This window comes from Lepidochelys kempii, chromosome 10 (assembly GCF_965140265.1).
Source record: "Lepidochelys kempii isolate rLepKem1 chromosome 10, rLepKem1.hap2, whole genome shotgun sequence".
Lineage (NCBI taxonomy): Eukaryota > Metazoa > Chordata > Testudines > Cheloniidae > Lepidochelys > Lepidochelys kempii.
The window spans coordinates 45,918,594-46,060,294 of record NC_133265.1 but is presented as its reverse complement, the minus strand read 5'-3'; the positions used below and the strand labels follow the sequence as shown (position 1 = coordinate 46,060,294).

The window sequence follows — 141,701 nt, the reverse complement described above, 5'->3', positions numbered from 1 at the left end:
AATATTCTTTGTTCTCATAAAACTAAGCACAAATATTTGCGGAGATGCCACTGCACAGAAACTCTGGCCCCAGGCAAAGTGCCCTGCAGACAGAGTGGCTCTGCACATCGCTGGCCCATCTGCTTGGCCCCATCCTCCCCGTTTGCTGCAGGAAGCAGCTTATATGTTCACCCGCTGGCTGGCTGTGGTACTTACCCTGGTGGTAGCTGGGCATTTCTCCCACACACTGATAGAGGTAGCTTCACCATGCTGCAGCTGATCAGCCCTGCACAGGTAGGGCACCCCAGGGCCTGTGCTTCCCTGTGCATCAATGCGGGAGATGCAGATGGACAGACTGGCTTCATATCTGGGTCCTTTTGCCTTCTCTCTTAATGTCCTGCGTAGTGGTGGGAGAAATGGGCCTAGTCCTGTTTCTTGATCCACAGACAGGTTTGTGCCATGCTCTTGATCTTTGCCACTGGGGGGGCAGTGCAGCTGAACACGCCAATCTCCCGCACCTTGGGAAGAGGGGAAAGGCAGATGCAATCTGTCCTTGCTCGTCTCTCCCTCTCCTCTCTTCTGCAAGATTTTGGAGGATTGGGAATCCAAAGGGAAGAGAAATCAAGCCTCTGATCTCTCGGTGTCCCTGCAATGTGAATTGTTTCCTGCTGTTTCCTAAGGCCCAGAGGGTTTTGGTAGCTCTGTTTGCTCGAGGGGAGTGGCTGGGGTCACTGGGTCAGAGCAGAGAGTGAACCAACTCTGGCATCTTCCACAAAGGAAGATGGAGATGGAGAAGCTCCTGTGGTGAGATGATGGCCAGGGAGCAGTTGACATGCCAGAGAGGACAGACCAGCTTCAGGAGCATCTCCAAGCTGGCGTGTCTGTCCTGCTCTTACGGCAAGTCAAGGGATGTGAAATGAGCCCTGGCCGCTGAGGAGGAGGCTCTCCTCTAGCACCTGTGTGTGTGTACTCACACGTGGGAAGAGTGCTGGCCTGCCCAGTGTTGCATCATGGTCCTACCTCCCATAAGCCCTAAGGCCTGGTCTACAGTATGCGGTTATTTTGGAATTAGCTGAGTTATCTCGAAATAGAACTGGTTCCATCCACACGACGAAACCAGTTTTTTCGATTTAAAGGGCTCTTTACTCCGATTTCTGTACTGCACCTCGGCAAGTGGAGTAGCGCTAAAATCGAGATCGCAGTTCCGGGTTACAGGTACTGTGGACACAATTCGACAATATTGGCCTCCGGGAGCTATCCCAGAATGCTCCCTTGTGACCACTCTGGACAACACTCTGAACTCTGATGCACTAGCCAGGTAGGCAGTAAAAGCCCTGGGAACTTTTGAATTTCCTGTTTGGTCACCATCAGCACAGTTCACCATCCCAGGCGACCATGCAGAGTCCAACATCTCAAGAGACCACGCAGTCCCGGATTCGCAGACGAGCTCCAGCATGGTCCGAACGGGGGGTACTGGATCTCATTGCACGCTGGGGAGATGAATCTGTTATGGCAGAACTACGTTCCAAAAAAAAGAATGCAAAAACATATGCTAAAGTTTCCAGGGCCATGACAGAAAGAAGCTACTCCAGGGACACAGAACAGTGTTGTACAAAAATCAAGGAGCTCAGGCAAGCTTACCAAAAAGCCAGGGAGGCAAATGGGCACTCTGGGTCACAACCGCATACATGCCGCTTCTACCGTGAGCTGCATGCAATTATGGGGGGTGATGACACCACTACCCCACCACTGTCCGTGGATACCTGCAAGGGGGGAGTAGCATGGAGCAAGGAGGATGAGTTTTTGGAGGATGAAGAGGAAGAGGAGGAGGACAGTGCACAGGCGACAAGTGGGGATCTGCTTTCCCCCCAGCCAGGAACTATTCTTAACGCTGGAGCCAATAGCTTCCCCCTACTCCCAAAGTGTGCTCCCGGGCCATGACCCTGGAGAAGGCACTTCTGGTGAGTGAGAGCTTGATCGGAGCCACGCGGTGGGGGTCGGGGGAAACCCAGCCGTGCTGGGCTGTTTGCATTTAGTTTAAAGAGCTCATCCCTGCTCAGAGCCTCATTGGAGCCCCGCGGTGTGTGTGTGGTGGGGGGGGGGAGGGTGTTGTGTGAATCGATCATCCCAGAGAGCCCTCAGGCTGCCTGCAAGCTGAATTCTGTTGCCTGGCTGCTGCCTGCAAGATGAATTCTGTTGCCTGGCTGCTGCCTGCAAGCTGAATTCTGTTGTCTGGCTGCATGTGATGGCTTACTCACACCGAAGTGGCAGGCACTTCAGTATAAGAGGCGAAATGAGACCTTGTACAGAAAGAACTTGTGCTGTGTACTATGAATTGCCTGTTTCACTGAGAAACAGTGTCCCCTTTGTTCTCTAAAATGTATCTTTTAAAATACTACCCTCCCCTTTTCTCCTCCTGCAGCAGGTGCACATGTTTCGATGAGGCCCCTATCTACTCCGTCCCAGAGGCTGGTCCAGATTTGAAGGCGGAAAAAACAAACTCGGGATGACATGTTTGCCAAGCTCATGCGGTCCTCCCACACTGATAGGGCCCAGTTGAATGCGTGCAGGAAAACAATTGCTGAGTCACGTAAAGCATTACATGAATACGAAGAGAGGAGGGATGTGCACGATGAGAGCAGGCAGGATGCTATGGTCAGGCTCGTGGGGGAGAAAACTGACATGCTCCGCTGTATGGTGGATCTAATGCGGGAAAGGCAGCAAGACCACAGCCTGCCACTGCAGCCCCTGAATAACCTCCCTCCTCCCCAAGTTCCATAGCCTCCTCACCCAGACGCCCAAGAACACAAGGGGGGAGGCTATGGGAACCCACACAGTCAACCCCAGAGGATTGCACAAGCAGCAGAAAGCTGGCATATCCTAAATTTTGATTTGGTTTCTGGACTTGGCCTTCCCTCCTCCTCCACCCCCCAACCCAATACCCCCCTTCCCCGTCTAGCTTCTGATTTCTCTCAATGTTTTGCGCAACAAATAATAAAGAATGGTTTTTAAACAATTGTGACTTTATTTCCTTTAATATATAAATAGGGGGTGGGTAACTTTAAGAGAAACAAACACAACTCTCACATCATACCCTGGCCAGTCATGAAACTGGCTTTCAAAGCTTCTCTGATGTGCAGCATGTCCTGCTGCGCTCTTCTAATCACCCTGTTGTCTGGCTGTGCAAAACTGGCCACCAGGTGAGTTGTCTCAACCTCCCACCCCGCCATAAACGTCTCCCTCTTACTCTCACAGATATTGTGGAGCACACAAGAAGCAGCAATTACAATTGGAATATTGGTTGTGCTGAGATCTAACCGAGTCAGTAAACTGCGCCAGCGCGCTTTCAAATGTCCAAATGCACATTCTACCACCATTCTGCACTTGCTCAGCCTGTAGTTGAACTGCTCCTTACTACTGTCCAGGGTGCCTGTGTACAGCTTCATGATCCATGGCATTAAAAGTGTAGGCTGGTCCCCGAGGATAACTATAGGCATTTCAACATCCCCAACAGTAATCTTCTGGTCTGGGAAGTAAGTTCCTTCCTGCAGCTGTTCAAATAGTCCAGAGTTCCTGAAGATGCGAGCGTCATGTACCTTTCTCGGCCATCCCACATTGATGTCGGTGAAACATGCCTTGTGATCCACCAGTGCTTGCAGCACCATGGAAAAGTACCCTTTTCGGTTTATGTACTGGCCGCCCCGGTGTTCCGGGGCCAAGATAGGGATATGCGGTCCATCTATCACCCCGCCGCAGTTAGGGAACCCCAGCGCATTAAAGCCATCCACAATGGTCTGCACATTTCCCAAAGTCACTACCGTTGATAGCAGCTCGTCAATGATCACGTTGGCTACTTGCAGCACAGCAGCCCCCACAGTAGATTTCCCCACTCCAAACTGATTTCCGACTGACGGGTAGCTGTCGGGCATTGCAAGCTTCCACAGGGCTACGGCCACTCGCTTCTCAACTGTGAGGGCTGCTCTCATTTTGATGTCTTTGCACTTCAGGGCAGAGGACAGCAAGTCACAAAGTTCCACGAAAGTGGCCCTACGCATATGAAAGTTTCTCAGCCACTGGGAATCATCCCATACCTGCAACACTATGCGGTCCCACCAGTCTGTGCTTGTTTCCCGGGCCCAGAATTGGCATTCTACAGCATGAACCTGACCCAACAGCACCATGATCTCCCAATCGCCACACGCCATGCTGTCTGTGTCCATGTCCTCATCAGTATAGTAATCGCGCTGTTGTCACTTCCTCACCCGGTTTTGCAGGTACTGCACATACTGCTGGATAACGCGCGAGGTATTTACAATGGTCAAAACTGCCGCGGAGATCTGATCAGGTTCCATGGCTATGGCACCTGCACAGGTAATCCTGGAAAAAGGGTGCGAAAAGTAGGAGAGCAGAGCGGCAGCGGAAGCTGTGCTGTTTGGTTCACGGTAGCCGAACAACGGCGGAAAATGGTTGTCTTCTGTGGCTTTCACGGAGGTGGGAGCCCAGGACAGAAAACATGGAGAAGCTCGGAAGTGTGGCAATAGCGGGAGAGCAGAGTTGGCGGCGGAAGCTGTGCTGCTCGGTTCATGATGGCCGAGCAGAGCTGAGTTGGAGAGGTGGATTCATAGTAGGAGGAGAGCAGCGGTGCACCATCTGCTGAAAGCAGTATGGCGTCTGCACACCAAAAAGGCGCAAAACAATTGTCCGCCATAGCTTTCTGATGACACACACCCAGAAACACCCGCAAGAATGTTTTTGCCCCATCATGCACTGGGAGCTTAACCCAGAATTCCAATGGGTGGTGGGGACTGCGGGAACTGTGGGATAGCTACCCACAGTGCACCAGACTTTTACTTGTAGACATACATTTGAATTCCAGTTCCCATACAGGAGGGCTGGGGCAGAGTCTGTGCCGAATGACAGCTGGTTTATGAGGCTGACTCAGAGCTTTCTCTCCTGCAGCCAGAGAAAGCGTGAGTACTTTATGTCATCAAGATAATAACAGGGATGCTGCTATCTGCAGCTGCCATTACCCAGCCTTTCTCTACTGTGGGCCCAACCCTGTTCCTAGTAAAGTCAGTCACAAAATTCCCAGTGACTTCAATGGGAACAGGAGCAAGTTCTGTGAGTTTCTCCATTAATCCCCAACAGAAACAACTGTCCATAATGCAACAAGGCCAAAAACAACAACTGTTTTCTTTTTTGCATTGCGTCGTACTGGCCAATTCAGACTGGAAATAAGGCGTGCATTTTTAATAGCGAAAGCAATTAACTGTTGGAACAATTTACCAAGGATCATGGTGGATTCGCCATCACTGAACATTTTTAATCAAGGCTGGCTGTTTTTCTAAAAGCTCTGCTCTTGGGATTATTTGGGGGCAGGTCTCTGGCCTGTGTTATGCAGGAGATTGGACTAGATGATCGCAGTGGTCCCATCTGGCCTGGGAATCTATGACTCTCTGGCACCTGTGGTCCAGCTGGGTGAATTTTCACAGCATCTGCTTGCTTTAGTGACAGACTCACAGCCCAGAGCTTGGAATGCTTTGAAAATATAGGCAAACTTTCAGTCTGCTCAAAGGTTTTCAGGAACCCATTCCATCACGCATTACAAACTCATTGAGAAGTAGAAAACAATGAGCAGGAAAATATGGCCAGTCATCAACATGGAAGGAGGCGAATAGCTGGGTTTCCCAACAGCCCATACAAGGACCAGTTTGATTAATATATTTATTAATGGTTTGGGAAAGGGGGTGAAATACAGGAAAATCTGCAGAGGCACCAAAATTATTGAAGTGAGTCAAGTCTAGAAGGGATTGTGAGGAATTTCAGAAGCTGTTAAAGCCCGGCAACGGAGCAGCCCATTGGATGTGATACGGGAGGTCAGACTAGATATTTATGGCCTGAACATCTAACTACAGTGGCATTCGCGCTAATTTGTCTTTGTGATAAATATGACAGACACATAATATTCAAAGATCACTGTATCAGCTCTATAAGCATCACGTGTGTCTGTATGGGCTGGGGACTGTTCTGATTCCATGGGGGAGTTACAGGGTTTCCTGCAGAAACTATAGTCACCTGGTTTCAGAGTAGCAGCCATGTTAGTCTGTATTCGCAAAAAGAAAAGGAGGACTTGTGGCACCTTAGAGACTAAATTTATTTGACCATAAGCTTTTGTGAGCTACAGCTCACTTCATTGGATACATTCAGTGGAAAATACAGTGGGGAGATTTATATACATAGAGAACATGAAACAATGGGTGTTACCATACACACTGTAACGAGAGTGATCACTTAAGGTGAGCTATTACCAGCAGGAGAGCGGGGGTGGTGGGAGGGAACCTTTTGTAGTGATAATCAAGGTGGGCCATTTCCAGCAGTTGACAAGAATGTCTGAGGAACAGTGTGTATGTGTGGGGGGGAATAAACATGGAGAAATAGTTTTATTTTGTGTAATGACCCATCCACTCCCAGTCTCTATTCCATCCTAAGTTAATTGTATCCAGTTTGCAAATTAATTCCAATTCAGCAGTCTCTCGTTGGAGTCTGTTTTTGAAGTTTTTTTGTTAAAGAATTGCAACTTTTAGGTCTGTAATTGAGTGACCAAAGAGATTGAAGTGTTCTCCAACTGGTTTTTGAATGTTATAATTCTTGACGTCTGATTTGTGTCCATTTATTCTTTTACGTAGAGACTGTCACCTGGAAATTATTAAAGCAAACCCCTAGACCAGTAAGTAGGCTAGAGAAGCCTCATTCCCTGGGTAAATAGCATAGACTGGTTTGACCTGGTTAAAGAGGCCAGGCAGACAGAGAACTGGAAAAAGTGACCAACCTAGCATAGGGAGCCAAACCAAAAACTGACATAAGAACATAAGAACGGCCATACTGGGTCAGACCAAAGGTCCATCCAGCCCAGTATCCTGTCTACCGACAGTGGCTAATGCAAGATGCCCGAGAAGGAGTGAACCTAACAGGTAATGATCTAGTGATCTCTCTTCTGCCATCCATCTCCACCTTCTGACAGACAGAGGCTAGGGACACCGTTCCTTACCCATCCTGGCTAATAGCCATTAATGGACTTAACCTCCATGAATTTATCCAGTTCTCTTTTAAACCCTGTTATCGACCTAGCCTTCACAACTTCCTCAGGCAAGGAGTTCCACAGGTTGACAGTGCACTGAGTGAAGAACTTCCTTTTATTTGTTTTAAACCTGCTACCCATTAATTTCATTTGGTGGCCCCTGGTTCTTATATTATGGGAACAACTAAATCACTTTTCCTTATTCACTTTCTCCAAACCACTCATGATTTTATATAATGATTGATTCCTAACATCCCATTTGCTTTTTTGACTGCTGCTGCACACTGTGTGGACGTCTTCAGAGAACTATCCATGATGACTCCAAGATCTTTCTCCTGATTAGTTGTAGCTAAACTAGCTCCCGTCATATTGTATGTATAGTTGGGGTTATTTTTTCCAATGTGTGTTACTTTACATTTATCCACATTAAAATTCATTTGCCATTTTGTTGCCCAATCACTTAACTTTGTGAGATCTTTTGAAATTCTTCACAGTCTGCTTTGGTCTTAACTATCTTGAGCAGTTTAGTATCATTAGACTGGGACCAGAGGGACCAGCCCTGCGAGGCTCCGATGTGCTTTGAACCCTGCCAGGTCTTCTCATAGAAGGTAGGGACACCTGGTAAACTAGACCTGCATAGAAGCTGTTTATTGGTTTTAAGATCCGTTTTCTCTGAAATGGTTTTGTTCTGAATAAATACCACTTTGCTCTGTGAAGGTGACTGGTCACTGGTTAACCCTGCCATTGCCTCAGAGAGAACAGGGGGGCAGATGCTGAGCTAAACTCAGACTTGCTAAGGGGATTGCAGCGAACTGCAGCCTAAATCTCATGGGACACCACCCTGTGAAGGGTGATGGCTAGAGGCCTGAGACCTGAGTGGTCAACCTCAAGGTGGCCACTAGGGGGTCAGAGGTGCAGTTTCCTACTGAACGGTGACAGCCTCCACCGCTGGGAGTGCCTGGATTGGTGACAGACCCTGGTGTGGGAGCGGAAGGCCAGGAAGGATGGGCACTGGCAGAATTGTGGGGGGAGCACAGGACTGGTATAGCTGGGGCAGCTGAAGGACAGAGCTGTGTGAGGGAAACATGCCCAGCATCTGTCTGCAATGTTCCAGCCCTAGTCAGTTTTATTAACCTCTTACTCTCTGGTGCACTGCAGTGGCATTTAATAGTTAAGCCCAGCTGGGAGCTTTCCAAGCCACGAACAGTAAATTTCTTGTCTCTCGTTTCACAGTAGATTTACTAATGCCTTTTATTTCCCTTCGCCACTTCCCAGGCTCTATCAGAAGAAGCACCCGTTCCCAGTGAGTCATGGCTTAAAGGTTTACAAGGCAGCAAGCTCAGCATGCCAAGCCTCCTCCACCCACCCCACTGGCAAACCCCGAAGCCGGCTCACCATGGTCCCTCCTCTACTGGCTGTGTGCACCGCGCGGAGAATAAATCCCCCTCCTGACCCAGAGCCAATGCTCCAAGCGGAAGGGAGTCGCAAAGGCTCACGGACCTGGCAAAAAATGTTGTGTTGAAACTGAGCTGGGCAACTAAGGGGCCGGCCTAAAGCACTGTCTCAGTGTTCCCAGGTGCTGAGAGACACACACACCCCCACCCCCGCCCCACATACACTTTTTTGGGACCACTGGAAGCCCTGCATGCTTCAGAGGAGCCCTGACTGCGTGGTTGGGAAAGATCTATGTGGATCCCCTTGGCCATCCCCTCCAAGGTCAGCACCCTGGGGTCATCCCGAGACAGTCTGTCAGCGCTTTGTCCAGTTCAGCTGGACGTGACTTAAGCAATGTGGCCTCCACCTTTTCCTTTAGGAGACTCAGGATTAGCTGCCCCTCTCTCTACAGCGATATTGCAGTGATTTGGCCGCTGTGTAGCTGTAGCACTCTCCCCTAGAGTGGCATCTGTACTGGGCAGCTCTGTCACAGCCCCCGTACGGGGTAAAAGCCAAGCTCTCCCCAAGGCTGGAGCAGCAGGCCAGGCAACAGTCCTGTTCCTGTGCTGAGCTGGCTCATGGGCTTCCCAGGGGTGCCCCACACTACTTTGCAGAGACTGGTAATTGTGGGGGGGAAACCAAGTGGTTTTCCTAGCTGCTAATTACTGCTGAGGAGGCTGTGACATCTGTAAGGCTCATGCGGGCAGGGAGCTCACAGATAGCAATCCATGCTGGATGGGCACTGATGTATTTTATGATGGCGAAGTCATCCAGTAAGGGAGCAGAAACAATACCATGTGACTTAGGTGACCTGGCCTATTTCTTGGCTAAGAAATGGCTAATTATTATTATCATGTATATTGCACTAGCGGAGATCCAGAGCCCACTGTGCTGTGCACTGTACAGACACACGGACAGACAGCCTCTGCCCTGAAGAGCAAATAAGAGAAATGGATGAGGCAGAGAATGGCACTAAAAGAGAGTGCATGATCCACCCATGATCACCCAGCAGGCCCAGAACCCGGGTCTCCTAAGCCCCAGTTTGGTGGCCAATCCCCAGCCCACGCTGGCAGTACGGATTGGGGGAACCACTCACATTTGCTCAAACTGAACAGCTGTTGGCCGGTGAATAAACTGGTACAATCAGCCGGTGCAATTCACAAACAGGAGAAGCTAATTTCATTGGAATTGTCGGTTCAGCTCTGCTGCTGACGGACCACCTGCGTCACCCTATGGCACACCCTGCACACTGTCTCCTCCTGGACAACGCAGCTCAGTTGCTGCCAGAGGCAGAAATCACCTGGGGCTAGTGCCTGAGCTGCCATTGCGATTAGCTTGGGCTGCAGCCGCAGGACGGCCTCGTCATCCATTTCTCAGAGCGCTCCCCTCTGGGAAAAGGGCTGGGCTTCTGAGCTGGCACTGCTCAGGCCCAGCTGAAGCCTGATGCAGGCTGCAATATGAAATATGGCAGTCATCTCGCCCAGGGCCCTCCAGAGGCACTCGGCCTTTCGGCTAGCTTCACCATGGCACGGATGCAATTCGCCCTGCGTAAGATAGGCTCTATCTGACCCACAGCATCACCTGCCTTGGCGATCCAGGGGCGAAATTGGAAGAGGACCAGGCAGCCATAGGGAGATTCCTGGCACATGCATGGCAGCTGATTTTGTCATCTTTATTCAGGCTAAAGAGCACCGTGCTGGAGTAGCCCTACTGGAATTAATGCAAAATCAAGGGCATTGTGGAAAGCAATTAAGTACTTGTTTAAGTCCATTCCTGTTCAGGACAGCACTTAAACACATGCTTCCATTTTGTTCCATTGAAGTCAAGCACAGGCCTCGAGGTAATTGAGTGGATAAAGGGCCAGCGGACCGAGCACGGGACTCTGCTTGGGCAGTTCAGCATCATCATGCAAGTGTCCCACTCTTCCCTACCTTGGCTGCTTGCCTCTTTCCACGATAGCTGAACTGACCCGGTGATTTTATTACCTGTGAAATGATTTGGAGCTGTAATTTGTCTCTTTCCAAAGACGTACTCGAAATGATCTATAAGTGTACTATTACCCATAACTGACCAAAAACAACGCAGGCTGCTGTGATGAAAAAGAGGCCTCTGCAGAATCTGAACCGTGAATAGGTGACATGCTCTTTGCTTAAAAAGCTTGTGACTGCAAACATGGTACGTGAGCCACAACCAGGCGCAAGGCCAGTCCCCCAGCTTGTGTAGACTGTTGTAACTTCACTAAAGTCAATGCTAATTTATGCCAGGGGAGGATCTGCCCCTCTGCTCCTGGATAGCAACAGAAATATATGGAGAATTACAATGAAAGGATTATTTAAAACATAGCGTGGTCATAGACTCAGTGCATTCACACAGGGCAAGTCTGTGTCCCCCATCCGTGCGCACACAATAACTGGCCAAGACCGGATTCCCTGAACTACATTGTCCTGTGCTTTGTCCAATAGGGTATGTAAAGATGCACTAATACAAGAGGATTGCAGGCTCCCAGAGATCTCTGAGGTTGCTTTGTTCCATTGCATCCAATTTATGGAGCTGGGGAGAGAGCTCACCCCTCCCCTGCCCGACTATTGTGCACAAACCTGATTGCCTGGGGGATGGATGCCAGTCAATCACCCCTCATTAACTTTGGGAGGGTTTGAGTGAATAAGTGGTGTGGGAAAAGCCCAGCTCAGGGAGATTGGAAGAGAAGAGACAAGGGAAGGAGCAGGAGTGAGAGCCAGCTGCTGGCAAAAGGGGACTGTTAGAAATGCTCAGCCTGGAGCTGACAGGAGGTGAGGCCACATACTCACCCCACCAGCCTGGGCTCCCCCCACATGCCAGCACCAGAGCAGAGTGCATGGAGAGGTGGGTCCGGCCCACAGCGGGGAGGGGATTGCATTGGCATGGGGCACAGAGTCTGTGTGTCTAGCCAGGTGGGGAATGGGAGGGGAGTCTGTAGCTGTAACCGCAGCTCAAGTTCCAGGCGTGGGTCTGCTCCTGGCTGTGCCTGGGTTTGATAAAAGTCTTGTGCTGTTGTGAAGTGTGGGGCTTGTTCCAGGGGTTAACTCTGGCCCCCTATAGGGGAGGGGTGGTGTTTGTGCGTGGCCGGCCCTGGGACCCTTTTCCCAGCCCTGGCCGCCCCCCCGACCTGACCCATTACTCCTGGTTCATAACTTCACAGCTCTGTGGGTGCGCGGATTATGCTTCAGAGAGAGCGTGCGTGTGTTCAGACCCAATGTCAGGGAAATCCTATTTCAGGATGGACTTTTCATGGAGCCTGAGTCAGGTGTCCAAATTCAAAGGGATCGGGGTACCTAGCTCCCTTGGGTTGCTTTGAAAACTGGAGCAAGGTATGTATCCGGCGCACTGAACACCTCACAGTCTGGAATGCATCTTTCTTCCTGACACCCCTGTGAGTGAGGGCTGTATCCCAGCTTTACAGCCTCAGCCACAGAGACTTGCTCAAGGTCCCAGGGGAGAGCTAGGGCAGGATCTGTGCAGTGCCAGGCACTGAACCCTCACTCCTCTGCTGGTGCCTTTGCCACTGGCCCATTCTTCCTCCACTGCTGTCTGCTCTGTTTCTTCACTTAGAAAAGGGAAGAAGAATTGGAATTTTCCTGTTATTTTTGTGTCTGACACAGGTTTTTATGAGGGCTGATGAGTGATGATGTCTTTGTGGACAACACACAAAGAATAACATTCCAAGGCCTGGTCCTGCCAGGGCAACCCCTTTGCCTCCCCTGGAATTTGTTTGGGATTTTTTTTTTTTTTTGCTTGGCTCAGGTTCTTGCCATTTAAATGAATAGCAGCTAGGAACTGGACTCCGTGACTTGTATTGACAGCCCGACTTCCAGAACGCTGCCAGGAATAAGCAAAGCAAGGCCAGGCTCCGGTTCCTGCAGCACACTGTGACTAATGCCTGTTTTCTGGGAGACCAGCTTGCTGATACCTCTGTGGCACCCTGGAACCCCAATATTCACCACTGTCATGTAATTAGGATATGTTTTGTACAAAGCATGCCTTGTGAGGTATCATTCTAGAAGTCTTGATCTGCTAGACATTAATATCTCACTGGATTGTATGTGCTCCTGTCGTACATGAAGTTATGAAATTTGGCTATGTGTGTGTTACTGAAACATGTTGTAAGATTGAAAACACCCTCAAGCAGCCTTTCAGGTACAACAGTAAAAAGGCCAAACAATGTTAATGGCTTATTGAGGACATGCACACAAGCGCAAGGATTACCCCAAGGACTGTGTACAATAGAAACCTCCCAGAGATAGCACTACATAATGGGAACTGTTTGACCCATGTCACAGCAAAAGAACTTTCCAGCAAGTGGGAAGAAGATATAAAAGGGCTGGGGGACAGTGACATCATGATGGTACCTCACTCTCCCTTCAACAACACACTTGGAAACACCTGAGGAACAAAGACTGAACTGGGGGAAGTGCTGGATCCAGGCTAAAGGGATTGCTTGCTTGTGTCTGAAAACCTGTGAAACCCAAGCTGCAAAGCAAAGGCAGCTTATGCCTTAAGAATCTGCCAGTCTGTTTATCACTCAGGGTGAGAATTTTCTAATTCATATCCTACCTATCTAGTATGTTAAGCTCAGCTTGTGGTTTTCTTTATTTACTAGGTAATCTGTTTTGACCTGTTTGCTATAATTTAAAATCTATCTTTTTGTAGTTAATAAACTTATTTTAAGTTTTAATCCAAACCAGTGTGCCTTTGACTAAAGTGTCTAGGGAAAATCTCAGCTTGGTTACCACAAGTGTGCATTGTTCTCTTCACATTGAGGGAGAGACAGACTGGTGTTAAACCCATATACTGGCCAGATTTGACCAGGGCAGGACAGTACTGCTCTGGGATCCCAGGCTGGGAAGCTGGTGGTCAGAAAGCCTGCGTGTAACTGCAGCTGGGTATGTCCCTACCTGTGTGAATGCTGGTGAAAGTGCAGGCTGGAGGGCATTGCAACTTGTCACAGCAGCACAATGTGAGAGGGAGCCCAGGCTGGTAGATCAGAGGGCTCAATGGTACCCCAGTTCCAGGTGGCACACTGGGGGGAACCCATCACAGCCTCCTTCTCTTTCTATTCTGCTGGTGACTCAGTTTTCTGAGCCAGCAGGGTCAGCTGTTTCACACAGAAAAAGTTGGCTTTATATGCACTGGACAAGTTCCAGATGTGACCGATCCTGACTGAGGCTTCAGAGAACTGCTCTTTGTGTCTGGACTCTGGGTCCCTGGATACTCTAGTCCACAGACAGATAGCGCAGAATGGGCCCCTTCTTTCTCCAGCACTGAGCTAGGAAAGCCCGCTAGGCCACCCACACTATCTCTCACACTCCCTAAGCCAGTGCAGAATTCTTCCCTACAGTGCTTTTTCCTGGACTTTAGCATGTTTAATCAGTGATGTCCCCTGCCCTAGCGCGATGGTCCCACAGCCTGATACATCTCACCGCTCAGATATTTCTCCTAGTATCCAGCTACATTTTCATTCTCTTAATTCCTCTCACTCCATCGTGCCTAGTCATCACATATAACCCCTCAGTAATTCCTCTCCTGCCTCAGGCTTTGCACCCTTCCACAAAGTGTAAACACGTAGAGCACCCTTTGGGAATCACTAGCCCAGCGAGTGTGTCCTTAGCTCTAATCTGTCCTTTCACTCGACCCCATCAGTCCCCAAACCTGTTTTCTTTCTTTCTTTCTCTTCTCCGTGCTCCTCCAATCTGTTGGCATCCTCTGGCTGGAGCTGAGCATCCCAGGTGTGGTATCTGTGCAAAGGGACTTCTCCTTCTGTTCCAACACTTGATGCCTTGGCACATGCAGCCCAGAACTGCATCTTGCTGGGTTGTTTATTTCTCCCCAACTATATCCCATTGTTTCTTACCTGTCCCAGAGATTGGGCAGTAATTCAAGAGGATTCAAGACAATGGGGTGGGTAGTAGCTGGGCCTCAGAAATCTCCCCTGCTGCCACAGACAGAGACCCTGTACACACCTGTTTTGGGGAAGTGAGGCTAGGTGATTAGCAGCGCCTGTCAGAGTCCCGTGGAATCAGTGTTTGGAATCGGACAGGGTCAGCCTGGGACCTTACAGAAATAGGGCAATAAAGTCATTCCCCAGAAATCTCTTCTTTCTTGCTGGGCTGTAGCATAACATGCTTCTTTCTGCATAGCACCTGCCACCCTTACCAGATGTTGAGATCTCTTCCAGGGGGCGAGAGTGCCTTCCTCCCCCAGTTCACGCAGGCACAGTGTTGCGGGATGACTGACCAGCCTGGCCCCCATGCTGCGGCTTTGGGACTGAGCAGGCAGGGTTGCCAGGAAGAGTTATCAAGCTGCTCCATGGCTTGCAGTGGGTCAGAGTGGGTCCGGGGTGGGGGCAACCCCAGAAGCTTGTGGCTATGTGGTGTGCAGGAGCAGCCTGCCCTGACGCACCCCAATGGGGATATCTGCGTGACTCTCTGCATGAGTCAGCCCTGCTCCCAGTGAGCGAGAGCCGCAGAATCAGGCCACAGCCAGACAGAGAATTGTAGCACTGTGCTACTAAAAGGCCTGACAAAGAACAAGGAGAAATGCCATTCGCTGTGTTTTTCCCATGTCCGCCCCACTGGGTAAAAAGCCCTGTCTGCCTGTCCGTTCTGACTGCAAGCTCCCACTGCACAAGTACTCTAGGTCAGCATAATTCCTATGGACACGCTCTCCATCCGAGTGCCCTGCAGACCCAAAATAAACCCCAGCAGCAGCCTGGAGCTCATGGCAGTTGTGTCCCTGGGAGCCTCTAGGTTGAATTCCCAGGGGCTATAGACTAGAGAGGTGCCCCTGAGCATGCCCCATAGGTGCCCCATATGTCTCACCACAGTGTTAAGTGTGGCAGAGGCTCAGGACTCCACTTCCATTGTCACCGAGAGCCCACAGCAGAGATGGAAGAAGCAGAAGCTATTGCAAGAACCAATCATATGCCAGAACTCGGAGACAAAAGGGTTGGTTCTACTTTCAGTTGTGGCTGTTTGGAGTGGAGCAGAAAGAGAAACATTGAAACCAGGGTGGTCCTCACTGATTTCCCATTCCTACCCGAGGGGAAATTGAGCTCTGGTGCTGGGTCCTAAAAGTGTCAGCCCAGCAGAGACCAGCAACCCTGGAGGCTGAGGAGCGAATCCAGGTGAGGCTGCCAAGAGCCAACCTAACCGTCCATTGGACTACAGACTAGGGAGTCTGAGGACCGTGTAAGAAATCCTATGTCTATTTATTCTGCTCAGGGTTTTAAGTTGGCCACTGATTGCAGTGCTGCATTGCCCCTTCTGTCTGTGTAGGCGGGTGCTGGGCGGGAGCGGGGTGATTTAGGCCAGTTGTAGGTGTTGGAAGCGGGAAGGCTTGAGGTATTACTGCTTTTTTATTATTCTAGTTACTCTTGTTCTTTCCTTATCCTTTGTTCCCTGTACCTAATAAAGTTCTCCCCATTGTTGTATTGTTATTTTGGGGATTCTGATCATTATTTTATTTCCTGTGTATTGGACTATGCTCCTAGTATATTATTTGGTAGGAATCTTTTCTTAGGGGACAGCACCCCATATGTCCCAGGCATTGGGAGGAGTCCCCCTGAGGTGGAAGCACCAGGTGCCAAGATACAGGACCCATGCCCCTAAAGTGAAAGGGGAGATCCCATCCATGCAGAAGGCAACAGGGAGAAGGCTTAAGTCATGCCTCAGTGCTGGGGTTACACTGGTGCAACTTCCCTGCTGGAGGGTGGCGTGGGCAGAGCAGAACCAGCCACTGGCTGCAGGCTGTGACTGCGACGCCAACCCCAAGCATTCAAAAATCATAAATCAAGCACCTAAAAGCATGAAATTGACTTCAAAATCATGAGGTTTTAAAAATTATTCATGCTGGGTTTCTTTTTGACTGTGTTCTGGCTTCTGAGCCGTAGGTCACGGTTTCCAACTTTCCTCCGCAACCACCAGGGCTAGACATTTACTTTTTCCCCCACTATGAAAGCTGAGATTCTCATGACTCCAGGAGCTGGGGTCTTAAACATAATAAATATCACGAGGCTCATAATACAGTCACGAGAGCGGGCAGCCCTGCTGTGAGCCAAGGCTGAGGACTTCCTTCATTGGTCCACTGGGTAGTTTTCCCATGACACCTCATCTGCACCCTCCAGCATGTCATGTGGCACCCCTGCTGAATGCCAAATGATGCAAGTTACAGCGCCACTTCCCCCTCCCCCGGCTCTCTCACCAGCTCACCCCAGGGCCAGACTCTGCTCTCAGACAGGGAGAGAGGAGCCCAGGTTGATCCCAGTCCGTGAGGCTGTTGGAAGTGAAAGCAGGACTGGCCCCATGTGTAACATGCAGCACGGGGGCCTTGGCAGTCCAAGTTGTCTCACTGACACAGTGCTGGATCAACACCTATGCTGCACACCCTCACCCTGGGTTTAGGGATGGAGCCTGTGCTGGGCAGGGTCTGAGGGGAGTTCAGCTGCCCCCAAATGGGCTCATAAGAACATAAGAATGGCCATCTTGGGTCAGACCAAAGGTCCATCCAGCCCAGTACCCTGTCTACTGACAGTGGCCAATGCCAGGTGCCCCAGAGGAAGTAATCTCTCTAACAGGTAATGATCAAGTGATCTCTCTCCTGCCATCCATCTCCACCCTCTGACAAACAGGGGCTAGGAACACCATTTCTTACCCATCCTGGCTAATAGCCATTAAGCTTGGCTTAATGGTGAAATCCTAGCGGATCTTAAACATAAAAAAGAAGCTTACAAGAAGTGGAAGGTTGGACATATGACCAGGGAAGAGTATAAAAATATTGCTCGGGCATGTAGGAATGTTATCAGGAGGGCCAACTCGCACCTGGAGCTGCAGCTAGCCAGAGATATCAAGAGTAACAAGAAGGGTTTCTTCAGGTATGTTGGCAACAAGAAGAAAGCCAAGGAATGTGTGGGCCCCTTACTGAATGAGGGAGGCAACCTAGTGACAGAGGATGTGGAAAAAGCTAATGTACTCAATGCTTTTTTTGCCTCTGTTTTCACTAACAAGGTCAGCTCCCAGACTGCTGCGCTGGGCATCACAAAATGCGGAAGAGATGGCCAGCCCTCTGTGGAGATAGAGGCGGTTAGGGACTATTTAGAAAAGCTGGACGTGCACAAGTCCATGGGGCCGGACGAGTTGCATCCGAGAGTGCTGAAGGAATTGGCGGCTGTGATTGCAGAGCCACTGGCCATTATCTTTGAAAACTCGTGGCAAACCGGGGAAGTCCCGGATGACTGGAAAAAGGCTAATGTAGTGCCAATCTTTAAAAAAGGGAAGAAGGAAGATCCTGGGAACTACAGGCCAGTCAGCCTCACCTCAGTCCCTGGAAAAATCATGGAGCAGGTCCTCAAAGAATCAATCCTGAAGCACTTGCATGAGAGGAAAGTGATCAGGAACAGCCAGCATGGATTCACCAAGGGAAGGTCATGCCTGACTAATCTAATCGCCTTTTATGATGAGATTACTGGTTCTGTGGATGAAGGGAAAGCAGTGGATGTATTGTTTCTTGACTTTAGCAAAGCTTTTGACACGGTCTCCCATAGTATTCTTGTCAGCAAGTTAAGGAAGTATGGGCTGGATGAATGCACTATAAGGTGGGTAGAAAGCTGGCTAGATTGTCGGGCTCAACGGGTAGTGATCAATGGCTCCATGTCTAGTTGGCAGCCGGTATCAAGTGGAGTGCCCCAAGGGTCGGTCCTGGGGCCGGTTTTATTCAATATCTTCATAAATGATCTGGAGGATGGTGTGGATTGCACTCTCAGCAAATTTGCGGATGATACTAAACTGGGAGGAGTGGTAGATACGCTGGAGGGGAGGGATAGGATACAGAAGGACCTAGACCAATTGGAAGATTGGGCCAAAAGGAATCTGATGAGGTTCAATAAGGATAAGTGCAGGGTCCTGCACTTAGGACGGAAGAACCCAATGCACAGCTACAGACTAGGGACCGAATGGCTAGGCAGCAGTTCTGCGGAAAAGGACCTAGGGGTGACAGTGGACGAGAAGCTGGATATGAGTCAGCAGTGTGCCCTTGTTGCCAAGAAGGCCAATGGCATTTTGGGATGTATAAGTAGGGGCATAGCGAGCAGATCGAGGGACGTGATCGTTCCCCTCTATTCGACATTGGTGAGGCCTCATCTGGAGTACTGTGTCCAGTTTTGGGCCCCACACTTCAAGAAGGATGTGGATAAATTGGAGAGAGTCCAGCGAAGGGCAACAAAAATGATTAGGGGACTGGAACACATGAGTTATGAGGAGAGGCTGAGGGAGCTGGGATTGTTTAGCCTGCAGAAGAGAAGAATGAGGGGGGATTTGATAGCTGCTTTCAACTACCTGAAAGGGGGTTCCAAAGAGGATGGCTCTAGACTGTTCTCAATGGTAGCAGATGACAGAACGAGGAGTAATGGTCTCAAGTTGCAGTGGGGGAGGTTCAGATTGGATATTAGGAAAAACTTTTTCACTAAGAGGGTGGTGAAACACTGGAATGCGTTACCTAGGGAGGTGGTAGAATCTCCTTCCTTAGAGGTTTTTAAGGTCAGGCTTGACAAAGCCCTGGCTGGGATGATTTAACTGGGAATTGGTCCTGCTTTGAGCAGGGGGTTGGACTAGATGACCTTCTGGGGTCCCTTCCAACCCTGATATTCTATGATTCTATGATTCTATGATTCTATGAATGGACTTAACCTCCATGAATTTATCCAGTTCTCTTTTAAACCCTGTTATAGTCCTAGCCTTCACAACCTCCTCAGGCAAGGTGCGCTGAGTGAAGAAGAACCTGTTGCTCATTAATTTCATTTGGTGGCCCCTAGTTTTTATATTATGGGAGCAAGTAAATAACTTCCTTATTCACTTTCTCCACACCACTCATGATTTTCGATACCTCTATCATATCCCCCCTTAGTCTCCTTTCCAAGCTGAAAAGCTCCTTTCCCTCCTTTCCAAGCTGAAAAGTCCTAGTCTCTAATCTCTCCTCATATGGGACCCGTTCCAAACCCCTAATAATTTTAGTTGCCCTTCTCTGAACCTTTTCTGAAGGCTCATTGAAAAAGGCAACTGGAACTTTTATCCATCTAATTTTTTGCTTGACTGAAACTAACTCATAAGCCAGTTTGGAATCTCCCAGTTCAGCCAAAGGGGCCAGCGGGGGCAGGGTGGAGAGTTTGGAACTTGCCTCTCCCCTCTCTCCCAGCAGGCTCCCAGCAGGCCCCCAGCACCCAGAGGGTGCTCACTGCTGCAGCAGGTGGGGCGGTCATGTCTGTGGCTCTGCTGCCTCCTGTCTGCGCCGGGCTTGGAGCAGGGGTGGGTAACTGCAGCGCAGGAAGATGTTGCTCAGGTGTGGGTGGGGCTGGTGCTTCCCTGACACACTCCAGCAACCTGCTGCTGTTGGAGTGCAGGAGGCATGTGCCATGGGGAAAAGCACAGCCAAGACGCGCAGGCCTGGCAGCCTGCCTGTTGCCCAGGGAGTTCCTATATAGAGGCAGGGAGAGCAGCTCTGGTTCTCCAGCCAGCGCTCGGCCGCGTGTGGAACCACTGCTCAGCAGCCCAGCTGGCTGCTGGTGAGCAGCAGAGACGGGTAAGTCAGTGTGCATTGCTGCTGCCTCTGTGCACTGCTCCCAGACACAGCGTGGGAGAGCCAGGCCTGGCGCGCTGGGGGACGTGGGCACTTCTGCAGACAGAGCAGAGCTTCTGGGACACCCCCTTTGCTAGGGGTGCTGGCAACTAACTGCCCATGGGAACTAAGTGCCTCGCTGCCGTGGTGATGGGGGCTGCTCTGTATGTGGGTGGGTGGGGAGCTGCAGTCTTGCTTCCCTAGAGCCATATACTCCTGAGCAGGCACCTGTGGCATGATCAAACTTCTGAGCTATGGGGCCAATGGGGGGGGTGTCACTCACTGCACCCCAGAATCACCCGTCTCCTCTGAGCACTGAGCACTGCTGCAGGGAAGCGGCAGAGAGAGCTCAGTGACAATACAAGGAAAAGGGCCCCTCACCTAGAACCTGGAATGGCCAGCTCAGCACTGCCTTGGGGCTGAATGGCACAGGCCCAACAAGCCCCTCAGGCCCAGGGCTTTAAGCTACAGCAAGAACATTCAGCGAATGTTAATAAATGCGGGGAGGGAGGGCGGATTGTGCTGTTTTGGCTCCCCCTATGCTAGCACCCCCAGCCTGGACCCAAGGGCAGGCTGCAGTCTGGTGGGGGCACAGCACAGGAGCAGAGACCTGAGCTGGTCCCCATGGAGTTGGCAGGAGACACTGGCTGTCATGCTCCAGTACCAGATCAGGGCTGGCTTACGCGTCCCAGATGTGTCCATCATTGGATTCTTTCTTTAAGGCTCTTCCAGGCATGGCTGAGGGGCCTTTAAATAAGGCATTTGAGGCACGGTGCCACCTAGTGGCTGAACAGTATAATATAGTTGAGCATTCTATCATGCTGGCCGGCTTGGAGGCGCTCTCAGCCGCCCCTTGTTCTTTGGCTGAAATGTGCATGGTCCTGAGAGCACCGTGTTTCCCCTCCTCTCCCAGTCGCTTTGTGCTCATGACCGAGCCAGGCAGGGCATTTGCCCTGGCACTGCGCTGGGCCCAAGTGAAGTAAATTTGCCTCTCTGGACGTGTGCCCACCCTGCCCTAGGCCCCGGCCTCTCTTGCCTGTGAATGCCAGGAGAGACGATTTCCCAGAGGATGAGGGAGTAGGTGGTTCAGATGTGCGAAGACGCTTTGAGGGAGTTCTGCAGCCTAGTGCTATGTCTCTGGGGTTCTGGGTAGGCGTGACAAAATTGTTCCCATGATGACTTACTAGTTTCCCTTTATTGACCGGCGGCACCTCCATTTGTGACTCATGGAGGACAGGCTGGCAGCATATGCACAGGGTGACTCACTGCCTGTAGTCTGTAAATCTGCAGGGTAGAGGGTGGGCAGATCTCTGCGTGCTCAGCGCCCGCACCTCGGACCAGCTTTTCGGAAGTGCCCAGAGCCCATATCTCCAACCCAGAATGCTGAGCTGTCCTGAGAAGCTGGCCCATGAAGCAGCCAGAGCATGGGCCCAAACCAGGGCTACCAGAGATAGACAGCCCCCGCCCATGGTTCGGGAGGCTTTTTGCTTTCCACTATACCGATGGACCTGACTGGCTGCTTTTGGAAACTCTCAGCAAAGGCCGTTTCCACTTCAAATTGTGCAATTTTTATGGTTGGGGGTTTTTCCCCTCAAATTTCAGGTGATATGGATGAGCCATTTTGAGACTCTGATATGTCTATTGACGGGACTCACAAGATACATGGTTTTTTAAACCACGTTTTATTGAAACATGGCTTGTTCAGCCTAGGCATTTTGAGTCCCTGAAAAGAGGAGCTTTAGTGAGCAGGACCATTTCAGAGCTGTGGAAAGACCTATCTGGGAGTGAAGTGATTCACTGTGCATGAACTTCACCCCCTGCCTAGGGTGGCCAACTTCATAATATTTAAAAACTGGAGACTCGAGCAGGAGTACTGGAACCTCCCCTGCCCTGCCTTTTCCCCCTGCGGCCCTGTCGAAAAGCATGACAGTCTCTTAAAGCTCTTGAGGAGGTACTCTTCCTGATGTGGCTGGCTTTACAGGTCATCATCATGGCATTATGGTCCGTAATCCCGCCCAGAGCTAGTCAGTATGTAACACACACAGAGCTCTCTATCTCCAGGGCCGGTTTTGGTCAATAACGGGTCAGCACTGAGGTGCGTCAGCAGAGCAGTTGGGGGCAGTCATTTGCACTGCATAGCAACAGGACTGTGGGTTGGGTGAGGGGCATCAGCAGAACTGGGTGAGGGCTGGGATAGCAGAGGGGCTGCAGGTTGGTCTGAGGGCCGCTGGCAGTGCTGTGCCGGGGCTGTTGTGATCACTGGGCCTACACATTTCCCATAATTGTGAGCTTAACTGTCAGAAGTGAGCGTAAATTCATAAGATGGCCCGGTAACAGCAGATGTTGATGGGAAAAAGCACGAAAGCAGACAAGACTGAATTAGTCCATACAAAAAGGCCCCCTGAAATAACTCAAGGACTGTGTTGAGATCATGCTTGGTAAACAAGAACAGTGTGAGATTGAAAAGCAATGAACCAAAATCGGTGTGTTGGAAATTAGGCCTAATTGGTGGACAAATAATGAGGGGAAGGGCTGTTCTCCCACCACCACCTTGGGAGGTCTTTAAAGAAAGAGACTGTGGGGAAAAATTGACTAATGGAGCAAGCTGCACCAATCTATGGCTGCCACCCCACTGTCTCCTGGGACCCTGGGCCTTCTTCATCCTCATCCTGAGAGACGTCCTGACCAGCCATCCTGCACCAGCCGTCCTGCTGCCATGACATGCCCCCAACCTCTAACAGATCCCTGTAACAAACCCCTTGCTGTCTCTGTCCCCATATCTACTCTAACGACACCATCATAGGACCCCACGACACCAGCCACACCATTAGGGGCTCATTCACCTGCACATCCACTAATGTGATATGTGCCAGCAATGCCTCTCTGCCTTGTACATTGGCCAAATGGACAGTCTCTATGTAAAAGAATAAATGGACACAAATCAGACATCAGGAATGGTAACATACAAAAGCCAGTAGGAGAACACTTCAATCTTCCTGGACATCCAATAGCAGATTTAAAAGTAGCCATCCTTCAACAAAAAAACTTCAAAAACAGACTTCAAAGAGAAACTGCAGAGCTACAATTCATTTGCAAATTTAACACCATTAATTTGGGCTTGAATAGGGGCTGGGAGTGGCTGGCTCACTACAAAAGCAATTTTCCCTCTCTTGATATTGACACCTCCACATCAATTATTGGGAGTGGACCACATAAACCCTGACTGAATTGGCCTTCAACACTGGTTCTCCACCTGTAAGATAACTCCCTTCTCTTCATGTGCCAGTATATTTATGCCTGTATCTTTAATTTTCACTCCATGCATCTGAAGAAGTGGTTTTTTATCCATGAAAGCTTATGCCAAAATAAATCTGTTAGTCTTTAAGGTGGCACCGGACTCCTTGTTGTTTTTGCCCCCCACCTCGAGTGTGAGGCTGCAGGTACCCCCTCCAACCCCCATCCCAGGCACCCCTCCTAGTACACCCCCTTCCACAACTGTACCCCATGTCCCACTCCCTCTCCCGCTCCCTGCCCCTCTGGCAGTGTCCTCTTTTTGGGAACCTGAAATACAGTAACCCTAGCTAAAGGAAAAGGGAACAACAAAGGTCATTAAACTACAAGCCTTACTAAACAGGTCACATTTCAAAGACTTTAACTGTATGTCCTTCTTTTTTGTGTTCTTAATAAAAGGTAAAAATACTGTTGAATGGTGCGTTTGCCATGAACTTGAACAGGCCAAGTGTCTCTGCGTACCAAACCCCGTGCCTTGTTGAAAACTGGTTAATGTTGAACAATAACTGAGTTGTGATAGCATCTTTGGCCCTTATATTCCATCTAAACTAATACAACAGGGTCCAGGGGTGGGATAGCAGGGGGCTGAGGGATGGGACAGAGGGGCACTGGCAGAGCTGGTGGGAGGGAGCAGGGCTGGGATAGCAGGGGGTTGTGGGCTGGGACTGAGGGGAGCTGGCAGAGTTGGGGGAGCAGGGCTGGGATAGCAGGAGGCTGTGGGCTGGGACTGAGGGGTGCCAGCAGAGCTGGGGGGCCGGAGCAGAGCTGGGATAGCAGGGGGCTGTGGGCTGGGACTGAGGGGCTCCGGCAGAGCTGGGGGGCCGGAGCAGAGCTGGGATAGCAGGAGGCTGTGGGCTGGGACTGAGGGGCACCGGCAGAGCTGGGGGGCCGGAGCAGAGCTGGGATAGCAGGGGGCCGTGGGCTGGGACTGAAGGGCTCCGGCAGAGCTGGAGAAGGCCGGGCTGGTATCCCAGGGTATATTTCCTCTGCTCTCCAGAGAGGGGGAAGTGTGTCCCTGCTCTGTGGGGAGGAATAGCCAGAAGCATTCGTTTCACTCGCTGCTCATGTTGTGTCTGTAGATCTCCTGCCTCTCCCAGGCACTGTGATGACCTTGCTCGATGGCTCCTTCCCCTTCTACCCCAACACCAGGACACCTTTCCCCTTTAACACGACCTGGGTCGTGATCATCTCCGTGTTCCTCACCGTGCTGGCCACGTTCATTCTCATCCTGCCTGGAATCCGGGGCAAAGGGGTAAGGGCAGGAATTCGGTGAAGGGGGTGGGGGATGCACAGCTTCCCGTCCTAGGCTAAAAGCAAGGGGGAGTTCACCCCTTTCCTCCTGGCTGGTGGACTCAGAGCTCCCCCACCAAGCATGTGGCACAGACTGATAGGCCACGATGGCACCGAACAGCTGACACTGTCTCTGGATGGGTGAACTTCCCCAGGGGCAGAGGCTATTGAACTCGTGCACTGGGGAGGCGCTCTGGGGCCTGCAGGTAGCGTGAGCAGCCATCTGGCCACTAGAACAACCCACTAAAGTGCTGAGGAAGCGGAGAGCCCTCCCCTCCCCCACAGAGAGACAGCGACACACTCAGTGTGTATGAGACCCCAGGGGGACACATCACTCCCCCAGTAACCGAGTCGCTAGTACCATCCAGGGAACTAGAAGGGCTATTGCAGCCACTTTGACTAGGGGAAATGCCTCTGGGCACTCCTCCTAATGAAAAGCAGCATGGAGGGGGCTAGCCTGGCCCAGGAGACTGGGCCAGAAGCCTGCTTTCATGGGCTCTTTAATGTCTGAGGTGTTATCTAGAGGTGGGCCTGGAGCCTGGACCTGGCTCCAAGCTCCATGTCTGGCCCCATCTCATGGAGGTCTAGACCAACTGCCAGACTCATGAGGAACATTCAGGCCCAGATCCAAGGTTTTCAGCGTTTGCCCAGCTCTAGCTCTGGGGGTATCTGTCCCACCATCCCACAGCTGATCTGTGAAACCCACCCACGCAACCTCAGAGAAACAAGAACTTCAGTGAAGAGAGCCACACTTCACAGGCCTCGATACCCCACGTGCTATTGGTTAATCTCACACCTCCACAAGGAACGCACTGGCCTTGTAGCAAAGGAACCCCACCCAGCACACCCCTGCCTCCTTCTCCAAAGCCAAACCTTCACTGTGACCTCAGACTGTCCCCAACACTAGTATAAAATACAATAGCCCTGGTCACGTGTGCCTACATTAGACCTGATTGACCAACAGGTTTCCCGTCTGGTGTCAGATTCCAATATTGTGACATACATTTTCTTCCTGAATTGGGACAAAATGTTGCAATGTTTAAACTTCTATGAATTGAAAAGTTCAGGAAAATTCCATTTGGGAACGTGGAAACAGAACCCTGCTGCCTCATTTTCAACCCGCTGAAAGGTTTCAACTTCCCTAGGTAAAAACATTTCAGAATGCTCCCTTGGCCTGTGCAACTGCAGTGCCTCAGGGGGTTGTAGGTCTGTGTCCCTCCGCAACCACGTTCCCCTAGAGGCCCCATGCCACGGCTGGACTGCAACTCCCATGATGCACAGCAGTCTTTCCCTGTGAGGGAGCTGCCGCAGTGACTCATGGGAGTTGCAGTTTCCTGTCCCATCTCAGTTTGTTTCAGAATCTACCACTTCCACTGCAGTTAATCTGGGGCTCAGGAGTAGGGTGACCTGATGTCCCGATATTATCAGGACCATCCTGATATTAAGGGCTTTGTCTTATATACGCAACTATCCCACCCCACACCCCCAAAATGTGTCCCGGTTTTTCACACTTGTTATCTGGTCACCCTACTCAGGATTGGGGCAGGTTCCAAAACGTTATGATTTGTTTCTGGTTGAGGTTTCTAACTGAACTCGTTTGTTTTGATTTTCCCATTGGAAAATCCCTCTGAAATCAATCTTTTCCTGCAGAAAATGGTGATTTCAAGGAAGCTCTGTTTTCTGAAGGAAAAATGTTTTGATCAGAAATTTCTGGCCAGCCCTGGCCTGCAGAAACCATGAAGTGAACAGAACTTCTCTGGTTCTGCCATTGGGCTCTGTTGAGTTCACAGACTGGAAAGGGGAGCGTGGCTGGCTCCTGATCTGTCCTGTCCTCCCTACAGAGGTTCTTCTGGCTGCTGCGAGTGGTCACCAGCCTCTTCATTGGAGCAGTGATTCTCAGTGAGTACTTGCTGCCACGCCCCGGTTCCCCGTAGTCATCTGCCCCTTCAGGCAGAGAGGCTGGACCAAAGTGGGAAATAGCAAGAAACACTCCCCGGTAGAGAGGAGAGGAAGAGCAAAGGTTGATGAAGAGCAAGGAAGTGGGGGTGTCCCATTGAATACTCTGCGGGGAAAGAAGACGACTCAACCCCTTTTTTGACTAACGTTCTGAGGCGCTGGCTCCAGCAGTGCAGTTAGCGAGCAGAGGAGTGGCTGGCCCCTGGTAGGATAAATTATTTGCAACAAGTCATTCAAGCAGCTCTCCTCCAGGGGTCATCTGCAGCACTGACAGAACACAAGGCCCACTGCCGCTGGACATCTGCTGGGGGACCCTAATCATGAAAGCGTCTGCATCACAAACACCAGCACCTCAGCGGGACCCTCTGTTGCGCCTCGTCAGAGAGGCCTGGGCCGATAGGTGTGCCGAGAATTGCCACAGCCTCCTGAACACAGCCTTTCTAGGGGAGGGTTGTGGGGTGGGGGTGGGGAAGGTTGCGCGGGGGGCTGTGATCTATGGATCCCGAGGGAATTGCAGTCCCTCAGGCTATCGATCCAGCCCTTTCCCTTTGGGCTCAGTGAGCTCCCTTTCAGGCATGCAGGGCTGCAATGCCCTGGTGTCCCAGCAGCACGGTGCCATCCTCCTGGCACTCGGCATGGCAGCATCGGGGAAAGGGCAGCTCTCAGAGACGAGACCGCTGACATTCAGCGAGTGGAGATGCTGGAGCCAGAGGCGCCGACTCCATGGGTGCTTCAGGGCTCAAGCACCCATATTAAAAATAGGGGGTGCTCAGCGCCTACCAGCCACAGCTGTTTGGTGGGGCCACCAATCAGCTGTTCGGCAGCTGGCAGGAGGTGCTTGGGGAATGGCGGGGGGCCTTGGGGTACGGGGTGGAGTGGGAGCAGGAAGAGGCAGAGCGAGGCCAGGAAGAGGGGGAGTCAGGGCAGGGCCTTGGGGCAGAGCAGGGGTGGAGCACCCACTGGGAAAAATGAAAGTCAGCACCTGTGCTGGGACGGATGGGCAGGATTCGAACATACTTGTGCAGAAGTTGTGAGCGGTGGCCAGGCCGCCGCCAGCGCTGGGTGACGCACATCTCAAGGTAAATAAACCCTTCAGGGCTGGCTGCCAGCGCTCGCCCCCTCCATGTGACCAGCAGGTTATTCACACAGGGGCCAGAAAGTGAAATCCCACCCAGAGGTGAACTGAAGTCATGCATTTGTCAGTCAGGCTCCCCAGCAATGCTCTGGGGCTCAAGGGCAACACAGAGGCCAGCTGGCTTTTGCTCATGTTCACCTGAAGCCCCATCCCCCAAAACCAGTGCCTCATACAAACAACCCTCCCCCCAAATTCCACTGCCCCTACAAGCAGCCTAGCTCCCCCCATGCCCACACACAACCCAGTGGCCTTCCCCAGCCTAGCTACCCCTGGCCTGCTCTGTGCTGAGGGGAGGAGGGACCAAGTGCCTTTGCCCTGAGTGAAGTCACCTCCCTCACCAGGGGCAAACACTGATGGTGAGTCTTCCGCCAGGGCGTGAGGCTCTCCATACTGGGGCTGGGACGGGCAGGACGCACTGTGGCCTCTGGGTCAGCAGAGCAGGACAGACTCATGGAGATCACGCTGAGATGGGGCTGTGCTCTGACTGCCCCACATAGACCCTGCTGTCATGCTGTGGAAGCTATCTAGTTGGCATACTATCACCGCTGCCCGCCTGCAGGATCTACATAGCGCATTTACAGGACAGCCCTATGTTAGAGCGCTCTCAATGCACACCCCTGATGTACAGGCGCTTGGCTGCTGCCATGGAGACAAGGAGTTTGTCACTCGCTCTTTGTGCACAGCCAATGGCTGGTTCAGTAGCACAGGGGCTATGTCTGTTTACTGCCGTCTTCACAGGTGTTAACTTCACCAGGGACTGGGAGATCGGCCGGGTGACGGTGAACACTTCCTATAAATCCTTCAGCCGTGCCATGGTGAACGCAGACGTCGGCCTCCATGTCGGCTTGGCGGGGGTCAATATCACGCTAGTGGGTGAGTCCTGGTCTTCAAGTCAAGCGTGAGTAGGAGGGGGAGACACTGGGGTCTTTCAGCTCCCCCGGGGCAGGTTGGCAGGACAGAGGGGAGGTAAGATCAGCAAAAGTGCCCTGCCCTTGGGTGACTGAGCAGCTCTTCCCAGCTCCCCTTCCCCATGTGCTCGGTCTCCTTGAGCTGCTGCAGAACAGAAACATGTCTCTTTCCTGCAGGGAACCCAGTGAATCAGATCAGCGAAACCATCAACTACAATGAGCACTTTGCCTGGCACTTGGGAGCAGACTACGCCCGCATCTACGTGGACAGCCTGGCGAAGGGGCTGCCCAGCCCCATCCTGTATGTGGCAGAGAAGTTTAGCCAGCACAGCCCGTGCGGCGTGCACAGCCAGTACCGGATCTCTGGCCACTATACCTCTGTCACTCTGTGGTAAGGCCCAGCAAGACACCGCACCTTGGGAGATCCGTCCACGAGGGAAGGGGCTTCTCTCAGGTGGAAGGTCAAAGAGCTTCAGTAGCTTCCTGAGATGCACAGTGTGCGGCTCAATGTAGCATCATAATGGGACTGATTTCATTGGCCATAAACCATCCTTAGGAAATTACTGTCCAAGGCTTGAATAGCATCTGACAGATTGTTGATGAGCTTTCTGCAGAGTCATCCAGATGCTCTTAACACTGAGCTAAGGTTTACTTAGCTGGGCTCATGATCTGCTGCCATGCCAGACGATAAGCAAGGCCAGTACTTGGGTGACAAGAACCCATCCTAGATGCTCCAGAAATTGGTGGTTCTGTAGCTGGTACTCTTCCTTCTCAGTCAGTGACGATTCAGTGCATCACGTAGGAGATAGGTGGAGGTGCCACTTCTGGAGGAGAAACAACGAGGATTACTTGTGGCACCTTATAGACTTAACAAATTTATTTGGGCATAAGCTTTCATGGGCTAAAACCCACTTCATCAGATGCATGGAGTGGAAAATACAGTAAGAAGATATATAAAGCAGTACATGAAAAGATGGGAGTTGCCTTACCAAGTGGAGGATCGAGACAATTCAATTAAAGTGGGCTATTATCAACAGGATGAAAAATCACTTTTGTAGTGGTAATCAGGGTGGCTTATTTCGAACACTTAACAAGAAGGTGAGAGTAACAGATGGTGTCCAAAAACAGACTCCAATGAGAAACTGCAGAACTGGAGTTAATTTGCAAACTGGACACCATCAAATTAGGCCTGAATAAAGACTGGGAGTGGATGGGTCACTACAAGAACTAAAGAAAACTAATTTCCACAAGCTAATTTGCCCCTACTGTTGCTCATATCTTCTTGTTAACTGTTTGAAATGAGCCACCCTGATTACCACTTGTGACAGACTCAGCCCAGAGGGGTACAGGAGTCTGGTCTTATTGGGATCCAGGAAGTGGGCGGGCGAAGCTCGTCCACTACTAAAGGATCCCCCCCAGCCTAAGGGGGGGATCCACAGGACCTGGGAAGCCAAATAATTTCGGGGGACAACTAATGAAAAACAGGGACGGGAGTGCGGTCAAAGGGTCAAACGAAGGGAACCGGACGGGGACACCAAGCAGAGAACCCCTGACAGCGCCCACTGCTCCTCAAAGGCGTCAAGGGAGTCAGTGGACGCCGCCAAGAGGAACTCTGCCCGGAGGCGTGAACGGACAGAGGATCGGAAATAGGCCCCGCAGTCGCAGGAGACTCCGTCGGCCAACCTCCTCACCCTGGTTTTATAGATGGCCACTTTAGCCAGGGCCAGGAGGAGGTTGACCAGGAGGTCCCGCGACTTAGTGGGGCCACGGACAGGGAGTGCGTAGATAAGAAGGTGAGGAGAAAAGTGCAACCAAAACCGTAACAAAAGATTGGTGAGGAGCCGGAATAGGGGCTGTAGCCTGGTGCACTCCAGATAGACGTGCGCCAGGGTTTCCCTCACACCGCAAAAGGGGCAGGTGTTACAGGAGTCTGGTCCTATTGGGATCCAGGAAGTGGGCGGACGGAGCTCGTCCACTACAAAAGGATCCCCCCCAGCCTAAGGGGGAGATCCACAGGGCCTGGAGAGCCAACTAATTACGGGGGACAACTAATGAAAAACAGGGACGGGAGTGCGGTCAAAGGCTCAAACGAAGGGAACCGGACGGGGACACCGAGCAGAGAACCCCGGACAGCGCCCACCGCTCCTCAAAGGCGTCAAGGGAGTCGGTGGACGCCGCCCAGAGGAACTCCGCTCGGAGGCGTGAACAGACAGAGGAGCGGAAATAGGCCCCGCAGTCGCAGGAGACTCCGTCGGCCAACCTCCTCACCCTGGTTTTATAGATGGCCGCTTTAGCCAGGGCCAGGAGGAGGTTGACCAGGAGGTCCCGCGACTTAGTGGGGCCACGGACAGGGAGTGCGTAGATGAGAAGGTGAGGAGAAAAGTGCAACCAAAACCGTAACAAAAGATTGGTGAGGAGCCGGAATAGGGGCTGCAACCTGGCGCACTCCAGATAGACGTGCGCCAGGGTTTCCCTCACGCCGCAAAAGGGGCAGGTGTTACAGGAGTCTGGTCCTATTGGGAATCCAGGACGTGGGCGGGCAGAGCTCGTCCACTACAAAAGGATTCCCCCCCAGCCTAAGGGGGAGATCCGCAGGGCCTGGAGAGCCAACTAATTACGGGGGACAACGAATGAAAAACAGGGACGGGAGTGCGGTCAAAGGGTCAAATGAAGGGAACCGGACGGGGACACCAAGCAGAGAACCCCGGACAGCGCCCACCGCTCCTCAAAGGCGTCAAGGGAGTCGGTGGACGCCGCCCAGAGGAACTCCGCTCGGAGGCATGAACGGACAGAGGAGCGGAAATAGGCCCCGCAGTCGCAGGAGACTCCGTCGGCCAACCTCCTCACCCTGGTTTTATAGATGGCCACTTTAGCCAGGGCCAGGAGGAGGTTGACCAGGAGGTCCCGCGACTTAGTGGGGCCACGGACAGGGAGTGCGTAGATAAGAAGGTGAGGAGAAAAGTGCAACCAAAACCGTAACAAAAGATTGGTGAGGAGCCGGAATAGGGGCTGTAGCCTGGTGCACTCCAGATAGACGTGCGCCAGGGTTTCCCTCACACCGCAAAAGGGGCAGGTGTTACAGGAGTCTGGTCCTATTGGGAATCCAGGACGTGGGCGGGCAGAGCTCGTCCACTACAAAAGGATTCCCCCCCAGCCTAAGGGGGAGATCCGCAGGGCCTGGAGAGCCAACTAATTACGGGGGACAACGAATGAAAAACAGGGACGGGAGTGCGGTCAAAGGGTCAAATGAAGGGAACCGGACGGGGACACCGAGCAGAGAACCCCGGACAGCGCCCACCGCTCCTCAAAGGCGTCAAGGGAGTCGGTGGACGCCGCCCAGAGGAACTCCGCTCGGAGGCGTGAACGGACAGAGGAGCGGAAATAGGCCCCGCAGTCGCAGGAGACTCCGTCGGCCAACCTCCTCACTCTGGTTTTATAGATGGCCGCTTTAGCCAGGGCCAGGAGGAGGTTGACCAGGAGGTCCCGCGACTTAGTGGGGCCACGGACAGGGAGTGCGTAGATGAGAAGGTGAGGAGAAAAGTGCAACCAAAACCGTAACAAAAGATTGGTGAGGAGCCGGAATAGGGGCTGCAACCTGGCGCACTCCAGATAGACGTGCGCCAGGGTTTCCCTCACGCCGCAAAAGGGGCAGGTGTTACAGGAGTCTGGTCCTATTGGGAATCCAGGACGTGGGCGGGCAGAGCTCGTCCACTACAAAAGGATTCCCCCCCAGCCTAAGGGGGAGATCCGCAGGGCCTGGAGAACCAACTAATTACGGGGGACAACTAATGAAAAACAGGGACGGGAGTGCGGTCAAAGGGTCAAATGAAGGGAACCGGACGGGGACACCGAGCAGAGAACCCCGGACAGCGCCCACCGCTCCTCAAAGGCATCAAGGGAGTCGGTGGACGCCGCCCAGAGGAACTCCGCTCGGAGGCGTGAACGGACAGAGGAGCGGAAATAGGCCCCGCAGTCGCAGGAGACTCCGTCGGCCAACCTCCTCACCCTGGTTTTATAGATGGCCGCTTTAGCCAGGGCCAGGAGGAGGTTGACCAGGAGGTCCCGCGACTTAGTGGGGCCACGGACAGGGAGTGCGTAGATGAGAAGGTGAGGAGAAAAGTGCAACCAAAACCGTAACAAAAGATTGGTGAGGAGCCGGAATAGGGGCTGCAACCTGGCGCACTCCAGATAGACGTGCGCCAGGGTTTCCCTCACGCCGCAAAAGGGGCAGGTGTTACAGGAGTCTGGTCCTATTGGGAATCCAGGACGTGGGCGGGCAGAGCTCGTCCACTACAAAAGGATTCCCCCCCAGCCTAAGAGGGAGATCCACAGGGCCTGGAGAACCAACTAATTACGGGGGACAACTAATGAAAAACAGGGACGGGAGTGCGGTCAAAGGGTCAAATGAAGGGAACCGGACGGGGACACCAAGCAGAGAACCCCGGACAGCGCCCACCGCTCCTCAAAGGCGTCAAGGGAGTCGGTGGACGCCGCCCAGAGGAACTCCGCTCGGAGGCGTGAACGGACAGAGGAGCGGAAATAGGCCCCGCAGTCGCAGGAGACTCCGTCGGCCAACCTCCTCACCCTGGTTTTATAGATGGCCACTTTAGCCAGGGCCAGGAGGAGGTTGACCAGGAGGTCCCGCGACTTAGTGGGGCCACGGACAGGGAGTGCGTAGATAAGAAGGTGAGGAGAAAAGTGCAACCAAAACCGTAACAAAAGATTGGTGAGGAGCCGGAATAGGGGCTGTAGCCTGGTGCACTCCAGATAGACGTGCGCCAGGGTTTCCCTCACACCGCAAAAGGGGCAGGTGTTACAGGAGTCTGGTCCTATTGGGATCCAGGAAGTGGGCGGACGGAGCTCGTCCACTACAAAAGGATCCCCCCCAGCCTAAGGGGGAGATCCACAGGGCCTGGAGAGCCAACTAATTACGGGGGACAACTAATGAAAAACAGGGACGGGAGTGCGGTCAAAGGCTCAAACGAAGGAAACCGGACGGGGACACCGAGCAGAGAACCCCGGACAGCGCCCACCGCTCCTCAAAGGCGTCAAGGGAGTCGGTGGACGCCGCCCAGAGGAACTCCGCTCGGAGGCGTGAACGGACAGAGGAGCGGAAATAGGCCCCGCAGTCGCAGGAGACTCCGTCGGCCAACCTCCTCACCCTGGTTTTATAGATGGCCGCTTTAGCCAGGGCCAGGAGGAGGTTGACCAGGAGGTCCCGCGACTTAGTGGGGCCACGGACAGGGAGTGCGTAGATGAGAAGGTGAGGAGAAAAGTGCAACCAAAACCGTAACAAAAGATTGGTGAGGACCCGGAATAGGGGCTGCAACCTGGCGCACTCCAGATAGATGTGCGCCAGGGTTTCCCTCACGCCGCAAAAGGGGCAGGTGTTACAGGAGTCTGGTCCTATTGGGAATCCAGGACGTGGGCGGGCAGAGCTCGTCCACTACAAAAGGATTCCCCCCCAGCCTAAGGGGGAGATCCGCAGGGCCTGGAGAGCCAACTAATTACGGGGGACAACGAATGAAAAACAGGGACGGGAGTGCGGTCAAAGGGTCAAATGAAGGGAACCGGACGGGGACACCGAGCAGAGAACCCCGGACAGCGCCCACCGCTCCTCAAAGGCGTCAAGGGAGTCGGTGGACGCCGCCCAGAGGAACTCCGCTCGGAGGCGTGAACGGACAGAGGAGCGGAAATAGGCCCCGCAGTCGCAGGAGACTCCGTCGGCCAACCTCCTCACTCTGGTTTTATAGATGGCCGCTTTAGCCAGGGCCAGGAGGAGGTTGACCAGGAGGTCCCGCGACTTAGTGGGGCCACGGACAGGGAGTGCGTAGATGAGAAGGTGAGGAGAAAAGTGCAACCAAAACCGTAACAAAAGATTGGTGAGGAGCCGGAATAGGGGCTGCAACCTGGCGCACTCCAGATAAACGTGCGCCAGGGTTTCCCTCACGCCGCAAAAGGGGCAGGTGTTACAGGAGTCTGGTCCTATTGGAATCCAGGACGTGGGCGGGCAGAGCTCGTCCACTACAAAAGGATTCCCCCCCAGCCTAAGGGGGAGATCCACGGGGCCTGGAGAACCAACTAATTACGGGGGACAACTAATGAAAAACAGGGACGGGAGTGCAGTCAAAGGGTCAAACGAAGGGAACCGGACGGGGACACCGAGCAGAGAACCCCGGACAGCGCCCACCGCTCCTCAAAGGCGTCAAGGGAGTCGGTGGACGCCGCCCAGAGGAACTCCGCTCGGAGACGTGAACGGACAGAGGATCGGAAATAGGCCCCGCAGTCGCAGGAGACTCCATCGGCCAACCTCCTCACCCTGGTTTTATAGATGGCCGCTTTAGCCAGGGCCAGGAGGAGGTTGACCAGGAGGTCCCGCGACTTAGTGGGGCCACGGACAGGGAGTGCGTAGATGAGAAGGTGAGGAGAAAAGTGCAACCAAAACCGTAACAAAAGATTGGTGAGGAGCCGGAATAGGGGCTGCAACCTGGCGCACTCCAGATAGACGTGCGCCAGGGTTTCCCTCACGCCGCAAAAGGGGCAGGTGTTACAGGAGTCTGGTCCTATTGGGAATCCAGGACGTGGGCGGGCAGAGCTCGTCCACTACAAAAGGATTCCCCCCCAGCCTAAGGGGGAGATCCACAGGGCCTGGAGAACCAACTAATTACGGGGGACAACTAATGAAAAACAGGGACGGGAGTGCGGTCAAAGGGTCAAATGAAGGGAACCGGACGGGGACACCAAGCAGAGAACCCCGGACAGCGCCCACCGCTCCTCAAAGGCGTCAAGGGAGTCGGTGGACGCCGCCCAGAGGAACTCCGCTCGGAGGCGTGAACGGACAGAGGAGCGGAAATAGGCCCCGCAGTCGCAGGAGACTCCGTCGGCCAACCTCCTCACTCTGGTTTTATAGATGGCCGCTTTAGCCAGGGCCAGGAGGAGGTTGACCAGGAGGTCCCGCGACTTAGTGGGGCCACGGACAGGGAGTGCGTAGATGAGAAGGTGAGGAGAAAAGTGCAACCAAAACCGTAACAAAAGATTGGTGAGGAGCCGGAATAGGGGCTGTAGCCTGGTGCACTCCAGATAGACGTGCGCCAGGGTTTCCCTCACACCGCAAAAGGGGCAGGTGTTACAGGAGTCTGGTCCTATTGGGATCCAGGAAGTGGGCGGACGGAGCTCGTCCACTACAAAAGGATCCCCCCCAGCCTAAGGGGGAGATCCACAGGGCCTGGAGAGCCAACTAATTACGGGGGACAACTAATGAAAAACAGGGACGGGAGTGCGGTCAAAGGCTCAAACGAAGGGAACCGGACGGGGACACCGAGCAGAGAACCCCGGACAGCGCCCACCGCTCCTCAAAGGCGTCAAGGGAGTCGGTGGACGCCGCCCAGAGGAACTCCGCTCGGAGGCGTGAACGGACAGAGGAGCGGAAATAGGCCCCGCAGTCGCAGGAGACTCCGTCGGCCAACCTCCTCACCCTGGTTTTATAGATGGCCGCTTTAGCCAGGGCCAGGAGGAGGTTGACCAGGAGGTCCCGCGACTTAGTGGGGCCACGGACAGGGAGTGCGTAGATGAGAAGGTGAGGAGAAAAGTGCAACCAAAACCGTAACAAAAGATTGGTGAGGAGCCGGAATAGGGGCTGCAACCTGGCGCACTCCAGATAAACGTGCGCCAGGGTTTCCCTCACGCCGCAAAAGGGGCAGGTGTTACAGGAGTCTGGTCCTATTGGAATCCAGGACGTGGGCGGGCAGAGCTCGTCCACTACAAAAGGATTCCCCCCCAGCCTAAGGGGGAGATCCACAGGGCCTGGAGAACCAACTAATTACGGGGGACAACTAATGAAAAACAGGGACGGGAGTGCGGTCAAAGGGTCAAACGAAGGGAACCGGACGGGGACACCGAGCAGAGAACCCCGGACAGCGCCCACCGCTCCTCAAAGGCGTCAAGGGAGTCGGTGGACGCCGCCCAGAGGAACTCCGCTCGGAGATGTGAACGGACAGAGGATCGGAAATAGGCCCCGCAGTCGCAGGAGACTCCATCGGCCAACCTCCTCACCCTGGTTTTATAGATGGCCGCTTTAGCCAGGGCCAGGAGGAGGTTGACCAGGAGGTCCCGCGACTTAGTGGGGCCACGGACAGGGAGTGCGTAGATGAGAAGGTGAGGAGAAAAGTGCAACCAAAACCGTAACAAAAGATTGGTGAGGAGCCGGAATAGGGGCTGCAACCTGGCGCACTCCAGATAGACGTGCGCCAGGGTTTCCCTCACGCCGCAAAAGGGGCAGGTGTTACAGGAGTCTGGTCCTATTGGGAATCCAGGACGTGGGCGGGCAGAGCTCGTCCACTACAAAAGGATTCCCCCCCAGCCTAAGGGGGAGATCCACAGGGCCTGGAGAACCAACTAATTACGGGGGACAACTAATGAAAAACAGGGACGGGAGTGCGGTCAAAGGGTCAAATGAAGGGAACCGGACGGGGACACCAAGCAGAGAACCCCGGACAGCGCCCACCGCTCCTCAAAGGCGTCAAGGGAGTCGGTGGACGCCGCCCAGAGGAACTCCGCTCGGAGGCGTGAACGGACAGAGGAGCGGAAATAGGCCCCGCAGTCGCAGGAGACTCCGTCGGCCAACCTCCTCACCCTGGTTTTATAGATGGCCGCTTTAGCCAGGGCCAGGAGGAGGTTGACCAGGAGGTCCCGCGACTTAGTGGGGCCACGGACAGGGAGTGCGTAGATGAGAAGGTGAGGAGAAAAGTGCAACCAAAACCGTAACAAAAGATTGGTGAGGAGCCGGAATAGGGGCTGCAACCTGGCGCACTCCAGATAGACGTGCGCCAGGGTTTCCCCCACGCCGCAAAAGGGGCAGGTGTTACAGGAGTCTGGTCCTATTGGGAATCCAGGACGTGGGCGGGCAGAGCTCGTCCACTACAAAAGGATCCCCCCACAGCCTAAGGGGGAGATCCACAGGGCCTGGAGAACCAACTAAGTACGGGGGACAACTGATGAAAAACAGGGACGGGAGTGCGGTCAAAGGGTCAAACGAAGGGAACCGGACGGGGACACCGAGCAGAGAACCCCGGACAGCGCCCACCGCTCCTCAAAGGCGTCAAGGGAGTCGGTGGACGCCGCCCAGAGGAACTCCGCTCGGAGACGTGAACGGACAGAGGTTCGGAAATAGGCCCCGCAGTCGCAGGAGACTCCATCGGCCAACCTCCTAACCCTGGTTTTATAGATGGCCGCTTTAGCCAGGGCCAGGAGGAGGTTGACCAGGAGGTCCCGCGACTTAGTGGGGCCACGGACAGGGAGTGCGTAGATGAGAAGGTGAGGAGAAAAGTGCAACCAAAACCGTAACAAAAGATTGGTGAGGAGCCGGAATAGGGGCTGCAACCTGGCGCACTCCAGATACACGTGCGCCAGGGTTTCCCTCACGCCGCAAAAGGGGCAGGTGTTACAGGAGTCTGGTCCTATTGGGAATCCAGGACGTGGGCGGGCAGAGCTCGTCCACTACAAAAGGATTCCCCCCCAGCCTAAGGGGGAGATCCGCAGGGCCTGGAGAGCCAACTAATTACGGGGGACAACGAATGAAAAACAGGGACGGGAGTGCGGTCAAAGGGTCAAACGAAGGGAACCGGACGGGGACACCGAGCAGAGAACCCCGGACAGCGCCCACCGCTCCTCAAAGGCGTCAAGGGAGTCGGTGGACGCCGCCCAGAGGAACTCCGCTCGGAGGCGTGAACGGACAGAGGAGCGGAAATAGGCCCCGCAGTGGCAGGAGACTCCGTCGGCCAACCTCCTCACCCTGGTTTTATAGATGGCCGCTTTAGCCAGGGCCAGGAGGAGGTTGACCAGGAGGTCCCGCGACTTAGTGGGGCCACGGACAGGGAGTGCGTAGATGAGAAGGTGAGGAGAAAAGTGCAACCAAAACCGTAACAAAAGATTGGTGAGGAGCCGGAATAGGGGCTGCAACCTGGCGCACTCCAGATAGACGTGCGCCAGGGTTTCCCTCACGCCGCAAAAGGGGCAGGTGTTACAGGAGTCTGGTCCTATTGGGAATCCAGGACGTGGGCGGGCAGAGCTCGTCCACTACAAAAGGATTCCCCCCCAGCCTAAGGGGGAGATCCACAGGGCCTGGAGAACCAACTAATTACGGGGGACAACTAATGAAAAACAGGGACGGGAGTGCGGTCAAAGGGTCAAATGAAGGGAACCGGACGGGGACACCAAGCAGAGAACCCCGGACAGCGCCCACCGCTCCTCAAAGGCGTCAAGGGAGTCGGTGGACGCCGCCCAGAGGAACTCCGCTCGGAGGCGTGAACGGACAGAGGAGCGGAAATAGGCCCCGCAGTCGCAGGAGACTCCGTCGGCCAACCTCCTCACTCTGGTTTTATAGATGGCCGCTTTAGCCAGGGCCAGGAGGAGGTTGACCAGGAGGTCCCGCGACTTAGTGGGGCCACGGACAGGGAGTGCGTAGATGAGAAGGTGAGGAGAAAAGTGCAACCAAAACCGTAACAAAAGATTGGTGAGGAGCCGGAATAGGGGCTGCAACCTGGCGCACTCCAGATAGACGTGCGCCAGGGTTTCCCCCACGCCGCAAAAGGGGCAGGTGTTACAGGAGTCTGGTCCTATTGGGAATCCAGGACGTGGGCGGGCAGAGCTCGTCCACTACAAAAGGATCCCCCCACAGCCTAAGGGGGAGATCCACAGGGCCTGGAGAACCAACTAAGTACGGGGGACAACTGATGAAAAACAGGGACGGGAGTGCGGTCAAAGGGTCAAACGAAGGGAACCGGACGGGGACACCGAGCAGAGAACCCCGGACAGCGCCCACCGCTCCTCAAAGGCGTCAAGGGAGTCGGTGGACGCCGCCCAGAGGAACTCCGCTCGGAGACGTGAACGGACAGAGGTTCGGAAATAGGCCCCGCAGTCGCAGGAGACTCCATCGGCCAACCTCCTCACCCTGGTTTTATAGATGGCCGCTTTAGCCAGGGCCAGGAGGAGGTTGACCAGGAGGTCCCGCGACTTAGTGGGGCCACGGACAGGGAGTGCGTAGATGAGAAGGTGAGGAGAAAAGTGCAACCAAAACCGTAACAAAAGATTGGTGAGGAGCCGGAATAGGGGCTGCAACCTGGCGCACTCCAGATAGACGTGCGCCAGGGTTTCCCTCACGCCGCAAAAGGGGCAGGTGTTACAGGAGTCTGGTCCTATTGGGAATCCAGGACGTGGGCGGGCAGAGCTCGTCCACTACAAAAGGATTCCCCCCCAGCCTAAGGGGGAGATCCGCAGGGCCTGGAGAACCAACTAATTACGGGGGACAACTAATGAAAAACAGGGACGGGAGTGCGGTCAAAGGGTCAAACGAAGGGAACCGGACGGGGACACCGAGCAGAGAACCCCGGACAGCGGCCACCGCTCCTCAAAGGCGTCAAGGGAGTCGGTGGACGCCGCCCAGAGGAACTCCGCTCGGAGGCGTGAACGGACAGAGGAGCGGAAATAGGCCCCGCAGTCGCAGGAGACTCCGTCGGCCAACCTCCTCACCCTGGTTTTATAGATGGCCGCTTTAGCCAGGGCCAGGAGGAGGTTGACCAGGAGGTCCCGCGACTTAGTGGGGCCACGGACAGGGAGTGCGTAGATGAGAAGGTGAGGAGAAAAGTGCAACCAAAACCGTACCAAAAGATTGGTGAGGAGCCGGAATAGGGGCTGCAACCTGGCGCACTCCAGATAGACGTGCGCCAGGGTTTCCCTCACGCCGCAAAAGGGGCAGGTGTTACAGGAGTCTGGTCCTATTGGGAATCCAGGACGTGGGCGGGCAGAGCTCGTCCACTACAAAAGGATTCCCCCCCAGCCTAAGGGGGAGATCCGCAGGGCCTGGAGAGCCAACTAATTACGGGGGACAACGAATGAAAAACAGGGACGGGAGTGCGGTCAAAGGGTCAAATGAAGGGAACCGGACGGGGACACCGAGCAGAGAACCCCGGACAGCGCCCACCGCTCCTCAAAGGCGTCAAGGGAGTCGGTGGACGCCGCCCAGAGGAACTCCGCTCGGAGGCGTGAACGGACAGAGGAGCGGAAATAGGCCCCGCAGTCGCAGGAGACTCCGTCGGCCAACCTCCTCACCCTGGTTTTATAGATGGCCGCTTTAGCCAGGGCCAGGAGGAGGTTGACCAGGAGGTCCCGCGACTTAGTGGGGCCACGGACAGGGAGTGCGTAGATGAGAAGGTGAGGAGAAAAGTGCAACCAAAACCGTAACAAAAGATTGGTGAGGAGCCAGAATAGGGGCTGCAACCTGGCGCACTCCAGATAGACGTGCGCCAGGGTTTCCCTCACGCCGCAAAAGGGGCAGGTGTTACAGGAGTCTGGTCCTATTGGGAATCCAGGACGTGGGCGGGCAGAGCTCGTCCACTACAAAAGGATTCCCCCCCAGCCTAAGGGGGAGATCCACAGGGCCTGGAGAACCAACTAATTACGGGGGACAACTAATGAAAAACAGGGACGGGAGTGCGGTCAAAGGGTCAAATGAAGGGAACCGGACGGGGACACCAAGCAGAGAACCCCGGACAGCGCCCACCGCTCCTCAAAGGCGTCAAGGGAGTCGGTGGACGCCGCCCAGAGGAACTCCGCTCGGAGGCGTGAACGGACAGAGGAGCGGAAATAGGCCCCGCAGTCGCAGGAGACTCCGTCGGCCAACCTCCTCACTCTGGTTTTATAGATGGCCGCTTTAGCCAGGGCCAGGAGGAGGTTGACCAGGAGGTCCCGCGACTTAGTGGGGCCACGGACAGGGAGTGCGTAGATGAGAAGGTGAGGAGAAAAGTGCAACCAAAACCGTAACAAAAGATTGGTGAGGAGCCGGAATAGGGGCTGCAACCTGGCGCACTCCAGATAGACGTGCGCCAGGGTTTCCCCCACGCCGCAAAAGGGGCAGGTGTTACAGGAGTCTGGTAGAAGGCAAATATACTGGCCACTGGATGAATAGTTTTCTGTTCCCTGAGTGACCAGAGCAGGGGCTGCGCTAGAGCAATCAGGAACCTGCTAGAACCAATTAAGACAGGCAAGCAAATTAAGACACCTGGAGCCAATTAAGAAATACTAGAATCAATTATGGCAGGCAGACTAATCAGGACACCTGGTTTTAAGAGGACCTCCGATCAGTTAGTGGGGGGCGTGCAAGGAGCGAGAAGGTGTGCTGCTGGAGGACTGAGGAGTACAAGTGTGATCAGGCTTCAGGAGGAACATCCTGTGGTGAGGATAAAGAAGGTGCTGGGGGGAGGCCATGGGGAAGTAGCCCAGGGAGTTGTAGCTGTCATGCAGCTAAAACAGGAGATGTGGACAGCTGCTATCTACAGGGCCCTGGGCTGGAACTCGGTGTAGAGGGCAGGCCTGGGTTCCCCCCAACTCCTGATCGGACATAGGAGGAGTTGACCTGGTCTGTGAGCAACACCAGAAGGGAAGGTCTAATTTGGAAAGGGATCTGGCCTATCCCTGACCCACTAGGTAGGACAACAGAGACTGGAGATTGTTTGCCATTTCCCCCATGCTGGCCAGTGCTGAGGTTAGCTGACTGAACGGCAGGTTTGAGCCACTAGCAAAAGTGGCCAAACTGAGGGCTGCCGTGAAAGTCTGAGGTGAGCAAATCTGCCAAAAAGCACAGGATCCACCAAGGCAGAGGAGGAACTTCGTCACACACTACAAAAGTGATTTTTCATCCTGTTGGTAATAGCCCACTTTAATTGAATTGTCTCAACTCCCCACTTGGTAAGGCAACTCCCATCTTTTCATGTACTGCTATATATATCTTCCTACTGTATTTTCCACTCCAAGTATCTGATGAAGTGGGTTTTAGCCCATGACAGCTTATGCCCAAATAAATGTGTTAGTCTCTAAGGTGCCACAAGTACTCCTTGTTGTTTTTGCTGATACAGACTAACACGGCTACCACTCTGAATCCTGGAGGAGACCCAGCCAAGGCCCTGGCCACCCGTGGTCAGTTATGGTCACATGGCATTTATGCAGAACTAGGGATGTTAGTCCCCATCCCAGCCAAACTCTGCCTCAGGTAGTTGCATTCTGCCTTCCAAAAGCCCTCCTGCAGCGTCAGTGGGGTACCATGTTCTTTGTCACTCCCTGGCCCAAACTGCCGTAGGGTCTTGCTTTAGAACGGTGGGGTCTATTTGATTCAAGGTCATCTCCCAAGATGGGTTTCTGAATATCTGGAGCACCCCCTGGCAAGGCCGCTGTGGCGGGTCTGGCATCACAGAGCAGGTGTGTCCCTTGATAATGCAGTCTGGCATGGGTAGTTAGGAAATTCTTCTGCATGCACACGTTCCATGGATTCCAGGGCCTCTCAGAGGGAGATGTTCCCCTAGGTGAGGAGTGGAGAGTCTGTGAGCACTGGGACCCCTGCACTTGCACACTTGCACCCCCAGCTCAATCCTCACTGCACACTATCGCCACGTCCAGTCCTCCCTCTTGCCGAGGAGGTGGTTTCAAGGGCAAGTGTGTCCAACTGGGATCCTCTAAGAAAGTCATCCCTGGAATTCAGTAGCATTACACCGGGGCTGAGCTCAGCCTGAAGTGCCCCTCGGGCGAGGCAGGAGGTTGGGTTCAGTGCAGATGCCGTGGGATCTGTGGGCCTGGCTCTCTGTAGCCCTTTATACCAGTGCAAAGGATGACTATTGCAGGGTCAGGTGACGAGGATGCTGCCCACTCGTGATCGGAGAGAAGGTCTCGGGAGCTGCCCAAAGCAGGTCAGTGTAAAAGCAAGGGATGGCCTCTCCTTTCAACCCCGCTGCTCTCTCGCAGGTTGGCCTTCTGCACCTGGCTGATTTCCAACATGCTGTTCTCCATGCCAGTCCTGCTGTACGGGGGCTACATGATCCTGCTCACGGCAGCACTGCTGATCTTCTCACTGCTCTTCTTCTCTGTCGCGAGGAACTCCCCGCTGTGCACCATCCGGTTCGGTCCAGCCTCCTTGCAGACTGTGTACGGGGCATCCTTCTGGTTCACGCTGGCAACAGGTCAGTGGGCAGTTTTTTGAGTGAACTGGGGTTCTCCTCTTCTCCAGTGCTGCTGTGTGACCTAGCAACACAGGGAAAGAGACAGGTGGGACCAAAAGCCACCAGTTCCCCCAACACTGCACTTGGCCACAGGAAACTGATGGTGTGGGGTGCTTCCACCTGATTCCAACAGGGCAAATTGGCTCAGAGCTCCAGGGGAACCTTGCCCAGGGCTCTGACAACCCTTTGAGAAAGTTCTTTCCAGACCCCAAGTGCAGCATTACATCAGCCGTGAGAAAGGAGCGGGCCCTGGGCTGTGATTCTGGAGAGATGGATCAGAGCAACATTGCAGCTCAGGGGCCCCCTTGGGCCTTGGATTTGATTAAATGCCAAGTCGGACAAATTAGAGGTTTCTAATCACACAGGAAATTTCTGCTTCTCCGAGGGGTGGGTAATCCCCTTTACCTGAATCCCTCCCCCATGCTGGGATAACAGCAGTGCTTAATTTGTACTGAAAGAGGTGCCAGGGCTCCATCAGTTGCGTGCTGGAGCTCCAGTAATTTTGTTACTTTCATAACTGATGTGCCAAGCCCAGAGGTGCCAGAGCTGTGAGCTGCCAAGCCCAGAGGTGTTGGGGCTCTGAATTGCCAAACCTAGATATACCGGGTGGTATCCCAGCCCTGGCAAGCCCTGGCACAAGTTAAGCCCTGGATACAGTGCAAGAGGAAAAGCACTGGAAATTCAAGCCCATCATGGAGATGGTTAGTATCTTTTCAAAGAAGGCGTTCACCAGTACAGTGTGAGCGAGTGACTACAAGGGTTGGCATATTCAACTCCACTAACAGTGGAGCAGTAAAGCTAGGACTGGTTTGATACATTTATTAAAGATCTGGAAAAAGAACTGAGCAGCGAGGTAGTAAAATTGGCAGATGACCCAAAAATATTGAGGATAGGCAAGATTGGAGAAGAGCGTGAGGAACTTTAGAAAGAGCTAACCAAGCTAGGTGATTGGGGGGCATATAATGGCCCATGGCATTGAGTGCTGTTGGATGTAATGTCATGCACATTGGAAACAGCAGTTTTAAGTATTCAGACTCACTAGTGGGTTCTAAATTATCTGTAACTACTGAGGAAAGGGGCAAGGCTCGCTGTGGACAACTCAGTGATGTCCTGCTCAGTGTGCAACAGTAGCAGCAATCTGCAAAGCGAACAAGATGTTAAGGTGTACAAGGAACGAGATGGATAATACGGAGGATATTGCATTATATAAAGTGGTAGCAATCTGCATGGAACTTGGAGGGTGCAGCAAAGTTGCAGGAGGGAAGGGAAGGGAAGAGGCACCAGGCTGTCGGTCAGTGTGCATATGGCTGGAATGCTAGATGCTGTTGCAGCAGATCTGTAAATAGTTCTCTCCATAGAGAGGCGGTTTAGTTTTTCGAGCAGCGAGTCCTGTCATGTTATGACCCCTCACATGAGACAGGGAGGCCTCCCCTGGGATACCATAGTCCATTCTGCTCACCCTGTCCCACGTCCTGGACTGCTTCGCACTGCACCATCAGAGCAGAGTGGCACCAAAGCCCATGTAGTTGGCCATGAGGCTCAGCCAAGCCCAGGGAGCCCTCTGGTGGCACAGAGGTAGTATAGTGCAGGAAAGGTACAGACCTGCAGCCTGTAACTAGTCCCCCCATGTTGCGTTGCAGGGCTGCTGTGCTTCCTGCTGGGGCTGGGCGTGATCGTCCTGAATTCTGTACAGCCTGAGAAGCTGAAGCTGGTCTTTAATCTGAGTGAGGAAGGGGGAGAGGAAGAGGAAGACGAGGGGCCTGCCCAGCAACCCCTGAGAGACAAAGCAAGCTCCTCTGAGCAGGACACGCTCCTGGTGCCCCTGAGCGAGCATTGCAAAGTGATGGTTACTGAGCTGTAGGGAATCCCTGCTGGGTGCCCGCCATTCCCCTGCCTGCCTGGCGGAGCTGAGCCACAATGGGAAGGTTGGGGAGGTGCAAAACTGTGCTGGTAGCAGCCTGTACCCAGGCTGGGTGAGGGAGTTCTCGTGGCCTATCCATCGTTAACTGCCCCCCGCCGCTCAGCTCTGCACAGCCACACCAGGCATGTAGGCATGGCCCGAACAGACCTGGGGCCCATCTAGCCTCAAGCTGCTCCCAGCGATGGCCAGCTCTTTTCCGAGTGGTTGTGCGTTGTGTAGGCCCCAGCCGTGTGTCTGAGCAGCTAATGTGCATTGCCTTGCAGTAGCCAAGCCTGAATTCCACTGGCCATCCCCCAGCTTCCTTAGGTCCCTTAGTCTTGCCACTGCTCCCCTCCTCTCCTAGATCATTCGGGAAGGTATTATACAGCACAGCCCTGGTACACTGCCCTGGACAGCCATCTGCTGTTACCTAAAAACGGGCCGTTTATTCCTCGTTTTGTTTTCGTTTCTCTCGGGTACGGCTGCACATCACCTGCAGGGGTAATTCCCAGTGCGGGCAGACAGACCCCCGCTAGCTCGGTTGGAACTAGTGCCTAAAAATAGCAGCAAGGCTGTGGGATGCTAGCCACACGAGAACTACCCAGGGCATGGGGGGGCTTGTACTCGGGTGGCCACCACTATGGCCACACTGCTATTTGTAGGTGCTCCCTCAAGCACAGCTAGTACACGTACATCCACCCACGCTGGGAATTACACCTCCCTGCTGCTGTGTAGACGTATCCTGGGTCAGTTTCTGATCCCAGGCAGGAATTCTTCCCCTCTCCCTCCAGCACTCCTTAGTTTCCTTACAAGCTTCTTGTGAGGGCCTTTACGGAAGGCATTTTGAAAAGTCCAAATCAATACAATCAGGCAGCGCGCCGTTTGGTCCTGCTTTCTGGGGTGCTGAAAGGGTGCCAGGAGATTGTGGAGACATGATTGTCCTTCCCTGGCACCAAGCTGGTTTGTCCCTCACATAGTGCCCATCTAGGCGTTTTATCGCTCTCTCTGCACAGGTTGTTCACACCGTTCCCCTGGCCATAGGTGCTCACACCCACTGGTAGCCCCCCAATCAGCTCTTCTCCCTCCCCCCAGCGCTTCCTCCCCCCCTCCCCCGCGGCCCCACCAATCAGCTCCTTCCACTCCCTCCCAGAGCCTCCCTGCTTGCCGCAGATCAGCTTCAGCAGTGTGCAGGAGGCAGTGGGGGTGAGAGGGGTTGCACTTGGGGGAAGGGGCCGAACGGGGTGGAGCAGGGGAGAGAAGAGGCAAGGCGGGGGCTTGGGGGAAGGGGTGGAGTGGTGGCGGGGCCTGGGGCGGAGCGGGGGTCAAGATGGTGCCTACGCCCTGGCACTGCAATAAGGCTCCTTGAGGATCCCCAAGCCTGCCAGGACCGGAGCTGATTTCAATGAGCTCTTTCAAAACTCTTAGATGGATACCACCTCGCCTTGGTGATTTGACTGTTCTTTTACTTGTCCCAGTGATGCATTTAGCTTTGCTTCAGTGTCTGTCCCCAGCAGACCCGCTTCCTGCTCCTGAGATACTTGAAGGAATTATTGTGTATTGTTTTTGTGTCCATGGCTGTTTGCTCATCCAAGTTCCCTCTTCACCCTCCCAGTCTCCATCATGCATCGAATCTGCTGAAGGTTATGCCATTGAGGCTGGATTTCAGCCTTCCAAAGGATATCTGTTTGCTTTAAATACCTTCTCGAATCCTCTCTCTCTTTGGGGTTTATCCTGCCACCCATCACTGCAGCACCGGCCACTTAAAATCAATAGCTCTAACGAAGTTCCTAGTGCACTTCATAGGTCTCTGGCACTTCTCCCCTTTCAGGGTAAAATCTCGGCTTGTGGGAGGGTTTGTGTGTTTTTCAAATTGTATTAATTTATTAGTCTTGGGGATTCTTTAGGTGATTGATTTCACGTTTCCAGGGTTGTTTTGAGAGCCGGTTGGCCATGTGTAGGTAGAAGGGGGTGTTCATGCTGTGAGGGTCCTTCTTCCAGTGGAAAGACCTTTTCAAAGGAGGAGGTTCTGCAGTGTTTCCTAAAGATGGTCAGACTCTACCCTAGCCGGCTCTCCTCTGGATGCTGGTTCCAGAGCCAGATCTCTGACACAGAATGCTTTGGCCCAGCTCTCCTGTGTTTTGTCCTCCAGTGTGAAGACCTATGCCAAGGGTGAGGATTCGGATTGTCTCCCCTTTTATTTGCGGGTCTTTTTGGTGAGTTGTATTGGGTTTTTTTGGAACCTGCTGTCTGAAGATTAGTGGCGCAGAGATGGTTTTTTGTAAGATTCCTCCACCAGGGACATGGAAATTAATTAGACCGAGGTCACTGGCTCTTACTTGGTGGCTCAGCTATACCCAGTTCTTGAACCATCTCCGGTGAGTGACTTAGGACTGAATTGAACATAGCCTTACCTCTTGAATGCTGTAGAACTAGCTCTTCCAAGGGGCACGCATGTAAGGTATCAAGAAGTCTCTTCTCTTGCTCTCACCCTCCACCCCCCAAGAAGGGGATATGAACTGTTAAGAGGCCCAGCTGGAGAGCTGGGGCCAAAATGGACTAAGAGGGCAATACCATTGCCTCCAGGGAGGAAGCCCTGGGGGTACAGCCTGAGACCAGGCCCGGGACACAGAGACACTTGCCCAGAAGGCGGCACTCACGAGAGGTGGGTGCCATGTCACTACAGTGTCAGAGTCTTTGTGGACACTGTGATCTCAGTTTTAAACGAGACTTTGCTTAATTTTAGTTAGGGACTTATCTCCACTGCGAGGTTCTGCATTGCAAGACAGGGTCTAAATCTACAGCATACCAGCATGTGGTGTCCACACATCCCCTGTGGACCCTGCCTCTGCACCCTGAATGTCCCCCGGAGGCTGATACTGTGCAGCAAATCAGCACACTGCAGATTCAAACCCCAGCTTGCCTCACTGTAACTTGCCACGGAGACAAGCCCTAGGAATCAATTAAACTGGACTGAAATGAGCCCCTCTTAATAAGGGTGTCCATGGAGCAGTTAACACTGCTTTAAGAAGGTGCAGCTTTCCTGTGTAGTCTATGTCTGCGCTACAGCCTATGCAGGCAATAACTTATGTCGCTCAGGGGTGTAAATAAACCACCCTCTGCGGGGGGCGACATAATTACACCGACGTAAGTGTTCATGTGCATAGTGCTGGGTCGGCCGGAAAGCTTCTCCCGCTGACATAGCTTCTGCCACTTGCGGACGTGGGGTTTGTTTATTTTTTTATGCCGACGGGAGAGCTCTCTCCCTTCGGCATAGAGCCTCTTCCCCGGACACGCTGCAGTGGCGTGGCTGCATTGGGCTGCTGCAGTGCCATACGTGTGGGCAGAGCATTAGTGTCAGTGAGAATCAGACCCTCCGAGCAGGACAGCACCAAGCCCCTTCTGCTTTCCCGTTGTTTCAAGCACTTTGACTTTGTCATAGCTCTCCTAACATGGGGCCAATCCTGGCAAAACCGTTTGTTTTGCAATTTCTTTGACAAATGAAACTTTTAAATGAAAATGGGGTTTTTTTTCAGTGAAAAGTGTTATCAATTAAAAAAAAATAATTTTAACCAGATACATAGGGTGTATGGGTGTATGGATGAATGAACAGTCATTGAAATAAAAAGAATGAAGGAAAATTTTTTTATACCACCCATAATTCACCTGTGGAACTCACTGCCACAAGACATTGTTGAGCCAAGGACATAGGAGGATCCCTCAAAAGGATTAGACATTTCTAGGAATCAGAAGAATTCCATGTGCAGTTCCACAGGTGATTGTTTAGAAGGTTTCTAAACCCTGTCCATCAGGGCACAAGCTGAGCCCTGACATCCTGGGCTCAGGAGCAGGCTCTAGCCATGGATGGCTTAGTGCATCGTTGTCCAAAGTGGGGATGCTTGAACCCTCCTGGGAGGCCTGCCGTGAGGCACCAGACTGGATGGAGCCTGGCTTGGACTCGCTGTGGCAGCACCTGTGTTCCCCACCTCCATCCCGGGAGGAAAAGATACAGAACAGCTGGGCCCCTCTGACCAGTAAGTGGGGATCCCTCAGCAAGAGGCGTAGATGTGACCCTTCCCTGCTGTAGGAAGTGCACAGGGCTCTGCTCCCTGCCCACAGCCAGGAGGGAATGGAGAGAAGGAAGAGAGAAGGCTGCCCAGCTCCTCGCCCAGTAGCCAAGGAAGGGGCTGGGGCTGTCTCAGGAGGCTGTGCTGGGGCATGGTACCAGTGCACTGAAGACCCTATTGTCGCACCCTGCTCCCCCAGCACAACACCCCTTGTGGCTCAGCAGCTCTTAGATGAGTGCTGTAAGTCTGCATTCCTCCACCAGGTGGCGTGCTGGCGGCATGCTGCCCTGCTCGCTCAGCTTAGCACCTGCTGGCAAGTGGTGCAGATGTTTGTCCACCATTCCAAACTGAGCGGTGCCCTCTGCTTTTTCCCGGCTTTGGTGATGGCTTATGTGACTTCCAGAGTTTCTGTGACTGGGGCAGCCTCTGCCTGCTCAGACCTGCCGCCTGTCCCTCCTTACAGCAATGGACCTGAGATTAGATCCCAAATTCCCCTCCAAAGATGGGCACTTGGGCAGTGGGATATGCTATGCTAGGCCACAGGGCTGCAGTCCAGGGTTATGGGGAACTATTAATTAGTTTGCTGAAGAACAGCAAAGTGCACCCACCGTAGGCCAGTGTGCACCCAACCAACCCATCCGACTGCTGCCCTGTCACGTCAGATTCTTCTAGCTGAGTGAGGCAGGGTTAGAGCATGTGGTCATGTGATTAAAGACTGGGTGGGGGAAGCAGAGGCACAAGGGGGCTGAACTAAGGCGGCCGAAGCAAGGTTAAAATTGGCATTTTCCAACTGTCAGGTGCTTGACTCTGCAACCTCAGTTATGGGTTTTTAATGTAATTTCCTAAGGGTGGAAAAGGCAAAAGTCCCTTCCAGTTATGTGCACCTGCAACCATTAGTTCATGACCTAGCATCATCAGGCTTTGAGGCCTGAGCGGTCAGTACAGGCTGCTCCCACGCGAGCCACAGAACTAACCTTGCCAGGGGGCCGTGGCAAAAGGCCGGGGGATGTGAATGAGCTGCTAATGGAGGCCAGCAACACACTGGGTTACCTAGACCTGAGTGGCCCTGTTTTACAGACAACGTAGCCGAGGAGAAAGATAAGTGCTGAGAGCATGGTGGCTAATGGATAGCACTGGGCCTCCTGCAATAATACAGTGGGTTCTAATCCCAGCTTAATAACAAAAACAGTGAAGGATACAGAATTCTTTAGCCTGTGTCGGTCTACAGATTGGGGCTGAGCTCATGGGCTCCTGGGTTCCAGCACAGTGCCCCTTCCCTAGCCCACAGGGGAAAACTGAAGGAGATGGAGGCAGTCTGGCTGGTGATTGAGCTCTATGTGCCAGGCTGAAGTGAGACACCAGGCTGGTGCATGCCCAGGGCTGGAGAATGTTGAGGCTCTGGGGCACACTGCTGAAACCAAGCAGACCCATACATGGGAGATGGTGTCTCAACAGTGTATAACTCGGAGCAGGGTGGATAAGGCCAGCAAAAGGCACCTCCTTGACCCCAGGACTGTTTCTTGGCCAGAGCTCAAGTCCTGCTAGAGCCCAGGGACGTGCAAGTGCTCTTGAAAGAAACCGTCCCAAGAATTTTTATATTGGAAAGCGTTAGTCAGCCTTAATACAGGGCTCTCTGCTTCTCCCCACATAGTGCTGTACAGCACCTCTCTTCCTCACAACAGGACAAGGGAGGGGAGCGCCTGGCTCAGCCCATGTGTGGGGGCATATGTGGGCACTCCAGCAGTAACTGGCATTTCCATAGAGGATGCCATCTGCCAGAGTCATGCTTCCATCTCAGACATGTTCTTAAGTACAGTACAGACAGTATCAGCTACTGGATCTGTTACCATCTCACTTCTGTAATGAGCTTTTTTTTTTTTTTTTTTAAGACGTTGGGCTATAACTTAACAGCCCATGAACCTCCACACACTTTTCTGCATGAACTGTTAGCTCCCCACAGTCACCATTCAGCTTCAGTGTTGTTGCTGCCATGTTTGCATAAACAAATCCAGCATCATTCCTGAAACAGTGGTGGTGCGTGGTTCTTGACCTCTGTGGCCGACCTCTACAAGGAAGCATATAGCACGATCCGCACTAAAAGGAAGCAGCTGGCAGTGAATCAGGTGGTACCTATGAGCTCTGGGTAGATAACACAGATCTCAGAACAGCTGCCACCCTTTCTTAAACAAATCCAGTGTCATCCTGGAACAGTTGTGGATCTTGGGCTCTGTGGCGGACTGCTACAAGGAAGCATACAGCACAGTCCTAGCTAAAAGGAAGCGGCTGGCAGTGAATCAGGCAGCGCTTATCAGCTCTGGGTAGATTACACAGATCTCAGGGCATTACAGCACGGAGAGTGTGATGATATTTCTGGTAAATGGTCCACTCCTAGCAATGGCTGCTGGAGAGGTGGCAATCATGATGTCACCATGTCTTTCACAGTCTTTGATATCAGGGACTGCGAAACTGTCGTGACTCATCTTGTAATCCCTGAGATACAGCTCCCCTGCCCAATAAAGATTTTTGCCATAAGCAATGCCCCCGAATGTGCCAGATGTCATGCCCACAGCCTCAGGTAAGAGGATGCTCATTTTGCAGATGGGAAAGCTGAGGTTAAGTGACAAGAATTAGAGGCATAGTGGGCTCATGGCTTGGGTCCAGATCCTCCAAGGCATTTATGTGCCTAGTTCCCATTGATTTCAGTGGAAGTGAGGAGCCTAAATACCTTTGATCTGGGTCTAGACTGGGGCCTAGATTCTGTGCTCCTCAGGCTTTCTACAGCCTTGCAGCCTCTGAATTCTGGGTCTGCTGAAGGCCTTCTCAGACCCTGGTGCAATTAAAGCAGCCCCTGGGTTGACATCCAGTGGGACTTGTGCTCCTAACTCACTTAAATGCTTTAGAAAATCCCATCTCACCTCTGCTTCAAAATGTGTCATTTGAAACTTGCAGGGAGGCTGATTTCAGGTGCTATTGAGGGAGTGGAAAAGACAGGAGAGAGCAGCCCCTCGCAGGAGTGATCAGCCCTGGGGCCTGGCTAGAGGTCTTGGAGGCTCAGATCCCACTACATGAATTGCCCTTACAAGCTGGCCCAGGCAGTCAGAAAAAGGGCAGGAGCCTGCACGTTGCTACACTTCTATTGTTTTTATTACAGTGTTCTTAGCATACACAAACTCCAAAACTCACCAGGATGCATCACAAATTACATGTGCCCAGATGCTGAAATGCTGCAGGGAATGTTGGATAAATAGAGGGCAGCCCAACCGAGGGGAGCCAGCCAAGAGACAATGGAGTCTCCATGTGATGTGACGCCTGCCCTCATGACCAACTCAGTACAGAGAGCCGCCCAACCCCTGAGCGGCTGCACGCCACAGTGCTGTCGGCTTCACTGCGCGCTAGGTCATCGCTTGCTTGAGGTCAGGCCCAGGTTTGGCAAAAGGAGCCAGGCCGCTTCAAACATACTGCTTTCCTTTTGTGCAGCCCTAGGTCTGGCACGTGCTCCTCCAGCTGGAGAGCCACTCAGCACCTCACAGGATCGGGCCCTGTGAGAAGATTCTCTTAGGAAGCCAGTCCCCACAGTGGTGTGGCAGTCTGTGCACAGTCCCATCCCCCATGCCTGCATTCCTGCTCCTAGCGCGACAGGGACCACCCCCCCACCCGCCGGACGTGCGGAGCGAGGGCACGGTCCCCCGCTGCCTGCCCACTGTCAGACCGTCAGGTGCTGTCATGTGACCACCCGCCTGTGGGCCCCACGCTCAGCCTTAGTATCTCCTTTACGGAGCTCGCCTGCCCCTGGGCCCTTACCCCACAAATCCTTTGCCCCAGCACATTCATGGACCCCCCACAAGCGGCTTGGATGACCACAGGGAGTTTTACAGAGGGTTCAGAGACCTGGCCCCGGGGTGGTGACTCACAGCACCAGGGAGGTGACGGCAGGGTCTCTGAAAGCCGTAGGTGATAGTGAACCCAAGTGCTGCCTCCCCCAGGGGAACAGGGAGCTAGATCTCCAAGGGGTGGGGCCCCAGGTGTGTCCTAGGTCTCTACAGGGGGAACATGGGGGTGGGCTGGCCTAACACAAAGGATTGGCTGGCTCAGGTGCCAGCAAAGCCGTGGGACCTGGGGGTGTGACTGGGATCTGGGGGTACATAGGACTGAATCCATGGCTTTAGGAGTCATTCAACTTTGTACCCACCCAATACATCTCTTTTTAAAGTGAAACCTTCCTAAGCCCTTGTTCCAGCAAGTGGATTAGGCTCGTGGCTGTGATATTAGCTACAGGCAGCATACAGCGCCTGCCCCATGTGGCTGCTGAAGCAGGCAGGGATACACCCGTTTTAAGGCCAGAATGGACCATCAGATCATCTAGTGTAACCCTCCCATATGGCACAGGCCAGAGAACTTCACCCCCGTTGACCCGGTATTGAGCCCCATAACTTGTGTTATAGTCCTTTTGCAAGAGTGGGTGGGGGAGGTTCTGTGACCTGTAACACACTGGAGGCTGGGATGGTCCCTTCTGGCCTTAAAGGCTGAGGCCCAGAAAGATGTCAGCTGGAATTTGAAAACTTGCAGAGATGGAGAATCCACCCCTGCCTTCGGAGTTTGTGCCAGTCATTACGCTCCCTTACTGTTATCAACTGGGGCCTTCTCTCCACTTTGAATTTGGCTGGCTTTAACCTCCGGCCATTGGTTCTCGTGCTGCCTTTTGCTGCTAGAGTAAAGCCCTTTAGTCGGCAATGTTTGTTCCCCAGGAAGGTACTTCTACCCCCTTGCTGTACCTATACCTGCAGTTCCTGGCAGTGCTTTAGTGCAACGCTCCCCTGCTGTCTTGTCATGCCAATATTCCAGCTGCCCTCGCAAACAGAGAGAGAGGTGCAGTGCTGACCCGCAGGACTGCAGCAGGAGGCAGCTCATTAATTAGGGAACCGTCACTTCATGGCTTGATTATTGTTCTTTGCAATCTCCCCCTGCCCCTGCCCTTCCCCCTGCCCCTGCCCCACCCCATCCCCTGTCCATGGCTGCTCATTGAACATACTAAACAGCTTCAATATTCTTCATATTGGATTTGGCCTTTTCAGTCTGTTACGTAGAATACTGGATGCCAGTAGCATTTCAGTCCCGCCTGCAGGATCCGAGTGTGTCTCACATACTTACTGTATGTGGGGGTCACAGCCTCTCCATGCGAGATTCCAGTCCCCCGACTCATGGGTTCAACATCTGTAGCCAGGTGTGAGTCCAGTGGGAGAAGGGAGGGTTTCGACCTGACGCCAGAAAGGGTGCGGAAGTGCAAGCAGAAATGGCTCCTGTGAACCCATTTGAGCAGAGCGACTATGCAGCTCAACACGTGTGCTGAGTCCCTGCTGGCTACGAGGCAGCGCCTTCCCTTTCTCTGGAGGCCGCTGGAGAGAAGATGAACTCGGAGGGTTCTCAGCCTAGCAGAGCATGGCAAGGCGCTCGCTGATTTTTGAAGTGCCAACAGGATGTGCAAGTTCAATCTCGGTGGAGAGCCGGAGAAGGATCTGGACTCCATAATGCTCCGCTCCCTCGACTTTAGGGTCCAACTAGGGAGGGCGGAGGAGCTTCCTCTAGACCGCCTTGATGGTCAGTGCAAAGTTGTCATGAGGATTCTTTTTGCTTGCCCAGAAGTGGGGGTTGCCATACGCTTCTCCCAGCATCACATTCCCTTCCTCTTCGTCCTCACTCCGGTCAAAGAAGGCTTTCAATGCCTTAGGTCGGAAGTAGTGCAGCACAACCACCATCACCCCAATCAGGAAACACAGCAAGCCTGGAAGACACAAGCAACGCACACACACTCAGCAAGCTCCTCTACTGTGCACCCTCCACAAGGAGGGCCCCTTGGGAGCAGCATGTCCCTCACGCAGGGTGACAGATCACACCCAGCTACCAGCCCGGGACACATCCCAGCTTCCACCCAGTTGATGCCCCCTGTATGTATTCTGACAGGCAAAAGGGAACGGCCTCCAAATGGGGAACTATCACACCCCCTTCCGCCTCTCACTGCAGTGACGGCACCATGGGCTGCTGTGCTCTGCCCCCCTTTCAAATCCTATGCCACACCCTACAGCACCATCAGCTGGACGTTTTGGGGAACATACATAGACTGTGGGAATTCTTACCACTTGGCCCATTAAGTGCATATAAAATCCACAATCTACTGAAAAAGTCCCACAGTGGCCTGCCAGCCCACTCCGCCCACCACTGGGAGCGATGCTTTTCACTGTGCAGAGGAACTGGTACTTTCATTGAGCGTGAGGCCTGTTTCTCCAAACAGCACCGGAGACCAGGCTGGCTGGGTGTGAGCGATTCAGAGCCGAGTTCCATCCGGAGCTGCCTACGCCAGCGGGTGCTGGCAGAGCTGCGGATACAGCCTGCTTGGGAGAGCTGGCTGGAGAACGACAGGGTTTTTTTGTGGAGAATTGTTTTCCTTTTGATTTTTAAATTTCCTGTGATTTTTTTTAAAACTTAACAACAACAAAATAAAAAGTTGGTTTTTAAAAAACCGTTTTCAGTTAAAAAATGAGGTTTTAAAAATCTAAACCAATGTTTTTCCAAATGCCAAAACTTTTTACCCAAAACTAATAATTTCTACCAAAACATTTTCAGTTTCTGGGGTTTCCAGGAAAAAATACCAGCAATGTCAATCACAATCAAACATGTCCAATGAAAAAATACCAGCTCCCAGGCTCCGTGGGAGCACGCACTCTCATTGTATCAGCCCCAGGGGCAGCTGCAGAGCACGGAGCAGCACAGCCAGGTTCATAGCTGAGGACTCTGACCCTCACGGGTTGGCTGTGAGGGACTTAGAACTGGACAACAAGCAGCAGGTGCACAGAAGGAATCTGCCTCCTTCTCAGCTGCCTGGTCTCTCCTAGAACCACATCACAAACAAAGCAAGTGTGATGCCTACTTGTTGCAAGCGTGAGCCAGAAGGATGCCCCGTAGACAGTCTGCAAGGAGGCTGGACCGAACTGGATGGCGCACATGGGGGAGTTCCTGACCGTGGAGAAGGAGAGCAGCGAGAAGATCATGAAGGCCCCAGTGACCAGGATCATGTAGCCCCCGTAGACCAGGACTGGCATGGAGAACAGCATGTTGGAAATGAGCCAAGCACAAAATGCCACCCTGGTGGGAACAGAAAAGCCACAAAATGATGAGACCCACACACAGCCACTGGAACAGGCCACTGTCTTGGCACCAAACTGACTGCTGGGCGAGCTCCAGCCTTGCAAACCCCTCGCCCCCTGAACGCTCACCTCCAGGCTGGTCTAGGAGCTCCAGGCTGTTCCTGGGCTTCCCCCAGGCACTGCCAGGACAGTGTGCTGGATGCCCCTCCCAGCTTCCATGGGCCAAGACAGAGGGGCGGTACCCATGGACAGAGCATGGCTCCTAATGTGGGACATGGCTGTTCCTTTGTAGGGGGTGGGGCAGCTTTTCTCTGTAGTTCTGCAAAGGGCCAGGAGGTGCTGAAAGCCATGCCAGGGGCAGGCTAAGGGAAGAGACAGACTGCAGTGAATTCCGCCCCCTGCGCTCAAAGTGGGTGGGCTCCAACCCTCAACTCCAAGTCAAAAGAAGGTTCCAAGTCAGATCGGAAGGACCATATTTCCAGTCTCGCCTGTCTGTCTGTCCAGCCCCCGTGGAGTTCACCCGCAGTCTGTCCACCCACTCATGCTTCCTGGCCGTAGGCAACAGGGGCCAAGATTTTCAAAAACAGGAGCCTAAAGTCAGACTCCTCCATCCATATTTAGGCACCTGCCTGATCCTCAGCAGTGATGAGCACTCTCTAGCCCCACTGGACCTACACCTGTGATCCCCAGGGCCTGGCTTCTGCTGCAGATTGACTTGGGTGCTGTATGGTTAGTGTGAATGGACTGACTGGTGTAGACCCCATTGCAGCTGGGGGGAGGCAGGCACTGCTGCAGGCCATGTCTGCTCCTAGGGAATGGGAGTCCAGTGCTGGCTTTCCAGAGGAGTCTCCAGGCACAGCAGGCTTTGCTAGCAAACCCATCTCACTTGGAGCAGGCCCGGGGCCAAACCAAGGATGCCCAGTCTGTTCCCCTCGGGAAGGGAGACCGTCCGGCTCCCTGTGAAGAAGGACGAGGCTCACCAGAGAGTTGCTGATGTGTAGTGGCCGGAGATCCTGTACTGGATGTACACGCCGCAGGGGCTCTGCCGGCTGAACTTCTCTGCCACGTACAGGATGGGGCTGGGCAGCCCCTTCACCAGGCTCTCCTCATAGATTTCGTCGTAGTTTTCTCCAAAGCGCCAGGCAAAGTGCTCGTTGTAGTTGATGGTTTCATTGATCTGATTCACTGGCTTCCCTGCAGGGAAGGGAAGCATCTCGTTAGCCTTGGGGCAGAACAGAGATTCCGCACTGTGTGGGGTTCCAGGGGGCCAAGCAGTAATGGGGGGGCCAGTTAGTTACCTTAAAGGCAGGGCTATTGCTGAGCTTACTGCCCCTTCATACCACCAGCCTGCCTTGAGTAGTTCACCCCAGAAAGAGGAGAAGCCCCATTGTCTCCCCTTCCCAGCTCTTCCCAGGCTGACCAGGTCTGGTGAGTTGTGTGTTATGGATCGCCCAGAAGGCAGAAGTCAGACAGTACTGACCGGGTGATAAGCAACTGTGCTTTCCGCAACCAGAGATTGGACTGCATGTTACAGGCAGTTCCCCCCGCCCCACACAGGACCTAGGCGGCCCAGCAAGCAGACTGGTACCCAGCATGCAGTGGGAGCCAGAGGAGATGTACGGGGGCCCCTGCAGCTGGTAATGGAGTCGGTGGCCTTACGACAAAGTGAGGGCCAACGGCTCATGCTATGATGCCCAAAGTCAGGGTTGGAGAGAAATCCCCACGGGCTGCGCACATGGGCCGCGTTTCACTGGCTGATGCATCCCAGCGTCGCACTCACCCACTAGCGTGACGTTGACTCCCCCCAAGCCGACGTGCAGGCCAATGTCTGCATTCACCATGGTGCGGCTGAAGGATTTGTAGGAGGTGTTCGCTGTCACCTGGCCAGTCTCCCAGTCCCCGGTGAACTGCACAGCTGGAAGGGGAGAGAAATCGTGGGTGGAGTTAGTCAGGGGCTAGCACCAGGCGCTGCTGCCCTCATGATCACCAGCTGTGGGCAGAGTCTGGGTTTGTAGGGATTACAACTAAGCCATGGACTCTGCGCAGTCATCAGCCGGCCAAGCTCCAAAAGGCCCTGACTGGCTTCTCATACTGAAATAAGCTCTTTAGGCTCACACCTAGCCCTGTCTGGGATCCCTCCATGCAGAATTGCCTGGCCCTGTGGCAAACAGAAGCAGAGAGGAGCCTGCACATCTTGGATCCAAAGGGTCACTTTGACTAAGGCATGTTCCAGCAGGACCTGGGAAGCCACTCACTGGCAGTGGTGCAAAGCAGTGGATGTGTGGCCTAGTGGAAAGAGCACAGACCTAGGAGCCACAAGCAGGGTGCTCAGCTGCCCTGTGCTGCCCCCCTTGTTTGCGGAGCTGCCCACTTTAAAAAAAAACCAAATAATTTATTCATCCTTGAACCTTTCAGATTTTCAAGCTCTAAAGATGAAGCCTGTACAACCTCCCTGTCTCAGGCAGGTTCAGGGAGACGCTCGGGGGGTCTGAGAGTCTATGTGTGAAGGAGTGGAGCAGAGGGGATGCATCAAATTGTCCCCCTTCCAGCCCCTGGGGCATATCTAGTTCATGCAACCTAAGACCCCTGTAGAACAGGCCTCGAAGGGGGTGGCGTGGCAGGCACAGACCCTAGAGTTCTCAGCACCCCAGCTCCAATGACACTGCACTGCCAGGGAATGGGGGAGCCGGAGCTGGGGTGGTCTGCAATGTGGGGGCCTTCAGCAGCTGCCTGAGATCCATGCAAGGCTCAGGGGCTGAACCTCGTGCTTCTACTGTGGAGGCACAAACCCAGACCTGTTCCTTTCACCCAAGGGGAGAATTCAGAGGAAATGCCCCAAGGGCAAACTCTGAGATCTTGCTGTAGACACACTGCAGTCCAGAAGGACTTGCAAAATGGTGTGATCCCCAAGTACTCAGGACCCGCCCCCCCAGTACTTGCTGGGGATCACAGAGCCAGAGTGTCTATCTATGGACTCCAAACTGGGCTTCCGGGTGGTGCCAGACAGAGAAATCCTTGGCTTCGGCTCTGAAAACGATTAATTATTCTTGTGTGCCCAAGCAGCACTTGGACATCTCGTTATGCTGAGAGCAGCATGTGGCAGCTCTCAAGTGCCTCAGGGAGGGTGGACTCACTCCCAGAGAAGGGGGTGGGGGCTGTACCCGCTGCTTCACGCCCCTTCTTTGACAGGCAGTCTTCTGCATTTCCTCAGAGTGCCCCCGTGGCATTTGGACTCAGGGAGCAGCCTGTAAAAATGGCAGGGACCCATCTCTAGGGCTATCGCGTGCTGCCAGTTATAACAACACTCAGCATCTCTCCAGCAGCTGCCTTCTAAGGGTCCCAGTGTGCTTTACAAACAGGAATTCAGCCACTCTCAGCATCCCTGTGAGAGGCGCAAATATGATAGTGTGTGCATGTATGTGTACATGACTACTGCCCTCCACTGGCTGGCACCAGAACTGTTCAGCTGTGTGTCATAGGCCTCCCTCCTGCTTACAGCCATTCTCCTGTAGATCACATAAGGGGCTGAGTGTTTGGGCACAGGGGGATTCGATTTCTATTCCCTGAGAAGCTCTGAGTGGCCACAGAGAGCCGAATAGTGACAGCCACAGCATTCCTAGATGGCCATGCATTTATTAAAATACTATCAAGCCCATTATAGAGATGGGGAAACTGAGGCCCAGACATGTTAAGTGACTTGTCCAGGTCATACAGGAAGATTTAGTCAGAGCTGGGAAGAGAACCCAAATCGCCTGTGCTCTAACCACTAGCCCATGCTTCCTGTGCACACACCCAAAGCCTCCCTACCAGGAAGTGCCCCTGCTCTGGGAATACAGCCCTGTGGGTCACTGGCTAGTTCGAGGGAGCACTTACCAACAATCACCGCCCCAATGAAAAGGCTCAGGATAACCCGGAGTAGCCAATACAGCCTCTGTGAGGAGAGAGATGGAAGGGGGGTCAGCTGTAAGGAGTGGCCCAAGGGGTCCTCAGTTCTCTTGCGAGTGAGTGAATGTAACAAAATCACTTAAAAGGAGCAAAGCCATTATGAGACTAAGTTCTCTGGGACAGGGGCAGAGGCTCTTGCACCTGTTTGTGCAGCACCTCGCACCAATCCTGATCAGGGCTTCTAGGCACTACTGTAATAGAAATAACCAATAATGTCATTGGATTTACAGCAAAACTGCTGTGAGGGGGGAGAGGCCAGGACTTGAGTAGCAGGAGTGCAGCCTATCAGAGGGGAGGGGCAAATGCAGGGGTGTGGGAAGCCCAGTATTCGACTAGCATGGGGTTGTGGGGCAGGGCCATGGTGCCCTAGCAGAGCTGGGGGGGCAGGGCTATGGTACTGGCCTAGCAGGGGGCTGTAGGGCAGGGCTGAGATACCCTGGCAGAGCTGGGGGGCAGGGCTACGGTACTGGCCTAGCAGGGGGCTGTAGGGCAGGGCTGAGATACCCTGGCAGAGCTGGGGGGCAGGGCTACGGTACTGGCCTAGCAGGGGGCTGTAGGGCAGGGCTGAGATACCCTGGCAGAGCTGGGGGGCAGGGCTACGGTACTGGCCTAGCAGGGGGCTGTAGGGCAGGGCTGAGATACCCTGGCAGAGCTGGGGGGCAGGGCTATGGTACTGGCCTAGCAGGGGGCTGTAGGGCAGGGCTGAGATACCCTGGCAGAGCTGGGGGGCAGGGCTACGGTACTGGCCTAGCAGGGGGCTGTAGGGCAGGGCTGAGATACCCTGGCAGAGCTGGGGGGCAGGGCTATGGTACTGGCCTAGCAGGGGGCTGTAGGGCAGGGCTGAGATACCCTGGCAGAGCTGGGGGGCAGGGCTATGGTACTGGCCTAGCAGGGGGCTGTAGGGCAGGGCTGAGATACCCTGGCAGAGCTGGGGGGCAGGGCTATGGTACTGGCCTAGCAGGGGGCTGTAGGGCAGGGCTGAGATGCCCTGGCAGAGCTGGGGGGCAGGGCTACGGTACTGGCCTAGCAGGGGGCTGTAGGGCAGGGCTGAGATACCCTGGCAGAGCTGGGGGGCAGGGCTACGGTACTGGCCTAGCAGGGGGCTGTAGGGCAGGGCTGAGACACCCTGGCAGAGCTGGGGGGCAGGGCTATGGTACTGGCCTAGCAGGGGGCTGTAGGGCAGGGCTGAGATACCCTGGCAGAGCTGGGGGGCAGGGCTGGGGTACTGGCCTAGCAGGGGGCTGTGGGGCAGGGCTGAGGTGGGGGTGTCAGTGCCCGCATGCAGTAGGTCTGGCAGGTCAGAGCTCTCGGTCTCTCTGTTCCCGAATGCGTTGCACGGGAGCGGCTGGGGCCGGGGCCGGGGCTGGGGCTGGGGCCGGGGCCGGGGCACTCACCGCTCGGCCCCGGATCCCCGGCAGGATGAGCAGGAAGCTGAGCGCCAGCGACAGGAAGACGGCGATGACGATGATGGAGCTGACATCGAAGGCGAAGGCCTTCCTGGGCTGAGGGTAGAAGGGGTAGACGCCGTCGAAGAGAGTCATGGTGCGGGCTGGGCGGAGGGCAGGAAACCTGAGAGAGAGACCGAGAGAGACTCAGGCGTGCCCGGGGCCAGCGTATCTGAGCACCGCCTGGGACGCGCTCCCGGCCGCGGGGAGGGGGCTGGGATGGGAACGTGCCCCAGGGCATGAGTCGCGCCGGGGGCCAGAGGAAAGGCGCCGGCCAGAGGCGCGGGGGAGGCGGCGCTCGGAGCAGGGCTCGGCTGCTCTGCGGGCCCGGAGGTTGGGCCCCGTTCCCGGCCACGGGCGGGGTTTGTGGAAGCGGACGGTGCGGGGAAAGCAGAGCCACGTCCCCACCGAGCGCGGCTCTGCTCCCCGCTGCTCAGCCTCCCCCTTCCCCTGGACAGCCCGGACCCTAAGGCAGCCACCGCTCCGCGCTCGGCAAGGGCGAGCTGGGTCCTGCCTGGCGCTGCAGCCGCGGGAGTCAGGGGCTTTGTATTTTGCGGTGCGCCTTGCAACCGCACCCGTCGGAGCGATCTCCCGGGCTAGCGGGCGCCCTGACCCGCCGCAGGCTGGGCTGTGCATTGGATCTCTCCACCTATAAAGCTGGCTTTGTGTTAGCCCCGTTTGCTGGCCCTGGGTCTCAGATACCATTGGTGGGTATCGCTACCAGCAGCAAGTAACCGCCCCCCCCCCCCCGCGTTCCAGCCTGGCAGAGCAGAAATCCTGTATGCACGCCAAAGGGTGAGAGGTGTTGCCCAAGGTCAAAGAGGGAGCAATGGGCAGAGTCAGGATTTGGCTCGGAGTTCCCAGCTCTCCCCCCCACCCTCGACTGGCTGGAGCACAGGAGTATTGGCTGGCATTTTCCAAAGCTGCCTAGGAGATTTAGATACATTTCTGCCATCAGCATTCATGGCAGCCGGGGCTGTTCTGTCCAGTTTGATTATTTCTTAAGATTGTTATGTGATTTCTTTAGAAAATATACAGATTTTAAAAGGGTATTTCTATCTCATGGATAGTCCAGGCTGTTTCTCACTCTCCTCTTTCTCACAAATAGCGAAACTGATTTTGCTCAAACTTTCCAGCAAAAAAATCATTGCATTCTTCCGGGAAGATTCCGGGACAGTTCAGCCCCAAAGAGGAAAGTTTCGGAATATTACAACTCACTGAAAATAGATGACGGTTAGAAGGGGCAGAGCAAGGGAACCTAAACTCAGTCGAATAAACACCTGACAAGAACTCTGAGCTTTATAATAAGGAATTTAGCGTATGCTAAATATATATACAATACAATATAAATAAATAAATTAAATAGTAATGTGCGCTAGATTGGAATCTCTCCGTGTGTTTGGGTTTGTCTACACAGAGAAATTGACCGCAATGGCTACTGTGGAATAAGCTACTCCACAATATCTCCCATGTAGGACCTCTCTTCTCCGGAGGAGAAGTCACTTTATTCCAGAATAATTAACGCATTTCGAAAGCGGAGTAATTATTCGGGAATAAAATCACATTTATTCCGGAGCAATGATTCCAGGAGAGCTTTTCCGGTCGATTCCCCCGTGTAGACAAGCCCTGAGTTAGAACCCACCCGCCTTCTCAAGCAAGGACTCCAGTGGGGTAACTCGCAGGGTAAGTGTGAATTCGAGAATCAGGTTCTGGTTAAACCGCTCAGGCAGCTCTGGGGTGCTGAGAAAAGCCCGGTACGCTGATCAGACGGTGTCCAACTTTAATCGTCGAGCGGCAGCCGGGCATTCCCTGGATTGCGCAGAAATGCCTCGCTCTGGGTAGGGATCTGCGCTGGACCCAACGCACCGGCCCCAGCCTCATCATGCGAGATAATTTTTTCAGTTCAAAAAACAGCAGCCCCTGCCTCGTTGCCGAGATTTCCCCTGATGAAACTATTCGGCCGTTACAAGTCGCTGCATTTGGACTGAAAATGTCTCCTGATGAAAAAGGGGGGTTTATATATAAAAATATTATTTCTCAATGAGAAATTTCAAAGCCAAACAACCATTTTCATCTGGCTTCATTCCAGATGGAAAGTTCACTTTTTGAAAACTGAAAATTCTTTGAGCTTTCAAAATTCTAGCAGGGGCGAGGTTTCACCCTCTCTGGGGTTGGATCCAGGATTTCTAGACCTGGGGGGGGGGTTCGTTTTTCCTCTTTTTCTTTTTCTCCCCTGAAACTTTTCAAAAGGCTGGGGAAAGATCGCAGAGCTGTAAAAAAACGAAACTTGTGAATTCTGCGGCTCCGACAGTATCCAAAAGGTGAAGAGACTTTGAAAAGTTAGAGTGAGAAAAGAAAAGAAAGCAAAGTTGGCTGGCACGGGGTCATCCTAAGCCATTCAGCGGCAAAAGGAATCAAGGGGGAGCAAGCGGGAAGGGGAATGAAAATCAAACCCTGGTATTTTGAGGGGAGGGGCTGTTGAAAACTGAATCGGAACCAACATTTCGCTCTGAATCCCGCCACCGGGACAGTCCGGTTTGTTTCCCAGCTCCCCTGCAAAAAGTGTCCCACGAAAATTCTCCCTTGGCAATTTCTCTCGGGGCTAGAAGCGGGTGTTTCGGCTGGCTCTGGGGTGCCCCAGACGGGAAAGGCAAGTGATGAGATCCCACCCGGCCGCCAAGGGCTTCTCAGGGGATAGCCAATGCCCTGTCTGGAGGAGGAGGGGGAGTCAGCTCGGATTTGGCTTCACGGCTCTTGCACCCACACGTCCCCTGGGAGCGGGGTCAGGTAAAGGGGCTGTGGGTCATGTCCCCAGGGATCTTCAAGAGGGGACACAGCCAGTCCCCATGGGCTGCACTGCGGTAGCCCCGAGAAGCCCGGAGTGTTTAGCTTCCCCCTTGCAGCCTGCTCCAGGCAGAAATGCGCTAGCAGGGGGGAGCATCTCCCTGCTGCCTGGAGCCCCAGCCCAGGGTGGGCGCCTGCCCCTCGCTTACCTGTCCGGCAGGGCAGCGCTCAGGGTCCAGCAGTGCTAGCAGTAGCCCGCGGGCTGCTCTCTTATAGCCCGCCCGCCCCACCCCGGGGTGCCCGCCCGACTCACCCCGGGGTGCCCGCCCGACTCCGGGGGCCGGTGACTATGCAAATAAGGCAGCTGGGCCCCGCCCCCCAGCTCTTCCTCCTTGGCGCGCGAGCCGCCCAGTCCCACTCTGCCCAGAGCCGGCCAGGCAGGAGGCACCGGGGCCGGAGGGCTGCGCGGCACCGCACACCTGGCGCACCCGCGGTCCAAGTGAGTGCGCCGCCCTCTTGGGGCCGGGGCCCTGGGGTCGGGAGGTGCCGCAGGATGCACCTGCTGCGGGTTGGACCGGGCGCTAGCGGCGCGGTGCTCGCAGGGCGCCGCTGGGGGGCGCCGCGCCCCCGATCGGTTCACACGTGGGAGCTGTGGCGGCAGAAGCAGCATCCCTCCAATTTTGCTACCAGTAGCGGCTTCCGCCGCGCAAATGCGGCCTTTTGGGCTACCCGTCGGAACTTGCTACCACCTGGTCCAGGGGCGCGAATTCGGAGCGATGAGGGGGGGTGGCCTTGACAAGGGGCAGGATTTGCTTCCTCTTTGCTAATTTGCAATTGATTTATTTGATTATTGAGGTGCGCTGTGGGAGCCCAGCTGTGCGGGGGAGAGGGCCCTGCCGCGGGCAGGTGGCGTCCCTGGGGAAAGCCGGCCTGCGCCCGCCGCCCGCAGTCCTGGAGCCGCCTGGCCAGGGCAGATGGAGTCCGGCACAGCCGTTGCGCAGCCCGCCTCCCCAACGCGGGTCGCTCCGCGCTTTGGAAGTGCCCAGACCCAAGGCGGAGCGCCAGGCGCAGCCCCCCCACCGGGAGCTCTGCCCCCTCCCCGCCAGTGAAATCTTGGCCACGGGGACTCTTCGCTCTCCCGGCCAAGGCCCCTTGCGCAGGGCTCAGGGCGCTGGTGGAGGAGCTGGGCGGGAGGGTCTCTGCTCTGGGGAGGGGCCGAATCCCCGGCTCTGGCCTCCGCGGGGAGCCGCGCGCGGGGCTGGCTGGCTCTGTATTTCCCTCGCCGAGGCCGGGACACAGGACCGAGGCCCCTCGGGACAGGAGCCTCCTTTCCCTGGCCCTTGGCTGGGCACCTGGGCTCCCCTGCACATTCTGTCCCCTTTGCTTCCGCCAGCTGCCCCCGGGCAGGGCTGTGCTGGGCATCCCAGCTGCTGGCTGTGCCCTGGCCAGAGGGAGGCGGGGAGTCAGATCAGGGCCCCAGCGCCTGTTCCCCGGGGCTCGCCAGGAGCCTGCTCCCCGTCCGCAGGCTGTTTCCCGGATACCCCCGCCGCCCCCAGCCATTCAGCGCAGCGAGGCGGTCCGGACCCAGGCGATGGGAATCTGCCTCCTCGGCACGTACAACCGCCCTGTGGGGCTACCGAGCCCCCGTGGGTTTAGTTCTCTTCATACTCCCGGGGTCCCAGACCCCCTCCGGCCACAGGGACAGCAAGCCCTGGCCTGCCCGGAGACGGGGCTAAATCCCATCCACCCCATCCCCTGCCAGCCAGCCCTGAGCACCGTCTGGCCCCAGACGGTTTCTCACCCAGCCGGATTGACTGGGCGCTGCTAAAGGCAAGGGGCCCATTGAGAAGCTGGGTCTTGGAAATGTAATCGGGGGCCGGGGGGGACTGAATGTGCTGCAAGGTTCAGAATCCCTAAAGCAGCCGCCAGCCGGCATTCTGCAGCGTTTAATCTTTTGAAAAAAAACAGGGCACTTTACATCAGAGCCGGGGCTGAGACCAGCTTCCCGGAGCTGTCCAGTACCCTGTGCTGCGCAGCTCTGATTAACTGAGCAGAGAGACTTTCTGGGGTACTTGGGAGCAGCCCCCGTCAGCCTCCAGGGTTCCTACACAGGGGGGTGAGTGTTTGGGGAAGCTAGTCCCTCCCCTCCCTTTTCAATACACAGCAGCTCAGCCGTGGAGGGCGCTTGTCCTTGACTCCTTGCCAATTCCTCCTGGAAGCCCTTCTTTGGCGTTGAGGGTTTGTTTGCATCACTCTTATCTGGAGTGCAGTTGCTGAAGTGTTTGCTAGGGTCCTGCGGTTTTGGATAGGATTCACTGGACGATTTGATGAAGGGCCTGGAGCCTTTGGAGACATCAAGGGAACCAAGGAGTCCCACACCCAGGCTCCTAGCAGGAGGCAAGGACCAGGGCTTGGCTCTGGCAGAACCAGGGTTCCGTGTTTTCATCGGGTGGGGAAGCTCAGAGCTATAGTGGGGTGTGGGCAGAGGAGCAGGATCAAACCCCATTGCTGGACAGGGCAGAGCTGGCTTTTTGAATGTGCCAGCAGGGATCTGAGACACAGAGAGTGAGTGACCTTCCCTGGGGCAGAACTGAGACTAGATCCCCTGTCTATTGTTTACCTCCCAGCACATCCTCCCTCTCACCACAGTAGAGGAGGGGTTTCAAACCTTGCAAACTCCCTGTGGGGCTTCCAGGGCTTGTGGAGCCTGCCTAAGTCTGCAAACTGGTTCCCCAGTCAAAGCCCAGTGTTTTCAGGAGTGGTTCAATAAACAGGCCAGAGAGCTGCTAGATGCCATAATGCAAGGCATTTGTTTGGCACGCCAGGGGCTGGCCTGCATTTCGCGAGCTACGCTTGAGCTCACCAGCACCAACGTGCTTGCTCTTTCTCCATGGTGCTGGGAGAGAACACTGGCCTGGTTCAGAACGAATACATCCAGGAAATCGGGCAAATCAGCCCTCAGATGAGTAGACATCAAAGCAACAAACTGCCGCACAGGTTGGTTGGAGCGCTAGGTGGCCACGCACGGGAAATAGACTCCCAGGCTCAAGGAGCACCACCCCCAGGAGACCACATGATTCAGGTGCAAAAGGTCCTCTTGGCAGGCCTGAGTCCCAGAGTCCTAGCTAGAACTTGGTGGGATAGACATGCTGAATGGACAGGGCCGGTGCAAGGATGTTTTGCACCCTAGGTGAAACTTCCACCTTGCACCCCCCCCCGCCCTGAGGCGGCCTCCCTGCAGCAGCTCCCCACCGCCCCCTCTCCCCTCGGGGAGCCGTGCAGCAACTCCCATCGGCCCGGGGAGCCATGCGGCAACTCCTCGCCCCAGCTCACCTCTGCTCCGCCTCCTCCCCGAGCACGCCGACACCGCTTGTCCCGCCTCCCAGGCTTGTGGCGCCAATCCGCTCTTTGGCATGCAAGCCTGGGAGGGAGAGAAGCAGAGCGGGGTGGCGTGCTAAGATGAGGAGGCGGAGCAGAGGTGAGCTGGGGTGGGGAGCGGTTCCCCTGTGCGCCACCCCCAAGCCGTTACTTGCTGCAGGTGGCCCTCCCCGCACCTCTCTGTCCCAGCTCACCTCTGCTCCACCGCCTCCCCAGAGTGCGCTTTTGGCAGCCCCAAACCACTTGGCGCCCTAGGTGACCGCCTAGTCCACCTAGTGGTTGCACCAGCCCTGTGAATGGATAGTATGAAGAGTTCCCAAAAGGACAGGCAAGGAAGTGGAACACGGGAGCCACCAAAATAATTTTGGTTAATTGCTCCCCATGAGGATTTTGGGATCTTGGTCCCTGTTGAATACTCCCCACAGTCTTGGTCAGTTGATAGAGGCTGGGTGGATCTTCCGGGCCAGGCCATGGAGAGATGAGAATCCCAGATGTATAGGGTCAGCCTCCCTGCTTCACAGGCCTAGTACAAATCCCCCAGGCTGCACCAGAAGACAAGAACAAAAGAACTTTCAAAACTCATGTCGGCTGGAACTCTGCATGAGAGCAGAACCTTTCTGAGACAGTGAAGGGACGGGGAAAGGGAGGAAGGATGGGCTATTGGACAGTGCATTTGGTTTGATTCCTGTGGGACCATGGGTCAATCACATAATTTACCATGTGTCTCTGGTCCCCAGCTATAAACTGGGGATAGCACTTCCCTATTTCATGGAGGGAATGTTAAGATAAATCCATTAGTTACTCATGTGCTATAGAGGATGGAGCATTGAACTTGGGTGCAGGAGATCTGGACTCTATTCCTGACTTTGCCGCTGACTTGCTGGGTGCCCACGAGCAAGTCACTTCTACTCTCTGTGCCTCAGTTTCCACATCTGTAAAATGTGGCTAACAATAGCAACCTCTTTTATAAAGGTTTCAGAGTGGCAGCCAGGTTAGTCTGCCACAAATACTCCTTCTCTTTTATAAAGTGCTTTGAGAGCTACTGATGAAAAGTGCTGTATAAGAGCTAAGTATTACCCCTGAGAGAATGAAAAACTTAACAACCCTAACCCTAACCCTAACCCATCCCTGAGGCATGTGCCCAGCTCATCACATTTACGTACAGAGGAGAAGTATGTGAAGTAAGTGACCTGAATGGAGAGTGCATTGGCTAATGCCATGGCAGGAAGAGCACAGTATAAATGCCTTGCTGGTAGAGACTAGAGTCTCTCTCTCTCTTTGCAGAAATATATGACTGGACACTCCCGCTGTTGGCTAGCTTCTAATAATTTTCCTTGCGTAACATTCCATCTTTCTCTGCTGTTTATCTTATATTTCTTTAAACTGGACCAGGAGTGGAAATTTCCTGTTCATTTCATACCAGCCCAGATCCTGTTACAGTCTGAATCTACGGTTTTCTGCTTGTGAGAAGTAGCCATTTGTGAGTGTCTCTTTCTACTGGTGCTACGGATAATGCTGTAGTAGGGATTCACAGCACTAGTTGTACTGGAGCTGTCTGAGTTAATGTTACACCCAGCTGGCAATTTTTGAAAATTTGGTTGTAACTCTTTCCTCTAGCAACTATTCTGTCAGCTGATAAACACGTACTCATATGCATACATAGCCATACTGCTTGCAACCGAAAGGCGATGTCGCCATTCTGTTTTCGCTGTACTGTGCTTTTCAAGGTAGAGGAATCTTTCAGTCGTAGTTCAATCTTAAATCTATATGTCATGAAGAAGTAACTTTCTTTCAAAAGCCAATGAAGTGGTTTGCTTGTAATAATACTTGCTAACGTATGGCTCTGAGATCAGCTGAGAGGAGATTTATACAGTATTATTTCTCATCAGCAAAGGAACATTTGTTTACAGTGTCTCAAACCACCTGTAATGGCATCATGTATTCAAAGGGCAACAAAAATAATGGGGTTTAGAGTGTGTATCTCCTCTTCCAGGCAAACTGAGGGCCTGGAGATGGTATCTGGTTTTGTGGGCGTAGATGCTAGCATTTAGATCTTAAACTACTACATTGGAGTTAGAGGTGCACATGCTATAATTTGTATTTGCTGCTAATAATAGGAGAAAAGTTTCCGGTATCATTAACTGCAGATGCAAAACTGAACTGATAAAGATTATGGTCCAGGTTGAGGGGTTTCTAAAACTCAGGTACAATACATGCGTTCCATTAGCCTCTATGTAAAAACCGTGATACACCTGGAGTGTCACTTAGGCCTGGAATGTGGGAAAAGATGATTGTGTAATCTTTGTCAGAAACTATGTCCAGAAAACGGTTTATCCAAACAATGTGACTTCTTGCCGAGGCAGTGCATTGAGGGGGTCCTTCCACAGAGCAGGTGAAAATAACTTTGGAAGCAGACCCACCATGCTACTATTTGCTGGACGTGCACAGCAAACATGTGAACTCTGCAACCGCTTTCCCCTGATGTGCAGACCTGCTATTCAGAACTGTGCCTTATGGACAGGAACACTATAGAAATACATAGGCAAGATGCCTTTGCAGACTGCTGGTCTCCACCCTTAAGATTTCTGCCTCAGAAGCAGAACAAGTGTTAAACTGGTTGGATGATTTCAAGTACTGACTCCAATCTAGCATGTTAGGGGAATAAGCTAAGTCAGCCAATGGAAGCTGGCAGCGAGAGGAGTGCATACTAAGTCCTGTCCTGTCTCAGAGATGGGTATCTAAGTCTAGGCTGCAGGGAGGCGTCCATCCCTCCTAGAGATCCACGGTTGGGAAGCCCTTTGGAGTTAAGCACCTAAGGCATGTTATGTGAGGAGGTGCATCTCTCTCATAACTTTTAAGCCTAGTGGGTTGGTCACCCACCTGGGATGTGGGAGACCCCCCCAGTTCATGTCCCCCCTCTGCCTGATGGGGAGAAGGGATTTGAACAGGCATCTCCCAGCTGAGTGCCCTAACCACTAGGTGATGGGATATTCTGACATGGGGCTGCCTCAGTCTCTCCTGTTCCTCTGTGGATAAATAATTAAAACTTTATTGGAGCCAGGGGATTGAATCCTGGGTCTCCCACATCCTGTGTGCATACTCTAACCAGCAAGCTACAGCATCATTCTCTGGCCCCCTGCACTCTGCGAGACACCAAGGCCTTCAGAGGTTTAGAAATTCTTTGTGGGGCTCCAATTCACCTGCTTTCCTCTCTGTTTTCAGAGGCATCAGTGGGAGGGTCTCCCAGGAAAAGTACGACCGTCATGGCCAGGACTAAGACTTGGATCCTGGCCTTGGTTGGGTGGCTCCTTTCTGGGACGTGGGGCGCAGTGGGTAAGTACCATTACCTTGCTTCCATCACCCCCCATCTGTGGTTACTGACATATTGGAATGCCCCATGTTTTCTCACTTCTGTTTGGGCTTCTTTGATTACAAAGAATCTACCGCCCAAGGCCACGTCTCTTGGGGGAGGAGGAGAGGTGCTGAGATAAGGGTGTGTCCTGGCATGTGATTGTGGGGTGGATGCCCTGGCTCTGTTGTTTGCTGTGACTACTACTCTGTGGGCAAGCCATGCACACTGGTGTTCCCTATGCAGGGAGTGGGACATGTTGGTATGGCCCCTTGGCTTTGATTGGTCAGTAATATCATTTTGCTGTTCAGTTCACTCGCAGCCCTGGGGTCTGATTGGCTGGGAGGCAGTCCGGCCCCTCACTCTGAGAGAGGTAAAAGTCCCATGACACAGAAATCCAGTGTTCCTTGTGTAGCAGAGGGAGTTATCTTGCCCCGCTGGGAAGCATGTTCTCCTTGCTGGCAGTGAGGTGTTGCCTTAGCGACCCTTTGGCAGGCTGGGCTACCAGCACACTGATCCAGGGCCCCTCTCAATGTTTTGTTTAAAATCTCAGGAGACATTGCTGTCAGTTTTCTCCAACTGTGGCTGTACAAACCAAACCTGCATCCTGTTCCCTGGGTTCAGTCCCCCTCTCCCCTATAACAGCTGCCACTCACGCTACATGCCATCCCAGCTGAATATGGCCCTGGGGTCTGGTGTCTTCACAGGTGCTCAAGAGAACATTCACTGGGAAGTCCAGCGCTATGACGGTTGGTACAACAACCTCCTGTACCACAGCCGCGGCTCTGCAGGTGAGTGCGGGAGCATGGGAGGCCAGTGCTGGCAGCAAGGCCAGGCCAGCAGCTTTGACGCCTTCGGTCAGAGTAGATGACCTGGCTTGTCCTGCCTCTGGGCAGAACTGTTGATTTAAAACTGGGGCCTGACGGGGACCAGGAGGCTAAAGCTCAGTCCAGACCTGCCTGAGCTGAAGATGGTGGCTTGGGGCATCCAGAGGAGGTGGCAGAGGGGGTTTGCCTACCATTGGTTGCTCCTGGGTATCGCTCGGGACTCTTGTTGGATCCCCAGGTCCTTTGAGGTGATTGTAATACAGCAGCGTATGGCTTCTGCCACCTGCGCTTGGCTGAGAGGTTGCAACCTTCACATTCAGATGCAGGCCTTGCTACTGTCATCTGTACCTTGGTCACCTCCAGGGCAGGCAGCCCCCACTCCGCTGGCCAGGGCCAAAGCCCCCTGAGTCTTTCCATTGATTGCAGTGGGCTTTGATCAGGTCCTCAACGGGGTTGCGCCTTCAGGGAGGATTTTCAAAAGCATCTAAGGGAGTTAGGCACCCGGCTTCCACTGAATTTTAATATGTGCTGGCACCAAACTCCTTTAGGTATCCAGCTTCCATGGACTTTCAATAGGTGCTGGCCCCAAACTCCCTTAGGTACCCAGCTTCCATTGACTTTCAGTAGGTGATAGGTGCCAAACTCCCTTGGGTACCCGGCTTCCACTGACTTTCAATAGGTGTTGGCACCAAACTCCCTTATGCATGTGTCTTCTTTTGACTTTCAAAGGGTGCTGGCACCAAACTCCCTTAGGTGCTTTTCAAAATCCCACCTGCAATCCCTCCAGAAACTCAAGCTGATGGAGCTTGCAGAACGTTGTTTACTTTGGCCTCGTTTCCACTGGCAAGGGCTTGCTGCTAGCGTTGCTCAGGAGACCAGCACTAGCAAACGAGTGCTTTTCCCAGGATAGTTTCTACCATTTCCCCAAATGGAATAGCCTCTCCCAGAAAAAGGGCTTTTATGCAGGCTAGCTGCATCTGCAGGTGGGCTTTGTCTTTTGTCAGTTATGGGGGGTTTTCATGCTCCTGGCTGACATGGCTCTGCTGGGTCTAAATGTTTGTTCTCCTCTGACACATCTGGCATGGTCTGTTATTGGGGGTGCAGGGTTGGATGGTCTGTGCTGGTAGTTGACCCTTGTAAACATCCCTTGTGCCCCGATGAATGGGGAGATGCTGTGTGGATCTGATTGTGTGGAGGAGAAAGAATGTGTCTATTTGGATGTTTAGCACACCGCAGTAACGTTTAGCAGTGCAGCCCTGACGGTCCTTTACAAAGACACTAGGTTTTCTGGAAGGCAGGTTCCTAAACGCTCCAGTTACCTTGTACTCTCCCCCCAGCCCAGATTTCCCTAGCCCTCTGGGCAGCCCCAAGGGCCCCCTTTCCCCTGTATGCTGCCCACAACCATGGGATCCCATCTGTCCTCGGGATACTGGACACAGTGACATACTGATGTTGTACCACCAGGTTCCAAGCTGCTGCGTCTCCTGCCAGCTAACTATGCTGATGGCGTGTACCAGCCAGTGCAGGAGCCAAACGTGCCCAACGCTCGGAGCCTCAGCAACGTGGCCGCGCGGGGGAGCTCCAGGCTGGCCTCCAGCAGGAACAGAACGGTGCTGGGTGTCTTCTTTGGTAAGAGGTGGCTGGCAGGGCACTGGGAACAGCCCTTGGGCTATTTCTTTACTCCCATCGTTGTGACCCCTCTCGCTCTTTCCCCTACAAAGCCCTTGGTTAGACAGATTCAAATCTATAACTTCTGAACCAAGACGTCAGACCTGGCTGAGCCCTGGGGGTTAGGAACAAGGATTTGAATGGGAGGCGTCGAGGAGTGGTGGTGGCCCGTCACTCTGTCTTAATGAGGTTTTTGTTTGGAAACTTCCTTGTTGTTTTAGACAGAGTTTTATACCAATGATGCATGAACACTTGGTGTAGGAGGAGCTCCTACTCCACGGCAGACTCTTGTTTCAGAGTAGCAGCCGTGTTAGTCTGTATTCGCAAAAAGTAAAGGAGCACTAGTGGCACCTTAGAGACAAACCAATTTATTTGAGCATGAGCTATCGTGAGCTACAGCTCACTTCATCGGATGCAGACTCTTGTGTAGCTTATAAACTCAGCGAGGGTTCGGGTGCCTCTGAGACTCAGAGCTGGGGCTCCTCTTGCCCCTCCACACTCTGCCTGGTAAGAATTTCACCGGAGCGCAGGTGATTTAGCTACACAGCTGCCCCTGCCACTCATTTGGAGTTCTGCAGCCCTGGGCACCAGGATTTGCCAGGCCAGCTCTGTCCTCCGAGGCTGGGATATGTTCCCACAGCCCTTTCTGGAGGGGCATGTCCCTCATGCTTCTCAGAGTACGTTCCTCTCGGTGAGGGTGTGATCCGGGCTCCTCTCGCACCAGGGCCTGTGGCCCTGCTCTGCACACTGGTGGCTTCCTCCATTTGTCTGAGTCATGTTTGGAGAGTGTAATCCCCTATGTATGTTCATGCAGGCTGAGCAAACAGGCAGCAGGTTTCCCAGAAGCCAAAGGGCCAGCACAGCAGAGGAGAAAGAGCAAGAGGAAATGGGGTTCAGTTATTATTTCCTTTAGTCTCACTGATCCAAAAGGCAAAGCAAACACAAGCTCACCTGGGGTAGTCCTTCTAGCCTGGGGCAGTCCCTCTAGCCTGGGGCAGTCAGCAGTGTCCCTGCTGTCTGCAAGAGGCATGAATAAATACTCATTCCTGTCATACGCAGAACTTCACCCATTCATTAATCATTTCGCTGAGTGTTTGTTCGATTGTCTGGGCAGTGGATCCCAGCAAGAGCCTGTCCCAGCAGTGCTCAGTGCTGGCTGCTAGCAGAGACTTTGGCCAGGATTCTGTTCAATTTTATCTCAGAGATTTCAATGGTAGAGGGGACCATGACTCTCTCCTCTGATCACAGGCCAGAGAACCCAGCCAGAGAGTCCTGCATCCAGCCCATCTCTCCAGCTGAGCTAGAGGCTCTCTGAAGTGGGCAGGCAAGTTGTTATCCTGGTGAGATGCAATCCCCAGGCGAGACGCAATCCCCAGGCTGAGGGCAGCTCTGCAGTACCCAGGAGTGGGAGAACCCTGGAAGGTTTAGGGGACTGGGTTGAATACATCCTCAAAATTCCCCCGCTTTCCCCGGGCCCTTTGCTCTGCTTTTGGCTAGAGATAGTGATGGTCAGTGCTTCCACAGCGCGTCAGAAATTCCCCTCCCGAGCATTGCACAGTCTGCCAGCATTAAAACAGCCTGTGAGATTTCCAGCCCTGCCTGCTGCCATGCAGACTGGACTAGCCCACAAGTGGCCTGTTTCACAGGGTTGTGGCACCTCTGCCTCGAGCCTCAACCAGCACCAGACAGCTCAAAGGCTCCCAACAAAGAAGGGTGTGAACCTCCGGTTCAGGGCCTGCCTGTAGGACAGATGCCTCTTCTGTCCTTGCTTGCTGTGCGTCACTTGGCTTATGTCAGGCAGTCGCCAGGCTTGGAGAACAGCTCCCCACAATCCCTCAAGGCTCAGACAGGCCTCAGCGAGTGGCTCAGAGGAGAAGGGGTGGCCAGGCCAGGAACAAGGTCATGTGAGGCACCAGGTTTCATCAGGCTGATGAAAGGCAGAACCTATTGGGATCTCTGAACAGCCACTGGCTTAATCCGATTTAATCCCTGCTGACTATGGGACTCTGTGCTAGCCATGTGTTCGTCTGCCCAGCCTCACAGATGGGTAAAGCCCAGCACTCCTCACAGTACTCTGCCCAATAGCCCATCCCACCCAGGGATCTCAAAGCACTGTAGAGAGAGGCAAGTATCATCACTCCTGTTTGCAGCTGGGGAACGGAGGAACAGAGACATCAAGTGACTTCCCCAAGGTCAGCCAGCAAGCCAGTGGCAAAGTCAGAGAGAGACTGTGGGTCATTGTCCAACATGGCCATCCGTGTGCAGCCCACCCCCCACATCCGCATATCACCTGACCTGCTCTGACTGAGCTGGAAGAGCAGTCGTTACGCAGGGCCATGGAGAATTTGCCTGAATCTGGTTGAATGCTGTTATTCTTGGAGTGCAATTGACAACCTGCTCCCACCCAGCTGTCCCAGTCACTGTCTCTGCTTGGGTCTCTCGTAGGTTTCCATGTGCTCTCGGAGATCCTGGCGGTGGAGAATCCCGGCTGCCCTGCTCAATTCATAAACATCCGCATCCCCATGGGAGACCCCGTGTTTGACCCTAACAATGCTGGAAACGTGGTCCTACCCTTCCAGCGCAGCAAGTGGGCTGTGGAAACGGGGCAGAGCCCCAACAACCCCCGAGAACAGGTGAAGGGGCAGCATTTCCTTTTTTGTTTCTTTTTGGGTTGTATTTATTTCTTCCATTTGTTGTTTACAGGAGTATTTTGTAACTGGCTGGGGTGAGGCAGCGCATGTGTCAACAGGTCTCTGGCACAGTGACATAAAGGTGCCTTATGAAATTAAGAGGACAAGAGAGCAGAGAGCAGCAGCACCGTCCTCTCACACGCCAGTCACTCTCCCCATTTATTAAAGACATTAATGCCCGCAGTGACCTGAGAACAACACAGTTCCCACTGGTCACCAGTCCAGGATGCAAGAGAGGAAACATTGCAATGACATGGACTAGACAGAAAATGCGTTACTGAAAATGTAGTGACCAAGATAAGCAGGTTCTGATAAGAACGCTGCGCCCTTTACAAGCGTTAGTGAGCCAGGCCTCACAAGCCCCACCTGCAAGGTGGGGAATTGACATTTTACAGACAGGAGGCAAACTCCCCTAGGTCACAGTACCCCTAGAAGAGAGCTCAGATCTCCTAGCTTCCTAGCCACTGGAGGGGACCATCCTTCCTTTCATCATCTAGCTTGTTCTCTGGCCCTTTGAGCTCTTAGCTGAACCCCTGTATCTCCAGCACTCAGTGCATATGGACCTGGGCCAGGAAGAAGAGAGATGAGTCTCTCTTGCAGCATCTGTTTTATTTATACCCCTTGGCTCTTTCTGTGTGAAGCTTCAGATAGGCCAGGTGCCCTGACCCTCTGTCAGGCTTTCCTCATTAATTAATATCCAATTGCACTTGCTCAGAAGTCTCCCCTCAGTGCAGTATGCAGAGAGCATGCCGCCACTTAAAGGCCTTTTCATTCTTGCTGGCACTTAAGCTAGGGTGACCAGATGTCCCGATTTTATAGGGACAGTCTCAATTTTTGGGTCTTTTTCTTATATAGGCTCCTATTACCTCCCCCTCCCCTGTCCCAATTTTTCATATTTGCTGTCTGGTCACCCTAACTTAAACAGCACTGCTTTGTTTGTGAACTGCAAACTGAATTGCTCTTTCACTAGTTTTAGGCCCTGGATTCCTGGAGGACATATCTGCTAACTTCAGTTTAAGGGGTTCATCCCAGCCCTCTTAGGGACACTGACGAGCTCTCCCCATGTTCTCCCAGTATCACACCATCTCATAGGAAATCACAGGAACCTAAAATTCCCTACTCACCTCCGAGCAGAGAGCTCCCAGCCTGTAACAGGGCTCCGCTGGATGGGCGGCATGCAGCATGGGGTACTGTCTGCATTACAGCCCAGTGAAGAAAGGCTGGGGAATCACATTTTTTGTTGTTGTTAAAAAAAAAATCTGTGAAGACAGACAGTCCGCAGTACCTTACCCCATGTACAAAACAGCACCGAAAAGGAGCATCGGGGCTGTTGGTGCAACTCGGCAAAGTCAGCATTCGGGGTCGTTGAGCAAAATATTTGTTCTTTCAAAAGAAAGCCCATCAATTTCTGTAGATTGACCCAAAACGATCCAATTGATTGGCAAATCAAGTCACTCGCAACTTTCTGGGAGGCCAGAGTTGGGGGAAAACGTAGCCACCTACGGTGATAACGGTCGAGAAAATTCTCTTGCTGTGGGAATTTCTATCACTTTAGTCAAAATGCCCAAGGAAAATATTAGTGATCGGCCCTGAAGTAGCTCTGGTGTGTTAGAAATGGGTTATGAGCAGTGTCATTTTAGGACTAATTTGAGGAAATGCTTACACTAGACTAACAAGCCTTTCTGTCACTCTGCTCCTGTGTGACATGTAATAAACAAGACATTCTAGGCAGTAAACTCCCTTTATCGTGGTGTAATAAACAATAGAATGTGTATGCTGTGCAAATGGGCAGTCATAGACCTTGCAAAAGGATAAATGCATTATGGCACCCTAGTCTTGGTACTATGAAAAAACATCATGGGATCGAATGCATTTCCACACACCAGCATGGCTGGCTCAGTGTAACCTGGTAATATTCTGAAGTGTCAGGATGTGGGAACATGTGGTACCATCACCACCAATACATCAGCCAACTGTAGGCAGAGCTGGCTGAGAAATGAAAACACATTGCACGTGTCATTTCATGTCACTAGTTTTCCAAATGGGTTGATTTCATTTTCTTGAAAAACCATCCACAGATTTTTTTAAACTGTTTTTGAAAATAAAAATTTCCCATAATGAAGGTTTTCAGTTTTGAGATTGAAATTTTTTTCAGAACTGAAATTTGTTTATGTGCTGAAAAAAGTCCCACCATGTACCTAATTTGTCCAGTCAGAATGGTCTAGCCAGAAAACAAAAAGTCTGAAATTGACACCTGATGAACACAAACAGACAGAGCTCAGAAATGGAAAATCACAGTGGAGCCTGATTAGCAGGTTGCATTTTTAATTCAATGTTTCCTAGAAAAATTTCAAATCCTGAAAAGTGTTGAAGACACCAAAATGTTTGCAAGGAAATGTATATTTTCAAAAAAGGCCATTTTTCACTGGAAATGTTTGCCACGTGAAATGCGTAGCCCAGCTGTAATGGAAACAGACTTCACAGTGCAGCAGCAGGAGACATGGCTCTAGGGATGGATGAGCAGCAGCCAAAAGGAGGGGCTCTGGTTAGAACCACCTTGCTGAGAGCAGGTTTGCTGGGGAGGAGTCCAGTACTTCCTCCTGCCCTGCCTCACTCAGCCTGTGATTCAAGAGCTTGTTTCAGAATCTAAAGGAAAGCAGGAAATGAAAAATAATTTAAAAGAATGAAAACTGAACTTCCTCCAACCTCTGGGAAGGCCCCTTATCTGGGTGAAGAGTCACGGGGTTGGTAGTTTATCAACACTGGCAGGCTCATCCCTTTCTTGATGATTCTGGTGACTTCTGCTACAGATTGATAAAAAGGTAGTAAGACTTCTGTTCCTTGTGGAATACGTGTTGTTCATCTCACCGTGTGTGTAGTGGACCATCAATATATACAAGCGCACAGAGGACCTGGGCTTTGGCTAAGCCCTGATCCTTCTCATGCAGAGACCAGGAGGCAGCCGATCATCCCACTCTGACCCAAGCCCTTGCTTCTCTCCTCAGATAAACATGGTGACAGGCTGGCTTGATGGAAGTGCCATTTATGGCCCTTCCCATTCCTGGAGTGACGCCTTGAGGAGTTTCTCTGGTGGGAAGCTGGCTTCTGGGCCTGACAAGAGCTTCCCAAAGCAGACGGACGGGAGAAACTTCATGTGGACGGCTCTGGACCCGTCCACGGGACAGGGCGGCCCCCAAGGGATCTATGGTAAGGAAGCCTCATGTCCCAGTTTCCCATCTTTCAGCCTCCCATGGTGCATTTGCAAGGTTATTTCACACCCTACCCAGGCTGAAGTCTCCAACCCATCCTGGATCAGAATCAGGCCTAGAGGTGGCCGATTGCACAGGCTGCTTGAGAGAAATGTCTTCTCTCATGCTGCAAATTAATGCAGAAAAGCGATTAAAACTGCTGGGCTTTGCCCAGCACTGAGTCATCAGTCTCCTTCCCGATCCCCCGAGCAAACCCACCGCCGGGTGTGTCCGAGCAGAGCGTCACCTCAGGGCAGGGAACAAAGGGCTGGGTGGGTAGGCCAGATCCCCCTGCATCCAGGGAACCTGATGCCAAGCACTCTCCCCAGAAAGGGCTGCCGAGCAGAAATTCCCAGACACAAAGCTGTTTGTTTCCTGGGTGTGGGGTGTGGTGTGGAACCGAGGCATTCATGCCGCATTCAAGCAGCGCCATGAAGAGAAACATTTCTTAGCACCTGCCAGGCCCAGGCAGCGAAGTGCTGGCCACTCCCTGCAGCCAGGTGCTGCCCCTACAGACCCAGGCCGTGCTGGTGGGTCACCTAGACTTTAAGGCCAGAAGGGACCCTCATGATCATCTAGTCTGAGCTGCTGCATGTCGCAGGCCACAGAGCCTCACCCACCCCCTCATGGCTGTACTAGACCCCTAACCTCTGGCTGAGTGACTGAAGTCCTAAAATCACAGTTTAAAGACTCACCTGTGTAATGTTCCTTCCCCAACCACACCCTGAGTGCGGCGGGCAGCGATCAAAGAAGGCAGAATCCTGGTCAGACTCAGCACCATTAAGCCTGCCAGGGCTGGGCCTCTCCCTAGCCCTTATGGGGGGAATTGCTTAAGGCCCAGGCTGCTCTGCAGCCCACGCAGCCCTGGAACAGTTATCGGGTCGTGTGTCGGGGTAGAACCTCCCTGCCAGTGAGGGTCAGAACTCTGCCCAAAGCTGCCGAAGCTCCGCGCACTCACTATAGCAAGTGCAGCATGTTAATTCCATCCGGACTAACCGGATTGGCTCCCTAGAGAGAGGGAACTAGGCCAGGAAGGCCCCTGGGGCGGCCAAGCTCAGGGAGGAAGCATGAGCAAAGGTTCCTTTTGGGATAATGTTGGTCAGGTCACAACAAAGTCAGTTCCCAGCTAGTGGGAAAGTTTTGGAACCACTCTGTGTGGGTGCCCAGCTGGGGAAGGAGGCAGGGACCCAGCCCAAGAGGGAGAGAAATGCCAAATCACGCAAGGGAGGAGACAGGAACCTGCGTAAGTTGAAGATGCAATGTGAATTTGAGGCAGCCCTGCATCAGTTCCCAACCCAGCCCAAACTATGCTGATAGAAACCCACTCTCCCCCTCTAATCTGAAATGATCTAGGCTGCAGGTCACAAACCTGGTCATAATCCAGCTGTGCTTTTTTAAAGAATTCTTTATCTGGCCCTCCTTTGCTCTCTGCCCCTTTACCTGATACTAGGAAGAGCACAGTATCTTCTGGGCCAAAGCAGGGGGCGAGCTCATGCCATGCCACACTACGGACGAGAGATGTTTTATGACTGTTTTATGAAGTGTATTGCTTACCATAAAACTATATCAAATACCTGATGTGCACCTAACAACTTTGTTTGCTTTGTCTTTTACTTTTTCATGAGGAAAAATTAAAAACAGAAGGAGAAAGAAATGAGAGAGAAATGTAACCTCTTTTCTTGGCCACACTTTGTGGCAATGAGTTCCACAGGGTAGCTGTGCTTGGTGTTAAAGGCGAGTTATCCTCTGCCAACCACTGCCTGACTTTATCAGGTTTAAATGTGCTGCTTTTTAAATTAATCAATTGCCTCCTTGTTTTTTCTATTTCTCTATTGTGTTCCCTCTTACTCCTCTCCCTTCTGATATATAGAGAGAGGACTAGAAAAGAGTTACTGGCATTCTTCTCTTCTCTTCTCTTCTCTTCTCTTCTCTTCTCTTCTCTTCTCTTCTCTTCTCCCTTTATTCTGTTCCCCACAGAATGGCCTCTGGCTGGCAGACATGGACACTGAAAATCCCCTACCCAGTGCCAGCACACACAGCCCCCGGAACATCCCCTCTCCAATCTCTTCCCTCCCCATAGCACCAGGGAAGCTGCGTGTGGAATCTAGCAGCAGGCTTCCTTTCTGTCCCATAGCAGCAACAGTCAGCTCCATGGTATATTGAAAATGGTCTTAAAAACAAGTGACGACTTTAAATTTCAAGGAGTTTCCTGCTTCTGCTCGCAGGGTAGGGGGTCTGGAGGGAAATGTGCAATCTGGGTCTTTTGGCATGCAATCTGCAAAGAGCTGGCCTAGAGCAAAGGTTGTGCTGCCTTAGAGAACAGCCTGCTCTGTCTCCCATAGACTCATAGATATTAAGGTCAGAAGGGACCATTATTTTCATCTAGTCTGACCTCCTGCACAATGCAGGCCACCGAATCTCACCCACCCACTCTTGCAATAAACCTCTCACCTATGTCTGAGCTCCTGAAGTCCTCAAATCATGGTTTAAAGACTTCAAGGTGCAGAGAATCCTCCAGCAAGTGACCTATGCCCCATGCTGCAGAGGAAGGCGAAAAACCCCCAGGGCCTCTTCCAATCTGCCCTGGAGGAAAATTCCTTCCCGATCCCAAATATGGCGATCAGCTGAACCCTGAGCATGTGGGCAAGACTCACCAGCCAGACACCCAGGAAAGAATTCTCTGCAGTAACTCAGATCCCACCCCATCCAACATCCCATCGCAGGCCATTGGGCCTATTTACCATGAATAGTTAAAGATCAATTAATTGCCTCTCTCTGGTTTTGATTCTTCTGCAGTAGGGTTTTGGATTCTAAGAAATATAGTTGTGTTACATGGCAACCTGCGAGCAAGAGTATTTTATGTTTTCATCTAACTTCTGTGTATGTTTGTCATGCACTTCATGGGTTCCTTGACTGTTGTAGACTTTGGGAATGCCAGAGGGAACGAGAACCTTTTCCTGCAGGCCGAGAGCATTGTCTGGTTCCGCTACCACAATAACTGGGCCTCGAAGCTGGCTCAGCAGCACCCGAGCTGGTCGGACGAGGACGTGTTCCAGCATGCGCGCAAGTGGGTCATTGCTACCTACCAGGTGAGGGAGCTGAGAGCCCCATGCAGAGGGGCCAGCACGAGGGAGAGCCCCTGGAGTGATGACGGCTGGGCCCTCTGCCCTGAGCTCTGTGGGTGTTTGTGCTGACACCATCTCCTCCTCTCCTCCACAGAATATCATCCTGTATGAGTGGCTGCCAACATTCCTACAGAAAACCATCTCGTCGTACACTGGTGAGGGGGCAGGAAGCACGGGGTGCAGGAGGCAAGCAAAAGGGTGGGGTGATGGGCCTAAGGAGGCTGTGGGGAGCAGTGAGTGGATGGGGGAGTGAGGGACCCTGAGAGGGGTCTGTGGGGAGCAGTGGGTGGATGGGGGAGTGAGGGGCCCTGAGGGGGGGGCTGTGGGGAGCAGTGGGTGGATGGGGGAGCAAGGGGCCCTGAGGGGGGACTGTGGGGAGCAGTGGGTGGATGGGGGAGCGAGGGGCCCTGAGGGGGGGGCTGTGGGGAGCACTGAGTGGATACAGGAGTGAGGAGCCCTGAGGGGGGGCTGTGGGGAGCAGTGGGTGGATGGGGGAGTGAGGGGCCCTGAGGGGGGGCTGTGGGGAGCAGTGGATGAATGGGGGAGCGAGGGGCCCTGAGTGGGGACTGCGGGGAGCACTGAGTGGATACAGGAGTGAGGGGCCCTGAGGGGGGGCTGTGGGGATCAGTGGGTGGATGGAGGAGTGAGGGGCCCTGAGGGGGAGCAGTGGGTGGATGGGGGAGCAAGGGGCCCTGAGGGGGCTCTTCACTCTCCTGCCAGGAGGTGCAGCCCAGCAGCTGCTCTTTGTTGCAGGTTACAAGCAGCATGTGGATCCCAGCATATCCACCGAGTTCGTGGTGGCCATGGGGCACTCCCTGGCAACCATGGTGCCCCCTGGAGTCTACAGGAGGTAGGGAGAGCCGCGTGGCAGGTGGGGGTGCCCGTCAGCTGGGGAAGCAGCAGTGCCAGGCGGGTGAGTGGAGGCAGCAGTCGCAGGTCAGACTGCAGCAAGGAGAGCTGCTCTCCACTCCTGGAGGGCAACAGATCCACCCCAAACCCTGAAAGACACAAGCCTCCAAAGCATCACCCAACCCAGTGCTTTCCTGCCAGCTCCTAGCAGCAGGGCTGGCACCACCGCCCTAGCAAGCGTTCCCTCCAGAGTCTGGGGCCACGCGGGCTCCCTGCCCTACTGCCTCTCAGCAGAGAAGTGTAGCCCGGGTCATGCCATGCGCAGGCTGGGGCAGCTGGAGCTCCCGCCCAGCTGTGTATATAGCAGTATGGATACAAAGGTGCTGTCTACACTCAGGACTGTTTTCTGGGGACTCAGACTCTAGCAAGCTGCAGAAAAGCCCCTCTCAGCCCCGCTGTTATCCCTGCCCAGAGGGGCTGCGAGGCCTCACCCTTCTCCTCTGTTCCAGAAACACGAGCTGCCATTTCCAGGAAGTGCTCAACCAAGACAACAGCAAGTCGCCAGCCTTCCGGCTCTGCAACAGCTACTGGTGCAGAAAGGTATGGGGGAGCGGGCCTGGGAAGGGCAGCGTCTCATCCGCGCCCTGGCCAAAGGCAGGGACTACCTGCATCGCGGGCCAAGTCTTGTCCCCGCTGCGCCGCCTGACCTGGCCCCAGAAGCAGGAGGGCAGGATTTAGGCAGCTGCTCCATGCTTCGGTACAGCAGGTTCTTGAAGTTCCAGGAGCCCTGTCCCGAAAGAGGCAGCATGCAGGGATAACCCTCCCCCCAGGCCGGTGGCTGTCTGCCAGTCGATGGGCTCCGGGAGTTGCAGCTGTGGCTGTGTGAGATGAGTGATTAAAAGACTCCTCCCTCCCCCGTCCCTTTGTTTACCTTCCTGAGAGCGTGGACTACAAAGCTCTGGCCCAGCCGCTCAAAGTGGGGCAGGCAGGGAGGAGGAATCCCCAGGGGTCTCAGACTTTATGGGCAGCTCTAATGAGGCAGGCCGGCACCTGGCACAGGCCCGCGGCCCGCCCAGGGCCCCCAGGCTTGCAGAGTTGGCCACGGTCGCAGCAAATGGGCTGGATTCAGGTCTCTGATTCTGAATGCGCCTGCAATAGGAAATAGGGGAGCACTCAAGGGTCAGGAGGGCAGGGTCTTGGCGCAGTATGGTGGTGGGCTGGCTCGGCCTGCCGTGTAGCAGAGTGTCAGATTGTGAGAAGTGAGGGTTACCAGCCATCCTGAGGATCAGAGCCTCGCTGGTCATCAGGGGGCCGAATGGACCGTTCCAGTGATGGCAAGGCCCTTGCCAACCGCATCCCATCACCAGAATGGCCTGGTGGGAATTCCACCACACAGAGAGTCAGGCGGGTAGGACTGCACTCAGGGAGCTGGCAGGGAGCTGTTGCCGAAGCCGCCGGGACCACCTCACCCAGCTGCCCAGTGCTTGACTAATGCAGTCACTGCCCCACCCTAGCACTTCACTGCGAACGGACACGCGAAGCACTGCAGCTCTGAGGAGATAAAGCAGGGAGTTACCCCACGGGCAGCGCCCTCCTGAGCAGAGTGGGGTCTATATCCCTCCAGAAAGTCCCTTGAGTCAGTGTTTCTTTCCACCCCAAATTGTAAGGAAAGTTGGAATATTGCGCTTGCTGTCACCCAAAGAAATTCAAACGTTTTCCATTTGGAACAGTCGGGACTTTTCATTCCGAGCAGCTCGATATTACACTGCATCTGCCCATGCAGTGCCTCATGGGAGCTGGATTCTGGTGCCTCTCACCCACATTCTGCACTCCCGGCACGTAACTCCCGTGATGCACCATGCAGCTTGGTCAGAGGCGGGGTTGTAGGGGAGAACCAGGACATAAGGTGCCTTCAGCAGCTGCAGTTTCACATTGAACAGACTTGAAATGAAACACGTCCATACGGTTGAATGCACCAAATGCTCTCATTTGGGTCGAACCAACTGCAGACGAGAGATTTTGTTGAGATCTTCCCTAGAAAAAGTTGATACGTTTTGGGTCAATGAAAATTTTCCTGCAGAAAATTGCTATTTTGCAGAAACTTTTTTCCATTGAAAAACTGTTTCAGCAGAAAACTCCCAACCAGCTTGACTCCTGAAAAGCTCCTTCTTGTTCTCTGATGCTGCTTCTGTTCCTCCATCCCATCCCTGGGGAGGCAGCTTCTACAGACAGGAGACTCAGGCAGGGCCAAGATAATGGATCTGTCCTATGGGAGCCAGATCTGGAGATCGTTACGCACATGGGTGTGGCAGCCGCACGGTGAGGTGCTGCCCGGGCTCACAGGAAGACCTGGCACCTATGGGAACAGACAAGGCATAGGGTGCTACACCCTCCAGGGCCCCAAGGGACCTTCTGCCTTCCATTGGCTGTGGATTTCCACCTGCTGAAAGATTTTCACAAATAATGGCAAAAAAAATTCATGTTTTGGTACTAATTGTAAAGATGTCCCTGAAACAGAACCCAACAGTTCTGCCAACCAGTGAAACCTGCAGTGCAGGAACTGCATAACTGGCTTAATGAGCCTCCAGAGCCAGCCTCTTCCTGCCCTGGGCTTTAGCCGAGCAATTCTCATTCAGGTCTAAGGCCAGATCTTCAGCTGGTGTAGATCTGTGAAGCCCCACTGGCTTCCGTAGTGCCTTCCATCAGCTGAGGATCTAGCCTGATGCCTGCAGGACTGTGAAGGCCTGGAGGAAGCTGACATATTCCAGTTAGAGATCGGGCCCACCTTTCTCAGTCAGAGCGACCCACCTTTGGCACAAGCTAGCAAGGGAACACGTGGAGTCTTCTTCTTGGGATGTTGTCACATTCAGCCTGGATGCCTTTCTGGGAGATGTGCTTTAGTCAAACACAAGGGAATGGCTCAATCAAGGGGTAACTGGGTGAAAGTCGCTGGCCTGTGCTAGGCAGGAGGTCAGGCTAGAAAATCTAATGGTCCCTTCTGGCCTCAAATTCTATGAATCAAGGTTCCTTTGGGTGCTGGGTCAGGCGAGTGCGAACATCACGGGTGTCTCAGAGGTTTGCACCATAATGACAGAGAATCTCTCTTTCATTTAGAACCCCAATCTTGAGACAGCGCAGGATGTGGATGACCTGCTGCTGGGAATGTGCTCCCAGATCGCGGAGCGGGAGGACAACGAGGTGGTGGAGGATCTCAGAGGTTGAGACGCTTTCATGTTGCAGTTGTGCAGTTTGGCTGAATGTCTGTCTCTTTTGGCTGTTAGGGGGAGTCTCGTTGTTCCCCTTTTACACCTGGGGCGGAGAGGCACAGGGAGGGGACATGGCGTGGCAGAGAGTCGGTGACAGAGTCAGGAATGGAACCCAGGAGTCCTGACACTCTCCTGCGCTAACCGCAGCTGTGGCTGTGGCCAGCTGCTCTCTTTCCTGTAGCCCTTCCTAGCTAGTGTTGGGCAGCAATCTTCACTTTAAGATGAGTCCATGAGGGAAGGGGACTTGGTGAGGGGAGAGGCCAGCATGCAGGATTGTCCTCTCAGGGCCCCTGCTGTGCTGTGAGAGGAAGGGTGATCACTGGAGGTTGATTTTGCATTACCATGTCTTTAGCTCCTCTCTTTGTTCTTCCCAGATTACTGGTACGGGCCCCTGAAGTACTCTCGCACCGACTACATAGCCAGCTACATCCAGCGGGGCCGAGACCTTGGCCTGTCCACCTATACCAAGGCCCAAGAGCTCTTTGACTTACCGACTGCCACAAACTGGTCATTTTTTGCCCACGTGGATGGAAAGGTCAGAAGCACCGAGATGTCATTTAACCTCAGTGGCTTGTGTTAGCCTCAGACACCCACCGCTGGGGCCTCATCTGCACACAAAAGTCATACGGCTTTAACTGTCTTGGTGAAGTCAAGGCGCTACGACACCCTAGTGTGGACACGGTTACACTGGTCCCAAGGTGCTTCTGTTGGGATAGTTCTTCCCAAAGGTCAGGGGAGCGAGCCACAGCCCTCACTGACATAGCTACACTAGCTCAAACGCTGTGTGTAAATCAGGCCTCGGTCTGGGTTTAAAATTGGCTAGAGAGAGATCACCACGTGAGGAGCTGGGTTCCTTGCTGCTGCCCTCAGAGCATCACTGGGGCCTCAGGTGTTGGTGGCTGGTGCAGCTGGCTGCCCTGCCCTGCCCTGCCCTGCCCTGCCCTGGTGGCGAGCTCTGTGCTGAGCTCACTGCCTGGCGCCTGCCCACCCTCCCATATAGCTGTGTGTGCTCTACTCTTCCCTGGAGCCGCAGCTGCTCCTGGGCTGAGGTTTGGAGCAGCCTGGGGAGTTGGAGCAGTCACAGCTGTGAGCAAGGCTGATACAACTGAATCATCTACCCACCTCAGTGCGGTTCTTAGCCCCTCCCACTGGTCAGATCAGACCCTTAGCTGATGTCTGCACCATACTCAGAGATAGTCTAGCTAGCACAGCTACAGACAGCAGTGAAGACGGGATGGCTTTATCGCAGGCCAGCAACACATGTTCATACCCAGGGTCCCTGGTGGACTTGTACAGCCTGCACTGCAGCCTGCTGCGGCTTCACTGCTGGTTTTAGCCCACTAGTGAGATTCAAGCTAGTGCGGGTACCTCTGCGTGAGCTCCCGCCACCACCCCTCTGACAGCAGTGTGGACGTAGGTTTCGAGTGGTCAGTAGGAAGGGCAGAGAGTACTGGCCAGGTTCTCCCCAGTCCTCACTCCTACCTAGCTACAAGTATCATCAGCCCCCGCAGCCAGCTGCTGCAACGTCTCTCTGCCAGTGGCGAGTTGCATGCTGAGAGATCCTTAATCTGATGGCAAATAGAATAATAGAATCTCAGGGTTGGAAGGGACCTCAGGAGGTCATCTAGTCCAACCCCCTGCAGGGCCAATCCCCAGTTTTTGCCCCAGATCCCTAAATGGCCGCCTCAAGAATTTGGGTTTAGCAGGCCAATGCTCAAACCACTGAACTATCCCTCCCCCTGATAATCAGGCCCCAGCTCCAGCGAGGATGGTACAGGAGCGTTGGAGTCTATGTGTTTTGGGGGAAAGGAGGCCAGCCACAGGGGACCTCAGTGAGGAGCTGACGGTGGAGGTGCCAGGTGGAGATTACAGACCACTAGGAGTCAGGCACAATGGGAAGCACAGGGATACTCCTGCCAATGACAGAGCAGCTAGGCTTTCCTGTGCTCTCATTGGCAGAGACCTGGGGGTTCTCTGGAGCAGCGAGCCAGGGCTCTCAGCACCTGCCCCTCCCACACCAGACGAGTCTTCACATCTCTGGGAGGGGCGAGGTGGGGCAGAGGGGATCAATTGACCTTGGTTGGTGCTTCCTTCCTTCCATTTCAGTGGGAAGCTGTGGCACCCGTACGGGGTCACACACACAGCTGGCATTGTCACCATCCCACAGCCAGCTGGCTTTTCCATAAGACCCCAAAGGGCTAATGAATCTTCTCACGGCTTTTTGATACACTCAGCCACTAGCGCATGGGGGCACTGGGTGTAATCAGTCCTTCCTAACCCATGGGGCTTGTTCTCCAGGTCCTTCAGAATGTAGCTGCCCTATACGACAACGACATCTCCAAGCTGGAACTCCTGCCAGGGGGCATGCTGGAGAGCAACGGAGACCCCGGAGACCTCTTCAGCGCCATCATCTTCGACCAGTTTACGCGCCTGCGTGACGGGGACAGGTTTTGGTTCGAAAACACAAAGAACAGGTAAGTGTCTCTCCTGGCAGCCCATGCCAGGGGTGGTCCCTGCATTGGCCATTGTTCCCCCAGAGTACGGCCAAGATGGTGTTGTGCAATTTAACATCCTGTAATGCACTGTAACTGGCCTGAGACTGGGGCCTGGAGTCCTACAAAGTGCGAACCAATGGTGAAGCCCGAGAAGCACTTCAGGCCAATGGAGAACGAGCTCAGACTTTCATGTGGGTGAAGAAAGCCCATCCCAGCAGCTCCCTGGCAACCCATCGACAAGCTGCTGTGGAGCCTTGATCTTCAGTTCTCTTCCCCAGATCCTGAGATGATGTGGGATGGGTGTCAGAGTCTGTGGTATACAATCCTGGCACTCTCCCGGGGCTGATCTGGGGCACAGTGTAGGCTGGGAGCTCTGGATCAGACACACTCTTGGGACTCTCCAGGTGCTGATCTGGGGAGGGCATGGGCTGGGGGGTCACACGCAGTCCTTGTGTGGGCAGGGGTCTCTGACGCCTACATGGATTCCATTTTCTCTTTCCCCAGGTTATTCACAAATGATGAAATTGAAGAGATTCGAAAGACCACATTCCATAATGTCCTTGTTAATGTCACCTATGCGGATTCGACAGATGTCCCGATGCAGGTGTTTAACTGGAATACTTGTGAGTATTTCCTTTCTGTGCTGCTGGGGTGATAACCCGGGGGAGCCAGGCTGCTATGTTCCCTTCACCTTTCCCCATGGTAGGTCTTGGGCTATACAGCCAGGTTGCACACAGCACCCTGCCCACCAGCTGAGAGGCTCCCTGCTCGGGCATCGTCCAGGTGACGCTCCCTGCATGGCTGTCCTCTAATACACCCCGCTGCGCATCTGGACCATGTGTCCATTAGCAGTTGGGTTGGGCAGCATACACTGGGCACAGGAGTTGAATGAAAAGCCACAGACCTGGCTGGAATTGCCATGGTTTCTAATAGAAGAGTGCTGCTGAGCAGGTCTGGAGGCCAAGACTGATGGAACCCCCTTGCAATGAGCAATGAGCAAAGCCAACTCTGTTCATATGGGGATGGCCCAGAGCTCACACCCTGGCATGGCCATAAGTCAGGTCGGAGCTGGTAAAGCATTCTGGGTATTGGCAGGCAGGAATTCCAGAGGTCCCAGGCCAGCACCTATGGCTAACCCAGCATCCATCGCTTTTCCTCACTTTCCATGTCATGCGCTCGTCCCCTGTTACTGGCCTTGGTCTGAAGAAAGTAGACCACAGTTTGTTTGTGAGTTGTGGCCATTAATGTCAGTGATCATTTTGCAGCTGTGTTTTTGCCCCACCCTGCCCTATAAAGTTATCCATTTACCATGCAAATTTTTTTATTGCATTCTTCCAATCGCATTGCAAGAGCTTTATTGCTTTCAGTTTAAGACACAAAAATCCTGACAACTTGTAACTGCGCCAAGAGTGATTTCCAGAATTGCAGCATGATCCTGTCATCTGATGCTAAAGCCTGGCTGAGCACCTGCTCCGTAGTGCCGATAACTCATAAGACATGGTAATTCCCTCACTGCCCATTCCCAGGTCTCATGGGAGAGTGGGCGCTGCAGAACACTATTGTACAAATGACTTCTCAAGGAATCCAGAGCAGGCCAATTCAGTTAAATGGGTGCAGCAACCAGAGGACTGGAACCCATGTAACTGACAGCAAGGATTTGGCCCCAAAAACTCTGAGCTGGAGTTAAATGTAGGGCCCAGAGCTTTTCCCCAGGACCTCCCAAGCTTTAGGGGAACCCTTCCAGACTCCAGAGAAGACCTCACGTCATCCCATAGTGAGCGTGCTCCTAGAGAGCAAAGCAAGCGTGAGCTGGGTTGGTATCATGGCACTCAGACCATCTTCTCTCTGCCTACCAGCGGATCCATGTCCTCAGCCCCAGCAGCTGACTACAGAACACCTGGCAAACTGCACACCCATGACAGTGCTGGACTATTTCGAAGGCAGCGGGGCTGGATTCGGGCTTATCCTCGTCGCCCTCTGCTGTTTTCCTTTAGGTTTGCACTGGTCTTTGCTTCCTTTGTTTATTTGCTCTTTGCTTAAATGCAGTTGTTGTGCCAAATCGCCCTGGGGGCTGAGCACCTGACTGGCATCAGTGGGAGTTGCATGCATTTAGCCACCCTTGGGAATTGGCCCACTGCAGCTCTGTGATATCCCCTGCTCTGCAAAGGCCCAGTCCTGGCTGGAGTAGAGTACCTCTGAGAGATGTTGAGCACTCTTAGCTCCCATCACAGTCACTAGGGAAGGAGGATACTCAGCAGCTTGCAGGATGATAGTTCCTGTCGCACTTCACTGAGAGTCACTTCACCGCGCCAGGGTCCCTTGTGACACTGGGGCCACGTGTAATGGGGAAATGTACCTTAGATTGTGGCTGGGTGGCATTTAGGGGTGTGTGCTTGATTGGAGGTCAGATTAGACAATCTGGTGGTCTTGTCTTGATGAAGGTAGGACAAGAAGCCATGGGCATAGTCTGCAGCAGGACAGATTTTTGTTCTGGGGTAGTTAAGCTCTGGAACAGGTTGCAAGGGAGGTTGTGGAATCCCCATCCTTGGAGGTTTTAAAGAACAGGTTGGACACACAGCTGTCAGGGCTAGTCTAGGTTTACTTGGTCCTGCAGGGGGCTGGACCAAATGACCTCTCAAGGTCCTTTCCAGCCCAACACATCTATGGTTGTGTGAGTCGCTGGTCCCAGCAGCAGCAGGAACCTTTAGTGGGACATTAGCGATGCCAGAGATGGAGGCAGAGGCTCAACTGTGACTGGAACCCTTGATTAAATAAAGCCATTTGCGGTTGAAACGTGCCATAGTCGGGGAGGGGAACAATCCCACATTCCCTCCAGGCCCCAGTGGTAGGTGGGAATCATTGTAAGCCCTCGTGGGTGACCACCAGGGCTGAATTGCCAGAAGGTGGGTGGTCCTGTGTTGTTCTGTTACCTCATTTTTCCCTTTCCTGCTCATTTGCTCCCTCAGTGAGTTTATTTGTTGCCTGGATTGTCGCTACTTTCCGCAAGCGCGATTTCAAGAAGCTGCAGAGAAAAGCGAACCCCAGTGTGAGGAGAGAGGTGTCGGGCGAGGGAGTGCAGGGTAAGGCGGGGACCTTTGGCTGGCTCGGGGGGGCATGGTGGAACCCCCAGCTCGCTGGAGTTGGGTGGTTCCTCCGTAGTCCAAGTCATGCATCCACCAAACCCCCTTTGCTGTCAGCGTGGGTTACTGTCTAGGACAGCGTTGGCATGGAGCTGACACCCTTCTTCATGCAGCTCACCTTCAGTTGGGAGCTGGGAGGGAAACTCTGGTACAGGGCACTCATGTGAGGGCAGGTGGCAGCTTCTGGGGCTGGCCCTAGAGCAGGCTACCGGCATCTGATCTGGAAACTGTGGAGCTTCTCTCTAGCATTGCCCAGTTAGAGTAAAATCCCCCTCTCCCGTCTGCATGAGTGATCTCAGCTCTAACGCTCCGAGAGCCATGTGGATAGGATAAAGGAATTTTTCCCTCAGTGTTGCCTTGTGATTCAGTAGGAGATCTGGGGTTACTGAATAATATGTATCCTCTATGAAATGGAGACCTCCAGCTCTATAATGTCCTTAAAAATGGAGGCCGGTGACCTGACCCTGATCTCCCGTACGCTGGTGTAAAACAGGAGTAACTGTATTGAAGACAATGGAATTATACCAGACAGAACCAGTCCATGTGATACCAGAATTGAGCTCATTTTAGTACAGTTCGCCCTGCAATTTGGATAGACCGCTTGATCAGCAGAGGAATAAAGGGCTTCTGTTACCCACCCCAAACAGGAGTAGATATATTTGTAGGCCGCTCTCCCAGTGAAGAAAAATGTTTGTTAATACTCACATACAACCAGTCTGACCCAACTCCCTGCATTCTCTCCCGCCAGCCTTGGAGTGGCAAGGTCCCAAGACAGACAGCAATCTCATCTACCTTCAGCTTCATCCAGACAAGATTATCAAAGTGCTGGACAACCGGCGAGCCGTGCTCCGCAGCATCAGTCTGAAAAACCAACAGCAGGTGGACATGGTCCTCTCCATCAACAAAGGGAACAAAGCTTTGCTCCTGAAGATTCCCAAAGAGTATGACCTGGTATGTGGTAGGACACATGACATGTGCTTGGCGTTGCCTCTGAGCCCTCTCTCTGCCTGGCTGTGCCAGTCATAAGGAATAAATTCCCTACTCTCCACCTCCCTTGATGACGTGTTCCTGGGAGCCTAAACTAAATATTTTGGCAGGGGTGGCTGGGTTTATTGCTGGGGTAGCCTTACACTGGAGGTTCTAGGCCAGTGGATAATAACACCAATGCTTTGTACTGATTCTGAAAAAGCCTTTTGCCCAGATCTGTGAGGTTTAATAACTCTGAATTTCTAGTAAACATGACGCTCCAAAGCATGCATGCCCTACGTGTGCATGAAATAAATGTCAGGATTCTACTTAGTGCTGGTAAATCAATCAAACAGGTGGAAACTCCAGAGTCCATAGGAAGCATTTTTATCTCAAGCGGTATTTTGGATCCTATGTTTCCACTCTTTGGTTCATGCAGCATGAAGCATGTTAATGGTGGCTACGCCTGCCTATCTAAATAACAACCAGAGCTCCATAGGAATGGCCCAGACGTGTCTGATGGTCTGGCCTACACAGAGGATGCTTCAGGTGGGCCCTGTAGGTTCTGATCTTTAGTTACAAGAAGCTGTAGCCTTCTCTCAAACAATGAATCTACATCATCCCCCTGGAAATAGAAGTGTCACTCATTGGGTGGGTCTTGCTGGTTGGAAGCAGGGCTCATGTGCCTAAGCACAGAGAGAACATGAGAGAGAAATAAAATGAGATCTTCAAGCAAGAGCCTGATTAGCTGTGAGTGGTATTGGGGCTGCTTTTGGGGTCTTGGCATTTTAGTCTGGTTTTAACACGCTAATGGAGTGCCACTCCCAGCCCAGCCGAGAATGGCTCCAGCTCACTGGCTCATTCTTTGGGGGCTCCTCCAGGTGTTGCTTTTTAATGGCGAGGCAGAGCGAAGTGACTTTGTCCGGAAGCTGACCAACTACTTGGAGACAAATGGACTGTCTCTCAACATGTCTGACATGACGGAACGCAGCCTGCTGAAGAGGGCTGTGACCAAAGAGCAGAGGAAGCAGATCCTGGAGACTTTCTTCAGACATTTATTTGCCCAGGTATGTACCAAGCCAGCACATGGGTGTGGTGAGCACTCCGGTAAATGGAGGCCAGCTATTTATATTGATTAAACATTAGGCACTACTGCTATTATTGCACATCATAATAGGCAAACCACTCACAAGGAACAAGCTGCCAATCTGTTTGACACTAAAGAATCCCTGTTATTTACAGAAGACTGAGGAAATGGCAGTGCTGGGATATTACCATTTAATACCTGGAAGAGGCTGTTGCATGACAGCATGATGAGTACATTGTACCAGTAAATGCCCTCCAGTGTGTATTGTAATAATAATGACCATCAGATGGGAGTCATAGGAGACTTTGCCACAGCATCTGCTATTAAACCTTGGCTAAGAGTTGGGGAGAGACCACCAGTGTTTGTATGGAATGGAAGGGGTGTGGGTTAGCATGGTTCTGTTCTTTGAGTGCTGAGTATGGGACTATCCCTCAGCCTGCCTCTCTCATCGCAGGTGCTGGACATTGACAAGTCAGATGCCGGAGACCTCAACTTTGAAACGTCCTTGACAGCAAAAGAATCTCTCAAGTGTGAGCTGAGCCGAGCTGAGTTTGCAGAGTCGCTGGGGCTCAAACCCCAGTCCATGTTTGTGGAGTCCATGTTCTCTCTTGCTGACAAAGATGGCAATGGATATCTCTCCTTCCGAGAGTTCCTGGACATCTTGGTGGTCTTCATGAAAGGTGAGACTTTGTTGGAGGACTGGGAGAGAGTCACTGACTCACGTTAAGCATCTTGCCGCAGTCACAGCCCCAGCTAAACAGCTTCCTTCTTGTCCACACTCTGCTCACCAGCCATCGCAACTCAGCTGAACCTTGGCATGGTCCATCTATCAAATGAAACATAAAGCGAAGGTCCTGTCCCTGTGTAGTCACTGAAGTCCACTGGTGCCTCAGCCAAATTTCTTCAAGCTCAGAACACAAATGTGACCAAATCTCTCTCAATATGATGCGTGTAAGAAGTAGCTAACAGGTCCTGATTCAGGACAGCACGTAAGCATGTGTTTCAATTTAAATGTGTGCTCAAGTGTTGTCCTGAATAGGAATCATAGAATCATAGAATATCAGGGTTGGAAGGGACCTCAGGAGGTCATCTAGTCCAACCCCCTGCTCAAAGCAGGACCAATCCCCAATTAAATCATCCCAGCTAGGGCTTTGTCAAGCCTAATCTTAAAAACATCTAAGGAAGGAGATTCTACCACCTCCCTAGGTAACGCATTCCAGTGTTTCACCACCCTCCTAGTGAAAAAGTTTTTCCTAATATCCAACCTAAACCTCCCCCACTGCAACTTGAGACCATTACTCCTTGTCCTGTCCTCTTCTACCACTGAGAATAGTCTAGAACCATCCTCTCTGGAACCACCTCTCAGGTAGTTGAAAGCAGCTATCAAATCCCCCCTCATTCTTCTCTTCTGCAGACTAAACAATCCCAGTTCCCTCAGCCTCTCCTCATAAGTCATGTGTTCCAGACCCCTAATCATTTTTGTTGCCCTTTGCTGGACTCTCTCCAATTTATCCACATCCTTCTTGTAGTGTGGGGCCCAAAACTGGACACAGTACTCCAGATGAGGCCTCACCAATGTCAAATAGAGGGGAACGATCACATCCCTCGATCTGCTCGCTATGCCCCTACTTATACATCCCAAAATGCCATTGGCCTTCTTGGCAACAAGGGCACACTGCTGACTCATATCCAGCTTCTCGTCCTGTCACCCCTAGGTCCTTTTCCGCAGAACTGCTGCCTAGCCATTCGGTCCCTAGTCTGTAGCTGTGCATTGGGTTCTTCCGTCCTAAGTGCAGGACCCTGCACTTATCCTTATTGAACCTCATCAGATTTCTTTTGGCCCAATCCTCCAATTTGTCTAGGGCCCTCTGTATCCTATCCCTGCCCTCCAGCGTATCTACCACTCCTCCCAGTTTAGTATCATCCGTAAATTTGCTGAGAGTGCAATCCACACCATCCTCCGGATCATTTATGAAGATATTGAACAAAACCGGCCCCAGGACCGACCCCTGGGGCACTCCACTTGACACCGGCTGCCAACTAGACATGGAGCCATTGATCACTACCTGTTGAGCCCGACAATCTAGCCAACTTTCTACCCACCTTATAGTGCATTCATCCAGCCCATACTTCTTTAACTTGCTGACAAGAATACTGTGGGTTCAGGCACAGGATAACTGCTTTCCTAAATTGGGGTCCAAATTTCTACCCCAGTTTCATTCACGCAGAGAGTGACCTCTACCTGTGAATTAACACGAATAACCAGAACAGCATTTCTCCTTCAGCTGTTAAAGCAGAGAAGGCGATCTCTTCTCTTTGTCAGTGCTGGTGGGCAAAGTTTGGCTAGTTAGTCTCTGAATGGGTATCCTGCACTCCACCTGTCGGGAGGCCAGTGATGTGACTCTTAAAATCTCCTTTTTTCTGATGCACTAGCAGACAGGGAAAGCTACAGCAAACTCTGCAGCTGCCTTTTCAACAGGCAGTGGCAAGGGGGTATCCCATGATCACTTCATACTATCATTTTTTATACTGTCAGGCAGTTTTGGGGGGTAGCTTCCTTGGGGGAAGTTGGGTGGTGTTACATTTTACTGGGTGCATTTGGAGGCTTTATTAAGAGCTTGTCTACATGGAAAATTGACCAGAATAGCTATTGCAGAAAAGGCAGCTATTCTGGAATAACTGCCTCTGTGGACACTCGGTTCCAAAGTAAATGTGATTTTATTCCTGGCCAGGGTACCAGACTCTGCCCCAGTTTACCCCCAGGCTGGAGAGAAACACGCAACCTTAATACTTTAATTGAGAAACTGGGAGGGAATAAGGAGGTGGGATATGATAACTGACAGACTAGATAAGGTGATTGCCAGAAAATCTTTGCCTTGCACTGATTAGGAGAATAATTCACAACAAATAATTTGTTTGACAAATTGTGCCTCTTTTTCTCTTTGCAAACTGTCTGCAGACAGGTAGTGATGGTCTCAGACTTATTCATTATTCAGAATCACTGCAGATTTCCACAGCGACTCATCCTTGGTTGGGAGTTCACTAAGAAGGAGTTTGTTGGAAATATTCAAAATTTGTGCCCTGTTGATTACTTAAATAAACACAGGGGATTGTTTCTGCTCCCTGACATGACGAGTGATGTCCTTAACTAACACAAGTGTGTATTGTGACTTTCACGCTCAAATATTCCTTAAAGAATTTGCATTTGACGAACGTTTAGTTATTCAAGCTGTAAGATTTTTTTCTTCATGTCTATTCATGCTGGTAAAGCTCGCGTGACAGCATTTAGAGAAATCAAACACAGAGGAGCAGCAAATGCAGCTGAAACAAACTTGCTTACAAATTCAAAGTAACATTAGCAGTGTGCTTCTTTGCAGGAATTTCTCTAATGGAATGATGACTGTGTTACTGCAGGTCCCATAAGCCCCACCTCAGTCCTTGTAAAGTGCCTTGAGACCCTAATTTGCAAGGAACTACAGAAATAAGAAGTAATTCTTATTCCATCCATCTTCTTTCCTAACAGGGTCCCCAGAGGAGAAGTCAAAGCTGATGTTCACCATGTATGATGTTGACGGGAATGGCTTCCTCTCCAAGGAAGAGCTCATCAGGATGCTGAGGTATTCCTCCTGTCTGTGCTGCAGGATAGGTAGTTGGCATACGCCTTCTCAAAAGTGGCTGCTCATATGAGGTGTTTCAACTGCTGAGGGTCAGGTGTGAAACCCCTTGGGTCCAGTACTTGGAGCTGAGAACCCCTGGATGTATCGTGATGCTCTGAGAACCCCTGGATGTATTCTGATTCTCAGTCTCATCTGAAGTGTCTTCAGTAATGATGCTGCCACATCCCCTGCAGGGGTCTCTATAACCCCCCAGTCAGGCCTGTGTTCTTGCCCTCTGAGAGTCAGCTGATTGCTCTGCAGCCCCCAGCCTTGTCCCTTTGCTCTAGGTCCTTCATCGAGATCGCCAACAACTGCCTCTCGGGCGATCAGATGGAGCAGGTGATTGAGTCCATGTTCCAGGCGTCAGGCTTTCAGGAAAAGGAGGAGCTGACATGGGAGGATTTTCATTACATGCTGCGGGACCATGACAGCGAGCTGCGCTTCACCCAGCTCTGCATCAAAGGTCAGCGTGGTGGGGCACAAAGAGCAAAGAAAGTCCAGGTGACCTTTCTGCTGCGCTCAGCTGGGCTGGGGTGGCTGGCACTGGAGGGCAGAGTGAAGTCCTGTCTTTCCTCCAGCGTCTGTTTTCCAGCCGCAACCCACAGAGGTGCCATTCACTATAAGGTGGGGAAGTTGCCTTCTGCTGCGGAGACTCAACAAGCTGGCCCTTCTCTCAAGCAAAGCAGGCTGCCCGTCCCAGCAGAGCCCCTCCCCCCCCAAGCAGAGAGCCCAGGGGCATGATTGGGGCGTTTCTGGACGCGTAGTCTCCGTGTCACACCTTTGTCCTTTCTCCTCCCCACAGGAGTTCCAGACGTGTTCAGGCAAAACATGAGCAACCGCGTCTCCTTCATAAACCGGCCCAATACCAACGGGTAAGCTGTGCCCACTGGCCTGGGGCCTGCCTTTCTGTCTTCCCAACCCCTCTCCTCCCTACTAGCACGCTCGGACTCAGCCGCTGCCCCAGCAGGATGAGGGGAGAGAGGGAAGGCAAGTGGCTGCTTCTGAAGCTCCAGCGTGTGTCTGGGAGCAGGCCAGCTGCAAGCCCAGTAAGGGAGAACACGGCTCCTCCTGTCTCTCCCCATGACTCCAGCCTCGGCTGGCTGCTGAGTTCACATGGTAGCTTGTCAAGAGCCGGATTTCACATGAGATTTCTGGTATAGAACCCCCAGGCTTACACTGCATCATGGGAACGTGCAGCCTTCTGCTCTGGGGAGCCCTCTGGCTCCCCTGGCCTGGCGGGTCTGGCTCCTGACGCTGCAGTATAAGCATGCAATAACCCAACCTGCCAGGCTCCCGCTGCAGGAGAACCTGGCATGCTCTGGCCTCCCGGCACAAGAGCCCAGTGTGCCCGGCTGCTTTCCAAAGCCTCATTCCCTCACATCTGGCTCTGAGCCATGCTACGCAGATTATCCACAGAGGCATCTCTGGTTTATAAATAGTTCCTTTGGCAGCACAATCCCAACCAGGGAGAAAGCCCCAGCTCGAAACCACGGCACAGCTTGTGGAGTGCGAGAGGCCAGAGCTGGGGAAGAGGATGGGCAAGAAATGCGTATGCCCCCCCTCAATCCTTGGGCGCTAGCCTGAGCCTCTGAGCCGGCTGCCTGAGGGGTCAGGCTTTGGCTCAGGTGTTTCCTGTTTGATGCCTTTCTAATGCAGCTGTTCTCTATGGACGGTGACTGTAAAAAGGGCCCCGGAGCATTATGTGTATTATGGCTGTGCGACTTTGTATCAGATTGGCTTGGATTATAAAATAAAACACCAGTTAGGGCAGGAAGTGAAGAAGGAATCTGGATCCAGTTGAAACTTCAGGGGCCCTCTAGGGAGGAAGAAAGCAACTATCAGTTTTGGCATTCGGGTAGGATGACAGCATGGCATGAGCACCCCTGCCCTTCTCTGCATGCCACACGCAGTTACTAAGCACTGGTTTCTGATGCCCTTCCCCAGGCTGAGTAGTGCCTAACACCTGGGGTAGCCTCACTAATTTCACAAAAAGAAAAGGAGGACTTGTGGCACCTTAGAGACTAACCAATTTATTAGAGCATAAGCTTTCGTGAGCTACAGCTCACTTCTTCAGATGCATATGCATCTGAAGAAGTGAGCTGTAGCTCACGAAAGCTTATGCTCTAATAAATTGGTTAGTCTCTAAGGTGCCACAAGTCCTCTTTTTCTTTTTGCGAATACAGACTAACACGGCTGTTACTCTGAAACCTGTCACTAATTTCAGTGGACCTGCACGAGGAGCCAGTGGCTGCGCTGTGGGTGTAAGGGTGTCAGAATCCGGCCCATTGAGTAGTCGCAATGCGTCCAACTCCAGTCAGGTCGGTCAGGAAAGGAGCCAGTTTGTGAGGAACGTGTCTCTTTGGCTGAGCGGGTCCAGTCGAAGTTGGGCCTGGGGTTGGGGGCAGTTCTGAGCTAGGTCAGTCCCGAGCTCCCCTGGGTAGGGGACTCCACCGCACATCATCTCCCTGCTCTCGGGGGCCTCTGCTTAGGGTAACCATATTTCCCAAAGGGAAAACGGGACAGCGCGTGGGGCTGGCCCAAGCCACTTGCCCAAGCCCTGTCCCTCCTTCCCCTGCGGGGCTGGTGTCACTGATTGCCCAAGCTCTGCCTACCTGCCTTCCCCACCCCTCGCGACACTGGGGCTGGTGTTGCTGCTTGCTGGAGCCTGCCTGCCTGTCTTCCCCACCCCTCGTGAGGCTGGGGCTGGTGTTGCTGCTTGCTCGAGCCTGCCTGCCTCTCACCCAATCCCTGTCTCTCCCCCTGCATGGGGCTGCCAAGAGCAAACTGGACAAATGCCCACTCTTGCCAAAGAAGTCTGGACGGCTGAGACAGAGCTTAAAAAAGGGACTGTTCAAATCAAAACGGGACGTATGGTCTCCCTCTGCTTGTTCACCCTAACTCTCTCCCAACGAGCGGGAGAGGGGCGAGGCCCAGACCCACAGCTGCAGTGACACCAACCGTCACCCAGGGAAGGAACATGCCCTGGAGCAACATTGGAACTCCTATGAATTTAGAGATCTGCCGTTGGAGTTCCCAGCCTTCTGCCCTGCCCTTAGTGAGGTTTCCCATTACTGTAATTAATGTCCTTTTATGGCTGTCCTTTAAAGCGTATCTATCTGCCTTTATTAAGTTGTTACGCTTATCTGATTATTAGTTGTTATAAATCCCCATATAACTCTGCCAGATGGCATCACCTGACACACATTTGCACCATTTTACTACTCTCATTCATTGGCTGTATCACAGGAGCGAGCGGAAATGCCAGCCCAGCCAACGTACTAGCTGCTGCTCAGACACGTAGTGAAAGAATCTTTGCCCCAAGGAGCCTGCGCACTGAGTGGCATTCAGGAACTGCATGGTCCCTGTGGTTATGTGACTGATCTAACCCCTGCTTGCTCGCAGTCCACTGGAGTTTTGCCCTCCACTCTGGTGGGAAGAGTGCTGCGTTTGTTTAACCGTGAGCTGACGACTATTCTTTTTAGGGCAATACCTCCCCAGCCACATTTATACACCGAGGCCCAAAGGACAAAATACCAGCGGAGCAAAGTTCACCAGAAGATCCAGCAGTTCAAGCGTTTCATTGAGAATTACCGGCGCCACATTGCCTGCGTGGTTCTGTTCTCCGCCATCACTGCCGGCGTGTTTGCGGAGAGAGCATATTGTGAGTGGCCAGCTAGCATAGAACGTCCCCTGCTGACGGGGCAGCTCAGAGCGCCACCATCCAGGGAGGAGAGAAGCAGGAATGTGCGCTTCTGGGGGGTGCGCCAGGAGCAGGGCCCTGTGTGCTAGGCCAGCCTGATGGGGGGGGGGGTGATGGGCTGGGACAGTGAGGGGAGTCCATGAATCAGTTACACACATTGACATCAGAACGACAAGGAGAATGGAGGTCCCCAGCCAGACTCTAATGAAACTTGTCCCTGTTGTCCGCAGTGCAAAGGGGTGTGCCTCTGGCCATAAGTGGCCAGCGTGGCATTCTTTCCCCTGGCATAAAGCTAGCAAGGCTAGTTCCTGTACCTGTGCATGGCAGAGCCCTCCTCCACTATGCCAGTCCCCCCCTGGCATGACGTTCCACTGGTATCCCATAAAGCAGGGGTGTAAGTTCAGACAGGCCCCTAGGCTGCTCTACATCATGGGAGGGCTGAGAATGGAGCTGTCACAGACTGGCCCTCGGAATCAGAGAGCCATAACCAGTCTCCCGCTAGCCCACCCCTGCATTCCACCATGACCTGCTGCCTTTACCTTTGGAGAAATGAGCTGGTTTGTCGCCCCTCTATTAAGGAGACACAGAAAGGGAGCAAGCTTCTCCCCCGCACTCTCTTGTGCTCGCCCTGTGTGTAACCCCCTGCCCTGCTTTGTCCGCAGACTATGCATTTGCATCGCCAGCAACAGGAATTGCTGACACCACCTACGTGGGCATTGTCATCTCCCGGGGGGCGGCAGCCAGCATCTCCTTCATGTACTCCTACATCCTGCTCACCATGTGCCGCAACCTCATCACCTTCCTGCGCGAAACCTTCCTCAACCGCTACATCCCCTTCGACGCCGCCGTGGACTTCCATCGCTGGCTTGCTATGGCGGCCCTGATCTTTTCAAGTGAGTTGGCTACATGGTGGGGGGATCCCCCTGGCCCTGATACTGACAGAGAATGGGGCATCCCCCAAAGCCAGCCGCTCTACATCCTGCACAGCCAAAGTCAGACGTGGGCCATGCCATTCAGGACTGACCTGCCCCCCTAGACATAGACAGAGATACCCGGGCAAAAATTGGGGTCCCCTCTGTATTGCAAAGCACTCATTGGTTGCCTAGCTCCATCCGTGTGTTTGGGTCTCTCGAGCACAGCTATATGACGGTGCTTGACCATGTATTTGCTCTGTCTCTGTGTCCTGAAGTTCTCCACACCGGGGGCCATGTAGTGAATGTCTATATCTTCTCGGTCAGCCCACTCAGCATCCTGTCCTGCCTCTTCTCCAACGTCTTCATAGATGATGGGTGAGTGTGTTTTGGAGGCCCTGCCCTGGGCAAAGCACAACTGTTTGAGGAGCAGCTAGGTAAGACCACAGATGGAGGACAGTGCCATGCAGAGGGCTGGGCTAGATGGCTTGAGAGATCTCATCCAACCTGCCTGGGAAGTGATCTCCTTGGGGAAACTGCAGTCTGTGGGTGGCCACCATCCCCAAAGGGCAATGTCAGAGGCCATTTGTGGAGTGGAAACCAAAGTGGGCATTTGGTTTGTTCTGTGGAGAAGTCTGTGATCTGATGACAGAGGGTTAGGTCATCTCTTTCCTCTCTAGGTCACAGATGCCCCAGAAGTACTACTGGTGGTTCTTCGAGACCGTCCCAGGTAAGGGTGACCATCTGTGCATGCCAGGCGTTCTGTGAGGGGGGGTCTGCATAGCTCCCCCACCCACCGCCCCAGCGGTTCCAAGCTTGGCACAGGCTATTCTGATGACCCCTTGCCCCTCATTCTTCAACCCTCTTTCTGGCAGGCATGACCGGGGTGCTGCTGCTGCTGATTCTGGCGGTGATGTACGTGTTCGCCTCCCATCACTTTCGGCGCATCAGCTTCCGGGGGTTCTGGATCACGCACCACCTCTACGTGCTGCTCTACATCATGGTACGTGGATCGGAGTCCTGCGGCCCAGCTTCACTCTTGCGCTCTGGCTATTGGGCACGAGGCCTGTTTTGTACCTGGTGTAGAGTGTTCCTTACAGCTGTTAGCAAGGAGCTGGAGGGACATACAGGGGGTGGATGGGCTTCCCAACCAGTCTTTCACCTCCCATGGGGGTGAGCACAGTGTGCAAACCTAGACTCAATAGGTGGGAGTTACTATTTGTCCTCCACTCACACAGGTCCAGAGCTGGGCGGCGGAAGGGGCTGCTAAGCAGAGGGGAGGCGAATGTTTTGCAGACTTGGAAGAATGAATGTTACTGGTAGCATAGAGAATATGCGTCAGTACAGAAGAGACGGGTGCAAATCCACTCAGCACCCAGAGCTTGAAGCATGGCACCGTGAGCCACCAAGCTGCCTGGTTAGAAAGCACGTGCAGGTGCTGGAACCTGGCTCACAGAGAGAGTGCACATGTGGCAGGCTGTGGGTCCTAGTGGGTAGAGCATGGGCCTGGGGCTTAGGAGACCTGGGTTCTAGTCTGCACTCAATCACTGGCCTGCTGGGTGAGCTTTGGCAAGTCACCTCCCTGCTCAGTTCCTCAGTTTCCCCATCTGTAGAATGGGGATGCAAAGAAGTAGGGATTATTATTGTCATAGCTAACAGCTGCTCAGGGCTCCTCTGACCTAGCCTGCCTGACCTAGCCTTACTGCCCACTGGGTAGCTCTGTCATTGCGCTCCTCCATTTGGGGCACGTTAACACCTGAGCGGTTTCCTGCACTGCAGTCATGGGTGTGTTTGGCGCTGTGTTCCCAGGTCATTATCCATGGCAGCTACGGCCTGGTCCAGCAGCCCCGCTTCCACATCTATTTCATCATCCCAGCTCTCATCTATGGGGCAGATAAGCTGGTCAGCCTGAGCAGGAAGAAGGTGGAGATGAGTGTGCTGAAAGCTGAGCTCCTCCCTTCAGGTACAGTGGGGGCGGCTCCTCGGGGGGTGTTAGCGTGTCAGGCAGTCTGCATGACCCTCCGCAGGCCTGCGGGGTATATCCAGCTTTCGCAGAGATCTGGAGCCTCGGAGCTCTCAGTGTCCCTGGTTAGCTATCTCCGGCTGGCAGGGGCAGGCCTGTGCTGCCTTGAACCAGGAGGCACATGGGTACATCCCTGCTGAAGTCTGTCGATGGCCGTCAGCCATGGCAGTGGCGCTGGAATGTACGTCCCCATGCTGCTGCTGTTGGAGACCAAACCATGGCCAGCAACAGGAGCAGACACAGGCTCACAAGGCTGCCAGGAGCCTTCCTCTGGCGTCACCCTCCAGGCAGCCTGCTCAGCTGCCCTGCCCCTGAGGGCGAAGCTCTTCTCTGCTGGGAGCACCACACCACTTTTCACCACCACCCAGCCGGACTCTCCCTGCACCCAATCTCAGCCCTCCCCTGCCGTCCTGCTCCCACCCGGGGCCTGGCAGCATGGTGAGCGTTGGAGCCTCTGTTCTGTGCATGTGCAGCTCCCACCCAGGAAGGAGCCATGTGCAGCACCCCCGGCATGGCTCAGATCAGGGGGAAGCTGATTTTACAGAGCAGGAGCTGTTATCTTAAGAAAGGTGCTAAGAAAACCTTTGCCCTTCTCTTAGGCGTTACTTATCTCAAGTTCCAGCGGCCGCAGGATTTTGACTACAAGTCTGGGCAGTGGGTGCGAATTGCCTGCCTGTCCCTAGGGACAAATGAATACCACCCGTTCACCCTGACCTCTGCACCCCACGAGGACGCGCTGAGCCTGCATATCCGAGCTGCAGGGCCCTGGACCACCCGGTTGCGGGAGCTGTACTCCCCGGAGATTGTGGCTGAAATCGGCAGATATCCCAAGGTACAGCCGGGCGTTTCCTCCCCTGTGAGTCTGGGGATGGGTGAAAAAGCCAGATCTCTGGAGAGTGGAGTCCTCCGAGCATGACAACGCCAGCACCCGGGCATCAGCAGAGTGAGCTGTGTGTAGCATGGGGGGAGCTCAGGCTCCGAGATCTAAGCTTCTGGCTTAGCGCAGCTAGATTCTTTGGAGCCACCAGTCCCACTCCTGGATGGGCTGACTCAGTCCTTCATCCTACCCCGGCTGGTGCACTGGTTTCTATTGCCACTGGCTGCATGTGGGATGGTCCAAGGAAATATAGCTGTCCTGGCTCCTGTCTGCCCCAAGGGGGTGTCAGAGATCTCTGAGCACTGCTTGTAAAATGTCCTCTGCCCCCATCCTGGGGCGCTCTGCGCAGTGCTAGCTGGGGTCTGCTCCCTGAGACAGCAGCGCGGGCAGGGCAGCGTTGCTCACTACCGGCTCCTTCCCAGCTCTATCTGGACGGGCCGTTCGGCGAGGGCCACCAGGAGTGGAACAAGTTTGAAGTCTCTGTGCTGGTGGGAGGAGGCATCGGGGTAACTCCCTTCGCCTCCATTCTCAAAGACCTGGTCTTCAAGTCCTCGGTCAGCTCCAAGATGCCGTGCAAGAAGGTGAGAGCCCACAGAGTGCGAGGGACTCCCTGGGCCCCTCCTCTCGCTGCCCTGGTGATGTGGGAGGAACGTCTGACAACAGTCCTGCAGCACTCAGGAGAGAGCGGGCAGCGAGGCCAAGCGGTAGGGCTTAGCCTGTCTGCTCCAGGTCACTCTGAGGTCTCAGCACTGTCCTCCCCTTGCTCTCCGTCTCAGATAGCTGCAGCGCGATGCTGTTGTCAGAGCCTGTCCCCTGGCCCTGCGCATGTCTCTGGGACCCAACCCATTCCCTCAGAGGCTCTGAAATGCTCACTGACGCAGCACCATGAGTTTTGCCCAGCACTCTCAGTGCGCCCCCTCTGGGCTGCCACCTATCGCCTCCCTTAGTGCAGAGATTTTACTTTTCATGGCTGATCCTGGTGGGGCTGGCGGTGGAGGGTCCCCAGGATGGGGCCAGCTGAGGGGACCTAGGGAGTGGGGGCTGGCTGCAGGGGATCCCCCGGAGCAGGGGCTGGCTTGGGGTTGCGAGGGCCTTGCTAGTGACCCGCTTTCTTGTGCTCTCAGATCTATTTCATCTGGGTGACACGGACTCAGCGGCAGTTCGAGTGGCTGGCTGACATCATCCGCGAGGTGGAGGAGAACGACCGGCACGACCTGGTGTCTGTGCACATCTACATCACCCAGCTGGCTGAGAAGTTCGACCTGCGCACCACCATGCTGGTGAGTGCCCCGCGCCAGGGCTGCCGCTCTGTGCCAAGTGGGAGGTCCGAATACGGGAGAGGGCAGGGCCAATTTCACCTCCGCCAAGGCTGGGCTAGGGGGGCAGGACCCAACTGAGAGAGGGCATAAGGTGATTAGCCATTGCCCCAGTGCTGCTCTGGGCTACCCCCTTCCCCCACCCTGTGCTGTGTCCCTGACCCCAGTCCCTCTCTGTGGTGGGGCAGCCCCCCGTGCCATGTCCCTGGTCCCAGTGCCAGTCTGTACTGGCTCGCCCCCCATGCTGCGTCCCCGGTCCCAGTGCCGTGTTCCTGGTCCCAGTGCCACTTTGTGCTGGGCCCGTCCCCTGTGCCGTGTCCCTGGTCCCAGTGCCAGTCTGTACTGGCCCGCCCCCCGTGTCGTGTCCTTGGTCCCAGTGCCGTGTTCGTGGTCCCAGTGCCGTGTCCATGGTCCCAGTGCCGCTCTGTGCTGGGCCCGTCCCCTGTGCCGTGTCCCTGGTCCCAGTGCTGCTGCATGCTGGTTCGGCCCCCCTGGGCCATGTTAGAGCAGAGAGGCCCTGCCCTTGCCCACCTCCCCTCCCTGACCCATGGCACCTTTCTCCTTTCAGTACATCTGTGAGCGACACTTCCAGAAGGTGCTGAACCGGAGCCTGTTCACGGGGCTGCGCTCCATCACGCACTTCGGGCGGCCCCCCTTCGTGCCCTTCTTCAAGTCCCTGCAGGAGGTTCATCCCCAGGTCAGTGCCAGCCGGCCTTCGCCCCCACCGATCTCTGCCAAGCAAGGGGTGTAGGAGCTGGCAGCTGAGCAATGTGCCGGGGGGGGAGCCCTGTGTGCAGCATTGGGAGCTCCCAAGGGCCTGGAGGAAACGTTCCCAAATATTCAAAGGGTGGGGCTGGGCCGCAGATTATCCTGAAGCCTTGCCAAGGGAGGGGAGAGGCATCTGCCAGACCCACTGACAGGGAAAATGACAGCCTCATGCCAGCTGGCCCGGGCTGATCCTGCCACTTGGTCATGTTCCCTCCTGACCATGTCCTGTCAGGCAGACCCCAGTCCGGGCACCAAAGGGTTACAAAAATCTCTTAGCCCTGCCGCTGCAAAGCAAGAGCCAAAAGCCTTTGGAACAGGGGCGTCGCAGCCTGGCACCCTGCCAGCGAGTCACACCCGTAATCCCCAAAGCGTCTGGGGCTGCTGGGGGGACGTGAGTTTGCACCGTGCCATGGCAGTGAAAGACCAACACGGTGGAGGGCTGTACGCGCAATGTCCTCTTGCCCTGGGGCAGAGAGCCCCAGACGCCCCCGGAGACCGTGCACACCCCATCACTGGGAAAGTACTGACAAACTCAGCCACACTCAGAGCAGAGCCACAAAAATGACCAGGGAGGGATTGATGGGTGAGGGAGGCTGACAAGAGCCAGCTCTGCAAAGGGAGACAAGCCACAGCCTGCGAACGTGGGGCGGGATGTCGGAGGCCTGACTAGAAGCAGTGGGATGAAATTAACTGACATGTCTTGTGGCTGACCGGCAGGCAAGGCAGAGGGATGTGCCAGGCTGGGGAAGCCCCATTGCTTGGGGATTGTGAAAACTAGACAAAAACAGTAGCAAAAACGGGGACAGTCCGGCTCTGAGGGGGATGGGACCTGGTACTGCCCAGTGCACTGCTGATGGGAGAGGCCATGGCTGCAGCGAGTTCTTGGCGCTGCCAGCGGCTGAAACTCCAGCTGGGGTGTTTGAGACGCTCCGGGAAAGAGGCTCGTTGTGAACAGAGAAACAAACGTGGCTTTTGTTTTCCCCATCCCGCCAGAAAGGTCAAGGCTGTTCCTAAAGGGAGGTGTCTTTGGGGGACGTTCATGCAAGGTGCAGGCCAAACTGGTACAAGTGCATTGGGCTGACGGTGGTGTAGCCTGAGGGCAGAGTCTTCCCTTAGCCACGGGTTCAGTTCCTGGACTCTCCCAGGGGCTAGAGCAACAAACCAGGGAGGGTGCTGCCGAGAGAAGGGGAGGTGTGAGATACATGGCCCCAGCATCCCGTGCACAGTGGGGGCAGAGCCACCCACCCCTCCTGCTGGTGGGAGGAAACCAGAGCTGGCACCTGAGGGCAGCAGGGTGAACTGCTCTGAGCCTCTGGCAGAACGGAGACTGCTGGTGTGACGAGCCAGGCCAGTGCAGAGGACTGACTGTGGGAGCCCCTTGCTCTCAGAGGCTCTGTTACTTGATGCCCCTGCTTCCCCAGGTGTGGAAGATTGGCGTGTTCAGCTGCGGCCCCCCGGGGATGACCAAGAACGTGGAGCAAGCCTGTCAGCAGATCAACAAACTGGACCAGACCTACTTTGTGCATCACTATGAGAACTTCTAACCTGCCCCCCACCCACAGACACACAGCCCTGCCCAAGCTTGAGTGCGGTTCCCTGGGCTACCATGGGGCCAGCTGCTATGTGAACTCAGTGCTTCCAGAGTCCTGGGAAAGGTTCCCTGCCACTTTTCAGACGGGAGCTGCTGGGTGTCCATGGCACGTCCCCTGTACAGCCTCACGGAGATGCTCTCCTGGAGCCGTGCTGTCCCAGGAGCGAATCGCAAGGATGCTGGGGATCTGCACTGCACTGGCAGCAGGTTCCTGGAGCTCACTGCCCAGCAGGGAACGGCTTTGCCTGTGATTTATGGAAACCCCAACGGCAGTGTAGCCAGCCAGGCAGCACTGCTCTTCCATCCCGTTGGGACCCACCAGGTCCTGTCACGCATGTCTTTTGTGTGCGTCTGACCTTAGGAACCGATGAACTGATTGATTGGTACTGCGTCAGTCTCTGTACTGGCATCTGGCAGCTTCGTGCTGCGTCACAGAGGCCCTGAAAAAAGGGGCTTCTGTTCCAGGGTAGCATCACTGGAATGCAGTCCTCCTGGATCTCTGCCCTACTTCCCTGTGGCCAGCTCCCCAGAACAGGGGGGTGTATGTGAGTGAGTGAGAGAGAGAGACACAACTCCGCCACTCCGCTGTGCTCCAGAGCAGTGGCAGGAATCTCACAGTGAGACACTGACATTAAGCCACCGAATTGCAAATCTTATGGAATTTAAAGTCTTCAGATAAAAGAGCCCTCAGGCGCAATTCTGCCCCACTGATTTTAATGGCGAAGCTGCCATTAACTTCACTAGGGCCAGACTTTAGCCTGCACTCAAACAACAATCTAACACAGAGAAATTGCATCTCTGTGACTCCAAGCAGCAATGCGGGCTGGGCGGGGGAGCCAGAGGGGGAGGAAGCAGAACACCTGGGAGGACCTGGGGCAATTTGTTCACTTGGGGCCCTGGACCCCCCTTTTTGAGGGTGTCACGTGGCCCTTGCCTGCCCCAGCCCAGCTCTCAGAGGAACTCAGCACCAGCATGTCCATGTCCAAGGACGGTGGCCTGCAGCAGTGTGCTGTGCTAGGGAGGGTGGAAAGAGGATCACCTTGGGGAAACCAGCAGAGCCACACCAGGGTGCTTTGGGCAGGGAGGGTGTCTGCACAACTCCAGCTGAAGGGAATCCTCAGCTAAGGGCCTTGGGAGGCTTTTCAGCCTGCAAACACCAGTACAAAGAGCACTGGGATGCTTGCAAGTAAATCCAGGATGGAGCTGGTTGCTGGGCCCCCCTGAAAGGGCTTCTGGGTGGGCCTGAGCCATTGGAATAGAGTGAAAAGGGGTTCATTCCACTGGGCTGGCGTGGGATGTAAGTGGTGCCTAGAGCATGTGCTGCACCCCTACGGGGGGGAACATTCCCCCCTCTGCTAATGACTGTATCCATCCCCACAAGGCAGCCTGTTTCCTGCTCCTACGAGGGATGAATCGCCATTTGCTTTCCCATTCAAACACATTTCCACCATTTGCCCAGCTCTCACCTGCTCCCGCTAGGACACAGAGAAGTGTGGCTCCCTCGTTTGGCGTGAATTGTATTGGAGTAATTGCATGCATTAAACCAGGGCTTGCTGGCTGCTTCTGAAAGAAACTATTAATTCATTGCATTTGCTGCTGCTGCTCTGAAAGTCTGACTCATTTTTGTCTGTTCCCTTTCTGTATTTAATGGCTAAGCCCATAGCTCTTATTTTTGTTGGCATATCACCCAACAGCCCAGCGTAATTTGCTAGCTGAGTATTCATGCCTTTGAAAGAATGACAATAACGATTACTGCAAACTGTCCAAGCATTAAAATACCCTTTTTGTGAATTGTGAATGTTACGCTCCATGCCTCAGAACCAAAGCTGGGAAGTGAAATCATTAATCTCGATGAGCTGTGAATGTGTAAATTCAAATGACTGATTTTAAGGCACTTCCAAAATAAAACTGGTTAACTGCGGAATCATTCTCTTGTCTTTAGTAATTATTGGGGTTCGTTATTTGATATGTAGCAATCTCTTCTTATCGGGGGTCACCCAATGAAATTAATAGGTAGCAGGTTTAAAACAAAAGGAAGCATTTCTTCACACAACGCACAGTCAACCTGTGGAACTCTTTGCCAGAGGATGTTGTGAAGGCCAAGACTATAACAGGGTTAAAAAAAGATCTAGATAAGTTCATGGAGGATAGGTCCATCAATGGCTATTAGCCAAGATGGGCAGGGATGGTGTCCCTAGCCTCTGTTTGCCAGAAGCTGGGAATGAGTGACAGGGGATGGATCACTTGATGATTACCTATTCTGTTCATTCTCTCTGGGGCACCTGGCATTGGCCACTGTTGGTAGACAGGACACTGGGCTAGATGGACCTTTGGTCTGACCCAGTATGGCTGTTCTTATGTGCTTATCAAGAAGCTGCGTTTGTTCCCTCCGGCTTGGTCAATGCACAGGAAGCAGCCGATGGCACAGCTCCAGCATGACAGCATTGAACTCGACGATGTGAAGCTAGCAAGAACGATTGAAGATCATGTTCTGTAATGAGCACGGGTGGTATCTGCAGGAGGGTGTTGTAATGGTCACCTCTCGGCTGACAGCAGGGATGTAGCCAGGGAACCTTCAGAGCTAAAAGCCCAAGTTTCTACGATGTGAGCTAAGGGGCCAAGGTCTGTGGGCAGGGCCGTAGCAGACTCAGCTCCTCTATGGGGGGCGGCAGAGGGGTTAGGATAATGCGGGAATCTGTACAATGTATGAAGGCGTTGGCCTGGGGGGGTGGGGGTGCTCTGTATGTATGTGTGTCGGACTGCAGACGTCACTTTGGATGGGATGGGGTCTTCCCCTCTGTTGTCCTGGTACTGCCAGGCCGGACTTAAATTCCAAGGGGCAGTGATGCAGGGTTTACAAAAGAGGGGGCATTAAATCAGGCTGGTCCTCTATTCAAATACAAATGTTCCAGACAGTTGGCCTCCAAGCAGGACCCTGGGTGTGTTGAGGAATGGCTGCCTGGCAATGAAGTTACCTGGTTAAGGTCTAGGATCATTCTCAGAGGCTGCCCTGGGAGCCACCAGGTTCTGAAAGGCTATAAAAGGACTTACAGGGGACGATTCAGTGAGATGCACAGGAGTTGTGGCAGTTGAAGGGAAGGGGGACGGACCACCAAGATCAGAGGGGGTGAATTGGGGTGGGGGGAGGCTCCATGGTTCAGAATCACAGCCATGCACTGCAGCAGGAGGACCCTGGCTGGCCCCAGACAACCCCCAAAGAATGTTCTGGAGTGGGGGGCGGAACCGGAAGCAGGATCATGGGTGTAGGGTTTATTCACACTGTGTCACTCTGGGAGTCTTGTGCGATTAAAGACAGAGCAATGGTGAGTCAGACTCTTGTGCAAAGTCAGTGTGTGTGTTTGAAGTGTTTGCACCTGCTCCTTGAAGCGATAGCCCAGCGGGCCCAGGCTGTCAGGTGGAGCGCTGGGAGTGTGGGTGTTCGAACTATCAGGGAGGGAGGCTGAGTGCTGGTGCCAGCAGGGACTTGGCCATGGGGTTGCAACTTTCAGGAGAGGGTGATAGAAGAGCTGCACCCCAAGACTGTGATCAGAGGCCCTAAGCTTTTCAGGCTTAAAACACCCAGGCCCCAGAGTCTGGTGAGTAGCCAAGAAGCGGGCTTGACTGGGGCTGTGACAGGGGCACATGTCCCAGGGGCCAGTGTATATTAGCACCCGTCACAAGGCTCCAACAACTCAAACTGAAATGAGCCTGGCCCTGGCAGGCCAGGGACTAACAAAATGTAGTCAGTGGTTTTAGTTTATTATTCATTTACGATTAACATAGAATCATTTGATCATAGGACTGGAAGGGACCTTGAGAGGTCGTCTAGTCCAGTCCCCAGCACTCATGGCAGGACTAAGTATTATCGAGACCATCCCTGAGAGGTGTTTATCTAACCTGCTCTTAAAAATCTCCAATGATGGAGATTCCACAACCTCCCTAGGCAATTTATTCCAGTGCTTAACCACCATGGCAGTTAAGAAGTTTTTCCTAATGTCCAACCTAAACCTCCCTTGCTGCAATTTAAGCCCATTGCTTCTTGTCCAATCCTCAGAGGTTAAAGAGAACAATTTTTCTCTCTCCTCCCTGTAACAACCTTCTACGTACTTGAAAACTGTTACGTCCCCTCTCAGACTTCTCTTTTCCAAACTAAACAAACATATTTTTTCAGTCTTCCTTCATAGATAATGTCTTTTAGACCTTTAATCATTTTTGTTGCTCTTCTCTGGACTTTCTCCAATTTGTCCCCATCTTTCCTGAAATGTGGCGCCCAGAACCGGACACGACACTCCAGCGGAGGCCGTATCAGCGCGGAGTAGAGCGGAAGAATTACTTCTCGTGTTGTGCTTACAACACTCCTGATACACACATGTCCTGTGATGTATAATCATTGTATGTTAGCATTAAGTTGTAGGATTATAGACGCATAAGATTGATCGGTATTTTAGAGGGAATCATGTAAGTAAGAAAGGCTGAACCGCAAGCCCCGGAGGCTGACGCCTGTAAGATTTTAGCTTAGCTATTTTAGGCCTTGGAGATAAGAAATGCTGACATAAGTAAATGAGTGAAGACTAACCAATGCCCTAAAATGATGGGGCAAGAGATACCGCATGGTAATATGTGAAAAATCAGCTGGAAGATTCATTTTAAATCACAGAAATGCTGTAGAGGCATATCCGGCTCCAACATGTGTCTTAACCACAGGATACAGGTGGTGCTGCAGTGCTAGTGAGGAAAAAGAGAACCTACACAGCCTACAGAAACCAGGGTGCCTTAAGTTTCTAGGACAACATCAGCCCAATAAGGAAAAGAGGGGGGGTGATACATTCATGGACATGCCCAGAACATCAGTATAGGCAGAATCACATTATAAAAAGGGGGTGCCCAGAGCGGCAAAATGGCACTTGCTGTCAGAGAACGCCAGCTGGGCTCAGCCCTTCCCTGATGATCAATCCATAAGAGACCCATCAGCCCCTAACGCTGTCTAGGAGGCTGTAAGGCTAGCTGTAGTTGTAACTGGTGCATGGCTAGATCTAGGGGTTGTCTATGCTGTGACTTTCATAATGCTGTTGGTAAGTTTAATAAAAGAGAGTGGCCCTTGTTCTTGTGATTGCCTGTGTTACTCGCCTGTGGTTTCATGTGTTCCCATGAGCTCTAGCTCGAAACCAGGCCGAACGAACGCGGTGGAACATGAGGCTGGAGCTGCCAGAGCCGAACCCTCAATGATGTACTATCACAGCTCTCCAATTAACGTTAAATAAAAACAAAGGCTACAAAAAGGAAACTCCCTGCAGCCCCCTTAGCACTGACTCTATGCCCTTGTCTGCTGCAGCCTCTCCCAGCCCCTGGCACAGGGCTTGGCTGAGCCCCATGGAGGCCGTTAGCCCCACGCTGGCTGCTGCTCCTCCAGAGTGGGTGCATGACACAGTCCGGGGCGTGTTTGCCGTGTAACCGGCCTGTGGTTATTGTTGAGGCGCAGCACAGCTGGGCTTGTTGGCAGCCTGCATGCCCCCACCGGCAGCCACAGGGTTCCATGACTAATTTGCTCACCCAGGTCCGAAGGACACAAGGCACTTTGGGGAACCAGCCTTGTCACCCCGAAGGCCCAGCATCACGGAGCGGGGCGTCTTGGGAGGTGGTGGGTTGCCCAAACAGCTGCCTGAATGCAGGGGACATGGCTTCTTAGATCTCCTCAGCGGGCTGCCTAAGATGCTGAGCCTGTCACGCTCAGGAACAGGGAGTGCTGGAGGCCACTGAGCAGGGTATGTGCCCCTGTGCAGACCCCTGCCGGTGCTAACATCAGCGCCGGTCCTGACGCGTCACAGCAGTAACGGGAACCATGGCGAGTCAGAAACCATTGAGCTCTGCGCGAGGCCCAGGCTGTGACGGGGCGAGAGACACAGGCGCCCTCTCGCCACAGGGCAGCACCCCCTTGTGTGGCCCTTAAGAGCAGGCATCCATGTCAGCAAAGCCGCGCAAGCTGCAGCGTGCAGGAGCCAGCAGCCATGCCTGATAGCCCAGGGCCACCCTGAGGCCGCGCTCCAGAGCACAAGCCATGGGGAGAGGCTGTGGGTGCGCTGCCCTCCCTGCTCTGAAGCAAATGAAAAACACTTAAAAAATATATTTAACACCATAATAAATGCTGGAAGGAAAGCAGGGTTTGGGGTGGAGGCTGACAGCTTGTGACACCCCATGTAATTACCTCACGACCCCCTGAGGGGTCCCGACCCCCAGTTTGCAAACCCCTGCCTTACACAGTAATAGCCTTAACCTCTATTTATTAATCATCACCAAAACAGAATGCACACACCAAGCATACAATGTTCACCACTGCCAATAAGGCAGATGAACTTTTCCTGGTGGCCAGTCAGGATCACATCATCCAGGGATTCCAGCTTTTGCATGATATTGTTAGCAGCAGAGTGTGAGGTCTGGCAGCTCTGATCGTGGGCTGTGTCCTGGAGTTGCTGCCAAAGCACTTCCCTTTGGACCCCAGGTTATATAGTGAAACTTGAGTCCTGCTTAGCTGTACCCATCCTAGCCCACTATGAAACAATTCTTTAACCAATCATCCCCCACCACCTTAGTCGACTGACACCTTGCAAAGTTAGTTACGTAACAAACAAACAATTGAAGAACCAGAGAGAGACCCTACAGATAAACAATAGTGAAGTGGGGACCACAAAGGCAAAACAATAAAGAAGTAGCGATTTCACACCCACAACTGTTGAGGAGTGGTTCCTTGCCAGGCAGAATGCCCTCAAAGTTTTCTTTAAAAGTCTTAAGATCTGTTTCTTTCTCTGGTGATGGTGGGTACTGTTGGAGTGGGGACTTCTGACCAGCCCGATATTACATTGTTTTGATGTAATTTAGAAGGAAAGTGAGGATGTGTCTTTCTGCTTCTTGGCTCATGGCTTCTGCTCTCCTAATATGGCTGCAGAAAAAGGCAGCAGACATTACAAGGGGGGGTGGCCCATCCTGTCCTGTAGCACCAAGGCTTCTCTTAGCCAGGGAAGCAGGCAGGGGCCCCTCTGGTACCTGTCTAACTACATCTGTGTTCCTCTCTGGGTGAGTGGGCGGGACCCTGGGCCTGGGGCAGAGAAGCTGTCCCTGAGGGGGCAGAGAAGCTGCCCATGAGGGAACTGGGTGCCTGCACCCCTGGAAATGTAATGGGACTTGGGGCTCCAAATCCATTAGGCAGCTTTGACAAATCTCAGCCTAAATGTATATAAATATAGGGTGCCAAGGCGGTGCACTGTACTGCACCAGCTAGCGTCTAATCAGACCCTACCCTCTTTTCAACTGTGTCTCATAGGCCCTCTACTGCTAGAGGTGCAAGAGATTCTCCTGTGCCTCAAGTGGTGGGTGCCTCTGGCCTTGGGGAAGAAGGACCTGCCTGCTAGCCCTGTCGGTACTGTGAAGTTATCACTAGCCATGGCCCACAGCATCGTGACCCCTCTGAGGTGCTCAAATGGCCACAGATCTGTACCTGGGCTCAAGCTATTCCTGAGCTGGGCAAGCCATTACCTGGCTGAATTGAGCAGCTCAGGCTTGCCTCATGCTGGGTCTGCAATAGCAGCGAGATGGACCAGCAGAGCGGTAGCTAGGATATGCCTTTCTAAGGGGAAAGGGCTAAATCCAGAGACATTTTATTACAAATTCCATGGTCCAGGCCTTGCAGCACTTGGTTCTTTGACTGGTCCCCCCAAATTGCCTTGCACAGGAACTATTGGGTGACATCTAGTTTGATAACCTCCCGCCCTCCTTCCAGGCCTGACAGAAAGCGAGACCAGCCCATTTTTGACGATTGTCCGCCTGCTTCTCTGCTGGCGTGATGGGCCCGTGGAGCTGGCCCCTGACCCACGTGAACACACATGCACGTGAGCACGTACTTTTTACATTGTTTCACTTTTACCTGAAAAAGGCAACGATCCATTTAATTACTAGCCACCTTGACAGCTGGCTCTTTGCCACAGCACTGACTCAGGAAACAAAGATCAAGTCATAACTTGGTATTAACTTACAGACCTGAAGAGGAAGTAATCGCTGCCTGGGGACAATCTCAACTGGAAAAAAAAAAAGGGTTGAGATTTTGCCCCAACTTACACAATCCTTCAAGATGTGAACTCCCCTCTCTTCCTTCTTAAAGCCCCTTCCCCTTTCGTAACTGGTTTTTGCCGGTGAAACTGGGGAGAAATGTAAATAAGGAAGCACCTGTCACAGCGGGAAGTGTCAGTTGCAGCACTCATGCCAGGTGACCCCTGGAAATACTGAGGAGCTGATCGTTGGGAGACGATGCAGAGGCTTCACCCTCTGCAACACAGCCCAGGAGCTCACGCTGCTGCCCTTCCAAAGCAGGAGCAAATCGGTGTGTGCCTGTCCGCTGACTAGCTTTGAAGCAGTGAGAACCACATTCAAAATTATTCCATTGCCCGGCTGGAATAGGCCTTTGGAGTGGGCTAGGAGAAAACACATGTCAGGGCAAATGTATTCAAACCTGCCCTGAAGGGCACCCATGTTTGTTCCAGACACCCCACAGTGTTGTCCACCCCAAAGTCACCATGCCATCAGATCAGGGCTGTTCACAACCTCCCAGCAAATTCAGCCCAAGCCACAGCATTTGTTCATTCCAGGCTGATCACTGCAACTCAGTGGATCTAGGCGTGAGGCTGCCCATCCTGCAATGACCCAATGGGGATAACACAGAAGCTCGCCTGCGAGACGCATGAGGTCCTAGTAACGCAGCACACCCCAGCCTGCACTGGCTCCCCACAGTTCGAGGGGGTGGTCCTGAGAAGGCAAGAGGCTGGAGCAGAGAAGCTGGTCAAGACTTGGCTTGATGGCCTGCTTTTCCACTGTGCTGCACATTTACAAGTATGCACGTGGTCCTGCAGACAGCCCCTTTGCCAGGGGTAAATGGCAACGCAAGGAGTGGGGCAGGTGTGAAGCCAGCTCACTGTGTCTATGGGGCAAGGCTGAACCTGATGTGTGTGGCAGCAGATGCCGGGAGTTCCACCAGCACTAGAGTTAAATCCCATTCTAGGACCTATTTGTGAAATGGTTTTTCAAACCAGTTAAACATGCCCACCCTCCATGCTCCATGCACTGGTGATGTGCTGCGCCTCATTATACTCCGCCAGCACTACGCTGGAGACTCAGCCGCCCAAAGCCCAGCCATATCCTGACCTGCCCAGCCCAAAGCCATGGCAGGCTCTTTAACCCAGCTAAAGAGGACTCATCTCAAGATGGACAAAAGTTCCCCTTCTTTCTGCTGGCTGCAGGTCATGCTGCTTTACCCTGATGAGGCTGCCATTTCAAATGTGAAGAATGCGAGTCAGTGGGTCATGGGGACATGCCTTTACTTTGACTTACAGTCCAGGCCTAGGGCTGGGATTTGGGCTGTGCTGTCTGGGATCACTAAAGAACTGCCCAAGTATTACTTGGGTTAGCAAGCTATTACACTGCAGCACTGTGTGTGTAGCTATTATGTGTGTACATACAGGCATTTTGCCCTTGTATGTCAGTGCATAGCCTGCAGCATGTAAATACCTCATTGTTCTCCAGGTAATAGAGAATGGGGACTTGTAGGGAACTGTTTCAGCTCTGTATGTATGTGTAGACCGGAGGGAGATAGTTAGCATTCCCTGTTCTCTGTGTTTTGCTGGTCATATGAAGTCAGCACTTGCTTTTGATTCAGTTAATCTCTGCTCATTTTATAGATTTACAAACTAAAATGTGGATTTTTGTAATTCTAAAATTACCTGTCATGGACAGGTTAATAGGCAGTAGCTGCAATATACAAATCAAATGCTAGATTATATGGGCAAGGCTACACTGCAAAATTAAGTCAACCTAAGTTACCTCAACTTGCAGCCACTGCAGTAATTAAACTGATTTTGCTTGTCCACCCTACGCTTCTTGTGTCGGCGGTGCGCGTCCTCCCCAGGAGGGCCAGCACTGATTGAACTGTCAGTGTGGGGCATTGTGGGACAGCCTCTGAAAGGCAGCAACAGGTGAGGTAAGGAATGCAGTGGCTACACTGACACTGCGTCGACCTAACGACATCGACCTAAACGCTATGCCTCTCGCGGAGGTGGAGTTATTACATTGGTGTAGTGGGGGAGTTAAATTTGTGGGAGCTGCATTTTAATGTAAACACTGACAGCGGTAGATGGATGTAAGCTGCCGTGCGTTGACCTAACTCTGTAGGGTAGACCAGGGCTAAGACAGCAGTACATTTGTCAATTATTTGTTGACCATTTTAAAAGTAATTAATGAATTTTAGAAAATTGGGATCTTACTGTAAAACAAATCCTAGGCAAAAATAACGGGGCAATTAATTGAATAACTTATTTGTCGTGGGTTATTTGCCATGCTCTAATAATCATACATCGTACAACAATTGCAGTGCAGAATATTTACTTTTCCATGGCTCACTGATTCTGGCTGTTCTAGCTTTATGTACTTAAACTGTCTCTGGCTGTGTCTACACTACAAATTACTTAGGTATAAATAAGTAGCTCAGGGGTCTGAATAATCCCCTAATCATTTTTGTTGCCCTCCACTGGATGCTTTCCAATTTTTCCACATCCTTCTTGTAGTGTGGGGCCCAAAACTGGACACAGTACTCCAGATGAGGCCTCACCAATGCCGAATAGAGGGGAACGATCACATCCCTCGATCTGTTGGCAATGCTCCTACTTATACAGCCCAAAATGCCGTTAGCCTTCTTGGCAACAAGGGCACAGTGTTGACTCATATCCAGCTTCTTGTCCACTGTAACCCGTAGGTCCTTTCCTGCAGAACTGCTGCCTAGCCACTTGGTCCCTCGTCTGTAGCAGTGCATGGGATTCTTCTGTCCTAAGCGCAGGACCCTGTGCTTGTCCTTGTCGAACCTCATCAGATTTCTTTTGGCCCAATCCTCTAATTTGTCTAGGGCCCTCTGTATCCTATCCCTACCCTCCAATGTATCTACCTCTCCCCCCAGCTTAGTGTCATCTGCGAACTTGCTGAAGGTGCAATTAATCCCATCATCCAGATCATTGATAAAGATGTTGAACAAAACCGGCCCCAGGACCAACCCCTGGGGCACTCCGCTTGATACCGGCTGCCAACTAGACATTGAGCCATTGATCGCTACCCTTTGAGCCCGATGATCTAGCCAGCTTTCTATCCACCTTATAGTCCATTCATCCAGCCCATACTTCTTTAACTTGCTGGCAAGAATACTGTGGAAGACTGTATCAAAAGCTTTGCTAAAGTTTTGCTAAAGCTTTGCCTCCTCCCCATACTGTGCTGCCCAGTGCAGTAGTTTGGGAGCTGACCTTGTTCGTGAAGACAGAGGCAAAAATAGCACTGAGTACATTAGCTTTTTCCACATCCTCTGGCACTAGGTTGCTTTCCCCATTCAGTAAGGGGCCCACACTTTCCCTGACCTTCTTCTTCTTACTAACATACTTGTAGAAACCCTTCTTATTACCCTTCACATCCCTTGCTAGCTGCAACTCCAATTGTGCCTTGGCCTTCCTGATTACACCCCTGTATGCTCTATTTTTTTATACCCCTCCCTGGTCATCTGTCCAAATTTCCACTTCTTGTAGCTTCCTTTTTGAGTTTAAGCTCACCAGAGATTTCACTGTTAAGCCAATCTGGTCACCTGCCATATTTGCTATTCTTTCTGCACTTCAGGATGGTTTCTTCCTGCGCCCTCAATAAGGCTTCTTTAAAATACAGCCAGCTCTCCTGGACTCCTTGCCCCCTCATATTATCCTCCCAAGGGATCCTGCCCATCAGTTCCCTAAGGGAGTCTAAGTCTGCTTTTCTGAAGTCCAGGGTCCATACTTTGCTATTCTTCTTTCCTTCTTTTGTGAGGATCCCAAACGCAACCATCTCATGGTCACTGCTGCCTAGGTTGCCACCCACTTCTACATTCCCTACCAATTCTTCCCTGTTTGTAAGTAACAGATCAAGAGGAGCACGGCCCCTAGTCGGATGTTCCAGCACTTGTACCAGGAAGTTGTCCCCAACATTTGCTTCTGATGATCTGCTTGGAGAGGCTGAGGGGTTGTTTTGAAGCCCAGACTGTGGAGTATTAAGTGTCGTTCATTGTTTGGGCAGGGTGGTGTTGGTACAAGGGTCCACAATACAGTCATTCTCCAGAAACACTGATTCAGCTCTTAATTGGCTGGCTCTTATCTCGGAACGGCACCATCAGCCTTTCCCCAAGTCACGATGATATGGGTGTCTGGCTGGTGTTCTGGTAACTTCCTGGTACAAGGACACCTGTGGCTGCTCATGATCAATGATTACACATGACTCACTAGCCTGGTTTTCTTGAGAAGTCACTGAGCAAGGCGGATGGTCCGGGAGTTTGTGCTCATGTACAACTTTGAGGAAGTTCCCAGAGTCCACAGGTTAGTGGGAAGCACATCAGGTCTATGTGGAAACCCTTCCCAGCTACATCATCCATCCCAGCACAGCCAGAGAGGCTCCTGGATCAGTTTCGGAGGGGAGCGAGGGCAACATGCTTTGCTAAAGCTTCCTTCAGGGCTGCCCCAGCTGGAAGGGGGCAGGTTCTTGTTGGTTTATTTCAGTGCTAGCAGGTGTTGCGAATTATACCTGATAGGTCACATGCAGTTCGAGTCTAGGCTGAGACACACGAACCAAGTCCATAACTGCAGAGTTCCCAAAGGTACTAAGTTTATTACGCTCGAGCGTGGTGCCCCCCTGCTAGTCAGGTGGGGACCCCGCATGCACGTTATACAAAGATTATATACCTTTTAGCAAAGCATGTTGCCCTCGTGCATCGGAAACCTTAGCCAATAGACAAACCCTTCCCTTATCTACCACCTATCCCTGCTAGGTAATTCCCCGTGCTAAACCATTACTTCAACTACATAACATGGTCCTAAAGCAATGCATCAGTAACTTTTCTTATCAGGATGGGAGGCTGTCATAAATATAAAGCGAAGGGTAAACCCCTTTGAAATCCTTCCTGGCCAGGGGAAAGCTCCTCTCACCTGTAAAGGGTTAAGAAGCTAAAGGTAACCTCGCTGGCACCTGACCAAAATGACCAATGAGGAGACAAGATACTTTCAAAAGCTGGGAGGATGGAGAGAAACAAAGGGTCTGTGTGTCTGTCTATATGCTGGTCTTTACCGGGGATAGACCAGGAATGGAATCTTAGAACTTTTAGTAAGTAATCTAGCTAGGTATGTGTTAGATTATGATTTCTTTAAATGGCTGAGAAAAGAATTGTGCTGAATAGAATAACTATTTCTGTCTGTGTATCTTTTTTGTAACTTAAGGTTTTGCCTAGAGGGGTTCTCTATGTTTTTGAATCTAATTACCCTGTAAGATATCTACCATCCTGATTTTACAGGGGGGATTTCTTTATTTCTATTTACTTCTATTTTTATTAAAAGTCTTCTTGTAAGAAAACTGAATGCTTTTTCATTTTTCTCAGATCCAAGGGTTTGGGTCTGTGGTCACCTATGCAAATTGGTGAGGCTTTTTATCCAACATTTCCCAGGAAAGGGGGGGTGCAAGTGTTGGGAGGATTGTTCATTGTTCTTAAGATCCAAGGGTCTGGGTCTGTAGTCACTTAGGCAAATTGGTGAGGCTTTTTACAAAACCTTGTCCAGGAAGTGGGGTGCAAGGTTTTGGGAAGTATTTTGGGGGGAAGGACGCGTCCAAACAGCTCTTCCCCAGTAACCAGTATTAGTTTGGTGGTGGTAGCGGCCAGTCCAAGGACAACAGGGGGAATATTTTGTACCTTGGGGAAGTTTTGACCTAAGCTGGTGAAGATAAGCTTAGGAGGTTTTTCATGCAGGTCCCCACATCTGTACCCTAGAGTTCAGAGTGGGGGAGGAAGCTTGACAGAGGCCCACATCACAAGGCCAGGAGGCAGGGAGTTAGGAACAGACAAAGAACAGAAACCGGGAGTCGAAACAGGCTGGAATCAAGGGGGAGGGTTTTCACTAGGAAAGCAGTATCTAAGGAACACTCCTCCTGGTGCATGGTGTGCTTGCTTTTAGACAATGGTGGGCCCCAAACCAAAAATGGAGTCACATATACTAACTTTTCCTTAACACAGGGAAGGGTATCAAGGGTTTTTGCCTTGGGTTTTTTCCACAGGATCAGCCCTGCCGAGGCAGCAGCATCAGGACGGAAACCTGCAAAGGCTGCAAGTTCTGCTCCTGGCTCCCAATTCACTTACAGATCTTCCTGATGCCAAGTCTCTGGCTCCCTGCCCCTCAGTGGGGCTCAGCTGCAGCTTCTCTTTCTGGCCTACGGTTGCCCACCCTGGGTGAGGCACACCTGCTCCTTGTTTTAATGTTGTCAAGGTTCCTTCCCCACTCTGAACTCTAGGGTACAGATGTGGGGACCTGCATGAAAACCTCCTAAGCTTACTTTTACCAGCTTAGGTTAAAACTTCCCCAAGGTACAAACTATTTTACCTTTTGCCCTTGGACTTTCACTGCCACCACCAAACATCTAACACCGGTTACTGGGAATGAGTCTGTTTGAAAACGTCTTTCCCCCCAAAATCCTCCCAAATCTTACACCCCCTTTCCTGGGAAAGGTTTGATAAAAATCCTCACCAATTTGTGTAGGTGACCACAGACCCAAACCCTTGGATCTTAAGAACAATGAAAAAGCAATCAGTTTCTTAAAAGAAGAATTTTAATAGAAGAAAAAGTAAAAAGAATCACCTCTGTAAAATCGGGATGGTAAATACCTTACAGGGTAATTAGATTCAAAACATAGAGAATCCCTCTAGGCAAAACCTTAAGTTACAAAAAGACACAAAAACAGGAATATCCATTCCATTCAGCACAGCTTATTTTCTCAGCCATTTAAAGAAATCAGAATCTAATGCATATCTAGCTAGATTACTTACTAAGTTCTAAGACTCCATTCCTGTTCTGTCCCCGGCAAAAGCATCACACAGACAGAGAGAGAGGCTTTGTTTTTCCCTCCCCTCAGCTTTTGGAAGTATCTTGTCTCCTCATTGGTCATTTTGGTCAGGTACCAGCGAGGTTATCCTAGCTTCTGAACCCTTTACAGGTGAAAGGGTTTTCCTCTGGCCAGGAGGGATTTTAAAGGTGTTTACCCTTTCCTTTATATTTATGACAGATATGTTGGTGTTTCCTTGCATTTGTGGATGGGGAATTTCCGCCTTTTTCTGTTCTCGGCTGGACTGGCAGCGGCTCTCCCTCTCTTTCACTCATCACTTAGGTGGAGTCGCGCTCCAGCTGTTGTGGATTACGATGCACAGACAGTTCTATAGCAACTCAGCAGAGCTTGATACTTAAGCACAAGCATTTCCTTCTTACACAATCGCCTGCCCTTTGCCCTCTCATGTGCTGTTTTCTCCAAGGAAGGGTAGTGTCCCCAGAGCTACCAATGGGTGGCTTCACTGCCCAGTATAACCCTGGGCCACTGCCCCTCCCAACCCAACACTCCCTTCCTTCTCCCAGCATGCCCTAAAACTGGCTGCTCAAACTCCTGGCCAATTTTCGCAGGGGCTTTTTAATTCATATTCAATGTAGCAAAGTAAGTTATGGGCATGGAGTGAGAGAATTCTACTCACCTCCGAGGCCAGGACACCCCATCCTGACCCCATGCCAGCAGATTAGATAGCTCACCCATCACTGCTCCAGAATTCACCCTTGGAGAAAGGGAATGCCCTAGAAGAATGTTTTGGGGTCTTCTGTTGGAAGATGGCAGAATCCGATTTCTTAGCAGCTAGACAAGGACAAACCCAATGTGTTGGCTTGATGGAGGGGGAACATATCTGCACTGGGGTTACTGACCTTCCCAGGCACTGTTGTTTTCTGAGATATATTGTCCACAGTATGTGTGCGTGCTCCTGATGTGCTTGAGTCGGAGCCTTCTGACAGCAGTACCAGTGGGTGGAGCTTGTGTACCTGCTATCTTTAAGCTGGGTGACAAGGATGTAGAGAGGTGCAACTGCCAACTCTCTCTCATTGGCTAAACTTCCTAATTATGCTCCTTGTGAGTTTTGCCCCAGGTGAACTAGTGAGAGAGATTGGAAATATCTTTTCAGTTGCTAGGCTACGATTTATGTTAGTTGGTCAAAGCGGGTTCCTGGCATAGTCTGTTCATATAATCATATTGTTAAAGTGTCAGCACCGAAATCAAAAGAGATGGGTTCATGTTCATGGAATCGGTGTATACGCTGAAAATGAAGAGAACGGGCTAAATTAAAAAACTTCAAAGACTAAAATAGCAAAACTGATAATATACTATTCAGCTGTTGAGTACACTAAAAATGTTCATAAATACTCCCGTAGTTTTAAAACTAACACTGTTAACAACTAGCCTAGTCATATTTTTCCTCCATGCTTTTGGGGAACCAAAGAGAACCCCTTTATCTGGAATGCCACTGGATTAATTTGAGTTCAGTGTAAAAGCAATTGCTGAGCAAGAGAAAAATGCCATTTGGTTTTTAAATGAAGGCTTTGGCCATGACTGATCTAAGTAGCCACATCAGTAAGAGTTTAAAAAATTACACTTTCAATCCTGTTAACATGTGAATTTTGAAGTTTTTACTATCCCAATTGATGTTTCCAAATTTCCTATGCCGAGTAAAATTGTGTGATCTTAAAATGCTGGTTACATCTGATGTATATAAAAATCACCGTCATCTTGAAAACCAGATTCCTGGCAGGCAGCTGCACCCTCAGGTAATGGTATCAATTTAGTTGAAACTACCCTATACTTCTGTTCTGTTAAAAACAGAGGCAGTGCAAAATAGAAGCTAAACATTTTTGACTATTCCAGCCTTTTATTTAACACAGGGAAATGTAGGGCCGAAGGAACCTTGAGAAGTGATCACGTCCAGCCCCCTGCACTGAGGCAGGACCAAATAAACCCAGACCATCCCTGACAGGTGTTTATCCAACCTGTTCTTAAAAACCTCCATTGACAAGAATTCCACAACCTCCCTTGGAAGCCTGTTCCAGAGCTTAACTACCCTTGGATTTAGAAAGTTTTCCTAATATTTAACCTAAATCTCCCTTGCCAGAGATTAAACCCATTGCTTCTTGCCCTACCTTGAGTGGACATGAAGAACAATTGATCCCTGCCCCTTTATAACAGCCTTTCACATATTTGATGACTGTTATCAGTTCCCCCTCAGTTTTTATTCCTCAAGACTAAACATGACTTGAGACAGGGATAACAAGAAAACATTCTACAAATACATTAGAAGCAAGACGCAGACCAAGGACAGGGTAGAACAGGTACTCATTGAAGGGAGATAATAGCAACAGAACATGTGGAAATGGCAGAGGTGCTTAATGACTTATTTGTTTCAGTTTTCACCAAGTATGGTGGTGGTGATTGGACGTCTAGCATAGTGAATGCCTGTGAAAATGAGGTAGGATCAGAGGCTAAAAAGGAAAAGAACATGTTATCAATTACTTAGACAAGTTAGATGTCTTCAAGTCACCAGGGCGTGATGAAATGCATCTGAGAATACTCAAGGAGCTGACTGAGGAGATATCTGAGCCATTAGTGATTATCTCTGAAAAGTCACAGAAGACAGGAGAGATTCCAGAAGACTGGAAAAGGGCAAATATGGTGCCCATTTATACAAAGGGAAATAAGGACAACCCGGGAAATTACAGACAAGTCAGCTTAACTTTTGTATCCGGAAAGATAATGGAGCAAATAATTAAGCAATCAATTTGCAAACACCTAGAAGATAACAGAGTGACAAGTAACAGACAGCATGGATTTTTCAAGAACAAATCATGTCAAACCAACCCGATAGCTTTCTTTGACAGGGTAAAAGCCTTGTGGATGGGGGGAAGCGATAGACATGGCATATCTTGACTTTAGTAAATCTTTTGATACTGTCTCACACGATCTTCTCATGGACAAACTAGGGAAATGCAACCTAGATGGACCTACTATAAGGTGGGTGCAAAACTGGTTGGAAAACCATTCCCAGAGAATAGTTATCAGTGGCTCAAAGTCATGCTGGAGGGGCATAACGAGTGGGGTCCCACAGGGATCAGTTCTGGGTCCAGTTCTGTTCAATATCTTCATCAGTGTTTTAGATAATGGCATAGAGAGTACACTTATAAAGTTTGCGGACAACACCAAGCTGGGAGGGGTTGCAAATGCTTTGGAAGATAGGATTAAAATTCAAAATTATTTGAACAAACTGGAGAAATGGTCTGAAGTAAATAGGATGAAATTCAAGAAGGGCAAATGCAAAGTACTCCACTTAGGAAGGAACAATCAGTTGTACACATACAAAATGGGAAATGACTGCCTAGGAAGTAATACTGCGGAAATGGATCTGGGGGTCATCATGGACCACAACCTAATATGAGTCAAAAATATAACACTGTTGTAAAAAAAGCAAACATCATTTTGGGATGTATAAGCAGGAGTGTTGTAAGCAAGACATGAGAACTAATTCTTCTGCTCTACTCTGTGCTGATGAGGCCTCAACTGGAGTATTGTGTCCAGTTCTGGGCACCACATTTCAGGAAAGATGTGGACAAATTGGAGAAAGTCCAGAGAAGAGCAACAAAAATGACTAAAGGTCTAGAAAACATGACCTATGAGGGAAGATTGAAAAAACTGGGTTTGTTTAGTCTGGAAAAGAGAAGACTGAGAGGGGACAGTTTTCAAGTACATAAAAGAAGGAAGGAGAAGAATTGTTCTTCTTAACCTCTGAGGATAGGACAAGAAGCAATGGGCTTAAATTGCAGCAACGGAGGTTTATGTTGGACATTAGAAAAAAAACTTCCTAACTGTCAGGGTGGTTAAGCACTGGAATAAATTGCCTAGGGAAGTTGTGGAATCTCCATCATTGGAGATTTTTAAGAGCAGGTTAGACAAATACCTGTCAGGAATGGTCTAGATAATAGTTAGTCCTGCCATGAGTGCAGGGGACCTGACTAGATGACCTCTCAAGGTCTCTTCCAGTCCTATGATTCTATGTCAATTTTTTTTTTAACCTTTCTGCACAGGCCAGGTTTTCTAAACCTTTTGCCATTTTTGTTGCTCTCCTCTGGACTTTCTCCAGTTTGTCCACATCTTTTGCCAGAACTGGACACAGGACTCTGGCTGAGGCCTCACAAGTGCTGAGTAGAGTAGGACAAATCCCTCCCATGTCTTACATACAACACTCCACCCCAGAATGACATTAGCCTTTTTCAAAGCTGATCTCATTGTTGACTCATATTCAGTTTGTGATCCGCTATAATCCCCAGTTCCTTTTCAGCAGTACTGCCGCCGAGCTGGTTATTTCCGATTTTGTAATTGTGCATTTGATTTTTCCTTCCTAAGTGAAGTACTCTGCACTTGCTGCTATTGAATTTCATCTCGTTGATTTCAGACCTATTCTTCAATAAGTCAAGGCTGTTTTGAATTCTGATCCTGTCTTCCAAAGTATTTGCAACCCCTCCCAGCTTGGTGTCATCTGCAAATTTTATAAGCATACTCTCCACTCCATTATCCAAGTCATTAATGAAAATATTGACTAGTATCAGACCAAGGACTGATCCACACAGCACCTCACTAGCTCCCCCTCCCCCTGCCCCATTTGACAGTGAACGATTGAATACTACTCTTTGAGTATGATCCTTCAAACAGTTGTCCACCCACCTTGTAGTAATTTATCTACACCATTTCCCTAATTTTCTTTTGAGAATGTTATATGGGACTACGTCAAAAGCCTTAGGGGTTGGCTACACTTGCGAGTTAGAGCACATTAAAGCAGCCCCAGGTGCCCTAGCTCACTCCCCGTCCACACTGGCAAGGCAAGTAGAGCGCTCTGACTCTACGGCTAGAGCGCTCCTGGTACTCCACCTCGGCAAGAAGATTAATGCTTGTTGCATAGTGGCTGAAACGCCCGGGGGTCAGCGTGAACGAGGTGCTGCATAACTGCGCTCTGATCAGCCTCTGGAAATGTCCCCTTATCCCCTTAAGTCAAATGGCCACTCTTCTCATTGTTTTGAACTTGCCTAGGAATGCGGATATGCTCTTTGAAAGCTCTGTTTCTGACAGCCGGCTCAGAGACAAAGCAAGTCGTTACTGTGGAATGCTGTGTGTGAGAGAGACAGGCGAGGCGGGAGGGGAGGTCTGCTGCTGTCTGAACTTACAAGACAGCATGCTGACATTCTCTCAGCGCCCCCCCCAAAACCCACTCTCCTTCCCCCCACATGCACACCACACACTCCCTGTCACACTCCACCCCACCCCCCATAATGCACCGCTCCCAATGCTGCTACAAGTGCCGCAAATATGGCCATGCAAGTGCACTTGAAGCTGTCAGTGAGGAGAGACTGCAGCGCTTTCCCTACTGTGCTCTACAAAGGCTGGTTTAACTCAAAGCGTTCTAGATCTGCAAGTGTAGCCATACCCTTACTAAAAATCAAGATATCTCAGGTCTACTGCTTACCCCATAGCCACTAGGTCAGTAACCCTGTCAAAGAAGTAAAGTGGGTTGGCTTGGCATGATTTCTTCTTGAAATCCATGCTGGCTGTTCCTTATAATCCCATTATCTTCTAGGTTCTTACAAACTGATTGTTTAATTATGTATCCTTATTCTATGCAATGATTCCAAATACTAAGCTATATTTATGGTTCTAAATGCTTGCACTCAGAGGGGAACCACTGGCCAACCTCAGTTTCCCAATTGCAGAGATTTTTGAATAGTTTGTCATGAGGATGTTTGCAACTTTTGCAAAGGCTGATTAATCAATGCATTTAGCATAGAAGTTGCTGTTGAATGAGGCAACTTCTTAGTTTCCCACTGAAAAAAATTACAAAACAAATCATAAGGTTAGCGTACCGATAATCAGGACACATAATGCATCCAAGTGAGATCAGAATTAGCTGGATATCTGAGGAAAGGCCAGAGTGTAAACAGAGCAATAGGGAGTTGCGAATTTTCTTATGGAATGAAAGTGATGTCCCCAACTCATACTCTAATTTGTTAGTGTTGAGCGTGTGTTGAGTGTGGACTTAAAAGGAGAAGGCTAATAATGCCCATGTGAAACAGATGCTCAAGAACAGTTGCATGTAAATATGCAAGTAACCATTTTGAGAGACATGATACCTGACAGTTTTATACTGCTGCTCGTTACCATGGTATCAGTGCCTTCCATGTAAAGTCAAAAGCAAAGTTCTTCGTGGACTTCATGGAGTCTCTGGTTCCTCTCTCTTTTCAGAGTAAAATCTCTGCTTCAGGAATGGGGTTTTGCTTTGTTTGTTGTTTGATTAGTTTTTGTTGGGTTTCTTGGTGTGTGGCGGGTGTTTGGGCAGGTGGGCTGTCCTGATGAAATGGACAAGGTTGCATAAATAAGCAAGGAACTGATACATAACTGTACAAAGCTGGCAGGATGAGAGCACGGCTGCAGACACCAAAGTCAATTAACAATGGAGCCTTATGAGCAGTTTTTGTGCAGGGACTGATGGGCTAGAAGCTGATCTTCTCTTGATCATTTGGACAAGAAGCTTATCATTCTTCAGCACATGGCAACAAGAAACGTTTGCATTGCCAAGGGACTTTTATATTGCCTTTCCACCAGTCGGGACCTGACAAGCTCAGGGGAGACAGTTTTAATGTTCAACATCACCCCTGCTGGCCCAGGCAGGTATAGTTCTCAACTCTATTGTAGACATCCAGTCCCATTAAGCTCAGTCTGGCCTCTGTTAATCACTTGACCCAGGGCACTTAGTTCCATTCCAGTTTTGCAAGCCTCTTGTTGACAGCCGTTCAGGTTGAGTAACTTAAAAAAAAAACACTCCTAACCTTGGCATCCCTGCCAATCTCTTCTCTATCTTTCTAAGAGGACACTTATTAGTGGCCTTGGGTATCTCTTAATCACTTTTTAACCTGGGACAGGTCTTTAGTTCTCACCAAAAATAGACTGGTTTGGTGAACATGATTCCGTTTAGAATTCTGAGGTTCCCCCACACATTAAATCAGAGGTGAATTAGTGTCTATTTTACCCCCAAAATCTTTTTGGATTATGCTGATTTCTGTTACAAGAAAAAATCATGCTACTGTCCAGATCTTATTTCCTGGAGGCTGAAGTGTATTAAATAAATGGGAATTCTGACAGTTTGCACGCATGCTTGTTTATACATAGAGTTAAGCGATGGCCAAACAGTCAAGTATTAAAGTAATGACTTTAACTGAAAAAACAATCTGTACCTTTTTCTAAACAGTGTAGCAGGAAAGCGCTCTGCCATCTGAATTTACAACATAGGTAACTGCTTCCTTCTGATTACTCTTTGAAAGACTAGAGTGCATTTTGTAATGTATGCGAGCTGATCAGTGGTATGTAGTACGCCTTAGATAAATAGTTACAGAAACACTGAATAGTTCTGATTATGTCTGAAGATTCAGAATTTAGGATATCTGCTTTTTGCAGAACCTTTTAAAATATGGAAGCAGGCAGGTATCTGTTCCTAGTATTATGTTACTGTCATAGAGACTTTTATTCCAGTCACTCCAGGCTTTCACCATATTGTGTTCTAGGGATCCACGATTTGTGCTTTCCCAAAAGCTAATTTCTGCATAACAAAGTGGAATGGGAACACACAAGCTATACTTCATGTCAACTCACTAACAAAGACAAGCCCTTTGGTTATTTAGATTGTATTTCTGGCTCTGTCAGTGACTTGTTTCGTGACAAATAGCAAATCACCGCACCTCCTGGCCTCAGTTTCCCCAACTCAAAAATGAATTGGCATCCCTGTGAGGTAGGGATAATGAATGCTGGCTGAGTGCTTTGAGACTTGGGGTAGAATTGTTAAATATTGTTGTGATTTATAAAACTAAGTAATTTAGGACTCTTCCATGGCTTTGAGAAGTCATAGCATAAGAAACGCATGCACACTTGCCAGGTAGATAACATACAGTGTAAACATTTTCTTTCATGAGAATAGCTAAAACTTTTTTCTTGGTCTTACCTGGACCATCCCTGACAGGTGTTCGTGACTGGAGATTTTTAAGAACAGGTTAGACAGATTCCACAACCTCCCTAGGTAATTTGTTCCAGTGCTTAATTACCTTTCAGTTCAGAAGTTTTTCCTCATGTTTAACCTAAATCTTCCTTGCTGTAATTTAAACCCATTATTTCTTGTCCTGTCCTCAGTGGTTAAGGAGAACAATTTATCATGCTCCTCTTTATAACTACCTTATACACACTTGAAGATTGGTATCATGTCCCTCCTCAGTCTTCTCTTGTTCAGACTAAACAAACCCAATTTTTTCAATCTTTCCTCAGAGGTCATGTTTTCTAGACTTCTAATCATTTTTGTTGCTATCCTCTGGAGTTTCTCCAATTTGTCCACATCTTTCCTAGAACTGGGCACAATACTCCAGCTGAAGCCTTATCAGTGCAGAGTAGAGTGGAAGAATTACTGCTTGTGTCTTGCTTACAATTCTCCTGCTAATACAGCCCAGAATATATTCACTTTTTTTATGGTGATATTACATTACTTCATTCATTTAGTTTGTGATTCACTATAACCCCCAGATCCTTTTCTGTAATACTCCCTCCTAGACAGTCATTTCCCATTTTGTATTTGTGAGTGATTGTGAGTGATTTGTGAGTGATTGCTGGACCCAAACTAGAAGGAGACAAGTCTGTAAAAGGAAGCTTACTGGAATTCCTCTAAGAGTGAGGTTTTTATCTATATTCAGTTTTCTTAGACATAGACTTGCGTGTTCTATTTTATTTTGCTTGGTAATTCACTTTGTTGTGTCTGTCACTACTTGGAACCACTTGAATCCTACTTTCTGTATTTAATAAAATCACTTTTTACTTATTAATTAACCCAGAGTATGTATTAATACCTGGGGGGGGGGCAAACAGCTCTGCATATCTCTCTATCAGTGTTATAGAGGGCGAACAATATATGAGTTTACCCTGTATAAGTTTTATACAGGGTAAAACGGATTTATTTGGGATTTGGACCCCATTAGGAGTTGGGCATCTGAGTGTCAAGGACAGGAACACTTCTTAAGTTGCTTTCAGTTAGTCTGCAGCTTTGGGGCACTGGGTCTGTGTTGTAGCAGACGGGCGAGTCTGGTTCAGCAAGACAGGGTGCTGGAGTCCCAAGCTGGAGGGAAAGCAGGGGCAGAAGTAATCTTGGCACACGAGTTGGCAGCTCCAAGGGGGTTTCTGTGATCCAACCCGTCACAAGTTCATGTGAAACAATATCAAAAGCCTTACTGAAGTTGAGATATATCACATCTATTGCTTCCCCCCATCAGCAAGGCTTGTTAGCCTGTGAAAGACAGATATTAGGTTGGCATGACATGATTTATTCTTGACAAATCCATGTTGACTGTTACTTATCATCTCAGTCTGTAAGCACAGAGAAGGAAATGATTGTTTCATTATCTGGTCTCTTATCTGTCTGAATACCAAAGTTAAGCTGATTGGTCTATAATTCCCTGGGTGTTCCTTACCTCCCTTCCTATAGATGGGCAAATATAGCACCTTTTCCCAGTCCTCTGGGATCTCTCCCATGCTCCACGAGTTCTCAAAGAGAACCACTAATGGCTCAGAGATCTCTTTGGCCAGTTCCTTAAGTATTCCAGGATGAATTTCATCAGCTCTGCCTACTTGAAGAGATCTAGCTTTTCTATGTAGTTCTTAACTTGTTTATTGCCTGTTTGACCCTTAGGTCCTACCCCACTTACACTGATGTTCATATGGTAGATGTCTGGCTATCACCCTAACTTTTTTGGTGAAGACTGAAACAAAAAAGGTGTTTAATAAAGGCTAAGAGTTTATCATGGTTATTTTTAATAAAAGTCATGGACAGGTCATGGGTAAGACTGTGAGTCTGTCACGGAGGACACGGATTCTGTGACTTTCCAGGACCACTGTGATTTCTGCAGCTGGCAGGAGCAATTGGCCACAGGACCACCCGAGCGGCCCTGGGCCAGTTGCACTGCTGCCCCCCCCCACAGTGGCAGTCCTGGGCTTCCTCCTGCCAGCAGCAGCAGTCCCATGCTGCCCCCCTTCCCCGAGCACCAGCAGGCACCCCGGAGGCCCCCACCCTGAGCACCAGCAGGTACCCCCAGAAAACTAAAGATTTAATCAGGGTTATAATAGTACAAGTCATGGAGAGGTCACAGGGCCGTGAGGTTTTGTTTATTGCTAGTGACCTGTCCATGACTTTTACTAAACATGCCCATGATTAAATCTTAGCCTTAGTCATGGCCAATGAACAAAAATTCACGGAAGCCTGTCCATGGCCTGTTAGTGACTTTTACTAAAAATAACTATGACGAAATGGGATTGAGCCCGAGCCCAAGACCGGCTGCAAGAGGGGAGGGAGGGGTGTCCAGCACCTGCTGCCACTGCGGCTGACAGCTCCAGGGTCCTCCCGGTGCCCACAGTGGCTGGGAGCTGTGGGGTCCCCGAGCTACCCACAGCAGCTCGGAGCTGTGGAGGCCCCTGCCCTCTGTGGCAGCTGGGAACTTGGGGACCTGTGGCTGGGAGCTCTGAGGTCCCCCTGCTGCCCACGGTGGCCAGGAGCTGCGGTGGGACCCCCGAGAGGTGGGGGTGCTGCCCAGGAGCTCCAGCCCCGGGGCTGAAACGGAAATCACAGATTCCATGACAATCTTACACTTACATTTAATACTTTGGCCTTGCTGTGTTTTCTGTTATGGTCTTTCCCTGCCTCATTGAGCAATGGCTCTCTCCTGGCTTTGGTCTTCCTCTTGCTTCTCATGTATTTGTAAAATGTTTGCTTGTTACCCTCTATGGTCCTAGCTAGTTTAATTTCAGTTTTTGCTCTGGCCTTTCTAATTCTCCCTACATGCTTGTGCTGGTTTTTTTATGGATTCATCTTTTGTAATTTCACCTCGTTTCCACTTTTTGTATGACTCGTCTCTGAGTTTCAGATTGTTGTAGATCTCCTGGCGAAGCCAGGGTGATCTCTTACTATACTCCCTACCTTTCCTATGCATTGTGTTAATTTGCTCTTGTGCCCTTAATAATACCTCTTTAAAAAACTGTCAACTCTCCTGAACTTTTTCCCCCCCAGATTTGCTTCCCCCAGGACCTTACCTCCCAATTCTCTGAGTTTGCTAACGTCTGCCTTCTTGAAGTCCATTGTCTTTATTCTACTGTTTTCTCTCCTGCCATTCTATAGAATCATAAACTCTATCACCTCAGGATCACTTTCACTCAAGCTGCCTTCTCCTTCAAGTTCTCAATCAGTTCCTCCCTGTTTGTCAGAATCAAATCTTGACCAGCCTCTCTCCTAGCTGCTTTCTTCACCTTCCATAATAAAAAGTTGGCTGCAATGTACAAGTTAGTGGAATAAGCTATGCCAGTAGTTCTCAAACTTATTTCATCACCAAAACCCTTCTTTGTGTCTGTAGTCCCTTATGCCACCCACCCCACAAGTATATATATCGCCACCTAGCTGTGAAGGCAGAGTGGAGAGCAGCAGCTGCTGGCCAAGCACCCAGCTCTGAAGGCAGCACCACACCACCAGCAGCACAGAAGTAATGGTGGCCAAGTGATACTGTAAATATCACTGTTCACAGAAGACTTAGCGCCCTATTGCCACCCTGGGAAAACAAGGCCAACAGACAGATGATCTCTTAGCAAGCAGTCATTCAATCTAATCTTCACATTTATTTAAAGTTTCATTTGTCAAATTTCAAGAAGTATTATGTAAAAGATCAAGCATGTTAAAGTTGTCTTTCATGGGAAACTCTGGTTTCTCTTTTCAGGGAAATGCAACGGCCTGTATCATACAGGAGTGTTGAGACTCAGCAGTTACACCAAGGAAAAATGCAAATCACATTTACTTATGTTTATCGGGCACCAAATTATTTAGTCCCCACACGTTTATCACATTTTGAGTGTTTCTCCAAGGAGTCAGGATACACTTGTCTTTAAGGCATGTTTAAGAGTCTAGTCCTGACTCACTGCTATTTGAATGGATTGATTGATCCAAAAGAGACAAGTTTAGAATATCAAAAGCAGATGCTTAAAGTTATGGTTCAAACCTCTTAGGCTACATCTACCCTTGCAGCTGGGGCTGTCATTCCCAGCTCACGGACATACTTGTGCTAGTTCACAGTAAGTGAGCATGCTAAAATTAGTAGTGTAGCTCACAGGCGTTGACTTTTACTTTTCCCCGGGGGTCCTCCACCCCCGATCCACCCCGAGGCCCCGCCCCTGCTCTGCCCCTTCCCCCAAAGCCCCGCCTTCACTCCACCTCTTCATGCCCCACCCTCACTCCATCCCCTCCCCTGAGACTCCACCCTTGCCTCGCCTCATCCTGCCTCCATCCCGCCCCCAATCAGCTGATTGACCAAGCTGCCCCCAATCAGCTGTGGCTGGTGGGTGCTGAGCACTCACTATTTGTTTTTCCTGGGGGTGCTCCAGCCCTGGAGCACTCATGGAGTTGGTGCCTATTGTATAGCTGCTGTAACACAGGAAGTGGTGAGCTAACAGCATGGGCTAGCAGTCCTGAAGCTATGTCTACACTACCACTTATGTCGGTATCACTTATGTCACTCAGGGATGTAAATAAATTACACCAAGCTAAGTGCCAGTGTGGACAGCACTATGTCAGTGGGAGAGTTTCTTCTGCCACCATAGCTACTGCTGCTTGTTGGGGGCGGATTAATTACAGTGACGGGAGAGCAGCGGCACCGCTGTAAGCTCTCTAGTGTAGCCATAACCTTAGTACAAACCTGCCTGGACCCCCTGGCTATGCACTCAGTGTGACCACCTTGTGCTGCTGCTCACCATGGCTCCACTACTATTTTTAAGCATGCTTGCTCAATGAGAACTAGTGCAAAAATGCCTACTCAAGCTGGGATTCACACATCCAACTCCTAATGTAGACATGGGCCAAGGCCAATTTGCTTGGGCTTATAAAGGAGAGCACACATATAGCATTAGTTAAAACCTAAAATATGGTAACTTGATGGCTCACCAGAGAGTGTAGACACAGGAAGATAACTGCCAGTTATTGTGTTGAAGAACACAAGGGGAAATACAAGCTTTGAAATGGAATCTCACCACTACTTATCCTGTTAACCATGTGTCAAGGTTCCTTCCCCACTCTGAACTCTAGGGTACAGATGTGGGGACCTGCATGAAAAACCCCCTAAGCTTATTTTTACCAGCTTAGGTTAAAACTTCCCCAAGTTACAAACTATTTTACCTTTTGCCCCTGTACTTTTTTGCTGCCACCACCAAGCATCTAACAAATATATAACAGGGAAAGAGCCCGCTTGGAAACATCTTTCCCCCCAAAATCCTCCCAAACCCTACACCCCCTTTCCTGGGGAAGGCTTGATAAAAATCCTCACCAATTTGCACAGGTGAACACAGACCCAAACCCTTGGATCTTAAGAACAATGAAAAAGCAATCAGGTTCTTAAAAGAAGAATTTTAATTGAAGAAAAAGTAAAAGAATCACCTCTGTAAAATCAGGATGGTAAATACCTTACAGGGTAATCAGATTAAAAACATAGAGAATCCCTCTAGGCAAAAAACTTTAAGTTATAAAAAGACACAAAAACAGGAATATACATCCCATTCAGCACAACTTATTTTATCAGCCATTTAAACAAAACAGAATCTAACGCATATCTAGCTAAATTACTTATTAGACCTTTTCGGGGACCAGAGCAGGAATGCAGGTCAGAACTCCTGTAAAGGCAACACACAGACAGAGAGAACCTTTGTTTCTCCCCCCCCTCCAGCTTTGAAAGTATCTTGTCTCCACATTGGTCATTTTGGTCAGGTGCCAGCGAGGCTGTCTTAGCTTCTTAACCCTTTACAGGTGAAAGGGTTTTTCCTCTGGCCAGGAGGGATTTAAAGGTGTTTATGCTTCCCTTTATATTTATGACACCATGCAATGAGCCCTTTCCACATGGCTGGTGTGGGCATCTGTCACACTGGGGATTCTGCACCTTCTTCTTGGTCAGCTCTTGGTCTTGTGACCCTGTATGAGGGGAAGTCTTTCCCATGCAGGGGTTCAGTAAGCTCTGGGGTCCCATATGGTGACCTCAATTTTATATGCCCCGATTTCAGAGCTTGGAGCGCGGGGGGGAGGGGGGGAGTCTAGGTGGGAGGGAGGAAGAGGCAAGATCTGATTTCTATTGGCTATTTGCCAGCTGAGCGTTCAGATTTCAGCTCTGTTTCTCCACTGCTTCTGTCACTTTCCAGGAGATGATGTTGGTGTAGAACAAATATTTTCACTCCTTTTCATATTGGAGGGTTTTTATGTTTGGTTCATTTCAAGGACTGTATTTCACTATTAGCCCACATTAGTAATTGGAATTTCCCGCTTTTAAAGCAATTTCTTTTAATAATGCATAATTATGCTGATAGGGAAAAAACCCAGAAAACGACCCTATAATCATGTAAAGCTACGCTGCTGTCTTTTTTCTATGCTTATCTGTCCTTTCTACTTTGTTTATGGATAGAAAGAATGTGAACTGTGTGTAACCTGCACTCCCTGCTTTTGGGGAGAGAATTCCTTATACAGATAAGCCTCCATGCTCGTACCTACCCCAGAACTTCAAACAGACTGGGTTAACCGGTTCGAACTGGAAGAGATATCACAATGTATGTTGAACCAAGCTATAAAAGCTCATCCCTGTTCTTTGTTCGGGGCTTCACCATTTTCCTCTGAAAAGGAATTGGTGAGCCCTTCAGCTGTCGTATTTGCTAGCAATAAAGTGCCTCACTTTATCAAAGAGCCAAGACTCTGTGTTTTGTTTGGCTAATACAGAAGTCCAGGGAAGGCAACCCTCCTAACCCTAGACGGGAGGGGAACCCTTTTTCCCTAACAATTTGGGGGCTCGTCCGGGATCGCCTCTTCTCCGGACCGGTGGACGGTCGGGACTCTGAATCCTTCTTGCCGGCACCCGGGTTGCTTTAACCCTGAAGGCTTCCCGTCTCGCTTCCACCCGCCGCTTCAGCGAAATAAGGCATCCCGAAGGCACTAGGGTCCGGACCTATTGGTGAACACCGGCCGGTGGGAACTTGGTGAGTTCTGAATTTTTCCTTTGTGATTGTCTAGACAACAGCCGGGGGTCCCGTCTTTGGGAAAAGATGGGGGGGGGGGTCCAGTAGAACTGTTGATCCTTCTACGCCTCTGGGCTATATGTTAAAACATTATGATAGGGATATCAAGGCCTTACAATCGGATGGCAACAAAGCTTTGTATAAGTTTATATTTTTGTGTCAAGGTCCCTGGGTGGGAATGACGCAAGACGACCCGGAACCAGGAAATCGCTGGCCGGGGGAAGGAACATTTGAGTTACATAACATTGTTCAATTACGAAAAGTATTGTATGATTTACAACCGCGGCAACTTAAGTATTCTGATGTATGGATAAGGGAGGCCGAACGGCGCAAAAGTGCCAGTGTAACTACTAGTTTACGTGCTGAGGTAGAAAAACTTAAAGCCATGCGGCCCCCACCATACAATCCAGAATCTAGTCATGCTGACCAGAAGCTAAAAACGTCAAAGTCTATTTATCCCCAACTCCCATTGAAAGAAGCGGGGGATCCTATACCATTGGAAGAATGTAGCTGGCTATGGGGTGGGGTACCGCAGCCTGACCCTGATGCACCCACGCCCCCAACCGGGGAAAAGAGCGGTTCCACTCTCCCACTAGCTACCGATACCCCCACAATTAACGCAGAGTGGGGGGGCGATCCGGAGGCTGGCACCTCTACCAGGGGGTTGACACGTCCTGATCCGCGACACCCCAGTGATGCAACCCCTGCAAAGACCCGGTCTCATGGTTCTCTAGGCACCCCTAAGGCAAAAGTTCTTGGAGCTGTAATAGCTAGTGCAGTCCAAATGCCTATGCGACAACTGCCGAGCGGTAGGGGGGGGACACAGATGGTGTATGTCCCTTTTACCAGCACGGATCTAATGAATTGGTCATCTACTTTTCCCTCATTTCGACAGTGTCCGGAAGAATTTATTAAAAAGTTAAAGGGTATTTTCACAATGTATAATTGTAATTATGACGATGTGGAAATGATTTTAAATCAAGTGCTAAGCGAGGGTGAGAAGGAAACGGTGTATAAGAAAGCTAGAGAGACGGTGCAAGGCAGGGCGGCTTATCCGCAAGAGAAACCTGAAATGGATTGGGATGTTCCAGAGACCGTTCAAGAGTGGGATAAAATGAGAAAGCGAATCTTAGAAGCATTAGAGGATATGTCTAAGCCTGTGTATGATTGGGGAAAGGTAGATGCATGTGTTCAAAAGCACGATGAGCACCCAGGGGAATTCTTCCACCGCCTTTGTAAGGTTTTGAAAAACCACGGCGGCTTAGATCCAACCTCCCCTGTAGCGAAAACACAAGTGATCGGCCAGTATGTAAAAAATTTATTACCATTCGCTCGGAAGTATGTGTGTAGTCAACCAGCTTATGAAAACAAAACGCTGGAGGAGGTGGTGGGGTTAGCAGCCCATGCCTGGAGGAATAGGAAGGAATTAGACACTAGGAGGTCCGAAAAGCTCCTTAATCTGCAGTTGCAAGGTTTCCAAGACGGCTCTCGGGGACGGGATGCAAGCCGCAGGAGGGGAGGCTTTCGGGGACGAGGCGGAAGAGGAGGCAGCTCTACCCAGGGATGGGGACCACAAGGTCAGAACTTCCAGCCACGGCCCGGGAGGGCAGGGCCAGATGAGTGCCGGCGGTGCCGACAAAAAGGACACTGGGCTG

General features: G+C 52.1%; 2 protein-coding genes across 2 annotated transcripts; one reads left to right on the top strand and one right to left on the bottom strand.

The window, feature by feature from the left end:
* Positions 1–24,527: 24,527 nt before the first annotated feature.
* On the top strand, positions 24,528–111,866 carry DUOX2 (dual oxidase 2). The gene is made up of 37 exons (XM_073363242.1): positions 24,528–24,674; positions 26,554–26,611; positions 28,542–28,676; positions 28,889–29,102; positions 43,499–43,713; positions 71,630–71,740; positions 72,464–72,547; positions 74,048–74,212; positions 76,697–76,884; positions 79,947–80,148; positions 83,112–83,278; positions 83,409–83,469; positions 84,068–84,164; positions 84,673–84,763; positions 87,278–87,380; positions 87,804–87,964; positions 89,728–89,903; positions 90,429–90,547; positions 91,781–91,918; positions 92,891–93,004; positions 93,813–94,015; positions 94,912–95,097; positions 95,572–95,797; positions 98,641–98,734; positions 99,061–99,236; positions 99,576–99,645; positions 102,256–102,434; positions 103,136–103,366; positions 103,663–103,762; positions 104,065–104,114; positions 104,260–104,387; positions 105,194–105,347; positions 106,007–106,239; positions 106,707–106,865; positions 107,409–107,564; positions 108,169–108,297; positions 109,790–111,866. Exons 1-37 carry the CDS (start codon positions 24,528–24,530, stop codon positions 109,910–109,912), a joined length of 5,343 nt encoding a protein of 1,780 aa, XP_073219343.1. The 3' UTR covers positions 109,913–111,866.
* On the bottom strand, positions 55,296–62,341 carry DUOXA2 (dual oxidase maturation factor 2). Its single transcript, XM_073361445.1, has 6 exons — positions 62,195–62,341; positions 60,729–60,786; positions 58,636–58,770; positions 57,836–58,049; positions 56,639–56,853; positions 55,296–55,495 (listed from the first exon to the last, which is right to left on the bottom strand). The coding sequence occupies exons 1-6, from the start codon at positions 62,339–62,341 to the stop codon at positions 55,296–55,298; spliced, it is 969 nt and encodes a 322-aa protein (XP_073217546.1).
* Positions 111,867–141,701: the final 29,835 nt, after the last annotated feature.

Excerpts from the sequence above, each read along its gene's own strand:
- DUOXA2 (XM_073361445.1), bottom strand. The coding sequence starts at position 62,341 with ATGACTCTCTTCGACGGCGTCTACCCCTTCTACCCTCAGCCCAGGAAG. Across the intron at positions 58,771-60,728 it reads CATTGGGGCGGTGATTGTTG|CTGTGCAGTTCACCGGGGAC; the intron begins GTAAGTGCTCCC and ends CTCCCCTTCCAG. Across the intron at positions 58,050-58,635 it reads AGTCAACGTCACGCTAGTGG|GGAAGCCAGTGAATCAGATC; the intron begins GTGAGTGCGACG and ends CCTTCCCTGCAG.
- DUOX2 (XM_073363242.1), top strand. The coding sequence starts at position 24,528 with ATGACCTTGCTCGATGGCTCCTTCCCCTTCTACCCCAACACCAGGACA. Across the intron at positions 26,612-28,541 it reads CATTGGAGCAGTGATTCTCA|GTGTTAACTTCACCAGGGAC; the intron begins GTGAGTACTTGC and ends CCGTCTTCACAG. Across the intron at positions 102,435-103,135 it reads GTTTGCGGAGAGAGCATATT|ACTATGCATTTGCATCGCCA; the intron begins GTGAGTGGCCAG and ends CTTTGTCCGCAG.